Raw genomic sequence first — 125,762 nt, 5'->3', positions numbered from 1 at the left:
TGTATTTGCCAAATGTCCTTCAAAGAGAACATTTCCTCTTTTTAACTGGAAGTAGGCTTGTAATTTGGAGCTAGGTGCCCACTCAATTTCTGTGGCTATTCCCCAGAGGGAAACTGGGAGATTGCGTGTATATTCCTTGCTGATTACATTTCAAAGAGATAGCCTGCAGATCCTGATGGAAACATTCCCCGGCTGTTTACTCAGCCTTTCCAGAATTTATGTGCCTTTCAAATACATTAAGAACTTAAAAGTTTTCTAATGTAAAAGCTCTAAAAAGGGGGAGGGGGGGCGGAGAATGTCTGCCCCCTCATTTTTAATGGAGAGAATTAGGCTTCTTATTTTTTAATTTGTATTTGCCCTTATAGTACTAAGATGTTGGAAATAATCATGTATTTTGCTTAAGCCCCCCTAGATTGGCATTGCTCTCCTTTCGCTTACAGACCCTCCTCACTTCAGAATGTTTTCTCCTCCTAGGCAAGGATTATTGTCTTTCTTCCAGTTGGTAGTAATGCCATCCTGGAAATGCTCCACGGAGTCCCACTGAAGCCTGGGGAGCAGCTACAAGGGCACAGTGATGTGTGGTGGCTCTGGTGTCACACAACTAGTCCCCTCCTTGTGCTGCTCCTGACTATTGCAAGGGTGACCTCTGCATTACCAAGGATGAGCAATAAAGCATTTTGCTTTATTTCATTTCAAGGAGCTCCACGAGGGCAAGCCTGTATCTGCTTTGCTCGACATTGAACCCACCTAGCATAGGTGCTTAACACACACTTGTTGAAAAAATGAAGAAACAAATGAGTGCCCAAGCTGGAACCAACCATCAAATATAAGCATAGTACCAAACATCCAAGTTCATTTCTCTCTTTTTTTAACCTCTTGATTTTTTCTATTGAGACATAACTTACATACAGTAAAATGCATCCTTTTTGGTATAGAGCTATTTTAATTATGAGAAATGCACGTAGTCTGTTGCCACCACCACAAGACACAGAAGAACAACAGAAAAATTCCCTCCTACCCCTTGAAGGTCAATCCCTCCCCCACCCCTTGCTCCTGGCCACTGCTGAAGTGTTTTCTGTCCCTACCATTTTGCCTTGTGCTGAATGTCATTAAAGGTAGGCTTTAAGTCTGGCTTCTCTCACTTCGTATAACACACTCAAGATTCATTCGTGTTGTTGTATAGATTTGTAGTCTATTCCTTTTTTTTTTTTTTTTTCAACGTTTTTTATTTATTTTTGGGACAGAGAGAGACAGAGCATGAACGGGGGAGGGGCAGAGAGAGAGGGAGACACAGAATCGGAAACAGGCTCCAGGCTCCGAGCCATCAGCCCAGAGCCCGACGCGGGGCTCGAACTCACGGACCGCGAGATCGTGACCTGGCTGAAGTCGGACGCTTAACTGACTGCGCCACCCAGGCGCCCCATGTAGTCTATTCCTTTTTATTGCTGGGCAGTATTGGATGGTTGTGACAATGGTTGTCTCGCCATTCACCCCTTGAGGATCATTTGGGTTATTTCCAGGGTTTGAGGGGCAATTCTGAGTAAAGCCTCTATAAACATTTGCAAACACGTTCTTAGAAATCTTATTTTTTATTTCACTTAGGTTACTGCCTATGAGTGGGATTGCTAGGCTGTATAATGCTGCTATGCTTATGTTTATAAGAAAGTACCATGCTGTTTTCCAAAAAGGCTGAATCATTTGGCATTCCCATCAGCAATACATGAGACCTCTCAAAGCCCTGCATCCCTTGTCAGCACTTGGTATTATCAGTTTTTCTGGGTTTTTTCAAAGGTAGAAATTCTAATAGTTGTTAGCAAGAAAACCACAGACCCAAAATGCCATTACCTGAGTAATTACCAAGTCACCAAACAGAGACTTAATACCTAACTGCAGGTTCAACCTCCTCCAGAAATGTACATCTTAACTGGTAAATAAGGAATTTTCTGATCAACATCAGTGAAGTAATCTCTCACTCGGGCCCTCTTTATCCCCGAAGAAATGAGATAATCCACCAAATGAGACTCCCTGTCTTCCCCCTAAGGGATAGTGATCTTGCCTGAAACACTTCCTTCTTCTCTTTTGCTAATAACGTGCCTGCCCCACCCTCCTTCTATAAAAACCTTCCATTTTGCACAGCTCCTCAGAGCGTCTCTCTCTACTCGCTGGATGGGATTCTGTCCAATTCATGAATCGCTTATAAAGCCAATTAAATCTGCAGACTCACTTGTTTGAGTCTCTCTTTTTTTTTTTTTTAAAGTTTATGTATTTTGAGAGAGAGAGAGAGCAGGGGAGGGGCAGAGAGAGGGAGAGGGAGACAAAGAATCCGAAGCAGTGTTAGCGGGGAGCACTGTTAGCACAGAGGCCAACACGGGGCTCAAACTCACAAACCATGAGATCATGACCTGAGCCAAAAATCAAGACTGTTAACCGACTGAGCCTCCCAGGTGCCCCAATTGACTTCCGTTTTTTAACATAAGTGTGTAAAAGTACCGCATTGTGGTTTGATTTACAGTTCCCTAGTGACTATGGTATTGAGCATTTTTTCATGTATGTATTTGCCATCTGTGTATTTTCTTTGGTGAAATGTCTGTTCAAGTATTTTGGCCATTTTGTTATTGGGTGTTTGTTTTCTTAGTGAATTTTGAGAGTTCTGTGTATGTTCTGGATAAATTCTTTTTATCAGATACATGTTTTGTTAATATTTTCTATTGGTCCATGGGGTGACTTAGTTTGTTTTAAACTTTTCTTGCTTTAAAACAAAGTTCCCCCTTTAATTTTTTTTTTTTCCAAGACTACAAAGCGGTTTAATAAATTTAGGAATCTGAAGTGAAAAATTCCCATGGCCTGACCGTAATTGCAGACAGGGCTTCCCCAGAGCTCAGTGCTCTCATTGACCAATGGCTTCTGGTGAAGGCCAGTAGCCCAATTCCTTCAGAAGAATCTATCCTCGATTCTGACTGGCCTAAGAATTAAATTGACATGAGACAAATTAACAGGAGAAAAACAAAATTGAACAACATGTATATCTCCCATATACAAGGGAGAGACCCAGAGAAACTAAGTAACTTCCCCAAATGACTGGAGCCATAACCTTAAATACCATTTTCACATAAAGACAAAAGAAAATGTTGGGGTAGAGAGTCCAAGCAGGAGGAAAATGCACAGTAAACTAGGGTAATGCTGCTATGCAGATTTAATTGCCTTCTGCCTTAGTGACAGTTTCTGGAGATTTAGCGTTCCCCCTCCACCTGACACCCTTACACCTGGCGATTTCCCTTGTAAATGTAAATGTCTGTTGCAGTTGGGTAATTTCCACTTGATTTTCAGAGCTTGTTTTATGTCTGAAGTTTTTTTTTTAAGTTTATTTATTTGGAGGGGGGGAGCAAGACACAGAGAGAAGACAGAGAGAGAGAGAGAGAGAGAGAGAGAGAGAGAGAGAAACCCAAGCAGACTCCAAGCTGTCAGCACAGAGCCCGATGTGGGACTTGAACTTACAAACTGCAAGACCATGACCTGAGCTGAAATCAAGAGTCAGGTGCTTCACCGACTGAGCCACCCAGGTGTCCCTGTGTCTGAAGTTTCTTAAAAATAACTGATGTGATTTTGGAGTTGCAGGGGGTGTGGGTCCAGAGCAACAGCCAAGAAAGGATTCTTAAGACGTCCTTGGTGCAAAAAGGTGATTTTGTTAAAACGCGGGGAAAAGACCCACGGGCAGGAAGATCTGCCCCAGGATTGTGAGGAGGGACTGATTATATACTTTGGAGCTGGGGAAGGTAAAGGCAAGGGGAAGTTTCCAAAGGATTTTCGTATGCTGAAGAAGACTCAAGGGATACTGGAGGCCTCGCTTTTGTCAGTCAAGCTAAGGTTGTTTTTCCCTCTAGCAAAGCCTTAACATTAAGGCAGTAGGAGTTCCTGGAGAAATATGATCCTCTGCCTGCCTCAAGTGTTTGTCGATGGGCTGCAGGTTCTAAGGAAACTTAAATTTATCTCCATATCCTTTTGCCTTTGTTTCCCATGTCATAACCAGCTTAAAATAACTAATATGCCAGGGGTGCCTGGGTGGCTCAGTGGTGTAAGCATCGGACTTGGTTTCAGCTCAGGCCATGATCTCTCGGTTTGTAAGTCCGAGTCCCCCACCATGCTCTGGGCCAAGAGCCTCAATGGGATTCTCTCTCTGCCTCTCCCCTGCTCATGCTCTCTCCCATTCTCTCACAATAAATAAATAAACTTTGGGGGGAAAAAAATAATCAACACACTGAAGAGGCGTACCTTAGGGTGGCATAATTTGCTCACCTTCTCCATCTCTGACATTTTAGGAAGTTGTTCATGTGTGCACCTCAGACTCTCCTCCTCCTGGGGTCCTCCTCCCTGCTGCAGGGAGGAACACTTCTCATTTCAGCTCTCAGCTCTCTGCACTGGTGGCCGAGCTCCACAGCAGCCTGTAAGTCAGGGAGCTGCCCTCGCTAGAGCTGCAGGTTGGCTGAGGGGAAGTCACCAGGAGACCTGAGAAAATGGGGAACTCTCTGCTGAGGAAAAACAGGTGAGTCCAGACTCCCCAAGGGAAAGCAGGAGAGATGGGGCAGAGGAACGCAGCCAGAAAGAGAAAAAGAGGTTTTTGGGTGAGGGGAGGGAACTGGGTAAAGAACTGAGAAACATGAAGCACTTCTAGGTGTCAGACACTAAGTTCAATTCCTTATGGGTTTGGCCTTCTCCCCAGAATCAGTGCGAGCAGCTGGTGGAGAACAGCTGAAAGGCAGAAGGACTTTATCAAGGGAAGTCAGGGCAGTCAACCATGACTTCAGAAATGGAACAACTTTCTGAGGGCTGGGAGGGGATGTTCTCCTGAGCTCTCAACACCTGCAGGGAGCTCAAAGACACCACTATTTTTTTTTTTTTTTTTTTTAATTTACATCCAAGATAGTTAGCATATAGTGCAACAATGATTTCAGGAGTAGATTCCTTAGTCCCCCTTACCCATTTAGCCCATCCCCCCTCCCACAGCCCCTCCAGTAACCCTCAGTTTGTTCTCCATATTTATGAGTCTCTTCTGTTTTGTCCCCCTCCCTGTTTTTATATTATTTTTCTTTCCCTTCCCTTATGTTCATCTGTTTTGTCTCTTAAAGTCCTCATACGAGTGAAGTCATATGATTTATGTCTTTCTCTGACTGACTAATTTCGCTTAGCATAATACCCTCCAGTTCCATCCACATAGTTGCAAATGGCAAGATTTATTCTTTTTGATTGCTGATTAATACTCCATTGTATATATATACCACATCTTCTTCATCTATTCATCCATCGATGGACATTTGGGCTCTTTCCATACTTTGGCTATTGTTGATAGTGCTGCTATAAACATGGGGGTGCATGTGTCCCTTCGAAACAGCACACCTGTATCCCGTGGATAAATGCCTAGTAGTGCAATTGCTGGGTTGTAGGGTAGTTCTATTTTTAGGTTTTTGAGGAACCTCCATACTTTTTTCCAGAATGGCGGCACCAATTTGCATTCCCACCAGCAGTGCAAAAATGTTCCTCTTTCTCTGAATCCTTGCCAACATCTGTCCTTGCCTGAGTTGTTAATGTTAGCCATTCTGACAGGTGTGAGGTGGTATCTCATTGTGTTTTTAATTTGTTTTCCCCTGATGATGAGTGATGTTGAGCATTTTTTTCATGTGTCGGTTGGCCATTTGGATGTCTTCTTTGGAGAAATGTCTATTTATGTCTTTTGCCCATTTCTTCACTGGATTATTTGTTTTTTTGAGTGTTGAGTTTGAGAAGTTCTTTATAGATTTTGGATACTAACCCTTTATCTGATATGTCATTTGCAAATATCTTCTCCCATTCCATTGGCTGCCTTTTAGTTTTGCTGATTGTTTCCTTCTCTGTGCAGAAGTTTTTTATTTTGATGAGATCCCAGTAGTTCATTTTTGCTTTTGTTTCCCTTGCCTCTGGAGATGTGTTGAATAAGAAGTTGCTGCAGCCAAGATCAAAAAGATTTTTGCCGCTTTCTCCTCGAGGATTTTGATGGCTTCCTGTCCTGCATTTAGGTCTTTCATCCATTTTGAGTTTATTTTTGTGTATGGTGTAAGAAAATGGCCCAGGTTCATTTATCTACATGTCACTGTCCAGTTTTCCCAACACCACTTGTTGAAGAGAGTGTCTTTATTCCATTGGATATTCTTTCCTGCTTTGTCAAAGATTAGTTGGCCATACGTTTATGGGTCCATTTCTGGATTCTTTATTCTGTTCCATTGATCTGAGCATCTATTTTTGTGCCAGGACCATACTGTCTTGATGATTACAGCTTTGTAATAGAGCTTGAAGTCTGGGATTATGATGCCTCCCTCTTTGGTTTTCTTTTTCAATATTGCTTTGGCTATTCGGGGTCTTTTCTGGTTCCATACACATTTTAGGATTATTTATTCTAGTTCTGTGAAGAATGCTGGTGTTATTTTGATAGGTATGGTCTGCTTTGTTTTATTGCTAATACAAGCTATTTGTACTTTGAAGAAATTAGCCCTTTTCTCTTATTACAAAAAATATTTTTTTCTGTATATCTCATGCCATGCAGATATTTTATGTTTGCTTACTATTTTTTTAAATGTTTATTTATTTTGAGAGAGAAAGCGTAGGGGGGAGGGGGCAAAGAGAGAGGGAGACAGAGGATCTGAAGCAGGCTCTGTGCTGACATCACAGAGCCCAATGTGGGGCTCAAACTCACGAACCATGAGATCAGGACCTTAGCCAAAGTCAGATGTTTAACTGACTGAGCCACCAGGCACCCCTGTTTGCTTACTATTTCTTAAACATAACTGAATTAAATCTAGAAATCTCCTTGTTTTCTACCAATTTATGCTTAAAATTCTTTCCCCTTCTTAAGAAAAATCCACAGTATAATTTTTTGTTTGTTTTATTGCTTTACATGCAGCCCCATACATTCACTATATGGTGTCAAATACACACACACACACACACACACACACACACGCGCGCACACACACACACACACATTTTTTTTCCCAAGTAGTTAATCAGTTGCCTCAGCATCTTCATTTCCATGCTAATTTAAAATATCTCCCTTAGAGGTGTCCGGGTGGCTCAGTCAGTTAAGCATCCAGGAGTCTTGATTTAGGCTCAGGTCATGATCTCATGGTTCACAGGGTAGAGCCCTATGTCGGGATTTTGTCTCTCACTTTCTGCGCATCCACTCACCCCGTCTTAAAATCAAAAATCTTAAAAAAATAAAAATAAATAAAATGTCTCCCTTAATATAATTTTTTAAAGTCTTATATTTATATTTACTGGGATGTGATTTTCAACTTCACCATCCAATCAGCACACCCTCATCATTGTTCTCCAGACCGGATTTGTTACAAAAGCCGTGGAAATCCCACCCCTACCCTCACTGAGCAGAGTGAGAGAACCTAGTTCTCTATGAGAGGAGCTCAGAGTCTTACTTACTGACTGGTGGTCCTCGGACAAGTTGCTTAACATTTTCAACCTTAGTTTTCTCATTGGTTAAAAAAAAATAGAATCATTATAACTACTTCATGGATTTAGTCTGAGATTAAATGAAATATATACAATGCCTGTGTTACATACATGTAGTAAGTGTGTGTGTGTGTGTGTGTGTGTGTGTGTGGAGAGAGAGAGAGAGAGAGGTTGAGAGAAAGTAATAAACAAACATAAATAGTATTTTTTAGTTTCTTTTTCTCTATACTCTCAATTCTCCACAAATGGAAAAAAATGTTTATACAGAAGAAACCTAACCCAAACAATGAATAGATTTCTCTTTATTTAATCCTTTTTTCTCCTCTTGTCCCCTGTTCTCTGCCTTGGTGCTGTAAAAGATGAGGATTTACATGAGACAAAGCCAGTACCCTTCCCCATCCCTGTATACAGTCCTGAATGTTGTGCCCAGCAGATAGACTTCTCTATATACTGATACTCTCATGGTCACCATAAGGAATCCCGGCCATGTGGGAACAAATGATTTAGGACTGGTTGTGTATGGAGGTTGTTGGAGAATGTTAGTGGGCTGTTGCCATGGCAATGGAGAAAACATCAAATAAAAGGCTGCCATGTACATTGAGGAGGGGCTGTGAACAGATCTGAGGGCAACAAGCAGCAGCTGAGGCGATTCTGGAGCTACACACAAATGGTGGTTGGAAAACTTGTGAATTGAAGTGGGAAGCCTGGAAAGGAAGTACTTAGCTCATTCCTGATAGATTGCGTTTTAGGGGGCAACAGAATACTCATAAGATACCCTGGTCTGGAAAATCATACCTTCAAACAGAGAGCATCCAGGTGAGAACAAATCCAAGAAACCTCCCGGCCTTTGCCCATGAGGAGTGAAGTCTGTCAGGTCCTGAACTTCACATACTCCACATGGAGCACCTTATTTAGACCCAGCATCAGTCGTAATAACAGTAAATGTGAAGACAAGACAAAAACACTTTGAACCTTTGGAGAGGAGATGTACTAGGAACCTAGTGTGATCCCCAGCAACTAGAAATAAGATCGCTATTTCCTGCTGTCTCTGTTCATTTAACTCAAGTCCCTTTGTGCTCAAGCTCCATCCTGGACATTCCATTTGAAGCTCAAAGTTTCTATTTCTGAGGTGACCACATCTCCCACAGCATCACGATTGTTGAAAGGTTTGTGGAGAGAGACACTTGCAATTATCCTGATGCTGTTAAACCAAGACTCTTCTGACTACTCCCTTTGAGTGTCAGGGAATCACTCAAATATGAAAGTAGTGTCTCGGGGTCCAAGAATCCCAAAGGGTGGCAAAACCAGTTGTTTTGTGGCCTATAGAGTTATCTGCACTTTTCCTATGGTTTCAGGAGAAGCTTTTGAAAGAATATCAGTTAAAAAGCTACCACTGAGCCAAAGCTTCTGTTAGGAGTTAGACGCCCAAAGATTCCCCCCACCCCCAGCAGCATACATTTCTTCAGTGCAAGCTCAGGATCGCATATTTGGGGGATATCATTGGACATATGTTAAAGCACACAGTCCAAAGAATGAAACAGACCAGAAGGGCCATGGCCATTATAACAAGGGAGAGACTGGGTGGACCAGGGGGCCAGAGAAGTTTTGTGTAAGAGACAGGAGCCTGGAATTGCTGGCACATAGCCTGGTGTCATGGAGACGCATCTGGCCTCCTTCAGGGAGGTTCTCTGAACCCATCCCAGACCAAAGCATCCAAGCCGAAGGGCAAGAATATGTTACAGAAAAGTTGAGTGGGGGAAATAACCAGTTTAAAAAAAAGTTTGCCTGCATTTAACTTTATTTAACCCTTACAATTCCATGAGGTAAGCAGGGGAAGTATCTTCATTTTACCGATGAAGAAACTGGCTCAAGGTTTCCAGAGACACTGACTGAGTAACTCAAACTTCAGTGTCTTTTCTCATCTTCCAAATCTGCTCCGTGAACCAGATTTCTTAGCAATTGGTGAGATTCCTTTGTTTCCTTCTAGCGTTTCTTTAGCCACAGAAACAGGAGATATAAACAAATGGCCAAAAGTAGCCCAAAGGGGAGGAATAACTACAGCCAACGCCTTTCAGCCCCCAAATTCTGATGGTACATAGACCCGAGGGGTTGTCAGAACACTCAGCCATGCTGACGCCCACAGCTTCTCCTCTCCTGCCCTTTCCAAGGGAACTCCTTGGGAAGATCACTAGGGATGATATCTCTGAGTGACATTTTACACTTTATTTACATAGTGTTACTGGTACATGCGGTACTTTATAAAGGACCCTCACATTTAACTCTGTAGGTAGTTATGACTCAAATTCAGAAAGATGCCCAGAATGATACTTAGACTTCAGGCTGGATATCTGACCACCAAAAGATCCTGGGCCTTTCTGCCATAAAATAGATCACAAGTCCTGTTGATTTACCTATGCCTTGAATCAAGGAGGTAGATTTGAGGATCTGAGCCAGTTAGAGATGCTCTGTTCTTGGCTACTCATTCCTTTATGAAATACTTACGGAAAATAGATTTACTGTGTGCTCCATACTGTGGCATGTGCTGGCAAATAAATATGGTTCCCAGCTCTATGACGCTAATGTTCTAGTGTAGGATGTCAACAAATGAACTGTTAAATAACAAAATTTAACCAAGTAAATTTGCAAACCTAGTCGTCTTTATTAAACGATTCATTAGTCAGGCAACACTTCATCTAGCAAGTCGAGAGGCTCTCCAAGGAGTTACACAAAATGGAAGGTTTTTATAGAAGAAGGTTGGGAATTAGGACCACCTGGGCAGCTCAGTCAGTTAAGTGACTGACTCTTGATTTCGACTCGGGTCATGATCTCACAGTTTGTGGGATCAAGCCCTGAGTCAGGCTCTGTGCTGACCATGTGGAGCCGGCTTAGGATTTTCTCTTTCCCTCTCTCTTTCTCTCAAATAAATTAGTAAATATTAAAAAAGAATAATAAAGTGAAGAAAACTAAATTTTAAAAAAGTTATTAGCGGGGTACCTCAGTGGCTCAGTTGGTTAAGCTTTTGGCTTCATCTCAGGTCATGATCTCCTGGTTTGTGAGTTTAAGCCCTGAGTCGGGCTCTCTGCTGTCATCATGGAACCTGCTTCAGATCCTCTGTCCCCCTCTCTCTCTACCCCTTCCCCTCTCACGCTCTATCGCTCTCAAAATAAATAATAAAACATTTAAAAAAAGTTATTAGCAAAAGAAAAGAACTATTTCTCGGGGTGCCTGAGTGGCTCAGCTGGTTAAGCATCCAACTTTCGATTTTGGATCAGCTCATGATGAGCCTCATGTGGGGCTCCGCCCTGGGCATTGAGCCTGCCTAAGATTCTGTCTCCCTCTCCCTTCATCCCTCCCTCTCCCCTGCCTTAAGCACGTTCTTTGTCTCTACCAAAAAAAAAAAAAAAAAAAAAAAAAGAATTATTCCAGGCGAGGCCACTTTCTAAGGGGAAAAACAACGTGTCTTTATCAGGCAGATTATCTCACTTTTTTACGGGACGGAGAGGGCCCAAGTGACAGACTCATTGGCATAGATTAAAGAAATCCTGGCTGACGGGTTAAGACTACATTTATGGAGGAGGTTGAAACTGCAATTAAATTATATATTAAAGGGCACCTGTGTGGCTCAGTCATTAAGCATCTGACTTTGGCTCAGGTCATGATCTCACAGTCTGTGAGTTCAAGTCCCACATCGGGTGAGCCCAAGACCCACTTTGAGTAAAACACGATCTCCACTTCGAGTGAGCCCAATTTCTCTCCCTCTCTCCCCACTCTCCTCTCTCTCTCTCCTTCTTCCCCTCCTGGGATTCTTTCTCTCTCAGCCCCTCAATCAATTGTGCACCCCCCCCAAGAAAAATTATGTATTAAGCACCAGTTTGAGAACTCAGTCTAAGTGACACCACTTTGGGCCTGTGTTGCTTTGAGGTGTTTTTCTTTTTCAAAAGAACAATTATAATATGGTATAAATTGGAGAAATTCAGAGTGCTGTAGAACTCTATATAAATATTACATAACCTATACCTGAAAGAAATCTCTAAAACGTCCATGTACTTACACCTTGATTTCCTAGAGATAACTCACGTGTCCTTCATCACAAGAGTCCAAGCAAATCATTAAAATCAGTCATGAGCAAGCCCTTTCCCTTTGCTGGGAATACAGCCAAAAGTCCCTTCCCTGATTAGGAGTTGATAAGCATCATCTTCATATTTCAAAAGGTCAGTTAATGTCCTGGAAGGAAGGAGTCATTCTAGCATGCTAAATGTGTCCAAGTCATCTACAATAAATACTGTCTTGGGGTAAGAGAAAAGGTTTTTCACAGAAATGGCAAAGGGAAGAGAGTGACCTAACAAAGCTGCAGAAACCAACATTGTGATTTGTGTCATCTCACGGTTATTTTAGATGCTGGGACTGCTACATTGCTGAAGGTTGTCTCTGCCTTCCGTGGTGAGTGGAGAATTATTTCATGAGTTATTTCCCTAAGTGTGGTTTCAATGTGGTATTTGCTTTAAATCACCTGTAACTGCCCACTGTCTGTGGCCACAGTGGAAGCCTGTCACTACCCGGACACAGTCATCTGAGAGTCAGTCAGGGAAGTGACAATTTGAGTTTGGTGAGAAACAGGAACAATAGTCTTGATAAGCGCTCCTCAAACAGGAAAGCCTCAGAAGCAAGAATTAAACTGGCTACCAATGCAGAGAAAGACCCTTGAATCCCACTGCTAGTCCCAGAATCCCCATGTACAGAAGCATACATTTCTGTCCCTTGCACAGAGAACTTACAGCCAGGGTGGTCATATAATTCATCCTCTGCACTGAGAAAGCTTTGAGAGTGAAAGAGACTCTAAAAATAGTTTAGGGTCCCTAAATGACTGATAAGGACGTTAACTAGACCATCTAAGCAAAGCAGAACACACAGTCATGCTCCTTGGAGTAAATGTCATCATCTCTTGAGATGATAAGGAGCATCCATTACATTTATACTGTGTTTTTCTGGAGTGGGGGCATCATCTCTACAGAGCAGTTACCTCTGTGTTCATATGGGAGCTGTTTGTTTGCTTGTTTGCTTGGAGATCACAGACTGAGCTTGGGGTTGGAACTGGAAATAATCTTGGCTCCTTATCTCACATGATATAAAAGAAATTGAGATTTTGTTAGAAGAAAACATCCCCCAAATAGTTACCTATAACATCATCATGGTTCTCCATTTATAAACCAATTCCACCTCAGCCTTAGAAAAAGGAGAAGGGAGGAGAAAGACACACACACACAAAGGTGTAAATTTCTCCTTGGTCTTATCCTTCCTTTTTCTTTTTATCTATCTTCCTTTGCCCCTATGCTGAAGGGGGTATACCTTTAACAAATGAAAGACTCAAAGATAAGGTTTTAGAGTTGAGTGTAATTTCCTTGGAGAGTTGCTGAACACTGAATCAACCAATTTTCTTTCCTTTACTTTTTTCAGGAAAAAAACACACGGTTTTGAAGCAAAGCCAGATTCCGATAAGGAGAGTAAGTCATTGCTTTCTCTTTCCTACTTTTGATAGACTTACATTTCCAACTGCCCTTTCTCTGCGCTTCCAAAGCTCCCTGGGCATTATTTCCAGTGTAATACCTTCCACATCGGTCTGAGTCATTTGTCCAGTTGCTGGTCCCCGTCTCCACTAGACTGTGAGCTCATTGAATCAGGAGCTGGTGACTCCATATCTCCCTGAGGTCTGGAAGCTGAAGGGGTTAACTGGGAACAATAACTGGAGAGTTAGAGGTGCCAGGTGCTTCCAAGAGACTGCAAGGAGGCCAGTGCGGGCACAGAGAGCACTCAGGAGGGGCATGGCCTTGTGGTCAAGCTTAGGACGGGGGCTTTTGTCTTGAGAACCGCAGGACTATTTTAAGGAAGGGTGGGTGTGATGGTGTTAGCCTTAAAAGACATGGCCTGGGGGCGCCTGGGTGGCGCAGTCGGTTAAGCGTCCGACTTCAGCCAGGTCACGATCTCGCGGTCCGTGAGTTCGAGCCCCGCGTCGGGCTCTGGGCTGATGGCTCGGAGCCTGGAGCCTGTTTCCGATTCTGTGTCTCCCTCTCTCTCTGCCCCTCCCCCGTTCATGCTCTGTCTCTCTCTGTCCCAAAAATAAATAAAAAACGTTGGGAAAAAATTTAAAAAAAAAAAAAAAAAAAAAAAAAAAAGACATGGCCTGGGTGGCTGTGCAGAGAACTAATTGTGTTAGGGAGTGGCAAGAACAGATGCTGGAAGATCACTTAGGAGGTGAGGCAACGGTCTCTGGAGACAGAACAGGACTGAAGCCAAGAAGAAGGAATTTGAGAAGGAGAGGGTAGCGAATAGCATCACATGTGAGAAAGAGAGAAAGCATAGGCATGAGGACAGGCCACTGGATTTCTGAAGAAGAAAAATGAAGGAGTTTTGACTTTGCCTTCCTGGGTTGAAAGAGCGGAGCCTAATTCATTCACTCTGAGTCTTATCAACTAGTTTTGTAAAGTATGAAAACGGAATAATATGGCCCTCCCATCCCTAGCGTCACCAGGGGAATCATGGGTTCCTGGAAACCCCAATCTCCATCAGAGCCAAACCCGGTAGAAATAAGACCTCTAATGCCAAAACTCGCAGGCTTTTCTTTCTTTCTTTTTTTTTTTTTTTAATTTTTTTAATGTTTACTTTTTTATTTTTGAGAGAGAGAGAGAGCATGAGTGGGGGAGGAGCAGACAGAGAGAGAGAGAGAGAGAGAGAGAGAGGGAGAATCCGAAGCAGGCTCCAGGCTCTGAGTTGTTAGCACAGAGCCTGACGTGGGGCTCGAACCCATGAACCCTGAGATCATGACCTGAGCTGAAGTCAGACGCTCAACCGACTGAGCCACACAGGCGCCCCTTGGAGACTTTTTTTGTAGTGATAATCAGGGACGTCCTAGATGGCCATGGGAATTTATGGAGATAGGAGCATCCGGGATGTCAGTCCTGAGGAAATGCAAATCCATAATAATAAATCAAGTGGCCTGCAAGGGCTTACCCACCTTCTGTGTAGGATGGCACCATACAGCTTCCGTGGGAAAGCTCACGTTTGCTGATCGAGCTGATGTGTTTGTGAAGGGGGAGCAAGTCCATTTGCCTCTTTACTGAGGGGCCAGAGCCAGTTGGTTTTAAATAAACCGGTTTTTGATAAAGTGCCCTGCTTTTGTTTGTATCTGCTAGCAAATTCAGGAATGGGAAGGTTCAATTTAAGAGTTTGCTTCTGAAGGGACACCTGGGTGGCTCTCTTCGTTGAGCATCCAACTCTTGATTTCAGCTCAGGTCATCATGCCTTGGTCGTGGGATCAGGCCCAAGTCAAGCCCCAAGTCAAGCCTTGAGTAGGGTCCCTATGTAGGCATAGAGCTTGCTTAAGATTCTCTCTCTCCCTCTGCCCTCTCCCCCACTCATGCTCTTTCTCTGCCTCTTCAAATAAAAAAAAGAAAGAAAGAAAAAGAAAAGAAAGAAAGAGAGAGTTTCCTTCTGTCAAGCTTTTCTTGAGCACCAGCCCCTGCATGACGGTCATCCCCTCACCTGCGTAGACACCACAGCCCTCCTTTGCATTGTGGATCCTCTTAGGCCCTGGTCTGTCCCCTACGCTAGCCTGTGAGCCCCTTGAGGACAGGAAATGTTTCTGATTTTTCTTGGTCTCCACAGTACCTGGTACAGGGCGGGTCTGCGATGAATTTTGTATGAGGGATGGAGGGAATTGTGATTTCCTTTCCAATGCCCCACCGAATGTGTTTCCCTCCATGCAGCCTCTCAGCCCCAGCACGGCTCTGCTGTATCTTGTTTAGATAGTGCCGTCACTCCCCAGGGGTGTGCTGCAGGTCAGGATAGCCTGATGGGCTATCATGTGGCTCTCTGGATGCTTATATCCGAGTGTTTGCCCCGCCACTCCCCATCCTCTGTCCTCAAACCCCCCGTGACCTGAAATTCATTGAGTGTATTTTCTTTCTCCAGATACAGAAATGTCATCTGCTCCCATCCAGGTAATGCAAACATCTCTGAACCTTTTTCTGAGATGATGACGGAAATGCGGACACCCCAGATGGCAGAAATTGGGCTCCAAGACCCCTTCAAAGCTCGATATGAAAGAAAAACTTTAGGTGCCAATGCTTGCTAGCCCAGGACCCTGTACGGGGCCCGAGGGCAGCAGCAGCTGCCACCACTATTGTTATACATCTTATTGAAAGGAACTAATATACACGGAGTCCTTTGTTGACACCAGTGTGCTGAGGGCTTTGCCTGTAGTGTCCACGTAACTGTTACAGCAACCCTCTAAGATTGGCACTATGATCTCCTCTGTTTTACAAATGAGAAAACTGAGAGATTGAGTGATATTCTCCCGAAGCCAGACAACTGACAAGAGGGGCAAAGACATGATTCAAAACCAAGCCTCCATCCCAGATCCAGGCTCTCCCTCTTAGATTTGCTGCTTTGCTTTTTATCTCCTGAGATGCCACTGACTAGGAACCTCTCTCGAGTGGTTTCCCTTTTTAATAATGCCAAAGTCTCTAGAATGAGTGGTTAAATATCATAACCCAGCCAAGTGAAGGTATCCTCAGATTGTTCTGTTATGTATGAATAGGCTGCCTTCAGGGCCTGAGATCTGGGAATTACACGGAGTGGTCAGGGGTCACTCTGGAACATGGAGCAGAGAAGACATGCCTGAGTAGGCCGAATACTCCAGAAAGCATGAGCTCTCTGGTGGCCTGGGCTAGGGGTTGGAGTGGGGACAGCCATTTAGGAAAAACATCTAAGAGATGGGGGGAGAGATGGTCATGGAAGACAGACTTTGCCCAGGGTCAGGTCTGGGTTGAGCCTAGAGTATAAAGGGAATGGCAAGAAATCCACTGTTGATGAGGCTCTTCTTTCACCAGCAGGATAATGCTGACCAGAGGTCCTTAGAAGATCTCTCCTACACCCTCATCAATCACAGCGTCCTTGGAAGAAGGTCATCAGGGATCTCTGGGGCATACTATGAGAACATTTCCCCCAACACCAAGAGACCCAGGGAGTTCTTGAGAAGAACGGAGACGTCGTATGCACTTCTCCATGTGCCTTCCTCCCCAAGGCATTTGCCCTCCCCAGAAGATGAATATGAACTTCTCACTCCTGGTAAAATCTCCTTCCACTCCCTTCGTCAGCCACATCCGCCTATGTTACCTTCTGAGATTCGGGTTTCTTGTTTAAAATGAAATAGACCAGAACTTGTCTAATTACCAGTAAATAAAAGCTGGGGGTATAGAGATCTGGTTGAAGCAGGCATGGGGCACAGAGCCCTTAAGGGGCATACGCACGGGCACACACACACACACACACACACATGCCACCCCTTTCTACAGAGATCTCTGCAGAATGTGGTTTACAAACCACAGGGATCCTTAGATCCTACTCAATATTCATCCTACAAAGACCAACCACTTATCCTAAACACCACTCTTTGAGAAGGGAGTGGCCATCTTTGATTCCAAATGGCTTTGGGAACTGGCTGCTTTGCTCAGTGGTGGGAGGGGCTTCTTGGTCTTCTACAGCTGGGAGCATCACAAAGAGTCTGCTCCTGTGTCCAGGTTCTTCTCATAAAATGTCTACATAATTACCTTCTGAAGTCACAAGGAAGCATTACCCATCATACTAAGCATGCCAGGGGGGTCTACTCATTCCACACATGGGCCCAACTCTTCACCTGGAGCCTTCAGGGGGCGGGGGGAGTAGGGGGAGGCTGGGTGCGTTCCTCTCACTCCATACCACTCAGCGATGGTCTTTGCATAGTGTCCTTTGACTTGTTGGCCCTCGTGGCTTTGTCGGTTACATGGGTTGAATCAGTAAGTTCTAAGCCAGGTTTTTATATAATTTTTAGTATAATTTTAATCCATATTTTAAACCTTGTATTTCTCCCTAGAAATATCTTAATAAGAAAAGCATAGCATTAGAGCATGGTAGAGTAGAAAGACCTATGGAGACACTCTAATGCCACCATCCCTTTTTTGCTCAGAGAGGATAAGTAGGCCAATGTAACTTTGCAAGTTACTGACAGAACTTTATCCAGAGCCCGATTTCCTGGCTCCCGATTCCACACTCTTCCAACATACTACATAGAAGAGCCTCTATTTAACTGTGTGGTGTATATGTGGATTAATTCATATGTCATGTATAAAATATTAATCAAATGTCTACATGGGAAAAATAACACCCCCACACACATACCCCTTCTCCAATGAGCCTTTCTCTGTATGTTCTGATTATTTTTCCTAGTTTTTTTCTCATTGTTCCTAGAATTCTGTCTACTCCCTAAAACAGGGGTCAGTACACTGTGGCCCACAGGCCAAACCTGACCTAGTGCCTTTTTTTTTTAATAAGTAAATTGTTATTGGAACACGGCCATGCTTATACATGTTCATACTTTCTATGGCTGCTCAAACACAGAAGACTTGAGTCGTTGTTGACACACACTGAGGTCCTGCAAAGCCAAAAATATTTATTTTTTTGCCCTGTTCAGGACAAAAAAAAAAAAAAAAAAGTTTGCAGACCCCAGGCCTAAATGGTCATATTTGGAGAGAAACTCAACACAAATGTGTTTGGGTTTTGTAACTCATAAGAGCTGATACCAGTAACCTGGCATGAAAATATTAAACCACAATTTATATGAGACCAAGAATAATTAGCAAATTAGCCTATTTCTATATTCACACCTGTGTTCTCAACTTCCTGTTTTAAGCCACGGCCATTGTCCTAATTTTAGGGATGTTAAAACAGCAAGAAGTTTGTTGACAAGGTAGTGGATATGTTATGTGTTTAATCACTGTTTTGACCCCAAAACTAACCAAGGTTAAATAACTGCTATTTAAAATGTGCTAAATGCCAATGAGGATAATAAATCTGGTCCCATGAGGCTGGATGTGCCAACACAGGTTTGCTGAGACTTCAGCCAGTTGGTGGGCTTCAGCTAAGAGCCAATCACATCTGGGCATCTTGTCCTCTGCTAACTTCCTGTTTTCACCAAAGTTCTCTCACATGGAACTCTAACTTTGACCCTTGGCCAGGGTTCACTTAGGGGAAAGAGTGTGGACATTAGAGTCAGATAATCGATGATTCAAATCCTGGTTCTACCTCCTTCTCCCTCTATGACCTTGAGCATGTAACTTGAAGGCTCAGCTTTAACACCCATCAACAGGAGGGCTGCATCTAATGTGTGTAGTTGATTTACCACAGACCCTGAATAAATTATCTCAAAGAGCAAAGAGAAACAAAAAAACTTCACGATGTCTGAGGAAAATCACGTGTTGATGTGCTTGATGATCAGGGTCACCCAGCTGTCTGTCCTCCAGGGAGAGAGAAACACAATCGCTGGGTTTTATACTGGAATTTTTCATTTGGACTTTGGACCTTTACTGAAGTTGACCGGTTTATAACTTTTTAGTACAATGGAAGTTATACAAATTTGAGTCTTATCCGTGAAAGTATTATTTGTCCCAAATAGTATATACCTTTTATCAGCAATACATTAAGCATAAATGCTTAACCAAAGAAATTTGTTCTTATAGTGACATTTAGAGGGATTACAAAAGGGAATTATTTTTGAGCAGGAGAGCCCTTTGGGAGGGCTTTGGAATCCCTACTATGTCTGTATATAATGCTTATCCTGTTTTCCATGGATTTCAGTATTTCTGATGAAAGCTGTGAAGCCCTTTTTCCTGAAAATGCACATTCACACACACACACACACACACACACACACACACACACAATATGTTACAAAATTTAGGTTGTAGAGGTCATCCATCAGGGAAAGAATTCCTGTGTTCTGGATAAGACACTGAGGTTGAAGATCTAAACTGCTCCTTGAAGGAGCACAGATATAATCAGAAAACTCCCTTCCCCCTCGCCGGTCTCACACCTGTACATGGCCAGTACACAAAGGCACATTTTATACAGCCACTGCAGGTTTGGTGGTTTCCGTTTTATGTTCAGAGTAGCATCTATAAATAATCCCTTAACCCGTGAATAAATTCTTATTCAGAACAGAAGAGAGGTACAAGAAAAGGGCAGGGTCAGGAAAATCTACCGTTGACAATAAATGCAAACGCTGACATTTTTAGGACAACCGCAGGTGACGGGTGCTTCGAATACTCGCAGGAATGGAAGGGCATAGGTAGAACAGGACAGATGAGTCCCCAGGTTACCGCAGGAGCCTTCAGAGAGAAGAGATTCTGCTCACATTTCTCTGACTCTGTTCTTTTTCAAGCCAGCCTCTTGTGTTCAGAAAGCAACTTGAAAGTCATTTGATCTGAGCATACCTCAGTTCTGCCATCTGTTAAATGGGTCAGTATAAGTTCTTCCCCCTTTTAGACAGAGGGTGCTTTTTGCAAGGCACTTGGGGAAGCACTGAGTGGTCTTTACCATCCCAGAGAGTCTTCTACAGTCTGATGGTGACACCTGTCAACCCATCCCTTCCCCCCTCACCGCCTGTGCTCTTTGTGGCTTCCCAGACATCAGCCAAGCCTGAACTGAGCAGGACCTTGGGGTGTCTGCCAAAGTCGGAGGCCACTGATGGTGTGCAGTTGCCCCGTGGGCTGGACTTTGCCCCCCAAAATGGTGGAACTCTAAGCTCACTCTTCACTCTCTCCAGACCTCGGTTTCCTAAATAGACGATGAGGGACTACCTTCTGAGGCTAAGAATACATGGTCTCTAACGATAACCGAAAGGCGAAAGGATGTCTGAGGACACCACTGCCAGCAGTGCGGTGACAGCATGAATTAGTTTATTTTAAAGCAATGAAACAGTAACGGGAGCAGAGAAGGGAAGGTTCAGAGAGACTTCTCTCATTTTTCTCAAAACTGACCAGACTCTGGATGGAGCAGGAGTCCACGCAGAGCCCACATCTAAAAGAGAAAAGACAACACGTGAACCTCATCCTCAGAAGACACAAACACGTGTAAAGGAAAGCAAATCTATTTATTCAAACCCCACTGATGTATGCTGACCACTCGTTTCTCTGACTGCCCACAACCCTACAGTTTGTCTTTATTTTTCACACCGGGCTGTTTTTTTCCTGCTGTTTCCCACTTGGTCTGTGCAGAGTCTCAATGCCTAACAAGACCAGCAGCTTCTTTTCTTGTAATCGGTCTCTCTTGTAATTGTTTGCAAAGCACATTAAAAAAAAAATCTACAGAACTAAGTTAAATTGAGAGGCAAAAAAGAATTGGACACATGGGTAGAATTTTTCTTGGGAATAGGAGAAGGGGCACATCCCACTGATCTGGCTGTCTCCTTCCTGTCCCTAAATGACTTCCAGAAAAGATCGGTGCCTCTTCTTTTTTTTTTAAATTTTTTTTTTAGCGTTTATTTATTTGAGAGACAGAGCATGAACGGGGGAGGGTCAGAGAGAGGGAGACACGGAATCTGAAAGAGGCTCCAGGCTCTGAGCTGTCAGCACAGAGCCCGACGCGGGGCTCGAACTCACGGACTGCGAGATCATGACCTGAGCCCAAGTCGGCCGCTTAACCGACTGAGCTACCCAGGCACCCCGGTTTCTCTTCTTAAATCTTTCAATTGCTTCACAGATAGTTGTTGAAACCTTATCATGCACCAGGCATTGTGCTCACCGTTAAGATGTGTGGCGACCCATAAACTCATCTCCGATTGCAGAACAGTGTATACGTGAGTGCCATTTTTTTTCCAGACACCTCAAAATGCTTTAGTCACAAAGTTCAACTCTTTCCACAGCACATGAACCAAAGAGCCACACCTATGGAAAGTCTTCTGTGTGATTCACAAGGGGTCAAAACCCAAGAAAAGGTACTTGCCTCTCAGGAGAAGGGAAAACCACACCATCCTGTCTCCACACAGGAACAGGTCCTTCCTTCTGGCCCCAGGCCCTTGAGACACCTGGTCCTACTGGGAGAGCCCTGGGAGGAACTGGAAGGTAGAGAGAGGGTCCCTCCCCGCTCTCACTGGCAAGGAGGAGGACCCAGCCCACCCCAGCCCATCCAGCTCAGTCTTACTCAGAAGGGGAAGCTGCCCTCAGGGAAATGAAAAAAATCAGTTCCAACACCATTAACTGCAAGAAAATGCCAGCCCAAATCATGGCCCTGGAGAGTCAACAGCTACGAAGCAATAGTAATGTGACAATGACCACGCAAAAATAATTTATTGTAAATATTTTTAAATCCTTCTCCATTAAAGTTACTCATTACATTCTACAAAGTACAAACACACTAAGATTTACATTTGACATGTAAAAAAATAAAGAGGAAGAAGGGAAATTCACCTATTTTGCTAGTTTAAGGAACTATCCTCAAAATGGCACACCAAGTTTACAATAAATGCACCCTCTAGTTAAATAAGAAAGCAAATTCACATTTTCCAGAGTCCTGGATCTCAAAAAGACCAAGGCAAATCTGGCCTGACACGCACATTTGGACACAACCCCATATACAATAGCCCCTCATACTGATGTCCACCCACAGCCAATTTAACTGAGACACCGGGGCTAAGACTCTTATTATATGATCACAACACTCTCTCTTGGAAAGTTTCCAGCAAATCAATTTTCCCCACAAAACAAATACTGTGCTTCCTCGTGCTAGGCAATTCTGTACCCACAGATGATCAACACAGTCACTAATGCTCCCCTCAGCCGGCAAACAAGTTGGCATTAAGCCTCCAACAGTTTCTTTCCAACAGAGTTGGAAACTGCTTCAAACCATCTTCAATAAGATAAAGCATCATTGCCTGAAGACACGGAGTTTTATAGGAAGGCCAGTAACATTGGACAATAAAAATCCCGGGTGTAGTATCTACAGCACATGGCTAGGCAGCCTTAATGTTTCTCTGATGGAAGTGTGACAAACTGTAAATTGGCAAAACTATCCCAAATGATAGCTGTGTGTTCAAACCCCCAAGCTTACAGGGACCCACTTTCCAAAAGTGGGGTTCAGGAGTCACGGGAGCAATAAGATGGGAAATAAACACGCGTGGTATTTCCGAAGCTATACATAACACAGGGATAGCGGATAATGTGGCCAAGGCCGGTTTGCGAAGATCTGCAGGTCACGGAAATAGACACAGAACTCTGCCGCTCTGGTCTTCTCCAGTGCCTTCCTCACAGTCTTGCTTGGAGGTAGATCAAATATCACATCGGGAGTGGGGGAATGGGAGGGGATTTCAGAGAGCGAGGGGCTCAGTTGTCCCTCACCCCTGCCTACCTACTGTGTTCTCTTTCCACCAGCACGGGCTGAGGAGATCCCGCCTCAAAGGTCACCTTTGCACTAAAGTGAAAGTGTCCACATGTGGGTGGGGGCAACTAGTGCTCCAAGAATAGCAGTAGCCCCACGTGGCAAGCTCCGCCCACCTACCCCGTTACCCCCCCTACCCCACCCCCAACCCCACTGTGGGCTTCCTGCCTTTGTCAAGGCTGAACCCAGCTGCAGTAGCTCGCAGGTGCTGTTTTGCTGGAGACGGAGCCAGACCTCATAAACGCAGAATGGGGGGGAGAGGCCATTGCCAGCCCTTCCACGTTAATTCACAGGATCCCTTCTGGAAAATGACATGAATTCTCTCATCCCCAAACTCAGTGGAGCACTGCTTTCAGATACAGACTGGTATCCACTGCTTCATTCTGAAAAGAAAATACAAACGGAAGTCATTAATTCTTTTAAATCATGATTATTGTACAGATTTATGCTTTCATTTTATTTCATTGGGTTCGAAAATAAACTCTTATGTAAACTTGAAATGCCTATAAATCCCTAACAGAGGAAGTTTTCTCTTCGGTCAATACACACACGTATCTCTGAATGCTTTTCTTTTTTTTTTTTTCTTAAATTTTTATTTTTATTTGATTCTGAGAGAGAGAGAGATAGCCCCCAAACTGGGGAAGGGCAGAGAGAGAGAGAGAGAGAGAGAATCCCAAGCAGGCTCCACACCATCAGCATGAGCCCAATGCAGGGCTTGAACTCACCAACCAGGAGATCATGACCTGAGCCAAAATCAAGAGTGGGACCTCAACTGACTGAGCCACCCACGTGCCCCTGAATGCTTTTCAAAACGCAGATAACCCGTTGCTCATTCATTTGGGTATGATTCACGATAACATTTTGTTGAAGCCTTTTGGGTGCTGAGGACATTTAAATGATGTCCGTTTTCATAATCTATTAGCCTCTAGCTAATAGATATCTACTAGCCTCTAAATTTTCAGTGTGTTAAATGGTATACAATAGACTGTGAGCAAGTCTGATGAGGCAAATGGCGTGGACTTGGCCTGACCAAGGTGGAGATGCCCATGCAAGGACCTGAGGACCATCACATGGAGGGTCCGTGCACTGCCACAGGGTCCTCACAGTTGACATTTGGGGCTGGACAAATCTTTGTAGTAGTGTAGCAGGATTCTCGCACAGAGAGTCGTGACACTGAGGCTTTTCTTTCCAGGAAGCAACTTCGCCCATGCAGGCACCGCTTAGCTGGGTTCGTACCCGAAGCACTGAGCCCCGAACGGCAGGTAGCGTAGTTTTTTATATACATTTTCTATTTCTTTGTCTCCCTATATGGTCACACACAAACATGCAGCCTGATTGAGTGGTCTCATGCTATAGGGTCATGAGGGATGTTGTCACGCATGCGTCCAGCCAGGTTGCCTTGAGGTTTTGGTTTTTTTGTTTTTTTCCCCAGAGGGGAAAAACCTCTACCACAGTAGAGAGGGGCCCTGTGCCTTGTAAGATAGTCAGATGCTGGTATCTAGATGCTAGATGCTAGTATCTCATACACGCACCCAATCGTGACAACTAAAAACATCGGCAGACATTACCAGCTACCCCGAGGGGGCGGTGGAGGGGCAAAACTGACCCCACTTGAGAATTAGTGCCTCTTGGCTAAACTTTCCAAGATTCCTGGAAAATCAATACACAACCTAAGTGATTTTCCTAGATACCAAGCAGTCCTGTCAAAACCGGAACTCACACGTTGGCTCCTCTGCCTGCAGCCAGCTCATCAGTTTACCCCCAAAATGTGCAAACAGGATTCACTCTTCTCACTGCTTGCAGCGTTTTCCTCTTTTCTCTCACACAAATCTGGCTTTTGCCTTCATTTAGTCTAGCTGAGTCCTTCACATATGCGAAAACAGTACAAAATAACTACCCCAGGTCAAGATGTCTAAAATAACTCGTGCTGCCATTTTACATTTGTAAAACAGACTGACCCCCACCCCATCCCCAGGCCCCCAAACACCCATAAAGTGAAGGAGCTCAAAAATAGCAGAAGGGGGAGGTGAGATCTAGTAAAGCAGTTCTGTTACCCTTGAGGGCGGCATGCTATGTGACCAAAGTCAGACGGAGAAAGGCAAAATGTTGCACGATCTCACTTACACGTGGAATCTAGGAAAAACAAACTCATAGAAAAAGAGACCAGATGGGTTGCAGAGGGAGAGGGCTGGGTGAAGGTGGTGAAAAGGCACAAACTTCCAATTGTAAGATAAATAAGTTCTGGGGGTGGAATGTGCAGCATGAGGGCTAGAGTTAACACTGCTGTGTGGTACCTTTGAAAGTTGCTAAGGGAATCAATCCTAAAAGCTCTTATTACGTGGGAAAATATTTTTTTAAGTTTATATATTTAGAGAGAGAGAGAAAGAGAGACTGGGGAAGGGGCAGAGAGAGAGGGAAAGAGAGAGAATTCCAAGTAGGCTCTCCACTGACAGTGCAGGGCTTGAACTCATGAACTGTGAGATCACGACCTGAGCCAAAATCAAGAAGTCAGACACTTAACCAACTGAGCCATCCAGGCGCTTCTGGAAAAAGAATTTTAATAATCATTGTTCTTTGGAGTGGCTGGGTGGCCCAGTCAGTTAAGTCCTGGCTTCAGCTCAGGTCATGATCTCACAATCCGTGAGTTCGAGCCCCCCATCAGGCTCCACACTGTGCAGAGCCTACTTGGGATTCTTTCTCTCTCTCACTCTCTCTCTCAAAATAAATAAACTTAAAAAAAAAAAGAAGAAGAAGAAGAATCATTGCTCTTTGCAGAACTGGAGCAGCATCTCTGTGGGAAACTGGTTGCCCAGAGGATCACGGGGGGTGGGTGGGGTAACCCTCAGACCCACAGTGCGGTGAACATGGAAAACTGGCCTAAGAACACATGGGGTCTCACTGGGTCCCTCCCAGGGGCCTCTGCTCAGCCCACCTATCCCTGACTGAGCTCGTCCCCTCCCTTAGCCTGCCTGCCTTTTCGGGGTCTCTCTTCTTCCTTCCTCACTCTTCCCAAATGGTCACTGTGTTGTCTCCCGTTGGACTGATACTCACAATCCTGAGGGTATCAAATGGCTCAAACACTGCACATGCATGCTCTAGAAAGTGGACGCGGGGTCATAGAAACCCCCCACCCCCAGCAGAAAGGTCTGAGAGGAACAATGATACAATCTCCTGCTTACTCCTGGCTGCATCCTTCGGGCACCTGCCGCCGTCTGGCCCCAGGGATATGTCTCCAAGGCCATCTGTCTGAGCTTAAATTCTTCCCAAGCTCTCCCCAGGCTCACAAGCCACTGCCCTCTGAGTGGCCCTCCCACTCTTATAACCCTCTCAACTTTTTCTCACCCTCCTCTTCTACTTTCCCTGCCTACCTTTGGAAAGAGCTGGTAACCACCAAAGTACAGAGGGGGCTCGGAAAATCGAGATCACTCATGACACAGCAACGGCCACCAGATGCATCTCAGGCAGCTGCACCTCCCTTCTCTCACCTCTGCATACAGCAGGGGGTTGAAGGGTTTCCTCCCTTCCTTCCTTCCTTGCCTCCCTTCTTTCCTTCCTCCCTTCTCTCTCTCTCTCTTTCTAAAATTCCTGTTGAGGGGTGCATAACCTCTTCACCCTACACTTGGATGCTCTCTGTCTGGCCCACAGACACACTTTACTTATTCAGGTAAGTAAAACTGCTCTGTGAGGAAGCAATTCATTCTCAGTGAGCTTAAATTTGGCCTTCTGAATATCATTCATTCTACTTATTTGGGAAAAAGCAAGCTTTAAGACCTGCTTTATATAACTACACCGTCTTAAACAAGGATTAGCCTACTTTCACTTCCTGTCATCAAGAAATGCCAGTAGAATGAACACCCCTTCTCATACTATGTAGGAACAGGAGTACTTGGCAATCTGTCCTGCTCTTCTGATTCTAGGCTGGCTGGCACCGTGCCTGGTGCTAACTACATCTCCTAATTTGCCTTTTTCACTCATTTAACTGGCATTTACTACTACCGGTGTGCAGAAAGTATTTCCTGCGGATCGCAGATGATGAAATATACAAGATGGTCGGCATTATGGGCTAACAAGGGCCCCTGCGCCTCCAAGCGAGGGATCAGGGTGGGAAGTGAGACCAGAGGTCAGGCCGAAGCTCCCAGTGCAGATGCAATGGAGGCGCGTCTCCAAGGCTTGTGGTTACTTCACCTCCCCACCTTCCTTTTCACCGGGTTTTGTGCAAAGTCTTAAAAATTCTCAGGTTCTGACAAGCAGGGTGTTTTCCATGCTGATGAAAAGTAACATACCAATGTTCTCATTCCACTCTTGGTTTCAAAAGTAGATGAGTAAGTTGATTAACTTTCCAAAGAGACTGATTTGCCCTTTCATGCCCCTCTGTTAATGTAATAGAGTCAGTGGCCTTCAACAGAAAAAGGAGATCGGTTTCTCATACTGAGATAATCTTTCAATGATTTAGAGGTATCATTCGTTCCAAATCCAATACTTCTCTTGTGAAACCGTGGCATTTTCATGAAGCTCACCAATGATGTTGCAAAGTGGGATATGGGACTCCAAATGTGGGTGAGCTACAACAGGGAAACATTTAGCCTCATCTTTACAATTTAATTATTTTTTCCCACCTACTCTGTCTGCTCATGGAGGCAGGACCGTGTAACCTCCTCCATGGAGCGTGAACATCACTTGCGCAGAAATCAAACCAAACCAGCTGCCCTCCATCTGGTTCACTTACTGAAGGTCACAACTCTGCCTTCCTGACTTCTTCGACTTACCGTAGAGCAAGAGGGATGCTGGATCAAGCCCCAAAGTCTCACAACCGGACACTCTCTGATCATGGAGATCCTGTAGTAAAATGCCCAGCACCAACTCTTTACTCATCATATACTTCATAAAACTGTCATCTTCTGAAGGAACCCCAAATTGCAGGTGGTAGGCTACGGTGGCATTTTCACTGCTGAAAGGCACGCCAAACAGACACAGCAACACAGATCAACAGCATCACACTGCAACCCAGGAAGCTGACTTTAGCATGACCCTCTTTCTAGTTCCTCATGTTCCTCCAGTACAAAAAGGCAAAGGGCATACTGTCCTAGAAGAACCCTCTTCTGTAATCTCGCCACAGAAAGTTGAGATGACCCTAACCTCTTCCTTCCACCTAAAACCCATCCTCTAGGAGACCCCTGGGAGAGGCCCTTGAAGGGAGAGTCGCCATGCAGCTACTGTCAAGGACGATCCAAGGGCTGGCCCATCCTCTGCCCCAATACCAGACTTTTATCCCCTGAGGCAGGGAAGCCCTGTTCTCCTCTTGTATTCCCTTCTCCACATCCTCACCCTCCACCCTCTCCCTGCCCCGACAAGTGACTGTCACAGCTGTTTGGTTTAACCAGTTCATTCCTTAACCTACAAAATGTCTGAGGTAGGATGAAAAGCTCCCTGCCACCAGCTGGCTCCAGAATTCCCGAATTCCCACCGGCTGCCCTGTGTAGTGGCAGCATATCACAGCTCCAAAGTGAGACCCGTTTTCTGTCCAATTTCCACCTCCCGAGGCTCTCAGCTTTGCAACTCTCAGGAAAGGGACCTAAGGAAAAGGGGTCTTCATCTTCCTAGAACATTTTTCCAGTCCCAAAATGGAAATAATCATAGGGCTATCTTCGGTTAATTAGTAGCTTACCCCGGCTGGTTAAATGCTACAAATGCTACCTCGACATACAGGTTTTTCAAAGTTATCCGCATACATTGGTTCAAGAAGGCCCCGATTAAGAGCCTGCAATAAAATAATTAAGAGGTGGCCACATCTGAGACTCTCACCCTAGGGCAGTTTTTGACTGACCTGCCGCTCCCGGGATCAGAACGCCGGTCCTGCTAAGGACGGGGAATGAGCTCCCTCTTGTGGCCAGAGGTCACATAGGCCACTATTCTCATATTCATGTGGCTGCAGGTTTATAACCCGTGACAGCCAAGCAGTGTGCCAAACTCCGCAGTTCGGATGAACAAAATACCATCGAGACTGTGGAGAACCTCTCGGTTTACGTGTGCTGCTATGGACGGGCTGCAAAATGCACGTTCAGGCTCTCAGCCAGAGACACAAGTGTGCAGGTGTCATTACTTGTTCCCCGTGCTCCACCTGCCAGTTATTGCTATCGATGGTCAACATCAAGGTTGACCATTGATAGCACATCAAGCTGCACATCAAGGCGTACATTCACCCTGCACTCCCACAGGTGGGCAAGGTCTCAGGCTGGCTTATGGAAAGGATCACAGGCTGACTTTCAGAAGACTAGACCAGAAGTTTTTGAAAGAGAGGGTTGCCCTGCCTAACCCAGCCTGGCTAGCCCAACCTAGTCCCACCACATCAGGTCACCCACTGGGGGAGTTTACATTAAGGCTAGATCTTGAGGGGAAAGGAGGGACTTTCAGGAAAAACAGCCATGTGGGCTTCGCCTCAGCTGCCCACTATTAGAGTGCGCCTGGCAACTGACGAACCAAAGGCCATTTTCGAAGGTTCCTGTTGGGCTGGGGCAGGACTGAGGTCACTATCCCGTGTAGACACAAACCTGGCTGCCAGGGGTCTCTGGCTGTCTCCTGCCCGCTAGCGGCAGCACCTTCTGGGGGACAATGGCTTTTGTTTCTTACTCATCCCAACACTGTTAAAACGCTGCCTGGACCTCTTAAAATGCAACAAAAGTGCTTCCCGTGCAGAGCTCCTCTACCCAAAATCCTAAAGTCTTAGATTTTTCTTTCAAATAACTCGTAAAAACAAATTCTCTAACATTTAATCTTCAGATTTCTAGCCACATTTGGTTCAACCTTCTAATGTTTTTGTTTTGTTCCCCCCAATGTCTACCCCAGCCCATTATGCAGCCCCACCTCCTCTAAACCCATAATATGGGGGCTGGATTCTCAGAAAGACCCTCCAGGCTGAGTGTCTTTCCTTTCTCAGCTCTGTCTTTAAATTGCAAGTCGGGGCTAGTATATACAGGAAAATGTGTTGGGCTTTTTTATCAGCATTTTAATACCAGTAATTTGTGATTAAAACGAGCAATGTAACCATAAGGTGATATGCACAGTGGGGGGTCCATAAAGAAAGAGGGATGGAGCTGTCAAGGCAACCCGCCACTGTATGCAGTTTCAGACTTCAGGTCCCTTTTGGCCCTATCCCGTGGTTCTATCACCTGGGTAGCTTTCCCCCTGTACTAATGCTTCCCCCCCTGTACTAAGATTATGGTTTGGGAAATTTATAGTTTGAGAAGCAGGAATCCCAATATAATACTATCTCTTTTTTAAGATAATACTATCTGTGATGGTCACATTCCAGAGATATCTTAAGAATAGTGGATAAGAAAGCTTTGTCATCTAAATCTTCTCCTACCAATACAAAAAAATAATCAAGTGACACCCCTACACACATACACTTTTTATCTAGGTTCTATAGATAGAGACAAAAATATTTAGGACTAAGAGATATATAAAAAAAACTATATATATGCATGTATTTACTATACATGTATAATATATAAAGTATATATTGTAAGTACATGAATAGAAGAAATCACACCAAACTGTTGATGGCAGCCCATTGAGTAGAAGGGAGCAGAACATACCATATGTATGGAATTGACTAGAACATGCAATATCCAGGGGTAGTAGGTGGGGTGGAAGGAAATGGTAGACTTTCCCTGTATGAGATGTCTTTATATTTTTAATATTGTATAAGGAGCATGGACTCCTGTATTCCTTGTGTTCCTCAAAAGCAAAAGCTAGTATCTGGATTATACCATTTACATCAGGTCACTATCTGAGATCTATTTCTATTCCTACCCCTAGCTTATTGGAGCATCTGCAGGAATGGTTTACCTGGGAGTGGCTTCTCCTCTCTTCCATGTGACCCTGTTGAGTCATATAATTAATCAGGGCTTCACTTCACTCCTTTGTAAAATCAGGGAGTTGAGCTAGTAGGTTTCCAAAGACCCTTCCAAAGCCAAAGCCATCACATCCCATCATCAGTTCCTTTTGTGCTTTGACACTCAGGAAGTCCTTCTAGACAAATGGTGATGGGGGTTGCTTTCCAGAGAAAGAGCAACGTGGCATGCTTCACATTCTTACCTGAAGTCCATAACTTCCACCGAAGTAAAGTAACGACTCAGAGACGGGGATGAACTGTACACATCTGTGAGCTAAAAAAAAATAGGAACAAGGAAAACAACCACACGCGTTACAGATGGATCATATTGCGTCTGTATCACCTGACAAAGCAAAACCCTCATAGACAGAGATTCCACACTAGGTAGGATTTCACTTATCCAGAGGCCCCAGACCGAGAAACAGGAAGGTGTGGGCCTACCCCAACTGAAACTCAAGCTAACACTCATTTAAAAGGAGCAAGTGACCAGGCTGGGACTTTCAACATCTCTTACGTGTTGTGCTGACCCCTGTAGCCTTCACGCTGGGAGTGGTCTGCAGCCAGAGCCCAACAAACCCCAAGACCCCGGGCAGGAGACAACACGGCAGGGGCTGGGAAGGTGGCAGAACAGGCCACCCGGGGCCTGGCACACCACTGGACGAGGGCTTCTTCTCTCCTTTCCGCAGAGATTTACTGTGAGGAGAAACAGCCACGGAAGCCACAGGAATAGCACCTTCCCCTGAGTAATGGGACCAAATGGAGCTGGCCTCTAATTGCAAAGATACAGAGTCCTCGTTTTATGCATGAAATACTGCAATCACACACAAAAAATGGCAGCTGTGCTCCCAGTACCCAGGTTTCGTGACTTCACATTTTACTGTACTTAGTTCAGCCCTTTATTTCAAAAACAAAACAAAGCTAAACCGCCTCCTACACACTATTTTTCCTCCCTCCCTTCCCCAGTACGAATCATTGTCTGCAAGTCGGCGCATATCCTTTTCATGCCATGTTTTTCCAAATGTAATAATTCCTTGCGTAACATAACAATTCATAATTACTTTGTGTTTTTATGCAAATAAAAGGTGCCATAGTCTACACGTTCTTCTTTTTTTCACTCCAAATTACATTTGATAACTCCCCATGATGGTACGTAGAGACGGAGGTCATTCACACTAACTCCTTACTCCTGCGGAGTCACCACTGACTGAATGGTCACTGAATGGTCACACCAACCCTTCCATTCCCTTATGATGGCCACGTGCACTGTTGGCACGAATCTCCTCTTATCACAAACCATGCCCAAGCAATCACCCTTGAACATTTCTGCGCCTCTCTTCTTGTACATGTAAAAGTTTCCCTTGAGTCTGTGCAGAGCAATGGAATCACTGGGTCCAAGAGGGGATGCGTCTCCAGCCCACCTAAATGTTGCTACACTGCTCTCCATCCCAGCAAGTGTGTTACATTTCCGGCGGCCTTGCTGGCACTTAGCGTTACCAGGTTTTGGGGGGGGTTTTAATTATTGCCAATCTAAGGGGTACAAAATGGTTTTCCATATGCATTTTTACTAGTGGGATTTGAGAATCTTTTCGTGTGTGTTTACGAACTCTGGGATTTCTCACCTTTGAATTATTATCAGTTTCCTGTCTTTCTCTTGGGTTTCCTGTTCCTTGGCGGTATCCGCAACTTCTGTATCTGGAATGTTTGGTGTTATAGTCTAGACGCTAGCTGGTGTTACATTACAAATACCTTCTCCAAGCCTTTGATTAGCCTTTTCCACACATTTCAGAGATAGGAATCCTAGCCTAAAAGCAGTGCCCTGAGGGGAGCTCCGCTCGTTTTGTCTCCCACCTACTTCCCAACAGAATCTCCAGGCGCTTACATTTCCACAAACGTGCCCACTGAATTCACCTTGTGCCCATTCAATCTCCTGAAGGTGGAGCGGGGGGATCAGAGCACCTACAGTTTGTATGCCTCCAATCTTGACACTTTTGCTGTGATCTTTACAAGAACCTGACATAAGAGGCATTACTACCTCGTCCCCTTTCGTTAATAAAGGACACAGCTTTCGGAAAGGTCATGAAACCTGCCCAAGGCCACTCTGCTCACAAAGAATCCAGTCCTAGGTGTTACAGACACTAAATCCCTCCTCCTCACATGTTACCACACTACCCAGTGAGGATGAAGCAAGAAGGAAAGTGTCCTAAATACCAAGGAGGAAAGAAGCATAAAGTGATAAGAACTTCAGAAAAAAATGACTAGGTCATCTTACAGTTGTTGAGCCTCAGAGAAAAGAAAGCTGCCAACAGGCCCATGCAAGAAGTAAGAAGGTGGCTCTCACAGGGTTGTGCAGAACAACAGGAAGGAGGAAGAGGAGGAGGAGAAGGAGGAGAAAGAGGAGGAGGAAAAGGGTGGGGGGGGGAATGCTAACGATGGTGTTCTTTCCACGCACTTCCTTACATACACACAAACACACACACACGTATTATGGAAGAGATTATGTCCTTCCAGCCTTCTCTGTTTCTTCTCTCCTCTTCCTTTTTAATCCTTAGGGCCTAGTAGTATTTTGCATATAGTAGACTCTCAGAAAAAATGTCATTTATTTATTTATTCATTTATTTTTTAAAATGTTTATCCATTTTTGACAGAGAGAGCATGCACATGAGTGGGGGAGGGGCAGAGAGAGAGGGAGACACAGAATTCAAAGCAAGCTCCAGGCTCTGAGCTGTCAGCACAGAGCCCAACGTGGGGCTCGAACTCACCAACTGTGAGATCATGACCTGAGCTGCAGATGGATGCTCAACAAACTGAGCCACCCAAGCACCCTTTATTTATTTACTTTTAAATGTTTATTTTTGAGAAAGAGAGGGGAGGGGCAGAGAGGTAGGGAAAGAGAGAATCCCAAGTAGGGCTCCTTGCCGTCAGTGCATAGCCCCATGCAGGGCTTGAACTCACAACCGTGAGACCATGACCTGAGCCAAAACCAAGAATCAGACACTTAACCGACTGAGCCACTCAGGGGCCCCTCTCAGAAAAAAAGTTTAAGCTAAAATTTTATGTTAAGAGCTGAAATGGTATATCAGATCCCTTTTAGTGTCCACTCTATGATTCTGATTCTTTTTGGTGACACGGTCCCCTGCTGTCATTAGGACATGTTCACATATCTGGGAGCCGTTAACCACATTACTTTGGCCTAAAGAAGTGAAATGAGGGACCTCTCACCCCTTGCTCTGGTGTCCCACGCTGTGCCTACGAGGCTGGGTGCACCTTGAGCGAGGCACCCAGTGAGCTACCAGAGTTGGGCAGAGTCGCTAATTCGGGACCAGGGAGACAGCTTCCCTGTGTTACTGGAGAAGCCACTGTTAACTCCTGCATCAAGCACACAGGCCAGGGTTAACACGACATGCACCTAACAGGTTGGCGTAAGCAGAATCAGGGCCCCACCTGCAAGACAAGAAAACTCTGGCAGTAGGATAAGCGAGAGGCTAGGAAAATTGTTTAGAGAAGCAAGACAATAAAGCAAAAGCAAGGACATGGTGTTCCACTGTTCATTCTCATTTACCTTCCGTATCTGGAAACTTCCAGAAGTTGGCCTGAGTGAATGAAAGAAAGGAGTTCTTGACCTAACAGTAAGACTAATATCTCATGGGGCAGCTGGGTGGCTCAGTCAGGTAAGTGTCCAACTCTTGATTGCAGCTCAGGTCATCATCTCATGGTTTTGAGATCGAGCCCCACGTCAAACCCCACAATGAAACTCACATCAGGCTCCCCGGTGCTGGGTGCATGGAGCCTGCTTAAGATTCTTTCTCTTCCTCCCCGGCTGGTGTACCCTCTCTCTTTCTCAAAAAAAAAAAAAAAAAAAAGACTAATATCTATAAGTTGCTCACTTTTATTCCTGAACATATTTGGTTGGGACACCAGAAGGCAGTAGCTTTTTCACTTCACTATGCCTTAACTTGTATCATCTTGCAAACCAGATAGCTCTTTTTTAAAAAAATGTTTTACAGAGATGGTGCCTGGGTGGCTCAGTAGGTAAAGCGTCTGACTTCGGCTCAGGTCATGATCTTCTGGTTCTTGAGTTTGAGCCCTGCTGTTGTGCTGACAGGTCAGAGCCTGGGGCCTGCTTCACATTCTGTTTCCCTCTCTCTGTCCTTCCCCTGCTCACGCTCTCTCTCTCTCTCAAAATTAAACATTAAAAAAAGCTTGTTTTAATGTTTTACGGAGTTGTTTATACGCATCTCATATGCACCTGTGGGTATACAGGGAATGTGTAATGATTTCCACTGATCCCAGAAGGAACCAGCTCAAACTAGCCTGTAAACTTGCCCCAGGGATCACACCAGTCCCTGTTCTTCTGGCACTACACAGTGATGAGCTAAAAATACCTGCAGAATCTGCTCATGTCCGGCTCTGTGCCAGAGATATGGCTCTAAGGTGAATGATTAACATCCATTTCCCTTTGACATCAAGAATTCAGTCTGTAACACGTGATATGTGCAGATGCTGAATCATTTCATTTCTGCTCTGCAAATGCAAAACCTCTTGATGAAAAAAACAATCAAGAGGAAAAAGGCAGGAGGCTATTCACACGGCCACTTGCTCTGGAATCAGGTGGAAGAAAAGGAGGGAAGGGGGCTTGCAGGTAAGATTTAAACAAGGGAAAGAAGGAAGAAGAGAAGCCCAGATAATCATCCCAGAGCACAAACTCCTGTGACCGAAGGCGCAATCAAATATCATGCACCTCAGTACCCAGAAACGAACTCGGGGGTGAACAAGAAAGAATCTCCTCCTGTGGGAGCCTTCCTAGGAATCAAAGGGAAACCAAAGGAGGGTGACTCACACCATTCAACCTATCAACTGCAGATAAGCACATAATGCGTGGCAGGCTGGTCTTGCTTAGATTCTCTTAGCCTATACTTTCCTGGGTCTGGCTGTGAACCCAACCAACCCTCCAGTGTTTCTCCATCACCACATACAAGGGCTCAAATGAAAGGCTGACCATGTCAGCGAACGTTAAAAATTTTCAGCGCCTGGGACTGCAAGCTGGTGCAGCCACTCTGGAAAACAGTATGGAGGCTCCTCAAAAAATTAAAAATAGAACTACCTTATGACCCAGCAATTGCACTACTAGGCATTTATCCACGGGATACAGGTGTGCTGTTTTGAAGGGACACATGTACCCCTGTGTTTATAGCAGCTCTATCAACAATAGCCAAAGTATGGGAAGAGTCCACATGTCCATCGATGGATGAATGGATAAAGAAGATGTGGTGTGTGTATATATATATGGCATGTATATATATATATATATATATATATATATATATGGCGTGTGTATATATATATATACACATACATACATACAATGGAGTATTACTCAGCAATCAAAAAGAATGAAATCTTGACATTTGCAACAACGTGGTTGGAACTAGAGGGTAATATGCTAAGTGAAATTAGAGAAAGACAAAAATCATATGACTTCACTCATATGAGGACTTTCAGAGACAAAACAGATGAACATAAGGGAAGGGAAACAAAAAGAATATAAAAACAGGGAGGGGGACAAAACAGAAGAGACTCATAAATATGGAGAACCAACTGAGGGTTACTGGAGGGGTTGTGGGAGGGGGGATGGGATAAATGGGTAAGGGGCACTAAGGAATTTACTCCTGAAATCATTGTAGCACTAGACGCTACCTAACTTGGATGTAAATTTAAAAAAATCAAAAATCAAACAAGTTAAAAAAAATCCTACTTCTCTTATGGTTTCAAAAGACACTGAAAATCAATACGTACATAGTAATTCAATTTGTAAGATCTGTGAATAGATACAAAACAAAATAAATTTTGGATACTTTGAGGGAAGAAAAAACTTTTTCCCCGGTGCCTTGCCAAAGAATAGGAAAACCACACCTCACCTCTGCAAATCCCCACCACACGCTGCTGTGCAGTGTTCTCCGCTCTTTTATCTAGAACACTCCTGCCTCATATTTCAAGACTCATCCCGAGTATCACCTCCTCCAAGAGGCCCTCCAAGCCTTCATCCTCACCTCAGGTAGTTTAGAGGCCCCTCCTTTGTGCCTTTAAAATATTCTATATGCATCTCCACGATAGAACATATCGCCCTGTTTTAGAACTATTGAATTGCTTCCTCTTCTTGGACTGTGAGCCCCCACTGAGGGCACAGACCTTATGGCTCTGACACTTGGCAAGCTGTCTAGCACATCACAGACCCTCAGTGACACTACAGGTTGAATCAAATGTAAGACCAGAGTGAGGAAACGGAACACTGTCCTCCAGGATGCATTTCCTGGAGACCAGAGCTCTTCTGTCGGGCTTTACACTACAGAAAACCCATTTCTAAGCATCAGTTTCTGCCAAAACCCAGACAAAGAATCCAAGCCTGAAGCTACTTACTTGAGAGCCCAATGCCAGCTTTTCTCCAAGAACCCACATTCTAATGCTAAGGACTCTGTAAATAATGCTTAAGATATAATTACCCTTTTCCTGAGCTGGTGAGGCAACTCCTCCTCAGTAACACAGTCCTCTGGAATCTTTAGCTCGACCAAGAATGTTTTATTTGATGATAATTCAAGTATTTCGTTTTCATCTTCATCGATGTAAGTTGCTAAAGAGGGCGGGGATTAAAAAGTAAAAGTTAACACAAGCTTAACATAATAAATTGTTCCACCGGCCACTGCAGAAAGCCAGGAGCATTCATCAAGGATAAAGCCCAGACACCGTAAGCAGGCACAAGCAGAAGTGCTGTGTCTTCTTGGTAATATCAAAATCTCAAATGGAGGGGACTTGCCTCCATTATGACAAAAATTTTGTTTGTGTGTTTTACAGCAGAAGAGGTCTCAGATTCCATCGAATACAAACGGGGCAAAGCCGGTGGGGGTGAGTGGGAAGAAAATGAATTCCTTTGTTAAACTGAACCTGCAGCCTTAGGTATGTACGTGGGTGTCCAGGCAGGTGCTGGAAGGGGGTCTGCGGGGTAAACGGTGGGTGATGGGGGGCAGGGATTGGCACCAAGGAACTTTAGTGAGTCCCCTCCATTCTGGGCTGTCAAGGACCATGCTGAGAAAGGGACATCACATCACGGACCAGAACAGCGCGGGGACTAGACACGAGCCGGGTCTTGACATCATCCAGGACGACAAAAGGTGGGCACGAAGTCATCACTCTGCAGTCTGTCCCACCCAAGAGAAAGGTCGACGCATTCTGTTTGTAGAAGGGAAGCCAAAGTGTACTCAGAGCCCCAGGGCCTTGCATCCTGGCCAAACGTGTGGCTGCCTGCGCTCTAATGACGGTGAGCTAATTGATTTTGAAGCAGTTAAAGCCAAAGGAAAAACACACAAAGCCAGGCGCCAGGAGCTAGAAGCTGTCACTCATGGTGCTGCCTCTGCTCCCCGGGCTTCGCGTGGGCCTCACCACCAGGCCCACGAAGGAACCACCCCTCTGGCCCTGAGAAAGGCGTGGGTGGTAGAAATGTGTGTCCGTGCTGCCTCAGACCGTCCTCTCAGATCCCAAAGTGCAGACATAACAGAAGTGGCCTCTTTTACTGGACTCCGAAAAGGCCATCAGTGTATGATGGAAGGGCCGGTGAGAAGAAGTAAGAATCCTGATATTTACTCCCTGACGGAGTTGAGGAAACGGGAGGCACAAGGAACGAGGGAATGTGCAGAAAAGAGATCACATGGCCCGAGATGACCAGCTGAGAAAGGCCTGCTCACGCTGGCCCCTCACTGGCCTCTGGGAACCTGGATTTGGGGAGGGTTCCCACCTTTCCCTCTGAAGAGGGGCTCACCGTGCCTCAAACGGTTGGTACAAACAGCGTGGCTTATGCTGGACACCTCCTTTCCTTCTGGGCATCTAGAATTTTGGTAGGTACCAGGCAAAGGCTGCCTATGGGAACAACCCCAATAAAAACGCTGGGCACTGGAGCCTCTAATGAGCTTCCCGGGTAGACAACATTTCACGTGCGTTGTTACAGCTCATTGCTAGAGCATGTAAGTGTGTCTGTCCTGAGGTTTGTGCCTAGTTTCCTCTGGATTTTGCTTTATACCATTTTGCCATGATAAGTCATAATCATCTCTATGACTGTATGCTGAGTCCCATGGGTTCTCCCGGCAAATCATTGGATCTAGGCGTCATCTTGAGGGTCCCCAACACAAGGAATTATCTCTGCACCCTTGTTTGTTGTAAGTCATTACATTCATTTGTCTGACAATAAAGTTATGCCTTCATCGCTGCAAACTTGCCAAGTACAGGAAATTGTAGCAAAACAAGAAAAAAATTACAAATAACTCCTTAATCAACAACTCTTCCCCCCCATATTTTATTTAAAAAACATTTTTTTAATGTTTATTTATTTTTGAGCTAGAAAGAGAGACAGCGTGAGAAGAGGAGGGGCAGAGAGAGAGGAAGACACAGAATCCGAAGCAGGTTCCAGGCTCTGAGCTGTCAGCACAGAGCCCGACATGGGGTACGAACCCAAGAGCTTTGAGATCATGACCTGAGCCAAAGTCAGAAGCTCAACCAACTGAGAGCCACCCAGGCACCTTCCCCCCCGTATTTTATATTACATATTTTAAGTCTCCATGAGAAGACTATTGCTTATTTGTCTTGATTCTGTTGTTAGTTGTTGTTGTTGTTAATGTAACAAAAGCTGTTTTCCCTGGTGTCTGGAATTCCTGACAAAGACTATTCTAATGGCTGCATAATGTTCATAATTGGCTCACCATTTCCTTACATCAGATTTTTAGCATTTTCACTTTCTGCTGTAATAATGCTGTGATGGGTACCTTTGATCTCCACAACCACCAGGTTACGTTTCCATAGCAGATATCACTGCCCTGGAAAGGACCAGGGAAAGCCAGAAAATGAATTCAGGATTCACACAACTGCTGAATTCAAAGACTCTTAAGAAGAGACACCAAAAGAGGTCTCTAATCGCAGCTCCAATGACATACACTTATATGATCCAAATAATGAATCTGTATCAACACCTGGCTAAAATAGTTGTGTCTGTCAAAATAACAATACTAACAATGGACTTATCCAGTCAGGAGAGTTTTTATGCCACTAATGAGACTTCATCTGGACAGAGGAAAAGTGTTTTAAAAAAAAAAAAAAAATCACAAAATAAGGACACCTGGGTGGCTCCGTCCGTTAAGCGTCCAACTCTCAGTTTCAGCTCAGGTCGGTTTGGTGAGTTCGAGAACCACATCAGGCTGTGCACTTGACGGTGCGGAGCCTGCTTGGGATTTTCTCTTTCTCCCTCTCTCTCTGCCCCTCCCCTACTCACACTGTCTCTGTCTCTCTCAAAATAAATAAATAAACTTCAAAAAAGGTCTCAAAACATACAAAGAATGCTGGAGATACACAAAACAGCTCTTTGTCTGGAATATAAGAAATGAGGCTTCAGAGGGAGGCCCTAAACGCCAGATGTCTTCAGGAGATGATGGAGGTTGTTAAACGTCTCCCGGGAAGAAGTGGAGGAAAATCTGATGATGGATGGGAAGAAAGGGAACTGGGAGGGCTGAGGCAGACAGGCCACTAGACACAAGATTGGGAGAGACTGATTTTGACTGCAAGCAGTGGAACTCGGAAGGAAGGAGGGAGGGAAGGAGAAAGCCTGAGATGGAGGAGACGGAGCCGGGTTTAATGGTAACCAGACTTAGTTTGAACCTTGGTGTTGGCCAATATTTATTAGTCATGAGACCCGAGTCAGTCACGTAAATCTCTGAAGCTGTTTTCTCAGCAGAAATATCAACCGCTCCACTGTGGGAAATGGGAAAGATGGGAATCAACACATACAAAGGACCCACCGCAGCAGCCTGCAGGAAGTGGACAGTCACTGATAAAGGCACTTGCCAGTGCATTATCAAGGCACTGCCAAGGAATGACTGGATGAGACTGGATAAGATTTGACTACTCCCTTTGGGGCGCCTGGGTGGCTCAGTCAGTTAAGCGGCCGACTTCGGCTCAGGTCATGATCTCGCGGTCCGTGAGTTCGAGCCCCGCGTCGGGCTCTGTGCTGACAGCTCGGAGCCTGAAGCCTGCTTCGGATTCTGTGTCTCCCTCTCTCTGACCCTCCCCTGTTCGTGCTCTGTCTCTCCCTGTCTCAAAAATAAATAAAACATTAAAAAAAAAAATTAAAAAAAAAAAAGATTTGACTACTCCCTGGACACAGCAGAGACGAAGAGATCAAAAAACAGTTCCAAGACGTCAAGCCTGGACAACAGGAAAAATAGCTACTGTACTACCCATTACCTACAGACACTCAGCTGCACACTTGCAGCTTTAATTCTCATGTAATTCTCAAATCGACCCTATGAGTGAAATATTAATGTTTTCATTTTATTTTTTTTTTAAAGTTTTTATTTCTTTTGAGAGAGAGAGAGAGAGAGAGAGACAAAGCATGCACGCGAATGGGGAAGGCGCAGAGAGAATCCCAAGCAGACTTCGCCCTGTCAACCCCAGAGCCTGATGTGAGGTTCAATCCCACGAACTGTGAGATCATTGACCTGAGTTGAAAATCAAGAGTTGGACACTTAACTGACTGAGCCACCCAGGCGCCCCTAATGTTTTCATTTTAAAATGAAGACACTGGGGGCGCCTGGGTGGCTCAGTCGGTTGAGCATCTGCCTTCAGCTCAGGTCTTGATCTCACAGCCCGTGAGTTCAAGCCCCGCGTCGGGCTCTGTGCTGACAGCTCAGGGCCTGGGGCCTGCCTCGGATTCTGTGTCTCCCTCTCTCTCTGCCCCTCCCCCGCTCATGCTCTGTCTCTCAAAAATGAGTAAGTATTAAAAAAATTTTTTAAAGGAAGACATTGAAGCTTAGAGAAAATCCATAATTTGTTCAGGTCAGGTTGAGCTAGTAAGCAATAGTATCAGGATCCACTTATAGACTCAGATTCAGAAATCATTTAGATCTTACAAATGTGGAAACTGAGACTAAGGAGGTTGAAGAATTTGCCTGAAGTTGCACAAATGGATGGTAGCAGAGCTGGAATAAACAGGGTCTCATGAAACCATAGAGGGCGCTAACGGGGGAAGGGAACACAAACGAATAGTAGTTTCGTATAATGATGGAGACAATCAGGCGGAGATCTTTCCAGCCAAGAGTATGACTCAAATTCAGGAAAAGAGTGTGGATGCAGATCTAGGAGTCAGCTCCAAGAGGGGTGGCTGCCGCCTTGGGAGTAAATGAGTTCCTCAAGGGAAAAGATGCAAAGTGTGAAAAGTAACAAGGTTGAAGACAAGCCTCAAGTATCACATGTGGAGGCCAAAGGCAGAAACAGCAGGAGACATGAGGCCCAGGAGTTCTGTAGACCCACAAGAGCACAACGCACTCAAATAGGCTACAAATAGGGCAGAGATGAGGGAAAGGCCACTGGGTTTCATGATCAAGCAATTACGGGTAACCTTGGGAAGAACGACCTGGAACCAATGGGTTAGGAGCAATCAGGAGGCAAGATCCAAATGCAGACCCCTATTTCTAGAAGTCTGCCAGTGAAAAAAGAGAAAGAGAAAAAAAAGCCTAAAACGAAGACGCAAGATTCTGAGGGAAGAAAATTTTGAAAGACAGACGATGCCAACACATTTGAAGAGGCTCAGGTTGAGAAAACCAGACATGGAGCTATCTAGAGATCCATGGGTTAGGAGAAGCTGGAGAGGATAGCCAGACATGGAGCTATCTAGAGATCCATGGGTTAGGAGAAGCTGGAGAGGATCCCATGGAGAGCATAAGTGAAGCGGTTGGTGTTGGGAAGGTGGAGAAACATATGAGATTTGAGGGAAAGAGAAAGAGGTGAAAACACAAAGAAACTTCAAGGCACTGGGCCTACAGATTTGCTACTAAGTTCCTGCCCCCAAAGGCCTTGCTGGTTTATAACTTGCCAATGCTGTCTGTCTAGGATTTTCCCATGAGTCAGCCTGCACCGGGGAGCACTGCCCTGTGCAACCTGTCTGCTGACACATTGCGACAGCGTAAAATGTGGCTCTTATACCCAACTCAAAGGCAAAACAATTCATTCAACAAAACATTCAACACACGCCACTTCTGCTGAAGTCTCTGCTTACATCTTTGACAATTACCTAGATATAGGAGAGAAGAAGAGATCAAAAACAGTTTCAAGACATCAAGCCTGGACAACAGGAAGAATGGCTACTATATACTAAGCATCATGTACAGACACTCGGCTATGCCTCGGTGGATGTAATTCTCATGTAATTCTCAAACCAACCTTATGAGTTAAATACTAATGTTTTCATTAAAAAAATTTTTTTAATGTTTATTTATTTTTGAGAGAGAGAGAGAGAGAGAGAGCCAACAGGAGAGGGGACAGAGAGGGAGGAGACACAGAATCCGAAGCAGGCTCCAGGCTCTGAGCCGTCTCACAGAGCCTGACGCAGGGCTTGAACTCAAGAATTGTGAGGTCATGAGCCAAAGTCAGACACTTAACCGACTGAGCCACCCAGGCACCCCAAATGTTTTCATTTTAAGATGAAGACATCGAAGCTTGGAGAAAATGCATAATTTGTTCAGGTCAGGTTGAGCTAGTATCTTGGAACCACAGCATTCCTACTCACGGAAAAGCCTGTATGTAAAGAGAACAAAGAAGTCAGGCAGAAATCCGTGATGCTGGAGGATATCACATAAGGGTCCCCACAGTGTTAAATCTGATCACCTTTAAAGTATATTTCCAAGTGTCCACCTACCTGTCACAGTTTGGCTTTTGTAACATTTAAAATACTTTGCCCAACCCAGAGTGTCATTCGTAGGGTGTTCCTCAGGTCTCTCCCCTCCCTGGCTGGGGCAAATCAAAGAGAACCCTGGAGGGTGCTTAAATTATCCTCCAAATTATCCAGAAAGAAGATGACTTTGAGCCGGGGCCGGGGGGGGGGGGGGGGGGGGGGGAGCCTCCCCCCCCCACCCTTTACCATTTATATCAAGGAACTTACAATTCTTTAGAGAGAAGAAAAGAATCCATCATTATCTCTTCCCTCAAGAGCTAAGACAAAACCAAGCCTCCAGACACAACACAATTCCCTGGGCTCTGCTCCCAAACGCGGCCACTTAAAAAGATTTCACTGTTTACCATAAGCCTGGCAGAGTGCTAGCCTCTCCTGCACAGTGTGTGGGCAGCCCCGGCTCAGTGCTATAAGCAGAGCCATGACCCTGAATTTGCCACCACTTCAATGGCAGGGCAAAGGCAAAGTGGCTGGGCAGCCCACCCGAGGGGCAGGCAGTAAAGGGTGCACAACCTGCAGAAAATTAACAATAACAAAACAGACCATAGTTGATGGTCATTCTTAACAACGTTAGCGACAAGGTACACCTCCACAGTGGACACCTCTCCGTGGGTACCCCACTGTGCCCTCCTCAGGTAGTTACCCCTTCCATCGCGGGACCTGCTTCGTGTCCACTTCTGTGTCCCCTCCGGCTCCACAGTCATTAACACCTCTGCCTCTGAGCCTCAGTCTGTGTACTACGGAGCCCTGAGACAGGACACTGAGGAGCAGGAGAAAGGGAAGAAGGAGGCAAAAAAAGGGCAAAAGCAGCTCAGGAGGAACCTCGCTTTTTTTTTTTTTTTTTTTTTCCAAAAAAGCTTTTAATGTGTATTTATTTACTTTGAGAGAGACAGAGAGAGAGCAGGGGAAGGGGCAGAGAGAGAGGGAGAGAGAATCCCCAAGCAGGCTCAGTGCTGTCAGCAACAGAGCCCCACACGGGGCTCGATCTCGAGAACCATGAGATCATGAACCACGAGATTGTGACCGGAGCTGAAACCAAGAGTCTGATGCTCATTCAACTGAGCCACCCAGGGGCCCCTGAGGAACCTCACTTCTTAATGAAGCCAGACAGCCATATGTGCAGCCCTTGACTCTGCTAACACTGTGCTTTTCCAGGTGGCAGTATTTTCCACACAGAGCCCAGAAGTTCTATGAATTTGATTCTCTTGCTGGGGCTTGGCAATTAGGCAATGACCAATTCTTAATACTGTCATCCCAGAAGTACCTACAGAGCTCGCTCTGGGTGAGGCCGGGGCCATCATGGAGGGAGCCCTGTCCCTGCCCCTTTTCCCTATTGCAAACTCCCACCGCCACCTATCATGACTCTCCCCAAAGGCCCAAACCCCTGAGGGCTGAGGTGCCAAGTAAAGTAAAAGTAGGGCTCTGATTTAAAAAATGTGAAAGTTTGCAAATCTCTCTACAGCATTAACATTTTTAAAGACGATTTTACAACCACACTGAAAATGAAGCTTGCACTACACAGAGTATAGAGCTCCTCCCTGAATATTATCCTATGAACTCACGTGTCCCCTGAGAAACTGTGGAGGGAAATGCAACCCCTGCCTCTGCAGATCGCTGTTTGTGAGTTGAAGAGGTTGGATGATTTTTGAGAATGGAAGACAGCTCTTGGGTCTTGTGCTTTAGAATCCTGAATATTAAACCAAGTGGACCTGAAGCATCATCCTTTGTTAGAGGCCCCAGATGCCAAGAGACAAATCAGCCAACATTCAGGATAGCACCACTTAATTGTGATGGGACAAGGCTGCATGGCTCAACCTCAGTTTCAACATCCACATGTGGGAGTTGATGGGAAGAGGGCATATGAAGGCCCACCCCAAAACTGCTGTCCTCAGCATGATGGAAGGGGTGTAGCACCTACCCCAAAACCAGCCCATGGCCTCCAAGGATCACCCATCCCACCTCAACTGTGCCGTAAGTAACTAAGCAAACATGGTGCCTGCCTGAGAAACATGCTGGAGGTTGGCATATATCTTTCAGCTTTCCTATTCCTTCAGGGACTTTAAACCCTTGAGACAGGAGAGGAGGAGGTCGGGAGGAGGAACATGAGGTGAAGGGCAAGTGGAGTTCCTGAAGAAAATCCCAGGATGCCTTCTGGAGAGACTCAGGGGATCCTCAGTCTTGCTCTCACCCAAGACTGGGTTTACTAAGAAGAACCCAACTCAACCCAAATCCTTGTGGAGACCAGATCACCCTCAAGAGTATCCCAACTCCAAAAATCTCCCCAAAAACAAGAGTCCAGGACCAGATGGCTTTCCAGGGGAATTCTACCAAACATTTAAGGAAGAGTTAACACCTATTCTCTTCAAACTGTTCCAAAAAATAGAAATGGAAGGAAAACTTCCACATTCTTTCTTTGAGGCCAGTATTACCTTGATTCCAAAACCAGACAGAGACCCCACTAAAAAGGAGAACTATAGACCAATTTCCCCAACTTACATGGATGCAAAAATCCTCAACAAGATATTAGCCAACCGGATCCAACAATACATTAAAAAAATTATTCACCACGACCAAGTGGGATTTATACCTGGGATGCAGGGCTGGTTCAATATCCACAAAACAATTAACATGACTCATCACATCCATAAAAGAAAGGACAAGAACCATATGATCCTCTCAACAGATGCAGAGAAAGCATTTGACAAAATACAGCATCCTTTCTTGATAAAAGCCCTCAAGAAAGTAGGGATAGAAGGAGCATACCTCGACATCATAAAAGCCGTATATGAATGACCCAACACTAATATCATCCTCAATGGGGAAAAACTGAGAGCTTTCCCCCTAAGGTCAGGAACAAGACAGGGATGTCCACTCTCGCCACTGTTATTCAACATAGTATTGGAAGTCTTAGCCTCAGCAATCAGGCAACACAAAGAAATAAAAGGCATCCAAATCGGCCAGGAGGAGGTCAAACTTTCACCCTTCGCAGATGACATGATACTCTATGTGGAAAACCTAAAAGATTCCACCAAAAAACTGCTAGAACTGATTCATGAATTCAGCAAAGTTGCAGGATACAAGAGTATCCCAACTCCAGAAGAAGTATCCCAACTCCCTGCCCCTGCAATCATCCCCACTTACAAATAAAAACAATTTTCTTCTTTCCTATTTTAAAACTGAAATGATTGTCCACTGGAGGGTCCTATATTTATGCATCATGAAAACCTTAATATCAATAATCATAAAAAATTAGCAACTATTTAAAAACACTTTAAAATGGTGTGGAAGACTACATCACACACAGTCATTTTAAAAAAGTGTTCATAAATAACTTATTTTCTTTTTAATGTTTACTGATTTTTGAGACAGAGATAGTGCACGAGTGGGGGAGGAGTAGACAGAGAGAGGGGCAGAAGATCCAAAGTGAGCCCTGTGCTGACAGCAGAGAGTCTGATGCGGGGCTGAAACTCACCAACCATGAGATCATGAGCCAAGCTGAAGTCAGATGCTCAACTGACTGAGCCACCCAGGCACCCCTCACAAATAATTTCTAATGAATTGGCAAAATGGTCTCGACATGGCATTAAAAATCCTAAAGGTAGGCCACGAGATGATTAAAAAAAATCTTTATCTCAAATTATTTTAAAAATGCGAGAAAAGGATAGAAGAAAGTATAATGAAATATTAATAATATAGATGGGCTTCATGGGTAACTGAATATGGATTATTTTCATAATAAATAATAACTAAAATAATATATGTAAAGGATATAGTTAGCACCATGTAAGTTTTGTTTTGTAAACACATATAATACAAATATAATAAACAGTTATTTCCAAAATAAATTAATGACATTTTATACATTCATGGTTCTGTTGAAGTTTTAAAGATGCTTTCAAATGGGCTATTCATTATTTATCATTATAATAATGTCCCAGGTATATCAGATGAAGTACAATAATTATTTTACCAAACAAATGATAAGGAAAAATATTCAAACAGCAGATGCAGAGATACAATCAAATATAAGTTAGTGTTTAAATTAACACTTGAGAAATTTTCAAGATCCGGTGGGCAGAGTTTAAAGTAAAATGTTGGTCTCCACCCTTCTTTCAGAGCTTATAAAACAAACCACAAAAAAAAAAAAAAAAATGAAATAAAGCAAACAAAGAACCATGTATAGCTGCCACTCATACCAAATCCCAAACCAGTTTTAAATTCATATCATAAAGAAACAGCAATCAGCACATCTTTCATATCAGAAACAAGTGTAAGTCATAAACATTACATTAGTTCTTAAAATGCATCAACTTAGTCCTACTTAAGTCCTCTTACCTCCAATAAGACATAAGCTTATGATGATCACTACAATGAGACCTAGGAAAACAGAGGCAATGACCATCCACAGTTTGCACTTTCCAATCAATTTCTTATTACAGGAGCTCCAAGGGTTCTCCTTGTTAGCCTGGAAAGCAGAGGGACACTGTGAGGCAGTCACTGGTCTCAACAAGCATTTCTGAATGCTTACCAAGGGCCAGTGATACAGAAATGAAGGCAGCGGGATCCTGCCCTCCAGGGGGCTCCCCTCCACGAAGTCAGGTTTACAAAGAAGCAGAATGGAACCTCACACAGAAGTGAGGGAGAAAACACCCAGGGGGCCCTGAGGTGGGGAGGTTAGGCAGGATTCGGAAGGACAGAGAAAGGCATTCCAAAGCCAGGAGAGAGCAAGCATCCTTCGTGTGGGTTCGTGACGGATCTGGCCAAGAGCCTCAGCTAACAGGAATGTGGCAAGTAATAACAGCTAAGATTAGAGACAGCGAAAGGCTGGAGGCAATCTGAGAGGGCTCTGAATGCGGTCAGAGCAGTTTGGACTTAATTTGGTGTGAGCGGGGGACCTGTGGAAGGTTTTGGAGCATAAGAGTAGACTTAAGATTCAGAGCAAAATGGTGTGTGCAAAAGCTAAGAGGCTACTGCTGTGACCTGTAACGTGTAATTAGGGCCTGCGAAGGGAAATGAAAGGAAGGACATGAGACACACCAGGAAATAAGGGGCAGTGAGGCAGCCACTGCCATGGCTTATTGATCACCAACACCAATTCATTGCATGCTAACAGCCCCGCAGGGGGGCCACTGGCCCATCTCCCAGAGGCAGGTACAGAGAGCAGCCAGGGCTGATGTCCGCTGTGTGTCCCTACAAAGCTGGCACCTTTTGTCCACGGCCCCCCCCGTGCCATCGTGCAGAGCTCCAGGTTACGCGTGGGCCTGGCTGCCACGGTGCTTCCACTCAGGGCCACCACCTGCCCCTACAAGGTCCCAGGACTCTTCTGCTTCCCACTGAGCCATTGGGGTAATTCCCACACAGAGACCAAGGACTGCGATGGGGAAAAGGTGTGTTTCTGCATCGGGATTCCCCTCCCACACTTAAAAGCAGAGCGACGCCCTCATTCAGCAAGCTACTGAAGCTCACCAGCCCCGACACCCTCAACTGTAAAAATAATAACAAGTGTAGCGCACAGGGCTGTGGTAGAAACCAGACATCACATGCACGAGAGATCGCGCGCACGAAGCCCCTGCTAAACAAAGATTAGCAATTCAACACATGACAGCAATCATTGCTCAGTGTTTTCGTCTCACAAAGCAGCAGCAGGCATTTCTGGAGTCTCGCTCCTGAACAGGCACCGTGTTTACTGTCTCTCCCATCATGACGGTGCTGGTGGCCAGCAGAAAATGAAATCGTTCACTTTAGGACTACAGTTCAGACTTTCTCAGTGACAGGTTCCCAAGCCTGGCCGGCTGCACATCAGGAATTTAAACTACACACCCCGAGGCCGTACCTGGACACGGGGACCAGATTGCCACGAGGTGGGGGCAGGCCCCCGTCTGTAATTTTGAGCCTCCCGGACTGAATCAGTTGCTCTATCAGGGTTGAGACTTCTGTCCTGAAGCCTCGTCACTCTTCAGGAGCCAAGTCAGATCTCTCCTTTTGTGGAGGCCTCCCTGCCACATCGCCCAAGGAGAGAGCCCCCCAGAACGTGAGCTGTCCACACAGCTCATCTGCCCCTGCTTTGTCTGGTTTCATGTTCAAGATACCAGCTTATCTTCCAAGGTAAACTGAAACCAGACAGAAGGAGGGGTGGTTCTTGAACTTCCTTGTTCTTACATCTCACACTTATGCCTCAGTCGGGCAGTAGGCACGTAACACATGTGTGTGGCTTCGTTGTAGAGGGTTCTACAATTTGTAAGAAGGTACTTGGAGAAACTCTGGAGTAGAGCTCACGTTGTGGAGCCCCTGAGTGCACTTTACATTGGCTCCTCTGGTCGGGTATGAAGGACCAATAAAGGGAACGTCTGGACAGAAGAAAACGCTCTTGAGGTAAGTATGCTTCTGGAGTTCAAGGACAGTGCCAGCCAAAAATTGAAAACTGCTCCAAAGCCACCAAAGCCAAGGGCTCAATAAGGCATGGGGGAAAAGAAGTCTCAGTATAAGGAACCTTTAACTTCTCAGGGAACAGGACTATATCTTCCTACTTACAAAGCCCCTGAGAACAAAATGACCCCATGCCATTTTCAGTCCTTTTTTTTCTTCTAAGTTTATTTATTTATTTTGAGAGAAAGACAGAGAGACAGTGGGGGAGGGGCAGAGAGAGGGGAAGAGAGAATATCAAGCAGGCCCTGCACTGCAAGCACGAAGCCTGCCATGGGGATCGAACCCATGAAATGAGAGATCGTGACCTGAGCCGAAACCAAGAGTCGGATGCTTAGCCAACTGAGCCACCCACATGCCCTGCCATTTTCAGTCCTTCTACAAGAAGCAGCCAGAACCCTAAGATTAGTACAAAATGAAATGGGCTGAAGTCTCAAATGAACCACAGAATGAGGGTCAATGCATCTCTCTGGCCTCTTGTTGCCTTCACTGATGTTTTCCCTTACAGGTAATAAACTAGGACCCTGGTGGTATGAAGGGCCCACTGCTCTGACTTCAGAGGGGAAGTCAGCTCAGAATTACACAGCCCTCACCGGTACAAAATGCCTCTTCGTGTCCAGCCCAAAGCTGTCAACACACAGCCAGTTCACTGTCCTGCCGTCAGCCCTCGGGGAGAGAGACCATCCTTTGCAAAATTAACCTTCACAGGCTCTAAGCCATTATAAAGTAGTCGGTCAGCTACTCCCAACCCAAAAATAAATGACAGTGCTTCTCAGCTCTCTGCACATTAGCATCAACCAAGACTTGTGTATCACCCCCGCTCCCTCCCCCAAGATTCCACGGTGGCCTGAGGGTGAAGAGACTCTGATACAGCAGGTGAGTGCTCCCTGCACTGAGACTCCCCTAAAAACCAGGTCACAAAGACATACTGCCTCCTTCACTGGCATCTTCATTCTCTCATGCCCAAATTCTAGGCCAGGAGGAGAACCCACAGGCAGGTTTTTCTGCAGGGTGCTTTCCAGAGACTTTTGCAAACTGCATCTTACATTCTATGATCTGCATTTTGTGGCTCAAGAATTTTTGTAGCTTCCCTCTAAACATTCCCCCAGATAGTCATATCCAAACACACGACATAAGGCCCTGCCACAATGGCAAGACTATCTCTTGGATACAAACAGCTTTTCTTCTCTTTGGTGCAATTAGGAGCAGATAATGTACATATCTGGAAATTTTTTCTTAGCGCGTAGGAAAATCTGTGCTTTGTAATCTCATTGTGGGATTTAATTCACTTGTCCACACATAAAAAATCTAGCTGATTCTTGTCCTAAATTCTGAACAATGCATAGCAATGGGGCTAATTTTTAGCTAGCCGGTCCACAGAAGTCTTGCCTACTTCAAAACTATCAACTTATTGTATTATTAATGATGCTGTCCCTTAAAATGTCTCCGGGACTTCTATTTGGGAACCGAGGTCAGAGCCCATGTGATGAGCCATAAAAGAAAACCAATCTCCATCTATTAACCATAACTTCATTTTCATTTCTGACCCAACTATATTACCATGTTTACAGTGAAAACAGGCAAAGTAAACTCAGCGGCTTACATTCCTTTCCCTCAAGCTCCAAGAAGGGGAAAGAAGTTCTTTCCACTGCCTCTGTATCCCCTCCCAGATCAGACCTTCCAATAGGAAGATACCCTAGACACGGGGTGTCTTCTTCCCAACTGTCCCAAAACTGTCCCCTCCTCTTCACCCATCCACCTGCAACTCCCTCCTCATTCCAGATATGCTACGCAAATACTCATATTTCACTTAAGTGCCCAAACTTACCAAAATTAGGAACATATAATTTAGGCAATTATACATAAGTGAGTATAAATTACATATATATTCTCTCTCCCTAATTATCAAAAAAATAAACCCATAAAAACAGCGTTAGGTTTGAGACCTAAAAAGCCTAGGTTCAAATCTCAGAGCCACCACTGAGTGAACCTGAGTATTGTGATAACTTCTCTGAGCCTCAGTCTTCCAGTTTCTTCATCTGTCAAATCAGAACACTGACACCTTCCTCATAAGTTTGTTGGGGGTAATTAGAAGCATTTATGTATGGGAAGTATGTGGCACACGATACGTACAAAGCATATGGTTACTAAAAATACGTGGGCTTAAAAAATAATAAAATAAAATAACAAATAAAAATACATGGGCTTAAGCTGCATTTCAAAATTGGAAATCTTAGCATAGAGTTGAAGGAGACCCTACACACAAAATTCTCAGGTGCCTGGCACGCCCAAGCACTTAACAGGATTGTACAGTCGTTGACTTTTCAATTTAAAATACACTTCAGGGGGCGCCTGGGTGGCTCAGCAGGTTAAGCGTCCGACTCTCGATTTCAGCTCAGGTCACGCTCTCATGGTTCGTGAGTTCGAGCCCCGCGTCGGCTCTGTGCTGACTGCATGGAGCCTGCTTGGGATTCTCTTTCTCCCTCTCTCTCTCTCTCTCCCTCTCTCTCTCTCTGCCCCTCCCCCGTGCTCTCTCTCTCACTCTCTCTCTCAAAATAAATAAACTTTTAATAAAATAAAATACACTAACTTATTCTACAGAACCAAAGAGAATGATTAACACATTACAGGAGGATTTTCTCATTTTTTGATGTTTCCTGTTCAAATATTTGAATGCCCTCCGAGTGGTGGGCATTCAAAGGTAACCCTTCACCTCCACACCATTCTGTCAACCACCATAGCTCTTACTATTTGGTGACCTACAAAGCTAATTCACAAGGAAGTCTAGGCTCTCCGTGTATACCCGGCTGATGAGGAAGTAATTAGAACATGAAAGAGCAATCTCTCCTGGGTAAGTACTAAATAAACAATTATAGAATATGGATGCCCTACGTGAGTGTGGCTTCTACTCATCTGTTTTCAGCAAGGCATTCCCAGGCCTCCCAGAGAAGCCCAGCTACCCACATTACATTACCATTTGACCCTTGGGAACACAGACCTTTGCACCTTGCCTCAGGGCACACCTTTTAGTGGTGAAGTTGTCATCAAAACTCCTATCTCTGGATTCAGTCCCTGGAGTCACTGGGGAGTCCTGGATCTATCTAACATGTGGCAAGTATTCCCAAATCCATTCCTAGACCCTGCCATGGAGGTCTGAGGCAGAAGCCCATGGTGGCAGCCACTTGCACAGATATCAGACCATCTTTCTTTCACCCTCATTCTTCTGTGGTGTTCATCTCTCATTCATAAAATCCCCCAAATCACTCTCCGGGGCATCGATAGGTCCTTCTAAAAGCAGAGTGGACAGTGTTTCCAGGAACCCATGCAAAAGCAATGCTTTCACCGTTTGATTTCCTTGCTTATCCCTGAAATCAACAGCTTAGTAGTCAAAGGTGAGGCGTGGGAGTGGAGAAGTGAGATCTAAAAAAGATCAAGTTGGAGCCATATACATGGGGAGTTCCAAGCACTCTGTAAACCTCAAGCCAGTCTTAGGGTTCATCAGACGGCAGATGGCTGTGAATTCAAAGCCTCTGCTATTTTATGAGTATTTGATGAGAATGAATCATGTTCCTGTCACTGCTAGGGCTAGAGCAGAAAAGAGGTCCTTTAGAGATTGAAAGGAGGCCCAAGCAAATGAGCCATTAGTCTAGTTCTTCGGGACAAGAACTTTGAAATCACCTCCCATCAACTGAGCAGGGAAAAGAAAACTTTCTGGGAAAAGAAAAAGTGTGTGTCTGAGAGATGTGAGCCGGCTGGGGGATGATGCGCAGAGGGGGAGGGTGGAGGGTAGGCGGAAGTGGCAAGGCAGTAAAGGTAAGGCCAGGAGATGCTAATGAAAGAAAGGGAGAAGACTCCATCTATCACTCGAGTTCTCCTTACTTGGAAAACACAACACACACACACACACACACACACACACACACACACACACACACTGAATTTAAAGTTACAGAACCTTTTTAAACCACCTCTATCCTTGGGGATTCTCTCTCTGAAGAGAGGAGCCACACACCTCCGGGGTAGGATTCCTCAAGTTCCACGGCGGTCGGTCGGACGGGCCAGAGGGGTCGCAGGGACTCAGGCCGGCTCCGGCTAGAGCGCGCTCCGGCTAGAGCGCACTCCGGCATCCTCTCCATTCAGAAGATCCCAGCGCGCACCACCAACGCTCCGCGTCCGCGATGCGGGGAGAGGTGGCTGGAAACGCGCAACTGGGAGGGTGCCAGCCGGGGTCCGGGCCCACAGCCGGGCTCAGAGCGCGCTCCGACACCGCCCCGGGAGCCCAGCAGGCCTTACCTGGGCTGCACGGGACTCCTCGGCCGAGAGAGGGATGACCTGGACGGTTCCGTTGAGAGGCTTCTGCTCGTCGGGCTGCCCCCCGAGCACCGAGAGCTCCAGCTCTTCCCCCGTCGATGGGGATCCGGCCCCTTCCATGGGCAGGCAGAGGACTGCTGACACGCGGGAAGTAGGGCGCACACACGTAGGGGTGCAGAGTCCAGAGCGGCCTCCCGGCGAGCTCACACTCCGCCCCCCGCGGGCGCGGCGGGGCAGACCTCGGGCGGCGGGCCGGGCGGGGCGGGGCACTGGCGAAGGGGAGGCGCCCCTGGCCCCCGCCGGGGTAGAGCCGCCGCGCCTACGTGGGCTCGGGAGCAAAGCAGAAGAGGGCTGTTTTTCTGGTTTGTTCAGGGCGCTGCCGGCTCTGCCTTTCCCTGTTCTCGCAGATCCAAAGCAGAAGCTGAGCCCAGGGCCCGTTGGGTGGCAGCTGCGGCCCGGATGGGTCCGGACCGCCGTGCCACGGAGGAAAGGTAGCATTCCACCTCCAGGAGCTGTCTACTGCCGGGGCTTGCCCCAGCGTTCTCTGCCTAGCGCAAGTTCATTCATCGATCAACAAGCAACTGGGAACGCTGTACGCACTCGCGCAGAACGTCTAGTTCGGGGAGCCTGGGATTTTGTTTGCTAAGCAAGGTGTGTGTTGATCATCTCGAGCTTCTGTTCAGAGCGGGCTTGCCCTCAGCACACGTATTAAGACCAGTTTGAGGTGTGGACAGGATGCATGTAAATAAGCTTCACTTCAGAAGAGGTCGACCTGTGTCCAAAAGCCTGCCTACTGTTCAGACACTTCCTCAATATTGGGTCTCTAGTTGTCAGTTGCCTGGTACCAGATCGTCTGGACTCCATCTGCCTGCTGGAGGGGGTCATGCTGACTGCAGCTGCTCAGCTGCCGGTCTGCACTGACTTCTGCTTTCTTCGCTCTAACTGGCACATTCTGCAGGAATCAGGCTGCATTCACACAGCTGGGATTTTTCGAAAAAGCTTTTCAACAAAGGATCAAGGGTTAAGAGAACCAAGAAGGGGTGCTAGGGCACCCAAGGACAAGCGATAGTAGAAAGCCATCATTACCCACGGGCCTAAAAGGGACTGGAGCCTTGAAGGAGGGCCCTCCCGATGGGCTCTATGGTCACAAAAAAGTTGCAGCCACTTCCAGGACTGTAGCCCAGCAAGGAGGAGACAGACAGGAATAAATACTGTCAGCCTCCTAAAGCTCAGAGAAGAAAATGAATCTGGGGTGCCAAAAGAAAGGGAGCCTACACCCTATCTTTCCCTACAGTAACTGACATCTTGTCTTCCTTCTCAGACATTCAATAGTCTGGTCTGGTCACATTCCTCTTCCGGGCTGGCCCTCACATATCCCATTCTATTGCCACCCCCATGTCTTTGTATATGATGTTCCCTTTGCTTGCAGTGTTTTTCCTACCCACTTTCTGCATGGACAATTCCCATCCATCTCTAAATTCTAGCTAATACATACTTTTAGCACTAAACCTTCCCTGACTTGCGTCCTCCCCCAGAAGTTTTCCACGCTCTTCTCTGTTACCAGTACGTGCTATACCGTGCTGAATGGGGCACAGATTCAGTCCACTTTAATTCAACAAACAGCACTGAGTGCTTGCTATATGTCAGATATTCTTCCGGATGCTTGAGGTATGTCTGAAGAAGTAACTAAATAAAACAAGATCACTGCCATGGCGATCACTTCTATTTAATGAGGGAAACAAACTTAAACAACATTTCTAGAATATTAGAAATGATGTGTGCTATGGAGAAAAATAAGGCAGATTAAGGGAGCTGGAGTGTCAAGTGGTGAAGGGGAAAGAGGAGGTGCAATTGTAAATAGGCCATCAACTCAGGCCCCAGCCAGAAGGTGGGATACGTAGGACCTGGGGGTACAGTGTCCAGCATGGTGACTGCAGTGTAGCATGTGTCTTGCGTACATGAAAGTTGCTAAGAGGGGCGCCAGGGTGGCTCAGTCAGTTAAGCGTCCGACTTTGGCTCAGGTTATGATCTCACGGTTGGTGAGTTCCAGCCCCGTATCGGGCTCTGTGCTGACAGCTCAGAGCCCAGAGCCTGCTTCGGATTCTGTGTCTCCCTCTCTCTGCTGCCCCTCCCCTGCTCATGCTCTCTCTCTCTGTCTCAAAAATAAATAAATGTTTAAAAAAAAAATTTTTTTAATAAATAAGAGAAATAAAAATTAAAAAAAAAAGAAAGTTGCTAAGAGAGTAGATCTTAAAAGTTCTCATCAGGAGACAAAGAACAATAACTTTGTGTGAGGATGGACATTATAGACTTATTGTGATTGTTTACACAAATATCAAATCATTATGTTGTACACCTGTAACTAAATTAGTCCTTAATTTTTTAGAAAGTGAAACTTGAACAAAGAGTTAAAGGTAGTAAGGACAGTAGCTGTGCTGTGCTGAAAGAAGAGGGACATTCAAGATAGGAACCTGAAACTGAAGCCTGTCGGACTTTTCCTGTCTGAGAATCAGTAAAGCGGCCAGAATGGCTAACATGAAGCATGAGTCATTTTTTTCTCTTATGTACCTCCCCTGTCGTTTAAGCTCCTTGAGGTATCAATGCATCCCCAGTACTTAGCTCTGGATTTAGCACAGTGCCCTCTATAAATGTTGATTAGTTTGATATTCTCAGCAGTGCTGGTTTCCTAGGCCCAGGCTCTGAGACCCCCAATAGGATCAGCGAGACGTCTCAAATCCCAGCTCTCATCCTTACCTGGGGGCCCAGACAACCTTCCCCATGGCCCCGCAGTTTACAGAAGATCAGTTTCACTGGAAGACCCTCTCCCTGGGTCAGATGAGTTGTAGCTGTCTCCCAAGCCCAGTTTCTCCATGAATAGATATTTATAAGCTCCTTTATGCACCAGAGGATCAAAAAGCTACTGTTTACCGTCACAAACACACTCTAAAGTCAGATCTCCTAGTGCCTTTTGAGTTCTGCAAAGCAGGGTTTCTGTATTCTCTAATCTAGACTAGGATGCATTTCTAGAATTCCACTAACCTAACTCTTGCATATAGTTGGCATCCCTATGGAAATATAAGCTTTGAAGACAAAAAGATTTTGCACTCTCGCTACTGTGCGTACTTTGGCAAGTTGTTTAATATGAGCTGCTTTCCTCATTATAAAACGGTTTCTACCAAGTAAAGACGATTAAATGAAGTAATTAGAATAAAGCCTTTATTCCTGGGCCTGACAAATAGCAGGGTCTCAGTAAATATCCCTTACTTTCTGTAATTATCTTTATAATTAATATGCACCCACCTCCAACCCTTAGCAGCCAGCAATAATTCTTGATTCAATATATTTTCTTTTGATATTGATTTGTGTTCCTGTCCTGTCACATTTTCTTTCTTCCTTCCTTTCTTTCTTTCTTCCTTCCTTTCTTCCTTTTTCCTTTCTTCCTTTCTTATTTTAGAGAGAAAGAGAACATGAGCAGAGGACAGGGGCAGAGGAAAGAGAGAGAATCTTTTTTTAAAAATATTTATTTATTTATTTGGGGGGGGGAGTGGCAGAGAGAGAGAGAGAGAAAGAGAGTCCCAAGCTGGTTCCGCGCTGTCAGTGCAGAGCCTGATGTGGGACAAACCATGAGATCATGACCTGAGTTGAAATTAAGAGCCCAACCTACTGAGTCACCCAGGCCCCCAGAAAGAGAGAGAATCTTAAGCAGGCTCTACGCTCAGCACAGAGCCCAACATGGGGCTTGATCCCACATTCTTGGGATCATGACCTGAGCTGAAATGAAGGGTCAGACACTTAACCGACTGAGCCACCCAGGTACCCCCATCCTGTCACATTTTCTCGACCACCGACACTTTTTGGCACCTCCCAATATTACCTGAACTACTTAAATTCTTACTTGAAACTTACTCCTGATTTCTGGTAACTGCAAATTTCTTACTCTCCAGAGAGCTGACCTAGAATGAAGAGAAGGGTCCCAATCTCTTCTTGAGGACTTTTTCGTCCTTTCAGTCAGTCTGACTCGAAACTAAGGATTCAGAATGAGTTAGAAAGAAATGTTTCTCCCTTGAGGTACAACCAAATTTAGATTAAACGATTCTTTTTTTTTTTTTTAACATTTATTCATTTTTGAGAGACAGAGAGAGACAGTGTGAGTGAGGGAGGGGCAGAGACAGAGGGAGACACAGAATCCGAAGCAGGCTCCATGCTCCGAGCTGTCAACACAAAGCCTGACGTGGGGCTGGAACTCACGGACTGTGAGATCACGACCTGAGCTGAAGTCGGGCGTTCAACTGACTGAGCCACCCAGGTGCCCCTAGATCAAACAATTCTTGACAGAAGTTAGGTATTTGTGAATGAGAACCCAAATTCTACATGGATTTGTTTTTCCCATTTCTTCAAAATCCCCTTCTATACAGGTAGATTTTTAAAGGGTATTGTTCTTTCGTAAAGTTATGCCAATGTGTTTTTTTCAAGTATACTCTTCTTGAGCAAATAGTTCTTTGTAATATAATTTCAAATGATTAGTGACTCAATTGCTTCAGTTTGTTCAAGGAGTAAAATGTAAATAAATTAAAAACTTAAAACATACTTGTTGCCAAGACTCGTTGACCTGTATAACATTTTCAGTTTTGCTTTTCTTATCATACACGTTCTTCTTCCTTCATGTCTCCTTTGAGAGCAAATATTTTCCCAAATGATAGTATAAACTGAAAAATAAAGTCACATCATCCAAGTGAGATCACCAAAGCGCCAAAGCATCTCGTTACCTTCAAACAGGTCGGCGCCACTTGAAGACACAACAGTACGTATCCGTGTGTCGTCTGGTGACAAGCACTACGACTGTGAACAGCAGCAAAGGGCTCAGCCACTCAGACTAACCAAGCAGAAAACAACTGAGAAATATTTGGTTTGTGATGCTGCCTTTTGCAGATTTCAAGACACCGTGAAGGAGGCCAAGAGTCCCCGATAGTCTGATACACAGAAATGCTCCTGTCTTGATTTCCAGAGGCCGGTCCACTCTGCCAACCAAACCAGAATTTGGATTTGCCTCTATTTACCCTTTGGCAAGAGTGAAGTGACATCATCCAGGCATTTGGGCATGAAAGAGCCAAACCTTCTCCCTGCCCACCCCTGCACTGCTGAGGAACACGGGGCACTCACATTTGTGCAAGCAAGTGCTTAGAGGGGTAGCGTGGACATGTGGTTTGAAAAACTCCCTGTGATGAATCTGATAGATCATGCTAGCCCTCCTCCATCTCCTAACTGAGACCACAAACTGACTCAAGGTGGGTGTCTACTGTTGAATAGCAAATCTCCTTAGAACTGACCATAAATACAAAGTACAGGAGCACCTGGGTGGCTCAGTCAGTCAAGCATCCAACTTTTGATTTCGGCTCAGATCATGACCTCATGGTTTGTGGGTTTAAGCCTCGCATCCGACTCTGCGCTGACAGCATAGAGCCTGCTTGGGATTCTCTCTCACCTGCTCTCTCTGCCCCTCCCCTGCTCACGTGCTCCTTCTCTCTCTCAAAATAAATAAATAAACTTAAAAAAATGTTAAAACAAAAAAAAAGTACAATTCACCTTCCGCCTAGGTCATAGCAATCCCAGACAAAATAAACCTAGGTTTTAAGAAGCAGCAGCCTGATTCGTTCTTCTACACAGTGGATTTAGGAACTAAGTCCCACTTTGTGAATTAAGGGGTGCACTCTGAATTGTACTCTGCCCTAGCTTGTTTACTGAATCCTTAGGGACCTCTTCAGAAAGGTATCATGGGGCACCTGGGTGGCTCAGTCGGTTAAGCATCTGACTTCGGCTCAGGTCATGATCTCATGGTTCGTGAGTTCGAGCCCTGCTGACAGCTCAGAGCCTAGAGCCTGCTTCGGATTCTGTGTCTCCCTCTCTCTCTGCCCCTCCCCTGCTTGTGCTTTCTCTATCTCTCAAAACAAAATAAACATGAAAGAAAGAAAGAAAGAAAGAAAGAAAGAAAGAAAGAAAGAAAGAAAAAGAAAGAAAGAAAGAAAGAAAGAAAGAAAGAAAGAAAGAAAGAAAGAAAGAAAGAAAGAAGGAAGGTATTATTAAAATGCTGTGTCAGGGCACCTGAGTGGCTTAGTTGGTTGAGTGTCTGACTCTTGATTTCAGCTCAGGTCATGACCTCACAGTCATGGGATCGAGCCTTGCGTCAGGCTCTGCACTGTGAAGCCTGCTTAAGATTCTTTCTCTGCCTCTGCCCCTCCCCAACTTGTACTCTTTCTGTCTCTCTCCAAATAAATAAATAAATAAACAATAAATAAATAAATAAATAAATAAATAAATAAAACGTTGTGTCTTTTATCTGAGGAAAATGGTCTTTTAGCAAATCAAAATATGTTCTGTGAACTGGAATATATTCACTATTTCAGGGAAATTAAATCCACATTTCAGGTTTTCTATCTGATCTGGGGGGATGACCCCTTTTGCTCTCTCTCTCTGTCTCTCTCTGTCTCTCTCTCTCTGTCTCTCTCCAGTAAGATCTCCTGAGGCCCCATGAAAACTATTTTCATTATTCTGGACCCTACTTAACAGTAGTATTTTTATGACTCCTTTGACTGTCCCTGGGGACAACAACTGATACAATTCTCCTTCCTGCTGTTTTCACCTATTCAGTGGTATTGTTCAGTCTGGCCTCTGTTAATGGAAAGCCTATTCCCAGATCAAGTATGAGACCCTCTAAACCAAGACCAACTAAATCAATAACTATGACGTACTGAACGTGTCCTACAGGTTTACAACTACACTAGGTACTGTGAGGCCCTGAAAGTGAAAGTAAGTCCTGGTCATTGGAATTTTACAAAAAAAAAAAAAAAAAAAATCAGAAGCCAGATGATGATATTTCCGAAAACTTTAACTTTCAAAACAATCATCTAAAAATTCCCTTATCGTTCAACTGTTGACCAGCATTATCACAAATCCTTGAATCCCATGGATTTATTTTCATTCAAACTACCATGATGCTTCATTCCATGATTTTAGCGAAGATTACTGTCAGCTTTGTTGGTTGGTTGGTTTCTCTGTATACAATATTACCACGTGTCAGGGCTGAAGAAACTCCATTATGATGTGTTTAGATAAAATTAGATTGGAAAGCAACAATAAAGGTATTTCTTTTGTCAATAACTGAGCTTATGTCTATGTGCATTCATAAAGAAGACATTTTTGTGCATTTAATTTTATTAGAACACTGAAATCAGGCATTTTTAATGGAATTTTTTATTTTAATAAATCAGATTTGCCTAAATCCTTATAAATATCTATACCTTGAATAGAAACATAAATTAAAGAACGAATTCCTGAGCATCTCACCCATTTCTTATCTTATTTTTTAAAATTTGTTTATTTATTTTGAGAGAGAAAGAGAGAGAGCACGCCTGCAAGCCAGCAGGGGAGGGGCAGAGAGAGAGAGAGAGAGAGAGAGAGAATCCCAAGCAGACTCTGACAGCATGGAGCCTGATGCAGGGCTTGATCCCACGACCATGAAATCATGATCTATAGAAATCTAGAGTCAGAGGCCTCAACTGACTGAGCCACCCATGTGCCCCTCTTATCAATTTACCTTTCTTCCATTCCTGAATCAATGGCCCTTTGATGCTTAAGAATGAATACAGCTCAGGGGCGCCTGGGTGACTCAGTCAGTTAAGTATCTGACTTTGGCTCAGGTCATGATCTCATGGCTCCTGAGTTTGAGCCCCACATTGGGCTCTGTGCTGACAGTAGGGAGCCTGCTTGGGATCCTCTCTCTCTCTCTCTCTCTCTCTCCCCCCCCTTCTCCCTGCCCCTCCTCATGCTTTCTCTCTGTCTCAAAATAAATTAAAATATTTAAAAATAATGCATACAGCTATGGGGCGTGTCAGTGGCTCGGCCGGTTAAGCTCATGTCTCGATCCCAGGTTCTTGAGATCAAGCCCCACGTGCAGCCCTGCATGGAGCCCCATGTCAGGCTTGGAGCCTGCTTAAGATCCCCCCCTCTCTACCCCTCCCCTACTAGCTGTCTCTCTCTCTCTGTCAAATAAAAAAATAAATAAATACAGCTCTATCCTTGAGGCAATTTTTCATGTAATAAAATACACATTAATTTCTTTGTCTTCAATAAATACCAAGTGTATGTAATCTGAAATTTACAGAAGAAAAAAATTAGGTCTCATTTTATTGATAATTAGTGCATTCTTTTTAAAAGAAACTGTCACAGAAATTATAGTCAAAACCCCAACTTGTACTTTTATGAAAGAGAAGGGACATATTTATGGATCCAGGAAACAAAGTTTGACACTCTTGTGTAAACACCAGGGAAGTCTGGTCTTCCACATCCATGTCCCCAGCTAACGATGCCAGTCAAAATCCATTTTCCATCACTTTTTCTTCGACAAGATAGAGGTCCACCCGAATCTCCCTACATGAGAAGATAATATAAGTACAAAGCGCATATGTCCCATGATCATCAATTTTGTCATTGATATGTCTAATGGACTGTATTCAAAACTCTCATTTCAGAAAGTTTTCACTTGGCTAATTATTACATAGTTTGGGGAAGAGTCAGGAAGTAATGTGAAGCTGCTTATGTCATTCTGGAATTATTCTCCCTAAAATCAAAACACTGCATTTACTGTAAGAAACTTAAATCTTTAGGCCAAGAATATCTTTAGAATTTTCTTAAGAGCAGGGGTGGGCACCTCGGTGTCATGAAATGGAGCCCCGTGTTAAGCTCTGTGCTGGGCGGGGAGTCTGCTTAAGATTCTCTCCCTCTCCCTCTGCCCCTTCCCTGTTCTCTCTCTCTCTCTCTCTCAAGAAAAACCAAATTAATTAAAAAAAAAAAAATTTTTTTGTAGGGGAAACAACTCTCACATTCTCCAAAGAACAAACCTCAATAGTCGTGGAAATAGCTTTAGTAGCAGCAGCAGCAGCAGTCACTGTAGTAACGTAATAATGGCTAACGTTTATATTTAGAGTAATGTGCCAAGCACTATGTTGGGTCATTTAGCCCTGACAGCAACCTCGTGAGCCATGGCTATCTTGGGAAGTAGACCTCTGCCTCTGGGCCATGAAAATCCATGGTTAGCTGGTGATTCTGACAATGAAAGACGAAGAGGTCCTGTCTGGTTAGCCGGGCCCCATGACCCGAGGCAAAACCCTAAGGATCACCAGACCACAGCCCTCGCAGACAAATCGCCCCCATTTGAGAGTCCCTTCTGATATCTCAACTCCACAAAGCAAAGACCAAAATAATTCAAAGTTTAAACACCATTCCTACAGTATCCATCCTTTAAATTATGACGTCTGGGCTTAATTTGTGTAGTCTGGAGGACAGGCAAAGTTGCAACTCAGCCAGAAGCAAAGACAAAAAAGCATTCCAACTTCACCCCTGAATCCCACCCCCTTATTCTAGCCGTGATTAGGTGAATTCTTTTTTTTTTTTTTTTTTTTTTTTTAATTTTTTTTTTTTTCAACGTTTTTTATTTATTTTTGGGACAGAGAGAGACAGAGCATGAACGGGGGAGGGGCAGAGAGAGAGGGAGACACAGAATCGGAAACAGGCTCCAGGCTCCGAGCCATCAGCCCAGAGCCTGACGTGGGGCTCGAACTCACGGACCGCGAGATCGTGACCTGGCTGAAGTCGGACGCTTAACCGACTGCGCCACCCAGGCGCCCCTAGGTGAATTCTGACTAGTAGAGAAAGTGGGCTGTTTTTATTTTAATTGTCACCATATCAACTCTACTCAGTCTAATTTAACCTGTAAGCTCTGGTGGCCTGTGGAACAGGTCATATCAGGAAGCAGCCAAAACACAGCAGCTTTAGCATTAGAGAGAGAAGGGTTCACATTCCAGCTCAGGCATTTGCTTACCAGCTGTGTGACCTTGGGTAATTTTCTCACCCTCTCTGTGCTCCAGCTTCCTCTACTGTACAATGGGCATGAAAGAATGATTTGAATGGATTTATGTAAAGGATCTAGCACAGTGCTTGCCACAAAAAAAAGGAGCTCAGGAGGCAAATTCATTATTATAATAAGATGAGTTTTTGTGGCCTGATGGCTAAGTTCGTGGAGAGACGTAGGAACGGCTGCCACCACCCTCTTCATCCTCTGACCCAGCTGTACGCTTTCTGGCAATCGTATAGCTCCATATCTGTGTAGATTGGAATCTGAGACTCAGAGAAACGTCTCTGTGAAGATGAACTCCTACTTTACCACCTAACCAGAGGCAGACAAATGAATGGCCTCTGTCACCTCTCCTGCCCCTCTTTCCCATCCCCCAGCCTATGCATCAATGGAGCAAGTGAATAAAACCCTGGTATGTCAGAAGGTAAGTGGCCCTTAAGGACCCTAAAACACTGCGAGCCATCAAGGGAGCGTGAGGGAGAGAGAGGGAGAATTGCTTTGTTGTTTAGTTTTCGGTTATAAGAAAATAAATCACGGCAGAATGATAAATCCTAACCTCATTTTCCAAATGTTGCAGGAAAATACACAGGAACTAGAAAACTGAGTTTTCTAGACCTAATCATTTAACCACCTTTCCCTGATCTTAGCCAACGAGATTATAATTAATATCTGAATTAAGGGACATACCTACCCTAGTTCTTTCCCCGTGTCACGTAACTGAAACGTGAAAGCATTTGTGGAAAGTGCAACCTCTTAGGCACAAGAAAGGTAACATGGCTTACCCTGCAGGCATCTCTCTTGCCTGACATGACGCCCGCACAGAGCATCCGCGAAGTGATGATCCCATAGGTGGAAACACAGAGCGTTTGGTCAATGAGCTCCACCTCCGCTTGCTGCAAAACAGGGGAGCCTTTATTGTCTGGAAAACACATTGGAAGTGGAAATCATGGTGATGATTACAGTTATTCAGGGTTTTATCAGACCATTTATTCACATTATCTCCTTTTATCCTCACGGCGATTCTTAACATAAATTCTTTTATACTCCCCATTTTTGCTGAGGAAGAAAGAGAGGGACTGGGCCAATGGCACACAACTAGGAGGTAACAGGGCAGGATTCTGACCCAAGGTCTGACTCCATCATCTGCGCCCCTGAACCACGTACTTCCTGCTTTCGGTAGAACTGTGAGTCACAGCAGTTACCAATACTCCCGGGGCGAGAGGCCCACCCCTTAAGTGAAGCAACATAAACTGTTCTATGGGAGACTCCCGGGAAATAAATCACATCAGTTTGGCTATAGCCCTTTCACTTCCTTTTTAACCTGTCTAAGATGATTCAGAAAAATAAACATGGGCACACTCACTCTTATAAAGAAAATGTCTCATGATAAGCTGGTTGAATAGACTCTTTCCTCCTCTGATACAGAATAATATGGTTGAGGCCCTGAGCACAGTCCTGATAGGTTGTAGGTGTTCGAGCCAGAGTTAGCTGCCCTCCCTCATTAGGACCCTGAGATCCCAGCAGGCTACTGTGACCACATTAACTAAATGAAGGCAGTTGAGCCCTTGAGAAGCTGCCCACAGTGCATCTTTGGAGAGTGTCAAGACAAGGCCAAGGGTAAGATCCAAGATTTGGAAATGGCTGCCTAGGAATCAGATGCATGGGAGATAAGGGAAAGGGTTAGCACTAACCTCTGGGGAGGTGCTCACAAAGCTGTGGCTTCTTCCCCTCACTACATATTCAGAATCAACCATGAAGACTAGACCATGAAAAGCCTTGGCCAGAGCAGATGCAGGGACTTTCCTACCAGTCTGACCTTTGTGCATAATGATAAAGATGCCTGCTCCAGTGAAGGAATTGTAAAAGAGGCAGACCCTCTGGGTGGACCGATTCTAGGCTGATGTAACCCTCAGGACCGAATGTGCCGTCTGGGGAGCTGAGGGAAGGCTGGTTTTCAGCCCTGACTCTCATCTACCTGGAAGGCTTACCTTTGTGAAGGACATATTTGCATAGTCCTCAAGATAGTCCTCCGTGAATTGACACAATAGGGTAGAGGGAGGGTGGAGGTGTGGGTGTGGGTGTGGGTGTCCTTCTCTTCTTTAAGAAAAGGAATCACTTCTTTGGATGAAAGGGAACCTCAAAGTAAAGAGGAATTGCTCTTCTGTAGTGGAAAACCTAATAAACCCCTCAAAGTTTGAAAAGGGCCCATGTTATCCATCCAATCTTGCCTTGTTCATAGACCGCCCCCCTCATGAGGTGGGTCTTGCTTCTTTTGGGGATAAGGGAAGAACATCACCAAACAGGAATAGTAACACCTTCCTCCATTCTACTTCTCAGAATCATCAGGAGGCTCAAGTGAGACCATATACAAAAACCCTCTCCATGGAGCACCTGGGTGGCTCAGTCGGTTAAGCATCTGACTCTTGATCTCGGCTCAGGTCGTGATCTCATGGTTCATGGGTTTGAGCCTCGCATCGAGCTCTGCACTCATGGTGAGGAGCCTGCTTGGGGTTCTGTCTCTCCTCTCTCTCCCTCACCTGCTTGTGTTCTCTCTCTCTCTCTCTCTCTCAAAATAAATAAATAAACTTCATTTAAAAAAAAAAAAAAAAAAACCTCTCTGTGAACCCCATAGCACTACATCAGCAAAAGTTAGTATTATCTGGAAGGGGAGGGTATGACCATTCATTCATACACACACCTGCTTCGTGCCTTCGGCCCCAGCCAGTTACCCAGCACTTCTCCCCACCGCGCACTTTCTGGCCAGCAGGAGGAATGCATATTGGCTGAATGAGCTGTTTCAGGGTCTCAGGCCAGGCCGTACTGAGCTGTAGCAGGGCAATATCATAGTCGAAGGTCTGACTATTATAGTACTCATGGACCACGATTCTCTTCACCGGGGAGACAAACTTGGCATTCCCCTGCACATACATCCCAAGGTGAGCAGTCCATGGCGTGGGGTCTGACAGCCTGGTGGGAAAGGAATGGAGCACGAAGTCAGTGGCTTGAAGAGCCATACATGGTTTGGATAGAAGCCATCTGCAGACAGATGAGGGCTGAGGAAAGGAAGCCTGCCTTTGAGTTCCTACTGTAGTCCCTGGCCCTGTCCACCGACATGGTGAAAAGCACAACTTTTCTCAGCCTCCCTGGTCTCCTAGTAAAACAAGAGATGAAGTAAGATGTCACAGGGGTGGTGCATGGTCTCTATATTCCAGACAATCCCCTCACTCATCCTAAGAAATTGCTAGAAATTCTGTTGTTGCCCCTGATATCTCATGAATCACACACAGGTCAAGAATGTGAGTGACTGGAATTAATTTGTGACATTCTTCCTCTTCATGCTGACAAAGGCATTTGATGGGGACAGACAGGGCCAGTAAGACAGCCGTCTGGGGATCTTTTTGCCAAATTCAAATGATATGAATTCCAAAATAGTTTAGAAATCAAAGTGCTATAAGCAGGAACTTAATGAAATTCCTTCTTGTCATCTGCCAGAAGTCTTAAAGGTCACTGCTACAACTACTCAAGCATGACCATTCCCAAGGGGCCCCACTCTTTGTCAGCCCTTCCAGAATTCTAATTCTGAACAAATTCACCTGCACTTACCTTTAAAAACCTTCATGGTTGGTATGAGGGAGACAAGAGACAGGAGGGTTATTGTGTAGGACGACTTTCACTATCACTAATGGAATCACTGCTGTCTCTTGGCTCAACGGAATCTTTTTCTGCATGGGGGCCATTGTATATGCTGACTACAGTACATATTAATATACTCTTGTCATCTACTGTATTTAATGTAACTGGCAATAAGGCAGCAGAGGAAAGGGTCTGCATCTGCAGGCAGCCTGGCCTAGAATGAAGCAAAGCATTCTCAAGCTTCCTCTTGTATGGAAAAGCAAAGGACTGTCCACAGGTGGTTTGAAGTGACAAAAAAAATACACCGGTGCCAGTTGTGGGCACCATCCAACGTTCTGAAAAATCACTGATTTCTACCAAACACCTCGGCCTGAGACGGAGCATCTGAGCCTGGGAGATGATTACCCACAATCCCACAGAGAAAGAGGGAGGCAGAGAGAAAAAAAAAACCATTGGCTCAGTTGTGATCATGTGATGTTTGGCATCCCGTACTACTCACTACTCATATTGTGAGACATTGCTCATTTATCAAGTTACAATTTATTAGAGGGCCACCTGGGTGGCTCAGTTGGTTAAGTGCCCGACTTCATCTCAGGTCATGATCTCGAGGTTCATGAGTTTCAGCCCTGCATTGGGCTGTCAGGGCAGAGCCCGCTTGGGATTCTCTGTCCCCTTCTCTCTCTGTCCCACCCCTGCTCATGCGCAAGTTCTCAAGCTCATGTTCTCTCTCTCTCTCTCTCTCTCAAAAATCAATAAACATTAGGGGAACCCGGGTGACTCAGTCGGTTAAGCATCCAACTTCAGCTCGGGTCATGAGCTCATGGTTTGTCAGTTCGACCCCGCATCGGGCTCTGTGCTCAGAGCCTGGAGCCTGCTTCAGATTCTGTGTCTTCCTCTCTCTGCTTCTCCCCTACTCATGCTCTGTCTCTCTTTTGCAAATATAAATAAACATTAAAATTTTTTTCCAAAAACAAATAAACATTAAAAAAATTTTAATGGTAAATCAAAAAAAAATTATTAGAAATGTTTTCTTGTCTTGCAGAACACTTGCAGAACAAGTTACCCGCCATCCAAGGTTTTACTGTATTTGGTCTTCATCTCATTTTGGCACAGAACTAAAAACCCTTGGAGTTTCCTAAGTGACTAGAGTCACAAAGCTGTCTTTTGTTACACTGTTAGGTTAATGAGTGACTTTTGGACCCCACCCTAAGGCTGGGGGCTGGTTGCCAGGAGAACCAACACTGTGATTGAGGGTTGGAGCTTTCAGTCCCACTTGCTGACCTCTGAGGAGGGGAGAGGAGCTGGAGGTTGAATCCATCGCCAATGGCCAACGATTTAGTCAATCGTGCCTTTGTAATGAAGCCTCTATAAACACCCAAAAGGACAGGGTTCAGAGAGCTTCCGGGTTGGTGAACACGTGGAGATTCAGGGAGAGCGGTGCACCTGGAGTGGGCGTGAAAGCTCCTTGCCCTTTCCCTAAACCTTGCCCTGTGCCTCTCTTCCAATCTGCTTGTTCCCGAATTATACCCTTTTACAATAAACCAGTGATCTAGAAAGTAAAATGTTCCTCTGAGTTCTATGAACTGCTCTAGCAAATCAATCAAACTGAGGAACGGATGGTTGGAGTCACCAATCTATAGCCAGTGGGCCAGAAGGATTGGTGACAACCTGGACTTACCACTGGCTGAAGTAGGGAAGGAAGGACAGTCTTCCAGGTCCTACCAGGTTTAATCTGACCCTATCTAACATGTAGATAGGGTCAAAATTGAGTCAAATTGTAAGACAGTCAACTGGTGTCAGAGAATTGCTTGGTGGTGTGGGAACCGTCCTGCCAACCACCACATTGGAAATTGGGTGCAGAATCATTACTGTTCCACTCTAAATACAAGTCCGGTGCCCATTCCCCACTCTTACACACACACACACACACACACACACACACACACACACATCATTTGAACTGATGGAACGTCTCCAAGGGCAGCTTCCTTCCACAACTTGAGGGCAGATGCGTGGTCTGTGATGAGAGAGGGTGCCATCATAGAGTAAGAATTGAGATACCCTACCTGTTTCCATGGAAACAATGGGCTGCAGAAAGAAGCCACTCCCTGGAGATGACCGAGGCTCCGCAGTAGGCAGATCCCACAAAGTGGAGGCTGACCTGCCAAGGCCAACCCCCTTCCTGGGTGTCGGTTCCCCCAATGATGCGGTGGTGGGTGGAGAGACTCCTGCTGCAGCCTTTAGGAAAGAAGGCTCACATGATTTTAAAGCAGACTTGGAAGAAACACTGGAAATGAAGCCAGGTTTCGAGCTACATTGGGAACTGACATACCAGGCAAGCAACTTGAAACCTCTTGTTTATCTAGAGAAAAGGCACCAATAAACCACTCGCTCCGCAAACAGACCAGGACCGAGAGTCTCCACATAATAAAGCGCATGACAGGAGGAGGGGACTTGTTAGCAACAGATGCCCTGATATGAACAGTAGCCTTTTATTAGAGAGGAAAAGATTCGTTTGAAAAGCAATAGAATTTGAGAGCGTCTTTGGAGTGGTGCTGATTTGAGAGGAAGCATTTGAGAGAGAATTTCTAAGTCCAAGACAAATGAAAACCTACTAAGAAAAACTAGTTATCAGAGCAATTATTTTCCAGTGTAAATAGTATTGATAACAATGTATAGTTAACAAGTTGCCACCTGGACAATTAGAGACCACATAATAACATGTGGCAGATTACAGTTCTCGGGTGATAGTTAAAGAAAGAAGCAGCCCTTGGCATTGATCATAACATAAGGCCTAAATAACAGTCATCTGCTGTGTTCCCATATCTATATCTTTTCTAATGGATTTTTTTTATTTACGAACTTCTCCCTTAATTAGAATTATTAGAATGTGAAAGTTCTCATTATAAACATCAGGTGCTTTAATGCTTGTTATCAAGAAAACAGAATCCATTCTAGAACTTTTTTTAGCTTTTTTATTTATTTATTTAAAAAATTTTTTTTAACGTTTTATTTATTTTTGAGACAGAGAGAGACAGAGCATGAATGGGGGAGGGTCAGAGAGAGAGGGAGACACAGAATCTGAAACAGGCTCCAGGCTCTGAGCCATCAGCACAGAGCCTGACGCGGGGCTCGAACTCACGAACCGCGAGATCATGACCTGAGCCGAAGTCGGACACTTAACTGACTGAGCCACCCAGGCGCCCCATATTTATTTAGAGAGTATGTGAGAGAGCATTTGCGAGTGGAGCAGAGACAGTGGGGGGGAGAGAGAGAGAGAGAGAGAGAGAGAGAGAATCCCAAGCAGGCTATGTGCTGTCTGCGCAGAGCCTGATGTGGGGCTCGATCCCACAAACCGTGAGATCATGACCTGAGCCAAAATCAAGAGTCTGAGGCTTCACCGACTAAGCCACCTAAGCACCCCCAGAATTTTTAATTTTGAGAAACCATTTCAGATGCAGTTCACCAATATTTACTATTCTTCCCTGAACCCATGGCAACTTTTGCCAGGGCGATTTACACTAAGAAGGGAATGCAAATGAAAAACTGGTGAACTGAGGAAGGAATACAGGGAGTCAGAAGGAACATATTTCTACTCACTGCAGCCTTGTTCATCGCTTCCATCTGGGCAGTCCACAGTCCCATCACATTGTGCGTTTTGTTTCCTAAAGCAAATATCATTGCCACACTTAAAAGTTCTGTTGTTACATGGAATGCCTAAAAAATGAACAGAAGAGGGAAGAAGTTTTTCCTGCCCAGAAACAGACTTGAGTGAATGACACTCAGCTCCATCCTGCAAGAGTGGTGTAGACATAGCATCGGTATTTGCTGCTCCGGGAAACCTGGCTGAGGGCGATGCAGCAACCCTAACAGTGACCAGTCCCCTCACCTCAGTAGAAGAAGGCAGGTGCACCTGTTGAGAAGCAATCAGATGGTCTCTCCTTTCTTCCACTAGAGGTGAGATGAAAAGAAGTTCGCTATATCGGTAGCTTTAGGCCACGGCCTCTTTGCTATTAATTATTTTGTCTTGGGGCGCTTGGGTGGCTCAATCGGTTGAGCATCTGACATTGGCTCAGGTCATGATCTCATGTTTCATGGGTTCAAGTCCTGCGTCGGGCTCTGTGCTGACAGCTCAGAGCCCGGAGCCTGCTTCAGATTCTGTGTCTCCCTCTCACACTCTGCCCCTCCCCTGCTTGCACTCTGTCTCTCTCTCTCAAACATAAATATTAAGAAAAAAAAGTTACTTTGTCTTGTTCTCCAAGAAAATTTTGAACAAAAATCAATACCATATTCAATCCTTTTATACCAGTAGGGGGGAAAATGGGTGGGCTCTGTGAATCACAGCACATTTATTCACATCCCCCGTGGTATGTGTTTCTGTAGGGGCTAGAATAGGACATGTCCTATCATGGTATCTGGCAAGTCCCACCATATCACATCCTCAGTATCTGTTAGTCTTGAACAGCATTAAAAGCAAGTAAGCAATGAAAATCTTCCAGTATTCACATGGACACATACACACACAATACACATACTCCACCCAAGTTAGAGTGACCAACTGCCCCCTTTTTCCTGGGGCCAAAAGGATTCCTCGGGAACAGGGGAAGTCCTGGGAAAACCAGGGCAAGTCAATTGCCCAACCCCGCAGAGGCATTTCGGTTCTGACTTAGAAGAGCGTACAGGAAACACATCAGAGTGCAGAGGACGCTCCCTCACTTTGAGTGCAGTTCTGCTCATCCCGGCCATCCTCACAGTCCCTGAAGCCGTCACAGACCAGAGGGCCATGCTGCCTGAGGGAGCTGGTGTTGCAAGCAGGTTTAAGAGTCACTGGAATGAGAACAGACAGAAAGCTCATGAGCCTGAAACATCAGCCGGCCTCTGGGACCCAGCAGCGTCCCTCCGACGCGGCAGATGGTTGAGATGACTTACATAAAATAAAAAGCGTGTTTTCGCCAAACTGACACCTGCATAAGAAAAGCAGAGGTTGAAACTTTGCTGTAATTCCCAATGCTTTGAGTTTGTCAAATCGGATTTTTGCTTTTGCATAAATGTATTAAACTCTGGCAATTTGTTTACCTCATTACAATTAAATGCATCGTGAGATTTTCTTTGAAGGAAAACAAAAAGTCATAAGCTGTTATCTAAATGGAACTTCTCTACCTTTCTAAACAAAATGGGAGTGTCCTTAGATTGAGGGTTTTTGTTGTGTTCATCTCTGCACCTCAAGTCCCTGAGTACAAAGTAGGTGCTCATTAAAGGTTTGCTACCTAGATTAACAAATGTGAGATCTTAAAAGACTGTGTAAGGAAAACTCTTGTTAAAATCATTTTGCCCTGGGGCACCTGGGTGGCTCAGTCAGTTGAGCATCTGACTTTTGATTTCCACTGTTGATTTTGGCTCAGGTCATGACTCTGGGGAGTCATGAGCGTCGAGCCTGCTTAAGATTCTCTCTCTCTCTCTCTCTCTCTCTCTCTCTCTCTCTCTAACCCTCCCCTGCTCATGCTTTCTCTCGCTGTCTCTAAAATTAAAAACAAAAAAACTGATTTTGCCCCAAGCAATCTATTTCCTGAATTAGGAAACAGCATTGTAAATTTACCACAATTGTTCTTTGGAATATTTTCATGAACTGCCTTTGGACAAGTGACAGGCACAGTTATATTAGCAAGCACTCTTTGAAGGTATGATTCCTTAGACATTTCTGATTTTGTGAAAAAGTGATCATTTTTGATATCTGCTCCTGTTTCTCCAGCGGCATCTCTTGTTGGGGGCCGAGGGTAGCAAAGGTTGGATATTGCTACCCTGAAATAGCTCACTGAGCTTCCGGAAGTACCTAGCTGACTCCTAGAGAATGGTTTCCAAAATGGCACAATGATAATCATTGCGATGATTATGATAATCACATGTGATAAATGATTACCAGAAACAGTCCTTCTTATAAAGTAACAATAATCACTTTTGTTTGGAGCATCATAGCAGGAAATGATAATAGTGTAAAAAATACCAGCAACCTCAGTCACTGTATAATGGCCAGTATTTATTTTCTTAAACAACAGAAAATGCTGTAGATTGAAAAGGTCAATGAGCCATAAGTTGAGAGATTTCTTTTCTGTTTTGCCAAAAACAAAATAAAGGTGTGGAACCATAGGTTATTTTTCACGACTAGAATTGTTTTCAGTTAGTTATGTTATATTAACTCTAACATTTCTCCAAGAATATGAAAGAAATTAAATAGCTTCACCATCACAATTGTATTTGAATTAAACTCTGGATCTTTAGGAGAAAGTGTTGCCAATGGTGTCATATGGTCCAGTGAACTATCCTCCCCATATTACTCCCTGAAACCGGAGGTAGACTCAAGAATGATGTGCAAATAGTAATGAAAAACCAGAAGGAGAATCTCTATCCAAAATAAGAATATCCAATACCCCACCCTTTAGTCATTGCAGATGCAATGTTGATGCAAACGACACTGGTAATTATAGCAATAATAATAATTCTTTCATTCACAATAACTATGTTCCATAAATGAACATGCTCAAGGAGTTTACTCTCTGCAGTTTCTGAGCTTCTCTCTAGATAAAAGATCTATTCTTTTTTTTTTTTAATTTTTTTTTTTTTAACATTTATTTATTTTTGAGACAGAGAGAGAGTGTGAACAGGGGAGGGGCAGAGAGAGAGGGAGACACAGAATCCGAAACAGGCTCCAGGCTCTGAGCTGTCAGCACAGAGCCTGATGCAGGGCTTGAACTCACAGACCGCGAGATCATGACCTGAGCCGAAGTCGGACGCTTAACCGACTGAGCCACCCAGGTGCCCCAAAAGATCTATTCTTTAAAATAGGATAGTTAGTTTAAGATTGTGGTTGGTTGCATTATTAGCCACAAATTCTCACTCCCTGTGGTAGTATTATACACTCCCAATCCTTGCCATGCCCCCAGAGTGTGCAGTATAAACTTCCCTGACCCTTGACTATGGCCTTAGCTATATGACTCACTTTGACTGATGGAATATAACGTAAGTGATGGTGTGCCAATTCCAAGCCCAGAACCTAAGAAGAACCATGTATTTTTGCATGCCCTTCCTTTATCTCTACCCTGCCATGGCTAGCCCAACAGTTCAATGAGGAAAAGAGCATAAGGAGTAGACCTGACCCCAACCTGGAAAGAACCATGTTTATGGGGATCTGCTGCTTAAAGCAGAGCCACCCAGCTGAGCCCAGGCTAGATGTGTCATATCTTAAACAACCCTTGGATGCATGGCCCAGAATAAATGATTGTTGTGAGCCACTGAGTTTTGGGGTCGCTTGTTATGCAGCAATAGGTAACAGCTACAAAGACCCATGATATATGCTAGTAGATACCATGGCCCAGAAAAGTTATTTCTTCATAAGAAAGCCATCGTAAATTTTGAATACCCACCACAGAAAAGCTCATCACTTTCATCAAAGCAGTCATTTACTCCATCACATCGCTGGGTCTGAGGGACACACAAACCAGAGGAGCATCTAAAAGATCCAACAGGACAGGCTAGAGATGATAAAACACAGAAAATCTTGTGTGAGTCCCTAAAAGTCATCAGACCACGCTAAAAAAGAACTACGACGTGTTAGGTGATCAAGGAATTGGCAATATGGTGACAGTAATTACACAATTGCTCCATTAGATCAAGCTATAGGTGGTAACTGAAAGACAATAAAGGTGAATTTAGGAGAGCAAAGAAAGTAAACTAACCCACCAGAAGCTCTGAGTCGGCATTGCATCCAGGTCACATGTCCAATCAAACTTCTACTACCTCTTTCATTGACTCAGCAAACCGGCTTTGTCATTGACTTGGAGAAAGTGAAAGCTGGAAGATACTTTAGACAGTCCAGCATGCTTGATGTGCAGTCTTTAGACTCCCCAGGGAATTATAAATGGCCTTCTGGTGCCTCCGAGTCCCGTACGATCAGATGCATTATTCTGAGGAGTCTGCTTTTAATTCCATTATCAAGCGACTTCTGTCCTCAAATATATTAGCAACCACTGATCTTAGACACATGGACCTACAGAGATTAGCGACTGTCCTTAAAACTCAGGACTCCTGCCTTCTACCTCCCACTCCACTTCAACCAGGCTACTCATCAAAGATCCATTCCCTGCCTGATAAATCCTGGGCTTATAGCTAAATATATTAGGAACAATAAATCCTTCTTCATTGCTATGGTCTGAATGTTTGTGGTCCCCACAAATTCATATGTTGATAACCCAGTGTCCATTGTGATGATATTAGGAAGTAGGGCCTTAGGGAGGCGATTAAGTGATGAAGGCAGAGGACTCATCTTTATAAAAGGACTGTCTTTATACAAGAGGCCCCACAGAGCTCCCACACTGCTTCCATACATGAGGATACAAGTCTGTGACCCAAAGACAGCCTTCACCTGACCATGCTGGCATCTTGATCTCAGATTTCCAGCCTCCAGAACTGTAAGAAATAAGTTTCTGTTTTTTACAAGCTACCCAGTCTGTGGTAGAATAGCCCAAATTGATGAAGACACTCCCCTTGGGCAAAAGAATGGGGAAAAATGCATGGGCAGGTCAACCACTATCTCACTGGCACAAGATGGAGAGTTTCTAGAAAATATTCATGGTTTGGGGCACCTGGGTGGCTCAGTAGGTTAAGCGTCTGACTTTAGTTCAGGTCATGATCTCGAGGTCCGTGAGTTCGAGCCCCGCGTCAGGCTCTGTGCTGACAGCTCAGAGCCTGGAGCCTGCTTCAGATTCTGTGTCTCCTCTCTCTCTGCCCCTCTCCCACTTACATTCTGTCTCTCAAAAATAAATAAATGTTTAAAAAAAATTACAAAACATATATATTCATAGTTTGAAGAAACAATTAAAAGTAAGATGGCTCATGGGGCACCTGGGTGGCTCAATGGGTTAACCGCCCAACTTCAGCTCAGGTCATGATCTCGCAGTTCACAAGTTCGAGCCTTGCATGTTGACAGCTCAGAGCCTAGAGCCTGCTTCAGATTCTGTGTCTCCCTCTTTCTCTGCCTCTCTCCTGCTCATGCTCTCTCTCTCTCTCTCTCAAAAATAAATAAACATTAAAAATTAAAATAGGGGCGCCTGGGTGGCGCAGTCGGTTAAGCGTCCGACTTCAGCCAGGTCACGATCTCGCGGTCTGTGAGTTCGAGCCCTGTGTCAGGCTCTGGGCTGATGGCTCAGAGCCTGGAGCCTGTTTCCGACTCTGTGTCTCCCTCTCTCTCTGCCCCTCCCCCGTTCATGCTCTGTCTCTCTCTGTCCCAAAAATAAATAAAAAACGTTGAAAAAAAAAAAATTAAAAAAAAAAAAAATTAAAATAGATAAAATGGCTCACTATTCACCTAAATTCTTGCTGAAAATTGTAATATTCTGATATTCATAAGTGTAATACTTCAGATCCAGAAGCAGGTATATTGGCAAAGAAGAAAGGTTCTAAATGAGCTTTCTGTCAGTCTTATCCTCATGGCCTTCTAAATGGTTAGCCCTTACTTGCCCCCTTTTAAAATGGGTGGAGAATTTCCTGAGTCAATATCTACTCTCTCCAGCTCTAAAGACTTCCCTCAAACACTGCTTTTCCTACTGACCACTTCCTGGCTACTGTTCCAGTGGTTCTCGGTGTGACGGGCAACATTTTGAGGGCTGATCAGCTGTCCGTATGGGTCATGGGCCAAAGTGAGTCACAACAGTTGCCCTGTGATCCACCAAATGTTTTATAAACATCATATTTACAAAGATTTATGAATAGCAAAAATAATAAATCAAGAAATGGATTTGTTCCCATTTGAAAAAAGGAGGGGGGGGTGCTCCTGGGTGGCTCATTCGGTTGAGTTTCTGGCTCTTGATTTTGGCTCAGGTCATGATCTTACAGTTCATGAATTCGAGCCCCACATGGGTCTCTTTGTTGACGACACAGAGCCTGCTTGTAATTCTCTCTCTCCTTTCTCTCTATCTGCCCCTCCCCTGCTTGTGTGCGCATGTGCTCTCTCGCTCTCTCTCTCTCTCTCTCTCTCTAAATAAATAAATAAATAAACATTAAAAAAAAAGAGATGAGCTTGTCTCATATTTCAGAAATTATGTAAGAAACTATTTTTCAATAGTAACAAATAATTCTATTATTTCTTCTATAATTTAAACTGTAGCAATAATAAATACAGAATTTTATGTATTATTTATTATACATTTTATATAAAACATATTATAATATACTTATTTATGTATTATTATAAAATATAATAGTAAATAGCAGAAATAAATCCATTTTTAAAGTTTGTTTATTGATTGATTGATTTTGAGAGAAAGAGAGAGTGAGTGGGAGAGGGGCAGAGAGAGAATCCCAAGCAGGCTCCACACTGTCAGTGCAGAACCTGACATGGGGCTCAGCCCCACGACCCATTAGATCATGACCTGAGCTGAAGTCGGACACTTACCCACCCAAGCGCCCCATAAATAAATCAGTTTTTATTCCATAATTTCTCAAGTTTTAGAGTTATAAAGTATTAGCCTCTGTTTAACCATGTACTAAGATTTTTCTAAAGAGCCAATCCCATGGGGCGCCTGGGTGGCTCAGTCGGTTGAGCGTCCGACTTCGGCTCAGGTCATGATCTCACAGTCTGTGGGTTCGAGCCCCGCGTCAGGCTCTGTGCTGACAGCTCAGAGCCTGGAGCCTGTTTCCAATCCTGTGTCTCCCTCTCTCTCTGCCCCTCCCCCAGTCTCACTTTGTCTCACTCTGTCTCTCAAAAATAAATAAATATTAAAAAAAAAAAATTTTAAAGAGCCAATCCCAGGCTTACGTTGACTAATGTTGTAACTGCCATATTCCACCAACAGTGGCTTGTCGGAAAGCCTTGAACTGCAGTGCAGCTGAATGTGAGCGAGCGAGCTGGGCACTCGGAAAATCGTCTGGTGATCCATGTAGGAGCCACAGTACCTGAGGAGACAAGAGTCAGGGAAGAGGGTCTGCCAGCTGCATTCTCACTGACCGCGAACTCACTAATACTTTGGTACTTGGGGCTTCGTAAGCAGAGATGCTTATGGCAGAGCTAACAGTAGTTGTCCATTCTATCTAGGTCTCTGTGATTGGGTAACTTCTGTCCCCTTGATTTTCTACTCTGCTAAATACAGCTGAGGTACTATTGACTGCTACCTGTTGTTTTGCTCACAAACACTTATAAACAGAAGAAGTATGGGTCTTCTCTTTTTTCTGCATAAATAACCACATAACAGTAAGAAGTGCCTGCTTTTGCCCACAAACTTACCTATAGAGCAGAGTGGAATCCATGAGCTGAGGCTGAAAATATGCAAAGAATCCCAGAAACACTTAAAGTAAAGCACATGCAATATTTTTTCAAACTAAAGTGAAAACTGAGGTGCACTCTGAGGCTTGTCGTTGGCAAAATTTCAAAGTAGTAATGTCTGTCTGCAATATTTCCTTACCTTGACTTTTCTTACCTTTTGTCCTAAGAGGAAATGTCTCTCCTGTTAGGAATTCTAATTATATGAACACTGTGGTTAGTAGAACATGAAATATTATTACCCTGGGGGCCTATGATAAGTTAGATCTTTGCTCTGTGTAGGCAAAGTTCTTTCCAGGGTGAAACCTGCAAGGTCGCAAAGGGAAACAGCAAACACACGGGTTGAGGAGTGGAATCTGTGAATGCCAATCAATCCTAGCTGCCAAAACACGTGGGAACCACAAAGGTTCCAGGGATCAGACGCTGGCATTCTGCGGGAGGACCACAGAGGTAACCCATGACTTTAAGGTTCAAAAGAGGAAAGTATTCATTTATATTTCAGGAAGAATCTTTTGCAGTTAGTTAAATTTCAGGCCCTGATGGGCTGGTAGACTAGCTCCTGGAACAGAGGAAGAGATAACAGCCATAGGTAGGTGGTCACTTTGCCAAACGGGAGCCAGGCTCTGAGAGGCACCTGGCATCCACATTAACCTTTTGGGGCCGGATTCTACTCCAGCTGGTCATCTTGGGATCAGATTCCTGTGTTCTGAAAACATGATTATTGTTATTTGTGTCTCATAGTGATTTTATTTGTGCTCTCCATTAGCATTTACTAGAGCTTTCTCGCGAAAATCAATCTTACCGGGATGTTAAGGAGGAGTCAAGGACTCTTTGAACACATGTTTTGGCTGGAGTTTAGAGAGGAACAGTACGGAATGGAGCACAGTGGTAGCTAAGGGAACAAAAGTTAACAACAACAACAAAAAAGTGAGAAATTGGAGAAACCCAACAAGAGTCAGTTTACAGGTACAGGCACATGACAGGTAAGAAAACCAAGAAGTAAATAAGTGAAGTAACATGTTAAAGTTCGAAATAGCAAGAAAGTAGAAGCAGGATTAGGACACAAGTCCCCCTGGTATTAAATCTAAAGATTAACCCTCCCAAGTTTGCTTCATAACTGTCTTGACATTTTTGGGTTGTACTGTTCTGTTCATTTTCTTTTGCTTTGTTTTTTTGCTTTTGTTTCTTGTTTGTTTTTACTTTTGCATTTAAGACCATTACATATGATTTTGTTTTGCTTGGAAAAATAAATAAATAAATAAACCCTGGTACTTTCTAGTGCACCAACAGCTTTCCCTTCGTGAACTTTGCTCTGCAAAACTTCATCGAAAGGACATCCATTCCTTTAGGGTCATATGTTGCATTGTAGCTGCCCTGAGCGGCTACACCCTATTCCCATGTTCTCTGAACTCACGATCACTGGGCATCCTGGTGGCGGCATTACTTTTTTCTGCTTCCCCTTTACAAACCCAATGCCTTTAGGCAACTTTTCAGCAAGGTGTCCGAAGTTAGTTCAATTACAGCCTTTCCTTTTTAGATGAAAATAACTGATAATGGGAAGGGCTGGCATTTTAAATCCTAAGGGTGCAACTAACATCAAAAGAATCTGATAGGATTTCAGCCAGCCAAACTTCAGTCAAATTGAAGAGCCAGCCCTTCAGGGAAAGTATTTAAGCAGAGAGAGTTCCTGATTCTGATTCCTTGTTAGAAAATCCTGCTCATACTTTGACAGCAACACTTCCTAGGTGGTAGCAGTTGTTACTTAGAAGGAAAAAAAATAGTATCTAGTTCTGAATTATAGCTCTATTTTACCCATACAACTTTATAAAAGAATTGTTAAGAGTTGTTTTTTCAACCTCTATCTAATTAAGTATCAAAATGCAGCATTCATAAAATTTGGTGGGGGGGGGGGGCACATTCTATAGTATTTATCCATCCAAAGTAATTTCCAAGGCAATTTTTTTTTGACATGCGATGTTGCAATAGTTTCAAGTGTATAACATAGTGATTCAACAACTCTATCCCAAACAATCTTACTCATCATAATAATGACTAATATTTTCTTTTGGTGTGTAGTATGCATTATCTCACTGAATCCTTACCAAAAAAATCCCACCTTAACAAGTAAGAATTATTACCTCATTTACAGATTGAAAATCAAAGAGGTTAAGTAATTTGTCCTAGTTAATATAGGTACTAAATTACAGAGCTCAAATTTGAACCCAGGTTTTCTGTCTCCTGCACAATAGACCCTGATTCAAAATCATTTCCAATAGGAATACGAGGCACATCTAATAATGGTCCAAGAATGCTTTTCAATCAGATAGGATATATTCCAGTGAAGGCAGAACCTATCACTGCATAGCACATAATCCAAGCGTCTAAAGGAAATGAAAGAAGGTGGTTCAGGAAAATCATTTAGAAAAGGAAAGTTTCATTCATGGATTAACAGTGAGCAAAGAATTAGCAGGCAAATCCCTTAGGCTAACCTCACAAAAATTCTTCCTTCAAAGTAAACTTAGAAGCTATTCTGCTGCAAAGACAGGACAGTCTCTATTTTTAAATACAAGACCTAGTACAACTTTAGAAGCAAATAAACAATAAAAATAACTAAGACGCAAATTAAGGGTGAGAGTGAGGAGATCCTGGGTCAGTTCGGGAAGCTCAGACACCTCGATTTCTCTAATCAGCCTCAACCCATGTGCCAGGATACAGCCAGACTGACCCAACCTCTCCTACTGCACACAGTTGGCTAATGGTTTTTAATTTTTGTATCACCAGGACTCCTATTTACTATTTCCTCCAGGGCTCCATGGTTTATCTGCCAAGCTATTTTTGTAAAGTATAGAGGGGGCACACCCATAGCCCAGCAGCAAAGAGCAGTGGCCCAGCCAGGACTTGGGAGCCATAAGACATGGATTTGAATCCTGGCTTAATCACATATAAGCTGAGTGACCTTGGGGCACCTGGGTGGCTCAGTCAGTTAAGCATCTGACTTCAGCTCAGGTCATGATCTCACAGTCCGTGAGTTCGAGCCCCGCATCGGGCTCTGTGCTGCCAGCTCAGAGCCCGGAGCCTGTTTCAGATTCTGTGTCTCCCTCTCTCTGACCCTCCCCCATTCATGCTCTGTCTCTCTCTGTCTCAAAAATAAATAAAGGTTAAAAAAAAAAAAAATTAAAAAAAAAAAAAAAAGCTGAGTGACCTTGAGCAAGTTATTTAACTCCTGTATCCTTCAATTTCCCTCTCTGTAAATCGTTAAGTGCAAACTCTTCGGGGACAAGGGATCCAAGGCTTTGAACCTTTAGGTGAGGCCTTTCATCAGATTCTTTACATATGGAACCCACTTACATTTGTTCATTAATTTCCCACCATCCATGGTCACAGCCTTTCACGCTCTTCTTGGTTATTGAATAATTATGGAATTTCAGTGCTACGCCAAGTGTTGATAAGGAAGTCTGTGAAAAACAAACATTAAGTCAGAAAAATGTTTCAACTGAAGGATATGTTTCAGGCTAAGTTTCCTCACTCAGAACTCATTCCCTCAGCTTGCCGCTTTTAGGGCATTTTATTCTTTGTGCCTTATTATGATACGAGAAGATAGGATTCCATAGGCAGAGAGGGAAAGATTAGGATCTGAGGTTCCTGGGTGGGGAAAAACACCTATTTTGGAACAATGCTGGGAGTGTCTGACCACAGCAAACCCCCAGGCCATAAGGTTCCTCTTAAGAATATAACAGAGACCACCTACTGGTCCTCAGGTTTCCCCTCTGGAATTTGACAAAAGACCTAAATATGGCCACAGACCACCCCTCGTACAATGGAAATGAGCCAATCAGGAATGGACAACCCAGCACCTAGAGTTATCCAGCCAATAAGTGTAGAACCTGAGAAGGAACAAGGGAGAGGGGAAGGGGCAGGGTGACCAGAACCTTATGAAACAAAAACCCTTGCCTATAGTGCTCGGACATTCACTTTCGAATGTCCCCTCTCTGTGAAGGGGAGACATACTATTCTTCCTTTCTAATCTTATATTCTAATAAACTTTTGCCTGCTGTTCCTTTTGTGCCCACCTCTTCATTTTCCAAGTGGAGAGACAATGAATCCCGGGTATTACGGGAAAAAACCCTACAACACTATGACCTTTGGTGGGATAGACCAGTACCTCCCCTACCCTGCAACAAACCAGAATGAGGAGAGCATAATAGAGAGGGAAATGGGTGGCCCAGTGCTAGGGAGCTGCTCTAAGGCCCCAGTTTTGAGTGAGCTGGGTAACATGGGACATATTAGATTATCTCTAGGTGTCAGTTTCCTCCTTGTAAATGAGCTTAACTTTGAAAACACCCACTTGTTAATGAATGCACACAGTTTCCTCCTTCAGTAACAATGACATAGTTCATTTAAAGCACTATTCAGATTATTTAGATAACAGAGAAGTGAATCAGCATCCTCTTCATATTAAACCTGGGTATTCCTGAAGGCAGTTACTAAATCACCCCCAAGTCTGCTGAGACCAGATCAAACAAGAAAGAGGCTGCCCATACAGCACACACCCACGTGAGTGTGCATGCGTGTGCGCACACACATCCGACCTTTTTATGACATTGTATGACGTACACATACATTGTGTTATGTCATGATTTTAGTTTTTAAGTTTTTTAAATCTATTTTTTTTAATGTTTATTTTTGAGACACAGAGAGAGAGACAGAAGGCAAACAGGGGAGGGGCAGAGAGAGAGGGAGGCACAGAATCCGAAGCAGGCTCCAGGCCTGCCGAGCTGTCAGCACAGAGCCCTACATGGGGCTCATGACCCCAGACGAGATCATGACCCCAGCCAAAGTGAAACGCTTAGCCAACTGAGCACCCAGGGACGCCTCCTTTTTTTTTTTTTTTAAAGAAATTAATTTTAACCGATTTTTATTGCTCTGACATTTAGTGTTGTAGTGATATCATTTGTATTTGTGATGTATTTGATGTTACAACGTCTTTGTTGTATGTACTTCTTTCTAACATGTATTTAAGTACTGTAGCCCTCATCCCTCAACCTATCTTGCAGAGAAAATGGTTCAGGCTATTTATTTACTTATGTATTTATTTAAATTAAGTAATCTCTACACCCAACGTGGGGCCCCAACTCGGGACCTTGAAACCAAGAATTGCACGCTCCATCAACTGAGCCAGCCAGGTACCCCTATGTCTCTCATTTAAACAACACGACAACACAGGAAGGAAGTATGAGTCCTATTTTATGGAAGAAGTCAAGACTAACCAAAAATAAGTGACATTCCCAATGTTACCCTGCATTTCTCTGAAGGCTGCTTTTTCTCAATGTATCATGCCACCTGGAACATTGACAGTGAGGGCTCAAGGGGAACAGGACAGTCTTATGTGCAGCGAACGCCAAGGGCTCCTGAGAACATACATCAATTTATCCCCCCAGTCTTGTCATCTTACTGTTTCTTCACATTAAAAATAAATAGATGTCAACTAAGAGATAATAAATATCTAGAGTAATCAGTGTAATTTTCTAGCATAAGAATATATTCCAATGTAGCCCTCCACAAGAAGGTTACATGGGCGTTTTCAATGTGTTCCATCGCTCCAAAGTAAAATAGATTTATATGCGCTCCCCAATCTCCAAAGCCTCTCCACGGAGAAAGGAAGTAAGTCCCCTTGCACACCAGGTTCCACTGACACAGAATTGCACACAAGTCTACACGTGAGCCCAGACTGACCAAGAGGCATTACTGATATTATCCAGCTTGACAAGTGGGGTAAAGCAGGGCAGTTCCAAAAAACACCGTGAGCTCTTTTGCTCAACAAATGGACAAAAATTAAAAACTGCTGGGGCGCCTGGGTGGCTCAGTCGGTTGGGCGTCCGACTTCGGCTCAGGTCATGATCTCGCGGTCCATGGGTTCGAGCCCCGCGTCGGGCTCTGTGCTGACAGCTCAGAGCCTGGAGCCTGTTTCAGATTCTGTGTCTCCCTCTCTCTCTGACCTTCCCCCATTCATGCTCTGTCCCTCTCTGTCTCAAAAATGAATAAACGTTAAAAAAAATTAAAAAAAAAAACCTGCTAAGTATGCTATTTCCTTCTGTGTCCTGTATTCTCTGTTCCCACTGCCCAACCCACGCCTTTGCTTTGGGAACTTCTACCAAATAAGGGGAGAAAGTCTCCTGATTTGGACCTGCTGTGTTGAAATATTTCTCTAGTCAGTGACAGCGACAGGATGCAGGACGTGCTTTATCCTTATCACTTCTCACTCGCCAGTGGTTCTATACATATAACTCAACCCATCTCCCACTGGCACTGGGAACTTCCGTGGTTAGATGCTTGCCACAGAAGCAGGGAAGAGGGATTCATCTCTGGGGAATCCCACCTATTCCCTAGGTGATAGGAGGAGGTGAATTTACATGGCCCACAGTATATTGCTTATGTGGATGCATCTAAACTGGTGGGTGCTAGGCTGATGGCATCGGTTATATAACAATTCAAAACCCCACTCCACATTTTTCTTCTAAGATTCCATAGCAAAATGCATTCGTTGAAAAACAAAAAGAAGGAAAACAGAAAGGTAAATACTCAAGTGATTGTTATGAAACAGGGAAGCTGAACATCTTTAGGAACCCAGGAAAGGAGGGGGTGCTGAATTTACTTAATGGAGGGGCACATGATTCCTTTTAATGCTGCCTGGGTCACTTTCTATTTGAATAACCTCTGGCAAATGGCTTGCCCCCAGTTCTATTGCCTTATCCATAAAATGTGACCAGAGTCTCTTTCCTGTATCAGCGGTATGTTTTAAGAGCAAATAAAAATGTGTGTGCCCTAAACAAATGCAGATGACAGGTTATAAGCCTCAATACTCCTTTTTGCTATTTCTTATTTCACCACACCTTCTTCCCCCACAGTCTGTAAGCTCTGAGACAACAAGGACTTTACCTTGTTACTAAGTGTTCCCTATGGTTACATGCCTGAAACTGACATTCAATGAATATTTGTTTATTCTTGGGAGAAGAATCAGAGAAACTTTAAGTTGGAGCGGGAGTTAATCCTGCTCAGGTAAATGAGACCTTAAAAACTCAGCCGAGGGGCGTCTCGGTGGCTCAGTTGGTGGAGCTTCGGACTTCGACTCAGATCATGATCTCACGGTTCGTGGGTTCAAGCCCCGTATCAGGCTCTGTGTTGACAGCTCAGAGCCTGGAGCCTGCTTCGGATTCTGTGTGTGTCTCTCTCTGCCCATCCCCCACTCAGGCTCAGAAAAGAAAAGAAAAGTCAGCTGAAAGTGAGTTTGCAAAAGTGATTGATTGCTCTTCAGTTACATCTGGAAGTCGGACCAGGCACTAAGAAGGATGGAGAATAATAGAAATTAACTCTTGTGTATTAAAGGGTTTATCGTTTTACCATGACTTGAGTCAATATTTTTGTCACTTACGTCATTCTTCCCAGTTGTTTGCAATAAATTCAAAGCTATTTGACAGGTGCCTTTTTTTTTTTTTTTTTAAATTTTTAATGTTTACTTATTTTTGAGAGAGAGAGAGACAGAGCATGAACAGGGGAGGGTCAGAGAGAGGGAGACAGAATCTGAAGCAGGCTCCAGGCTCTGAGCTGTCAGCACAGAACCTGCTGACGGGCTTGAACTCACAAACTGAGATCATGACCTGAGCCAAAGTGGGATGCTTAACCGACTGAGCCACCCGGGAGCCCCCAATTATTTTTTTTTACATGATTTCCATTTGCAGAAATATGCAATCACACAATTTTAGGTGGCTGTTCAAAGTGGTCCAAGAAAGGAACAGCTTTATTTAACCTCCATGCTGAAGAGGACCAGCCTTGACCTCTGGGAAATGGTGTCACCCACCAAGTCTATCCCTAATATTTCCTGTCTTCCCTCTCCCATTCTCCACTCCCCCAGGGGCATGCTTTTTGCCTTATAAAGAATTCTTTTTATTTAGCATTTCTAACTCTCAACCCCTAGGGAAACAATCTGATATTCTAATTTACATTCTGACTAGAACAATGTTTGAGGATCTTCACTGTAGGGCTTATGGCTTATTATGGAATCACATTTATTTCACCTGAAAAGAATTTCAAACATTTGACAGAGCTTTTGGGAATGGGGCCTTTCCTGTTCTGGATGTCATAAAAAAGATCCATCTGCTTTTTGGAGAGATGGAAGAGACAGATTTGCAGTCTCTCCTGTTCCTTACCCAAGTTGCGAGAGTCACTTGAGGTACTGAGATTCTGCTGCCCTGATGAGGCATTAAGAATCTGGTGGTGAGCGAGTCCAGAACCTTTGGGTTTTAGTTATTTTGGAAATGTTTGCAACAATGATAAAAAAATAAATAAGTTAAGGATGTATGCCATTAGGACACTGAGACTAAGTACACATTTGGGTGTAATAAAATTATTAAAAATATGTAACTCTGGGGCTCCTGGGTGGCTCAGTTGGTGGAGCTTCAGACTTCGGCTCAGGTCATGGTCTCTTGGTTCGGGAGTTCGAGCCCCGCATCGGGCTCTGTGCTGATGGCTCAGAGCCTGGAGCCTGCTTCGGATTCTCTGTCTCCCTCTCTCTCTGCCCCTCCCCCGCTCATGCTCTGTGTGTGTCTCTCTCTGTGTCAAAAATAAATAAACATTAAAAAAATTTTTTTAAAAATATTTAACTCTTTGGGGCACCTGGGTGGCTCAGTTGGGTAAGCATCCCATTCTTGGTTTCAGCTCAGGTCACGACCTCTCGGTTAATGAGATGGAGCCCCCTGCCTGCTTTGTTCTCCATAGCACTATGTAACATACTATACACATTGTTGTCACCTGTCTCCCCCTACTGTATGGTAAGCTTCATGTCGGATATCATGGATCCCAGTGTCCAGAATACTGCCTGACACATAGTAGGCAGTTAATAATAACATGTTGAATGAATGCAAACCATAAACTGCTTGCCACTTACATCCACTTGCTGTGCCTCACAAAAATGATTTTATACATATATGCTGAAAGAGCCTTCCATGAAAGGCTTCATGACCTTCCATGAGACACTAAAGTTGGAGAAAGGAAAATAGTTATGGACTAAAATTTTAAAGACAAAAAAAAAAAAAAAAACAAGATTGAACTCTTTTTTAAGGACCAGAGATGTATATATTTCATATACATTTACATTTTGGTTTGCTTATACAACTGAAATATACATTGCCTAATTAAATTTATTATTTCTTTATTATTCTTACTATAATGCTGATAGTGAAAGAAGTAAAAAGTGGTGAGTTCTACCAAGGTAAAAAGAAACAAAAAAAAAGAAAGAAATATTGTTTGATCTCGTAACAATGTCTTTGCATTTAAAAATTTTTTAATGTTTATTTTTGAGGGAGATAAAGACAGAGTGTGAGTGGGGGAGGGGCAGAAAGAGAGGGAGACATAGAATCCAAAGCAGGCTCCAGGCTCTGAGCTGTCACCACAGAGCCCAACGAGGGGCTCAAACCCATAGATTGTGAAATCATGACCTGAGCTGAAGTCCAATTCTTAACCAACAGAGCCACGGAGGAGCCCCTGTCTTTGCGGGGTTTTTTTTTGATACAAACAAACAAAACAACAACTGGAAAAATAAGCCCGTCCCAAAGAACAGTTAATTTATAGGCAGAGGGTTGAAATTACAAGGAACTTTCATGTTCTAGGTAACATATTTGCTTAGGGTTTAAGTGTTATAAAATTAACTAATATTCTTTTTGTAGTAAAAAGTTAATGGGGTGCCTGGGTGGCTCAGTCGGTTGGGCGTCCAACTTCGGCTCAGGTCATGATCTCACTGCTGGTGAGTTTGAGCCTTGCGTCAGGCTCTGTGCTGACAGCTCAGAGCCTGGAGGCTGCTTTAGATTCTGTCTCCCTTTCTGCCCATCCCTGGCTTGCACTCTGTCTCTCTCTCTGTCTCTCAAAAATAAATAAACATTAAAATTTTTTTTAATTAATTAAATTTAAAAATAAACTGTTACTAAACATAAGATAATAATATTTTTCTAAAATAGTGGTAAAACTAGGTTACCTGAAATTTCCAGGTACACTTGCATTTCGGAGGATAGTAGCTTGGGTAATATGGACTTGAAATTTTCCCTTCAAAGCCAGTGATTTCTTTGATGAATACTGTGTTTTCACATTCTGAAAAAAAAATATCCATTAACAGACAACGATTTGCAGTCATGGGATTATGGGAAATGCACTGAATTCATTTCTTTAACTACAAATGCACACTCTTCGATCAACAAGCTTAGATACTTTTTTAAATTTAAGCTAATTTTTCAAAAAAGAAATAGTACCATACAGAGGTATAGCTAAACTTCTTGTTCAAATTCTGTATTTGTTTTCACATCATGTATTTTGACTACAGATCTATTACTCTCTTTAAAAACATACTTTAAATATATTTTTTAAGGCTTCTGAGCGTTATTTGTTTAAATTAGTGTATATTTGTTGTTTAGGAAATATGCCCAGTTTACATAACATGTTGTCCTGTTTATATAAAACAATCTGAATGTTTATTCATACTGCATGGTCATCCTTCTCCTAAAATGTAATGTCCTTGAGAGTATTGGTTTTTGTCTATTTTGTTTGCTACTCTTTCCCTTACACCTGGAATCATCCCTGGCATGTAGTACATGCTCAGTCAATGTTTGTTCACAAATTCCACTGCAATATTTCTGAGATAATCATATTTTTAATCTTTGGAGCTGGAGACAATTTTCAACCCAACAACATCTCAAATTGCCAGTTCAATTTTCTTTAACAAATCAGTTTTACATTTAGTTTTGTAATAATTCGATGGAGAAAACCTATCAAAACAAGCCACTGCCTTAAAATGTAGATGGACCTATTAAGCCATGACCAGGTAACTTAAGCCAAATCCACTGCCCTCCTCACCCACATCTGTCATTCTGATCCTTTTGTCCTCGTTGGTGTTCATAGAGAAGTTGCCAGGACACCATCTGTAAGACCTGACCAGCTACAAGGCAACAAACATTACAAAAAGACTAGAGTTTCAGTGAAGGCTCTTTTTATTTAGTCTTGTTTTGTTTTACTTCGTCAACCCACATCAAAAAGAGAAGAATGAAAGGGAGCTGGGTCACTTTTTGCTCACTACCTGACCTAGGAAAATCCATTGAATCTCCGGGTGTTACTTCACACGCATCTTCTTCTGGGATGGCATTCCCATGCATTGCTATTAAGGAGGATTCACCATAGACAGTCCCCCAACCCACGCCCACTAGGTACTGAGCTGTTATCACTCAGCTCCGAACCCACCCCTCTCTACTCTGTTCCGTGACGCTGTAGCGGGGACTCTGCAAAAGGCTTCTCTCCTTTGCCACCTGGCTTCCAACTAGGCTCTGTCAATAGGGGGCGCTACAGGCAGCTAGAAGCCTGGAGGAGGAAGAATAGGCTTTCCCATGTGTTTCGTTTCCTCTTCCTGGGAGTGTCATCCCCCCCGCAACCATGGCTCTCCCCACCCCCTCATGCAGCTCTGTTTTGTCCCCGTAGCTGAGTCGAACCCTGTTAGCAGTTTTCCCAACTTCCACTTCATTGCACCTCCCTCAAGGATACCGGCCTCGGCTGTCGACTGTCCGGTACCCGCTCCTCGACGGTCTGGACCCCCTCCTCGACCCCGCGAATACCTGCCTCTGAACTCAAGAGACACCAACACCAGCCTGGCACTCCATTCCTCAGAAGTCTGAATTTCAGGCCACAGACCCCTCCTCCACACTGTAAATTGTCATCATTCTGGCGGCTTTCCCTTGTCCCCCTAGACCTACGGGTGGTGGTTGCTTCCTGGGTGTACTGCCTACATAATACCTTACAGTTTTCTTTTCACCTTTTGAGTTAGCTAGCTAACACCTTTATCCTGAGTTAGCAGTTCTTCACATTAAATTCTGTTTAAATACTATATCTCTCTCTCCTCTGACAGGACCCTGAGTCAGGGTCCCTGACTCATATAACTAGTATTACAACACAGCCTCAGGAGAGATAAGACTGGAGTATCATACCAGATATTTTTCAAGGTGACTTTTTTCAATTAGCAAAGACTTACTTTGTTCTGGAATGACCTCAAAAAACGCCCGGATTCCTGATAGCCTCCGTATCTGAGGAGACTTAAATGCCACCAGCATGAGATTATTTGTGGAAACAAAGGACATTATCGTTCTTGTGGGTTCACAAATTCTGAAACCAGATAACAGAACAAAAGTACATGAATAGTAGGTTATTGAGGAGTGAGCCTCCCTCCACCACTAATTCCACACGTTTCCTGGGCCATCTACACAGTTCTTGTTAGGCAGACCCGGCCAGTCAGAGCTTCGTCAATTAGTGGCCACAGGGCATGATGGAGGGGAGCGGATAAAGGTACGGAAACTTTTGTCTAGTAACTACCAAAGAATTTTCCTGATGGCTGTCACAGGACCCTCCTTGAGAACAAACAAGGCATAAACAGCCATTTAAATGGCTGCAGTCATGAGCTCTGTTCTAAGCAAAACCGGACTGAGAACTCAACTCTGTCACTTAACTGGCTGAAAGATTCTCCAGCAACTAATCTTCATAAATGCCAGGTCCCCTATGGTGAAACGGTGGTAATGACTATAGGACATCCCTCATAGCCTTTCGGTAAGGATTAAATGAAATAATAGCAAAGTATGTCTGGAAGGGTGAAAAGAAGCAGTAACAATGACTGAGGAATGGGAGCCAGTGACAAACTTACTTGTCACTGTGTACCATTTACGCTGTTGAAATTTTTAACATGCAAAATATAAATTCCAAAATATAAACTCATACATACATACATATATACATAAAACACTGCTCTATACCTACATAAGCACTATTTTACCACAGTAAAAACAGCACATTGTGAATAAAGTATAAGTATCATTATTAAGATATTAAGCACTCAAAAAGATGTCTGCTAGTAAATAAAAAAATATTAGCATATGTATATGTACATATGTGTGCAATTACATATCTATATATGAACGAAAATATTTGCAAAAACATAACAGGCATTTGTTCTGGGTAATGAGATTGTGAAATATTGACATTGTTTTCTCTGATTGACCTCACTTTCACAGTGAACATTGTGTTCTCTTTCTAATAAGGGAGAAAATTTTTGTTTTACTCATGGTATGCAATCCTCATAGAGTATTTAATTCTCACACTCTAATGAGAGCGATTGCATAAAAGTAAAATTAAACAAAAAAATTATATTTCATAAATATTTCAAGAAGTGGCTGAAGTTCCTGCTACACTGATTTTCACTCTGGTAGGCTAACAAGTAAAAAGCAAGCATTGTGTCTGACAGGCTCTGGCTAATACACGGGATGCTAAGTAAGGCGTGGGTCCGTCTTTGATCTCATGTGCGCACGCAAAAGTTTTTTCCCTTTGTTTCTAAGGGAAACACGATACTGCCAGTTTTTTCCCTTGCGACCTGAATACCTATACAAGACGGTGCTCCGGAGTGGCATGAGAGAGTCGTAAATGGTCAGGGAGTCGGTGACACAATTGTCAGCTTCAATCTGGACGGACTCTATCGAGAGACGAATCAGGTAGCCCACCACGGCCACCAGCTTGAAGTGGCACGTCAGCCTCCCTGAGGTTGCAGAAATCTCCAGAGGGTAGCGGAGAGACAGATGATCTGCATAGAAGTACTGAGAGCAGCCTTTGTCTGTGGAAACAGCACTTTGTTTTGTTCCCTTTTAGAAATGACTTTTCTAGACATCTTTAAAGAGTGAGGAGCAAAGAGTTCCTCTGGAGGACATCTGCTGTTTTTGCCAGCCCAGAGTCCGCTCCCCCTTCTTCTGGTAATGGCTCCAGGATTTTACTTTGAGAAACTGTCTATACCCTGATTGTGTGGTTTGGTTGGGGTTAAACTCACTTCTATGTCCAGAGATGGGCGCATGACCCAGACTGGCCAATCAGAGTAAAGGAAGCTGGTGCATGAATGGGCTTGCCAGCCAATCTGAGACGGTAAATTCGGCACCAGGACTTCTGCAAAAACTGTCGGGAAAGTTATTGGGGGCGGGGGGGTGGGGGGGTGGAGAGGGGTTGTTCTACCATTGCTGCTACTAATATATTATAAGCTTGGATCTATTGATGCCATTTATGACACTGCATTAGAAGAATACATTTGATGAAGCTTCAGCAAGGAAAAGCAGAGATGTGGAGTCCTGATGAGATTTTATTTTAGAACCTGGCCCCAAACAGGCCTGAAGCCAGCACATTCTCCACCCCTGTCCCAGGTAGAAGAGCCAATCAAGTTTCTTCAGTGCTTAAGCCAGTTTGAGTGTATTTCTATCACTGGTAACTGAAAGAGGACTAACAAATACCACCATATGAAAAAGAAAACTATAGCCAAAAAGGATACTAATTTGGAGGCAGTGTAGGAGAAGCTATGCGTCATAATTTACCAGCTCCTATGGTTGAAGAGTAATCTGACCGAAGCCCAGCTGCATTGAAAAAACACACGGAAAAGAAACTGTCAGTTCCAGTATATCATTTTGTTAGAATTATCCTCAGTAAAAACGCTTTTCAGTCCTGGGGCACCTAGGTGGCTCAGTCGGTTGAGCGACCAACTTCGGCTCAGGTCATGATCTCACAGGTTGTGAGTTGGAGCCCCGCATGGGGCTCTGTGCTGACAGCTCAGAGCCTGGAGTCTGCTTCGGATTCTGTCTCCCACTCTCTCTGCCCCTCCCCCACTCATGCTCTCTGTCTGTCTCTCTCTGTCTCAGAAATAAATAAACACAATATATATATATGATTTTTATTATATATATATATATATATATATAAATGATTTTCAGTCCTTAAAAGCAATTCATCATATCTGGGATTTGCTTTAAAATAATCCAGTGAGGGTAGGGGAAGTTGTTTATGTATTTTGAGAGCAAGGGGGATGGCCATGAGTTGATAGTTGTTGAAGCCGAGTAAAGGGTATATTTATATTTTTATATTATATATATATATATAGAGAGAGAGAGAGAGAGAGAGAGAGAGAGAATTTAAATCAAGAGAGAAAGTTGCATAATTTGGGAGTCACACAATTAAAGTATTTTACTGGGCCAATCAAATGATGACATTCACGTTCTGGCAGGGCTATTCAACAGGTCATTGTGGAACATTGGGCAGCATTACATAAATAACATAGGTGCAGTTCTGTCTGGACAAGGGAAAAGACAAGATAAACCTCAGCAAAATTCTTTTTTCTCCAAGACTTGGAGCCTTAGTTTGAAGATTCATGGAATTGAATTAAATATAGGGAAGGGTACACTTTAATAAATTCAGTTTCATATATATTTTGAAATTTTGAGTATTCTATTGCCCAATCATTGTATTTAGTAACTTCCTGTATCAGTGTCCTCAGCTAACCCTGTTTTACTGGGATTGTGGAAGAGAATACTTCATTATAATATTGACTCTGTTAATGGACATATCAGGAGTGCTATAGGAAGGAATGCATAAAGGGGAATTACCCAACAATCACCATTTAGTACCACAGAGTCCATATCTACAGCCAGGCCCTGCAAGCTCCCCACAGAGGTTCGGTTTATGATACTTGTCTGGATGGAGTCCTTCAAAATGGCAGCCACACAGTCCTCACAGAAGATATGGCCCTTGGCATGTGGCATGACAAACACAATCCAAAAGTGGACAAGGAGGCCACCTTTGTTGTTGCTGCTACAGTAAAAAAAAAAAAAAAAAAAAGGGATATTTAGGTATCTCTCTTAGGACTTTCATAGAAAGACAATCACCCAACTAATAGAGTCAAGGGGAGGCCAGTAAGGATATCCTTCAACTTCTAAAATTCGTTCTTGAAGAAGTCATTGATTCCTATTGAGGGGATTGGTAAGAGAAAGCATAATACTGTGTGTCTTCCTGTGTTGGGTTCACATAAAACCATTCGTGTATAGTTGCATCTCCATGGAGAATATACTATTTTTATGAATATCAACCAGTATTCACTATTATTACAAATAAAAACAATTATAGTTTTAATACTTCACCATGTACAAACACATTGCTAAATTCTGCTTTATCCCACTGAATCTTATGAGCAAGGTCCTATTACTCCAGTTTTACAGATAAGGGAATCAAGATCAACTATAACTCAAAATCATATAGCTAGTAAGTAGTAAATCCAGGAATAGAGCCCAACTTGGTATTTAGCCAAACTCTGGAGCAAAAGCTTCTGAGTACACAACTATTGTCATGTTTTATGAAAAACAAACCTTAAGTGTTCTACAGTAAATAACATGGGAAATAGAAAGTAAACAAATAGATTTACTCTAAGCTTCTTAGTGCTTTTGGTATGTCAAAGTGGATTGTGCCTCTCTGCAGGTGGGGGCAGGTGGGATACAGTACATAAAACATAATTTAAAAAAGAAGTTTTAGTAACATAATTAAAAATTAATACAATAAATTTTAATAAAAATTATTTGAGTTTGAGATCCCTTTTTTCTTAGAAAATCCCTAATGACCAGTTTTTTACTTAACATATTTTGAGAAAGACTAGACTGTGTTTTATTTTTACTCCACCGATGGTAGCCATGTTTGTGGCCGTCTTGCCCAGTGGTATTAAGACGGGGAGAGGCGGGGTGCCCAGGATCCCAGCTATGGGGAGAGGGCAGGCTTTGGTAGATGAAGAGAAAAACTCAGCATGACAGCAGGGCAGAGTGGAGTCAGCAGTTGTGCTAAAAGAGTATTAACGCAAAGCCGCCCCCAAGAACTTACTTGAGAATGGTAAGATCTTAGCTTTCACCTTTTCACAGCAGTAAACAGAAATCCCAAAGCAAGGGACATACATTACCTGACATCTGCAACAACAGACTGCTTGTAAAATTTAGAGAAGGCAGATGTTGTATAAACCAGGTTTACCTGAAAATGAAAAACCGAGGTGTCTGAAGTCTGTCAAATTTGGCTTTCACTCACAGCACCTAGCACCCTGTAGGTCCAAGCCCTGACAGCCAGCAAGGAAAAGAGCTGGGTTCTAACGGAAGGCTAAAATCTTGGGTTGCTGCCATTCTGCTATCTGTGAAGAATAATCAGTTACCTATATCCATTCTTTGCTGTCTTTAGACACCCTGATCAAGCTTAACTTCTGTATTCTGCCTACTCCAAAGGTTAATTTTTTCCATAATTAATAAATCAAACTCCTTTAAGTACATTTAGAAAGGATTTGATCCAACCTCTTTTCTAACAATGCACGGCATGGAAAATTTATATTCTTAAGGGCACATTGCTCTAGTAGCCACTAGGGGGCAGGTGGCGCCCACGGCCAGGTTCACCAACCCCGCTCCAACTCTGCAGTCTCTAGGGAAACACCCAGCTCTTTTAAAAGGCGCCATCGTTGGATCCCAAGGAAAGCTATTTCAATTCACCTTCTTTGCCCTTTCTTAGCTTTCTAAAGCCAAGCTGAGTCTCTGCCAAATCTCCTCCTATATTCCCCCCCCCCTTCCTTCCTAAATGGCAAAATCACCCATCTAATTGCGAAGTTTAAAGTCACCATGCAACACAGAATACATTACCTAAACCTGCCGAGCACTCAGGTTTTTCTCTTTTTCTTTCTTTCTTTCTTTCTTTCTTTCTTTCTTTCTTTCTTTCTTCTTTCTTTCTTTCTTTCTTTCCCTCCTGCCTGCCTGCCTGCCTGCCTGCCTTCTTTCCCTCTATGACAGTAAAAAATAGGGTAAAATAGGCAGAGAGGGAAAGGATAGGACCTGAGGTCCTGGGTGGGGAAAAACACATATTTTAGAACAATGCTGGGAGTGTCTGACCACAGCAAACCCCCTCAGGCATAAGGTTCCTCTTAAGAATGTAACAGAGACCACCTACTCCCCCCAGATTTCTCTCAAGAATTTGACAAAAGACCTGACTAAAAATTAGTAGACCATAAAACCTACGACCCACAAGGAATGATGTGGCCTTAGACCATCCCTCCTACAATGGAAACAAACCAATCAGGAATGGACAACCCAGCACCTAGAGTTATCCAGCCAATAAAGGTAAAACTTGAGAAGGAACAAGGGGGAAGGGAAGGAGGGGAGGGAGGGACCAGAACCTGATAAAACAAGGACAGCTTGCCTATTGTCGGCAGGCAATTCACTTTTCAGTGTCCCCTCTCTGCAGAGAGAGCTTTCGTACTACTCTTCGTAATCTTATACTCTAATAAACTTTTGCCTGCTGCTCACTTTGTGTCCGTCTCTTCATTCTTTGAAGCAGTGAGACAACGAATCCCAGTTATTGAGGTAAAAAATCCTGCAACACTTCTTTCCTTCCTTCCTTCCTTCCTTCCTTCCTTCCTTCCTTCTCTCTTTCTCTCTCTTTCTTTCTCTGTAAAGTGATCAGAGTGCTTACCAAGAATCTTTGGGGTAATTTGAGGAATAATTGATACAATTTAAAGGTAAAGTATTTATCCACATACCCCGTATATAGAAGGCCTTCTTCAGTAGATAAGGGCCACTGTGCCCACTGTTGTCTTTGCTTGCTCTCCCACAACCCTTCCCCAGTCTACACCACAGCGTGCCTGTCAAGGCAGTGTGGGCCCACCGTGTAGGCGACCCTCTCCATTACTGTGCAGATACAAATTGGCAGAAGCTTTCTAGTTCGTAATATGTACCAAGAGCCATGAGTAGATCTTTTTATTTTAGGAGATCTGCTAAGGAAGTAATCATAGATCGACACAATCCATGTAGCAGTTCTGTATGGCATTATCCAGAGTAACAAAAATGGAAGACAAATATCCAATAAGAGGGGATTGGCTAACTTTGTAGCTATTAAAATTTGTGTTTTTTAAGAATATTTTCTTACATAGAAACATGCAACCTAATGTTAAGAGGAAAAATCTACTATAAAACTATCTGCAAATATTCCAATATCATGCTCCTTTATGTCTATGTGGCCCAGAATAAAAAGGGGTTCTATCTCGGGAGATGATGTTAAAGAAAATTTAACATTCCTTTTCATAATTTTCTGAATTTAAAAAATGTTAGTGGTTAAATACGTATTAGTTCTATAATGAGAAAGCTTTTTTGTTTTTTAAGTAAAGAGATTCCACTGCGGTGAGGTTGAGATAGATGTGTACAGCTCACAAAATTAATCAGCATGCGTAACTTTAGTTCTGGGAGGCATTTTAAAGATCACCTGATGTAATTTCTTTATTTTACAGATGGGAAACCCTAGAGCTCAGAGAGCCACTTGTTTTTACGCTCAGCGATAAATAATATAAATAAGTTACCAAATAAATTAGCAACTCTGTCAAATAAGCAATTATAGCCAAGATGAGCTAAATCCCAAGTTTGCCTCTGACTTCTTCTTCCATCCACCCTGCTCACCTGTGACACTTGTGAGCCCTCCACCCTGGCCCCTCATCTGCCCCACTCTCCCAGGCCTCCCACACCAATCTCCCCACCCCCCTCAGCTCACCACTTGCTGCACAGTCCGCGCCATGGACAGAAATTCCCTGGACTCCTTCTGTCGATATTCAGGAAGAAACTCAATGTTGGTAATGCGAAACATCCCAACAAAGTAAAAAGCATCTTTGCTTTCTGTCTTACCTGTAAGACAAGAGAGAAAGCAAATAGAGGGCTTTCCCCTCTGTGTGGCAATGAGGCATTGTCTGATCTGTGTCAGTATCAGGCCCCTAAAATGTTTTATTAGGTGCCTACTTACGTGACTGCTTCACAACCTGTGAAGCTCTAAATGTAGTTAATAACGTCACTTCCATCAGCAGTAAGTCACCATATCTCCTAGGATAGTCTGTTCTCTCCTGGCAAATACTTATGAGACAGATTCAAAGATTAAAGATCTGCCTCTTTGACTTTATACTTGCCCTAGAGTCGCTACCAGGCCAAGAAGAGTGTATGCAGTTTTCATGGATCCTTAGTCTGTAGAAGGTAAGGAGGTAAGAAATGGATACTGTCAAGCTCTGAGGTGAAGTGAGCATAGCGGGACAAGTGGGAAGGGCCCCCCAGCTGACCTTCACTGAGCTCCTGGGGGCTCATCCCTATCTGACTTGTGTAGCTGCTGCACAGGGTGCTGGGCTGGTCTTCAGCTCTGTGCAATGCATGAGAATTCATCCTTCCTGTGAACCACAAAGCAGGGTTCTCAGCCCAGCGTCGGGTCACTCCTGCTCAAATGCATTGCCCAGTGTGGACAGTGGGTTTGGGCATCCAGCCTGCCCAGAACGATTGACAATGTGGGAAGAACACTGTTGTATCTGAGTTGCTTTAGAGAGACCGAGAATAGCCTGGGGGATGGTGGGGGTTGGGGGGGAGTGAGGGGCTCTTCTTTCTGCCTTTTCTTTTTGTTACCAAGGTCTTCCTCCTAGTTGGCACCATCCCCCAGACTCCCATGGCCATGGTACATTTCTCTCCTGTGACACATGTCCCCACTGTGTCATAACTTCTGTCCTTTAGGAGTAACAGTAACTTCTTTTTGTCCCTCCGCCCCTTATGTAGCTTTGAAGCTCAATAAATGTTTGTGGGAAGGAAAAGAGAGAGGAAGGGTGGAAGAGGAAGAAAGGGAGAGGATACTGTCTCCTAGAACAATGCCCAGCACATGGAAATGTTACAGAAGCGATGACTGAATTAGGAAAAAGGTGTGCCTTTGTGAGTAATCTGAAGCCACCCTGGGAGCCATCCAGGGCCACATTAGCCCCATGCAGTGGAGTGAGGCTATGGGGATGTGGAGAAGGGGCCCAGGGGCAGAAGGCCTGAGCGGATGCCCTAGATTTGTTCTTTAAAGGTATGTGACCTTGGATGGATCACCTTGACTCGCTAGCCTCACATAGAAAGCAATAACTGTTTTCATGCCTGATTTGAACAAGGAAGTGCTTCGTAGATTTTTGTTGTTGTTGTTGCAGACTTATTAAAATTTGAGTGAAAGCCAGGCTTTCTATATATATAGAAGCTCTCACATTCTTCTTATAATGGTGTTATCCAGACTCAAGCATCAGGAGAACAACAATACAAGCAAGATCAATTTAGCCTCGAACTAGATTACATTTACCAAACTCTTTAGCACAGCCCAACATGGTCACAGCATTGCTGTTTGTTGAACAATTTTCATTTGTTCATACCAGTTTCTCATTCCTCAGACTGGTCTGTCTTCCTGAGATGTACTTCTCTGATTTTTAACACAGCCACCAAAGTGCTTCTACAGAGTGACATTCCAGAACTTTATACAAACATGCTAAGGCAATGTGAGTGTATAGATTGAGGGCCAGCAGAGAACTGATGGGAAATAAGTTGGTTCGTTGTGGGTTGGGATCGTGTGTGTTTTGTGTTTGTCTTGATTGCCCATTGACTCGACTTCCTTCACTAGTCTTTAAGCTCCTAGAAGACAGAGATTCTCTCTTCTCTACCACTGTGTTTCCATGCCTATCACGGGACCCAGCTCACAGCGGGCACGCTCAAGATACAAGAGAAATGAATTTTGAATAACCAGTTCATAAAGCCTTCTCTGGACTCTATGCCCAGGGAGGTTAGATGCCTCTTTTCTGTGACTGCAAAGTAATTGCTTAAGCATAAAACAAAACAAAACGAAAAACAACCAATTCAATTCACACCCCCTCTGCAGCACTGAACTGTGGGTTTTCTGAAAGTAGAAAATGCATCTGTGAGCTTTGTTTTGTTTTGTTTGCATCTGTGAGCTTTTTGAAGGTAGGAGATATATCTTGCATTGATGTCTTGATGCAATGATATTGATTGATGCAATTGATATGATTGATGCAATGATATGTCTTGCATTGATGTCTTGATGTCTTACATTGTGCCACGCAAATTATAAGTAATTGATTTGTATATATGTAAGTGATCTGAACTATTCAATACAATATTCATTAATTCTTTACCTGTAAAACTTGCTTCACAACTCAAGTTTTAATATCCTTGAGGGTACACATATCTTGTATCAAACATATTAACATGTATGGTGTTGGAAGCTTAGCGTAAGTCAACATGTGCTGTAGTTACTGCATGGATAAGTACTCTTTAAGTACCAGCTTAGTTACAACTCCTGTCCAAGAGGATCAATCAGCTGGACAAGAACATAACCTATATGATCGACAGAAACATAAAAACAGTGGAGTGAAATGCACATGAGGAAAAGGATGCTCTGGGAGCTGGGAATGTGAGGTTGCCTAGAAACAAGCAGTGGGTGGAATGAGGAAATGAAACAACTTAGAATTCCATTCATTTCTTAAAGCTAAACATGCATTCCATTTCTGAACTAGTCCAAAGCTCCCAAGCATCCTTCTCAGCTCTTGTCCTCCTACCCCCCATCTCTGCTCCTCTGCTCCTCTGCTCTCCTGTGGGAAGCAAGCAGTGGTAACAAAAGTAAAAGTGGGAGAGACAATGCTGCTTTCTTCCACCTTAACCTCAACAGTTTTGGGAGTGGCTATGGGCCTGGGAACTTGGGAAATTCTATCAGACATACCCAAGAGTAGATTGGGTCTACACCACGGACACTGGCCCCACAGGACAAACCCTAACCCCAAAGGAACACAGGATTTCACTCACTGATGTAGAGCCACAGAAGCGTCCAGGCTGTGACTGCTAGGATGAATAGAAATACTGTGAAGATAATGATTTTGTTCTGGACATTCCAGAAGGGAGCTTTCTTCTTGGGTTGCTTCTTCGGTTTGGCTTTGCTGATGGGTTTTTGAGGTCGAGGTGCTCGTCTACCTGGCAACTTCCCTTGGGTACTGACCACCTGAACTGAGATATTGGATATCTTTAAAAAAAAAAAAAAAGAGAGAGAGAGAGAGAGAGATTAGTTTAGAGCACATTTGGAACCACCCAGTCAGGAGAATATTTGTGCTAAAAGGCCACATATATCAGTCAAATCATTTATGTAAGTGTAATAAATGGACTCACATTAAATAGTGCAGTTAAGATCAGAAAAATCAGACATTACATGAACTCCATTGAAGCAGTTCCCAGATCCTCTCAACTCTCCAGTTGTGCTAAGTAGATGCTGTAGAGAATGGGCCTCAATGTCATGGTGGGTAGACCAGAGGGCCCAAAGGTCAGGAGGTTAGGATTCTGTGAGGGTCATTTCATGTGTACACAGCTCAGCTGTGAGAGTATGTGTGTTTCACATGTTTGTATTACATTGCTTTTGTCCCACCATCAATTTCCTCTGGCTGAGGCAGGAAAATGAGAACATAAGTCACTTCCTGATAGAAACAAATTGATTTCTTACTTAGGGGCTTCCTGACTGGGTGTTAGAAAGAAAAAGTTAAGGATGATGTTGCTGTGGTTCGTGCAGGGCTGTGGGATAGAAACCAGTTCCTTCCATGCATGCGCTTTTACCACAGTCAATGAACTGACCAGGGACTCAGTCTCTCAAAGGCAAATGAAAGAATTATTTGAAAATAAAGAATGAAATAGGGCTCCTGGGTGTCTTAGTTGGATAAGCATTTGACTCTTGATTTCGGTTCAGGGCACGATCTCAGAAAAGGTCATGATCTCCCAGTTCTTGAGATGGAAACCGAGTGGGGTGCTGACAGCATTGAGCTTGCTTAGGATTCTCTCTTTCTCTCCCTCTCTCTCTGCCCCTCCCCTGGATCGAGTGTGCTCGCTCTCTCTCTCAAAATAAATGAATAAACTTAAAAAAATAAAGAATGAAATAAAGGACTCGGAAAATTATTGGTATTAGGTGATGTGCAAAGTGTTATGTGCAAGAGGAAAAAATGCATTATTCAACTGTTCCCCTCCTCTTTTTTATTTCTCCGCTACCCTCTGCCATCTGATGCTGTGAATTCTTTAATAATGTATGCAAGAGTTTAGCTTCTTTGAAGGACAGATTTATACATGTCAGGTAACTAAACTCCAGTGATGAAATAATTTTTAACCACACATTCTTTTAAAGGCAATGACCTAGAACACCAATTCCAAAGAAATCATTTCTTTTTCGAGTTTTCTGAAGAGCTCTCATTCTCTCTTACTCTCCTTCACTCTTCCCTTCAAAGTTCATGCCTTCCAGTCTTTAACCCTACCAATTAATGGGATAATATGTAGCCAAGTACATTCTGAATTATTCATGGCCCCCTCATTCTTTTTACCAAACACCCTTGTCAACCCCTGGAGTGAAATGTAGCTTATATCCCTCCTGGTGAAATTGAACTAGACCAGGCTCATTGGATGTGATGTCCTGCAGGCATGAAGATGGTGTTTCTAAAGAGAAAAATGTTCTATTGCAGTATGAGTTGACTATGATGTCCCACTACTTTCAAATATTCCACCAAAGAAGTGCAAAAAAGACACAGAAATGCCGGGCACATGTAGAGCTGACAAGGCCAAGGTTGGGTCTTTAAGCGCAGGAGCACATTATAGGCAGTCTCAGTTAGCACTGATTAAATTTTAAAATGGAATTTGTGTAGAGATCAGTACAATTTCCCTGGAGTTTTAGAAAAACAGTTGCAAATCAATTGCCAAGTACAGCACTTTGAAAGGAGCTCACGTTGGTAAAATCCATTAAGTACTATAAGAAGATAAAGTATGTTTTGCTCTCTTTATTTTTACAAAGTAACATGGTCTCATTTTACTATCAAGGTCAGCAAAAATGGCATTCAAGTAAGAGAGAAGGCTTCCCACACCGTACTTACATTCACATCGGCAGGTTTGGATGAAACATCAGTGTTTTCTTTATCCATGGTTAGATTTTCTACGTGTGAGCATCCAGAGGTGTCTCAAAGCCAGTTTCCATCCCCTTACATTCTCACTTAAGAATTGGTAGCTGCGTTCAAGCTAGCTTTCAGAGGGAAGGAATCAATTTACCTCTACCGGGTTCAGTTCAGAAACTGAAGCTGCCTCATTGCTATATAGGGAGTGTTAAAGGGACCTGGCAGTCAGCTGGGCACCCCAACCCACAAATTTCTTAATGTAACTGTATAAGTCAGGCCCTCGGAACCGAGCCTCAAGGCAAGGTTGCCTCACAAGGACACAGTCCAACAATCTGAAGATATTTACAAGTCATTAAAATGTTGCCTCCTGGCTATAAAATAAATAACAGAGATGAAAAGTTAAATCAGGTTGAACAAAATTGGGGAGGGGGAATGCCTGGGTGGCTTAGTCGGTTGAGCATCTGACTTTGTTTCAGCTCATAATCCCAAGGTTGTGGGATTGAGCCCAGTGTCGATTCTCTTGCTCTCTCCCTCTGCCCCTCTCTCCCACTGGCACACACACACACTGTCTCTCTCTAAAATAAAAATTAAAAGAAAAGAAAAGAAAAATTTCTAATTTACATCTTCCAAAGAATACTAAGATTGTTAATTTGCATCTTCTAAAGAATACGAAGAAATCTAACATAACTCTCAGCTCGGCTTCTTTGAAATCTTACCATTCCTATTTCTCTTGCTCAGATCCAAGATGGTTCCCGAAGCCTGACTTTCCAATTCTGCTCTTGACTGTACAGCTACAGGCTCTGAAAATCCCCATTCAAGAGGAATTTTTCCTTTTTTCTCCCCCGGCTGGCAGTCCTCAGTAAACCTGGGCGTTTTTGGTTGAAAATCCTCTCACTGCTGTCCCCCATTCTTGTATGCCAACCTGAATTAGGTTCAAGGGCGGGAAGAGGAAGGGAGTCGTGAGGGACATTGTCCTCAGCAGACAGGGAAGGAAAAGGCTAGGCTGGCTCACATATTACACAGTCCATCCCTGTGACACGGGCAGGTTTTCCCATGAGCACTGGGCATTAATGGAAAGCTGACCAGTGGCCACTTAGAGGAGAAGCACTGTTCCAGACACAAACTCTGCTGTCACTCAAGGGCTGTTCATAACAAAACATATGAGAAACTGCCTGTTGAAAGTGGTCTAAGATTAGTCAGAGATAAAGACAGAATGACAGACAATGCCATGTTGTACAAATTCACTCCCTGGGTCTGCAATGTATTAATAACACTTTTCACATGACTAATAATGCTTTGTAATGGTAAGACTGGGAAATCTAAAATTAGGGCTTGCTTTAATTGCCTCTCTTTTCTGTTTTATTTCCCTTATTTCTAGAATGATTCATTTCACCAGTATAAGTAAGCTCCATGTCCTGGGCAGTGGCCACTGACAAAGATTCTTTCCCTGAGAGTCAGCCCTAAGACAGGCTCCTCTGAGCCCTCTTTTTGATTAGGCCCCACCCTTGGGCCCTGACCTTGGCCTGCCTAGCCCGATGGTAGCAAGAATCCTGATGTCAATTGAGTGAGGATTGCCCCCACCTTGATATCTGGTCACCCTTGATACCTGATCAAGCTCCTCATCCCCCACCCTTGACGTATAAGTCCTTGGCCTGCCTCTAGGCAAGGATCTCCCTACCCTTGATGTCTTCTCTTAGTGATTTTCCACCCACTGGCCCCCTTACTCTGTTCATTGGCCATAAATTGCCAGCTCTCTGTGTTGTATTTGGAATTGAGCTAAGTTCCATTCTGAAGTCTCTTTCCCCTATTGCCACAGTACTGCATAAAATCTGTCTTTACAACCTTTCACTAACATCCAGATGTTTCTCTTTGTCATCACCATGAGTGGAAAGGGGTGGCATATCACAGGAGTCTGCACTGTATGTACAGAATTTTAAGACAAACAGAAAGCCAGCTACGGTCTGATTTTTAATTTTTTTTAAGTTTATTTATTTCTTTTGATAGAGACAGAGAGCATGAATAGTGGAGGATTAGAGAGAGGGAGAGACAGAATCCCAAACAGGTTTTGCACTGTCAGTGCAGAGCCTGACACAGGGCTTAAACCCACAGAACATGAGATCATGACCCACGCTGAGATCAAAAGTTGGATGCTCAACCAACTGAGTAACCCAGGCAACCCTAAAGTCTGCTTTTATATTATTACCAAATACCAGCAAATTCTAAACAATGTCTAAATAATAAAATACTCCTCCCTGAAAAAAAGCTTTGATTGGTATAAGTTTGAAACAATTGCCACCATTTACAAATGAGATTATATGTGTGTGTGTGTATATATATATATATATATATATATATATATGTAAGCTTCAAATGAGCACGCTTTTATTCTCATCTTTCAATAAATAATGAAAGTCATGTAGAAGTTAATTGAGAGAACTCCCATTCGTACAGTTGGTCTCAAACCCAGGAGGACTCTGTGACACATGCTTATTTCAGGAGTAAGGAGTAAGTTTCTAATAGTCTGGAATCATTTATTTATTTATTTATTTACTTATTTTAATTTTTTTTTTTTAACGTTTATTTATTTTTTGAGACAGAGAGAGACAGAGCATGAACGGGGGAGGGTCAGAGAGAGGGAGACACAGAATCTGAAACAGGCTCCAGGCTCTGAGCTGTCAGCACAGAGCCCCACACAGGGCTCGACCTCACGGACCCGAGATCATGACCTGAGCCGAAGTCGGACGCTTAACCGACCGAGCCACCCAGGCGCCCCAGTCTGGAATCATTTAAACTTACTTGCAGAATCTTGGGTCTCCAACAAACCGTGGCGCTACATATTCCTGCATTTATTTATTTATTTATTTTTAATTTTTTTTTTTTAATGTTTATTCATTTTTGAGAGACAGAGCATGAGCGGGGAAGAGAGAGGGAGACACAGAATCTGAAGCAGGCTCCAGGCTCCGAGCCGTCAGCACAGAGCCTGACGCGTGGCTCAAACTCAGGAACCGTGAGATCATGACCTGAGCCGAAGTCAGACGTTCAACCGACTGAGCCACCCAGGCGCCCCCATATTCCTGCATTTAAACGGCAGGTTTAATGTGGGCAATAATAGCACCATGATAGAGATAAAAGAACAGAACTTCAATGATTTAATTTTTGATAATCCATGCGACCATTTGGAGTTAATTTACACTGTCAATTTAAAACAGGTATACAGGATGTCAATAATAAAGTGTAATATTTTCCATATAGTATCTTTATGCAATATTTATCTTATTTATTTTTTACTAGCATAATTGTGTAAAAATTTTCACTCTTTTTTCTAGCTATTATTATTATTCATTTTATTTTGTGATCATTACTGAAGCAATTTTCATTGCATAAAAGAAGAGGTTGTGAAAAAATAATCCATTCTAGATAGACAGATATATGATAAAGCAAATATAACAAATGTTAATGGTAGAATCTAGGTGTGGGTATACGTATTTACACTATAGAATTTTTTCAACTGTATGTTTGAAATTTTTCCTGATAAAATGTTATGGGGCTATGGAATTATCATTTCTGGGAGTCAAATACTCTGGATAAACCATTGGTTTTGGAAGACAAGGGCAAAGAAAGCTGGGATGCAAAATAAAGTCTTGGTGGCCAAACATTCAGCCATCTCCTTATTGTTTTTATTGGCATGGAAGTTCTGGAACAGAGCCCCTCCCTTCAATTCCAGAACACATGATCAAAGACGATCACAATGGCCAGATATAGATTGGTGCTTCTTATCATACGCAGTTTGAAAGACAGTGAAGATGTTTCTCTTCCTTTCTCAGGGACAAAAGTCCCTGTCCTGTCCGCCAGCTGGCTAAGTAGACAAGTATGCAATGACCTGTATTGAAGGAGAAATACCTCTCCATTGGATTCAGCAGAGGTCACTGGGAGCACATGACTGACACACACATCAATTCAACACACAAAAATGTCTTTGTTTATTTTTTAATATTTACTTATTTTTGAGAGAGAGAGAGAGAGAGAGAGAGAGAGAGTGGGGGATGGGCAGAGAGAGACACACACACAGAATCTGAAGCAGGCTCCGTGCTCTGAGCTGTCAACACAGACCCTGACGCGGGGCTCGAGCTCACGAACCGTGAGGTCATGATCTGAGCCAAAGTCGGACATTTAGCCAACTGAGCCACCCAGATGCCCCACAAAACATCTTTATTTAATTTAAGAGAGAGAGCACGCAGGAGGGGAGGGCAGAGAGAGAGGTGGGGAGAGCATCCCAAATGGGCTCGGTGCTATCAGCACAGGAGTCCACCTCACGAATCGTAAGATCATGACCTGAGCCAAAACCAAGAGTCTGATGCTTAACTGACTGAGCCACCCAGGTGCCCACACAAAAACATCTTAAGGTTTCAACCTCCCATTGAATGGCAAGCCTGGCGCATCTGAAGGTCTAGAGGTAGGGGCAAGTCACCCACCTAACCTGAGCAAGGTTCTGAGCCCCCGGCATAGAAGGCACTTAGCAGGTGCCATTTCCATCCTTGCCCACCGAGAGGAGGGGCCAGCTTCCCAGCAACTGATAAAGTTCACGTCTACTACTTAGGACCCACTTCTGTCTATCATGATGAATGGATGGCCACGTGCAAAGTTGCCGTCTGATCACCGCTCACCACCAAGCTCTCTGCAGACGGGGAGTGAAGCCTGAGGAATCACAAGGTGGTACAGGAGGCTGGAAGCCAGCCAGCCACTTAACCTTATCACCCTTAGTGTGCTGTAATAAAATGACAAGGCAGTGATCCTGGCTTCCCTTTCCCTGCTGATTCACATAGATCACAGTCCTAATCCTCTTTGTCACATCACATGAATCTTTAAAAAAAAAATGAAGCAATAGTGGCTCATTTTAGAGAACCTCTATATCTAGACTATCAAAATATCTGCCAAACTGGTTTCTTTCCTCTGGGCTCATCCCTCATGTGCACATCACTACTAACTAAATTTTCCTAAAATAACTCTTTAATATCACCTCCATCCTGACAATGACAGTCCGGTCTCCTTTTCAGTGCCCCAGGCTGACATTCAAGGTCTTCCTCAATGTGGTACCAGGTACCTCCTCGGTCCTCCTGTCACACCCACTAAATCTACTCTGTCAAAGCATGCATTTTCAGTCTTTAATTCATCCATTTATTCGGCTGTCATCATTTACCGGGCATTTATTATATGCCTACCATGTGACAGAGGCCAAATATTTTTAAATGAATAAAATATATCGCTGCCCAAGGGGCGCCTATGTGGCTCAGTTGGTTAAATGTCCGACTCTCGATTTCAGTTCAGGTCATGATCTTGTGGTTCGTGAGACTGAGCCCCGCGTGGAGCTCTATGCTGACAGCGGGGAGCCTGCTTGGGATTCTCTCTCTCTCTCTCTCTCTCTCTCTCTCTCTCTCCCCCCTCTCTTTCTGTCCCTCTCTCTCTCTCTTTCAAAATAAATACATAAACTTAAAAATATATATCCCTGCCCTTAAAAAGCTCTCAGTAGAGGGAGAAGACATGCAAAGTGCAGATTACAATATTATGTAACGAGTGCTATCAAAAGGGCATCAACAAGATGCTATAGAATCTTAGAGGAGGTTGGGGAGCCTGGGTGGCTCAGTCGGTTAAGCGTCCGACTTCAGCTCAGGTCATGATCTCACGGTCCGTGAGTTTGAGCCCCGTGTCGGGCTCTGTGCTGACCACTCAGAGCCTGGAGCCTGCTTTGGATTCTGTGTCTCCCTCTCTCTGACCCTCCCCCATTCATGCTCTGTCTCTCTCTGTCTCAAAAATAAATAAACGTTAAAAAAAAAAAAAGAATCTTAGAGGAGGTTGATAGCAACAGTCCTCTCCTCTGACTCTTGTGCCTCTGGTTCATATTACCATTGAAATGCTAACCACTTTCAAGATTCCACTTGTAGCTCACCTGCAAGCATTTCCACCCCAGCCTGCTGCACTCTCTTCTTCTCCCTAAATGAAAGTTTTTATTGGATATACCAGCACTTACGACTTAAATTATGTGCTCATAATTCATCACACACTACTCTGTGACGTCGCTCATGTTGTCTGTTGGTTACTTCTCCTGTCATATGTATATCCTGTCTCTAAGCTCCTGGAAGACAGAAGCCCCTGCAACACAAGAGCTTTGGGAGTCAGGGGGTGGTGGTGATAGCCCCTTCAGAAATCAGCTATGTCTGGGATTGGCTTCACCTTATCTACTAGCTAACAAGTCAGTTCGTCACTAGTACATGGATGGTGGCAGCAGATACACAGTTCATGGCTCTGCAAACAGCATGAGTACCAGCATATTGGCATCGGTTCCTCTTTCCCAGAGTCCCCTAGGGGTGACACAACATGGTTCAGATGAGTGCAGTGGACTTACTTCACTGAGCTGGGGGAACCCACCATTTTTATAGCAAATGATAAGCAAGACTGTCCATTGTCCAAGATGGAGATATTACCTCACCCTTTAAGGTTGCTCCCTGAAAACACACCCAGAGAAACGGCCAAGACAGCAGTCAGGGCACTGTGTTCTTGGCATACAGAGTGTATTAGTTTTCGGGGGCCGCCATGACAAAGTGCCACAAACTGGGGGACTGAAAACAACAGAAATTGATTGTCCCACTGTTCTGGAGGCTAGAAGTCCAAAATCAAGGTGTCAGCAGAACCATGCTCACTCTGAAATATGTAAGGTCAAATCCTTCGTTGCCTCTTCCTAGCTTCTGATGGTGGCCAGTGCTCATGGGCACCTTGGCTTTCAGCTGCAGCAACTTAGTCTCTGCCACTATTGTCACATTGGATTTCCCCTTTATGTATCTTTGTGTCTCTTCTTACACCAGCCATATCGGATTAAGGGCCCACCCCACTCTGGTATGACCTCACGTTAACTAATTACATTTTCAATGAGCCTATTTCCAAATGAGGTCACATTCTGAGGTAGAGGGAATTAGTGCTTCAACTTCTCTTTTGGGGTGACACAGTTAAGCCCATAATGCCTCCCCAAGATCTGGAGAGGTGGGAGAGACTATAGGAGGATTGTCACTCTCAACAGAATCAACTTACTTTTAATGGACAGCATTGCCAAACTTCTAGAGCCTGGCCATAGTCTGGGGCAGCTGCAGGTAGTATTCTAACCAGATTATTGAGATGTTTTCCTGAAACTCCACCATACTCTTCTGACTCCCTTTTCCTCTATGGTGAGAAGGAGGAAGGATGGTACAGTATGGCTGAGTCATGGTCCAAGAGGAGCCATTAATACCCCACCCATTGTCAGCCATATCAATACCAAGGGGCAACTGTTCAGACGAGATGGTCCCGCATTAGATCAGTAATGGGAGAATAAAGGGGTGGATGGTTAATGCCTCTTCTCTTTCTGGTTCAATAACCACATTGAAAAGACCTCTTTTCTCTTTTTAAGTGCCTGGTATAAACAGTGCTCAGTTCAGGGGGCACCTGGGTGGCTCAGTGTCCGACTTTGGCTCAGGTGATGATCTCACGGTTTGTGAGTTCAAACTCCATGTCTGGCTCTCTGCTGTCAGCACGGAGCCTGCTTTGGATCCTCGGTTCCCCTGTCTTTCTGCCCCTCCCCCGCTGGTTCTCTCTTTCTCTCTCTGTCAAAATAAATAAACTTAAAAAAAAAAAAAAGAGTGCTCAATTCAGTAAAAACATGTAGTTGGGTTGAGTAACACTTGAATAAACTAGTCCGGAAATTATTCTATAATACACCCCTAACCAGATACACCCTACAGGGCTCAGATTGGCCCACGTTGGTAAAAAGCATTTGCACAGAAAACTATCACTGTATTGATCTGGCCACACATCTGGCTTGCTGTAGGTGCTGAATCAGCTCAGTGTTTAATGAAGGAATTAATCTGCTATACTAAAAAGTATTACTTTGGAAATTATGCACAGGTCACCAGATTACAAAGGAATGCTTTGTTTCAAACCAACTTTAAAAATCAGATTCATCACATTGAAAGGGTAGGATCGGGGGAATGACAGAATGATGAAAAAGGAGAACAATATATGATAGAAAGGATGAAATAAAACATAAATCAAAATGAATGTGGCACAGGGAGGCATGGGAAAAAAGGAAGAGTAAAAACAAGAGGGAGAGAAAACAGATAAGAGCAACGAAGTCATTTTAAAGGTGTATCCCCTGGCTTAACTGGGGATCCCTCTTCTTAGCGCGGTTCTGTTCTTACACTGTTCTGCAGTGTTAGCTTCTGCACCGATGTCATTTGTTCTGCCCTTTGGTACTCTGAGCAACTGTGGAGTTCAGCACCTTGTCATACCATCTTTCCCAGAGGCTATGTGCATATTCTGGAATCTGAAATAAATCCCATTCAGTGATTTGCTCATTACCCTAAATCATTCCCAATGAGAGGCTCCGTGGCCTTGATGTCATTCACAAATGGCAAACAAGAGGGGTTCCCCGGGTGGCTCAGTCAGTTGAGCATCTGACTTCTGGTCAAGTCATGATCTCAGATCATGATCTTGCAGTTCAGGAGTTCGAGCCCTGCATCGAGCTCTGTGCTGACAGCTCAGAGCCTGGAGCCTGCTTCAGATTCTGTGTCCCCCTCACTCTCTGCCCCTCCCCAGTTGGACTCTTTCTCTCTCTCTCTCTCTCTCTCTCTCTCTCTCAAAAAGTAAATAAACATTGAAAAATGTTTGAAAAAATGGCAAACAAAGAATACCTCCGTATATATTCTGGTCATTTCTGTCAAAGATCGTATGCTTGGGAGCACAGCTAACATCCAAATAAAAACGTCAGTAATGTGGTAATGCAAAAATCCTGCCTTCTGCCACACTGCCACCCCCAAGAAAGCCTTCTAATTTTCATACCTTTTCTGAGATTTCCAAATTGAATTAAATCTTTCCTCCTAAAAAAGTAGTTTGGCTCTCCAACATTTCCTACCCTCATTGAGGGAAGTGATACAGTGCGGAGGCAGGTTTTTCTCCCCTTCTGTTTGCAGTCACAAACGAGCTGTAGATTCAGGTTTTGTTCCAGCCAACATACACCATGTCTTCGTATGTGCTTTCTGTTGCATTCGCTGCTAAATTATTTTTTACTCATTTCCACTGGTGTCTCTGTTTGATGAAGGCCGACCTAAACCCTCAGGGTATCTGAGACAGGTGTTGATTTGTCAGCATGTCCCCAGGCTGTCACACTGGGACAGATCTCACTTGAGAGCTGGAAGACGGGGTTGGGAATATTCATGGGTCCAGCAGGAGGATGCGGAAGCCCCCGTGGAGCTTTATTGCCTTTTCTCCAACAGGCGAAGTGCTTCTGACTTCTTGAGGGAGATTATCGCCATCCTCTCCCTTTCCCATTAAGCGCAGAGGGCGTATGAGTGGATGTCTCTGCTAAGTGGTCATGCAGTGCATCAGTCTGCTCCACTGGACTGGAAAGAGTTTGATCTTAAATGGTATTTTTGCACTTGCCTCACAAGGTGAATGTCACCAGAGGTCCTTGAGGACGCCAGCCAAGGGTTATCCACAGCTTCCACATCCCCTTTCTCAATACAGGTTCCTCAGCCTCATGGATGAAATTCGCGAGACCGAACCAGCAAAGGCTGGAGTCTGTCCACTGGGCTGGTATCAGGCTGTAAGTAGGAGTCATTGCTCTGCATGGTAACCCAGATCCGTGGAGCAGGGCTGCACCGGTAGAGGGTTCAGCTTCCTGACTCTCCTAGTGACAAACTCATGTCAGCTGAGGGAGTCTCTGTTCCTTACGAAAACCCCGAGGGTAGCAGGAGCCTTGACATATAGCAAATGCTCAGTGAATCTTGGCTAATGTGTTCATGAAATATTAATTAAGAACATCTACTAATTACCATGGGTTAAGGAATACAACATTCCCAGTTTATCTATACTTATTTCTTCTGCCGCACAGGGGTGGTTGGATTACAGATGAGTTTGCCTCTCAAAATTAAATTTTCTGCCCAAGTGGAGAGCCTCACTCACAATTAGCCTAATCCTGGCCCTCGTTAAACGATGCCAAAGAAAAGGAAAAATTAACGTAACATTTGTACAGCTTTGCAGGAATCATTCTGATCAAGAATCAGATGTTAAACTTTCACATGGAAAACAAGCTATCTTAAGTATTGGTTACTGTATATACACCAGAGTACTCTGAATTCAGGAAGGAATTAAACACATCTTTTGACCTGGGTCTAGAAAATTGCACATATTTGTGCTTTCCTGAATTATGGACAAGTGAGCCCTTCACTGTGAGTTCCTACTGGGGAAAGATTAAGTGCTAGTTGAGCGCAGGGGGAACCACGTCGTCGCCTGTGTGTCTCCCAGAGCCCAGCAGTGCGTCTAGGAGGCAGTGTTGTATGATGGAATTCATAAAACTCTGGAATCATTGTTCAGGGTTCAAATTCTAGTTTCCTCGTGACTAACTATGAGACCTTGGGCCGTCCTTCAGCTTCTCTGATCTCCTCACTTTCTTATCTGGAAAATGATGTAAATACTCACTTTGCAGGATTGTTGCATGCATTAAAAGAGACGGATTATAGAGAGTTCCTGACGCAAAGTAGGTGTTCACTAAATACCTTTCAAGTGACATTCCTTTAGCTCATTATTTTTTCCCTTCAGTTGTTTTGAAACAGGATTTCTTCTCAGGAAGACTTTTTCATTTTGCAATCTCTGCAAGCCAGGCTCATTCCATCATAAGACCGATGCAGTGTTCTCCCAAGGAATTATTGATCCAAGAATGTGGAACCAGCATGGATGTTTAATTTTACCCAACAGAAGGCCCTTCAGTATCTGTTTCATTAAAATAAAGGTCAATAGGGCAATAATCACTCTAAACCCAATTGAACCACAGTGAGATTTATCCTTGCCCTTCAGAATAGCTTTACATTCTCTGCTCAGGGCCATAAAAGTTGACATATTTATTTTGTGAATATATAATAGGCTTATAGCTACATCAGATCTTTCGTTTTGCTGAATGACAAATTAACCATATTTTGCTTTAGTTTTTTGCCTAAGACGTTCAAGGTGAATTCTGTAAGGAATCATTTCTGTTCTGGTCTTATATTTTGCAAATTTTTTTTCCAGTTGACTTTTGTATTCCAAACCCTGTGTACATCAGAGTTAGTAACAAGCATGAACAGCTTGTGGATTTAATGTACTCTTTGGCAGGGATGGAAAATGTTGGGATATGGGGTAAAGACCCAGCAGTCATAAAACTCCTTTGCAGCTGCTCAAGAAGACCACCAAGTTCCACTAACATCCTAATACACAGAGGGTGTCTTCCAGAATATTCACAAACATATTTTTTTTAATTTTTAAAAATGTTTTTATTTATTTTTGAGACAGAGAGAGACAGAGCATGAGCAGGGGAGGGGCAGAGAGAGGGACACACAGAATTCAAAGCAGGCTCCAGGCTCCAAGCTGTCAGCACAGAGCCTGACACGGAATTCGAACTCACGGACTGTGAGATCATGACCTGAGCTGAAGTCAGACGCTTAACCGACTGAGCCACCCAGGCACCCCATTCACAAACATATTTTTTAAGTGATAATGCTCATGAGAGTATAGAGAAATGGCCACACTTCTCAGTACTCAGGGGAGAGAGTGACCTTAAGCTTACTCATCATCTGCATAACATGAGGGCATTACCAGCTCATGTGAAGGATGGCCTTGAATCTACATCATTCAAGAAGCTGATTGTGTCCTGTTTAATGGGGACATTTATCTTTCAAAATGTCCAAGGGAACTAGACAACTTGCAAGAACTATCTGCTCATTTCTGCCAATGATGCTACCAAAAGTTGCTTTGTACTTCATGGTATCATAGCAATGAAAGATTCAGAGTCCACAGAATTATTTTAACTTTAATGACTGATGAATTTAGCAGTTTTGAGGCCATGGTAATTAAATTTATTTTCAACAATAGTGCTGCAATCTATTATGTCATTAAAGCTTTCTGTAAATCATAACTAAAATGGCAGGATACCTGGAAATAAAAAATGAGACCTTATGAAAGTTGAGCTTTGCATTTCCATTGACATAAGACCCAGCTTCAATCACTGTTGTTGGTGGGCGGGGTGACAGGTAAAGTAGAAAACTCTGGCCTAGTCTGTCTGCCTAGATTTCTTAAATCATCTTTCTGTCTTGGACATGTATCCAGAAATGGACCATATATTCACATCCAGAAATGGGCCATATATTCACACTGTAACCTGGCACAACCCTACAGATGGCATGCCTGTAGATGTCACTAGACATTAGCACATCCTTTTGTGTCCATGGTCCTCAGGAGCCTTGAGCTTGGCTCCTGGATTGAAACAGATATGAAGCTGAGAACTGGATGTCTTGATCCCATGGTGGATCTGCAACCCTCAGCAGGGAAAGTTCTGTACATGCCACATCAAGTTGATCTCTAAGAAAGCTGACTAAACTTTTAAAAAGTAACTTGAAAGCAAACAACCTTGGGGCGCCTGGGTGGCTCAGTCGGTTGATCATCCGACTTCGGCTCAGGTCACGATCTCGCAGTCCCGCAGTCCGTGAGTTCGAGCCCCGCGTCAGCATTTGGGCTGATGGCTCAGAGCCTGGAGCCTGCTTCTGATTCTGTGTCTCCCTCTCTCTCTGCCCCTCCCCCGCTCATGCTCTGTCTCTCTCTGTCTCAAAAATAAATAAATGTTAAAAAAAAAAATTAAAAAAAAAAAAAAAAGAAAGCAAACAACCTTGATGTCTTTTTTTTTTTTTTTTTTTTTTTTTTTTTTTTTTTTTTTTTAAGATCCTGACCTTTAACTGTCTTCTAGAGGTCTAAGATGAAATGAGGCTCCCAGATATGGGTGCCACAGGTATTTCGCACGTCCCCATGGCCCTTGCTCAAGTCTACTCAGCAAGGATTTGTCTTGAAATCCAAGCCTGTTTCTTGTTGTTTTAACTCTGTTGAGTCCAGGCCGGCTGGAATAAGTGGTAAAGCATCCAATACGTTCCCATGGCAGCCCTGAGCAGAAGTTCCTGAGACTTGTCTGCTCCGGCAAACGTTCCCTGGCCATCCCAGGCCAGAGAACTCTTCCTTCCGAGAGTCTGAGTGAACATTGCTCTCATGTGGCTTTCAAACTTAAATAAGCAATAGACACAAGGAAATGCAGAGCAGATTCTGTTTGTTCACGTAGACTACAAATTCATGCAACTAAAAGCCATGTTCATAACCTATTATCTCCCTAGTTTATAATACAATTCCATAAATATATTAGAGACTCAATAAATTCTTGTTGACGGATTTACGGCACAAATGGTTTGCTAGTCATTTTTGTACCTTCAGCCTACAGATGGCTTTTGCTGAACCAGGACAATTTTTGAATAAATCAAAAATTAAATAAATAAGAATGGAATGCCACATTAGGACATTGCTTAATAAAGCCTTAGGAAGAATTAGAATTAGCAGAAATGTTGAATAATAAAAATTAATGAATGCTATTCCAGAAGCCTAGGAAACTAGATTTAAATCCTCCTCCAACAATTAATTATCTAAATAATGTAGGAAAAGTCATTTCATTTTTGGTCTCAAGTATTATAAATAAAAATCAGGGCTTGGAGTAGGTAATCTCTCTGATTTTAGAAGAGGAAAAGGCAAGGAATAGAACATGGGTTCAAGTTTCTACTCAGGGCTAGCTAGGGTTAGGTTCCCAGAGAGCCCATCCAGTCAAAAAAACAAAACAAACAAAAAAAGAAGAGAAAAGAAAAGAAAAGAAAGGAAAGGAAAGGAAAAAGAGTTCTCTTAAAAAGAGACAAAGGGTTTATTCTAACAGATTTTTATTTATTTATTTTTATTTTTTATTTTTTTGAGAGACAGAGAGAGAGAGAGTGTGTGTGAGTGAGGGAGGGGGAGAGAGAGACAGAGAATCAGAGGCAGGTTCCAGGCTCTGGGCTGTCAGCACAGAGTCTGACACGGGGCTTGAACCCACAAACCATGAGGTCATGACCTGAGCTGAATTCGGACGCTTAACCTATTGAGCCACCCAGGCGCCCCCTAACAGATTTTTAAAATTCATTGCTGGAATTGGTTCAGTATTATTTTATTTAGAAGTTTTCACATCTATGTTCCCAAGCGAAATCAGTCTGTAATTTTCTTATTCGGTTTTGGAATTAATGTTAAATTAGCTTCGTGAAGTGAGTTGGACTCCATATGTTTCTTTTCCTAACAATTTCTTGAATTTATCAATATCTATATTTTTCTTCCAAAGAGGACATTTTCCTTTTCTTTTTCTTTTCCTAAATTGTCATAGATATAATTTTTCTCTCTATTGTTTCATCCTTGTTTATTTAAACAAGAATAAAATTTTCTAATTTACATATCCTCATTTTCCATATGAAGTAGCCTTTTCCTGGTAATAATATATTTTTCTTACTGGAATACTTAATCCAATTATGTTTTCAGAGGGCTTTTGTTAAATATTTCTGCTCTACTTTTGGGCTTAAAAAATTAATTGCTATGTAGAAAATCATGTGTAATGTTTTCTTTTTCTCTTTAGCATCTTGAAAATATCACTTTATGTTGAGAAGTTCAGTGTTAATCTGATTCTTCCCCCTTACATGTAATGGGCTTTTACTCTTTAAAGGCTTTGAGAGTTTTGTATTTATTTTTAATGGCACATTTTTCACTACAATGTTTTCCGCTAAGGACTTCTATCATTTATTTTTTGGAATCCTTCTAAGTCTTTTAAAACTGAGTCCTGGGGCACCTGGGTGGCTCAGTCGGTTAAGCGTCCGACTTCGGCTCAGGTCGATATCACGGTCCGTGAGTTCGAGCCCCGCGTCGGACTCTGGGCTGATGGCTCAGAGCCTGGAGCCTGCTTCCGATTCTGTGTCTCCCTCTCTCTCTGACCCTCCCCCGTTCATGCTCTGTCTCTCTCTGTCTCAAAAATAAATAAACTTAAAAAAAAAACCAAAAAACTGAGTCCTTAGGTTTTGGTTTTGCTTTTTTTTTTCTGAGAAATTCTCAAAATCATTTCTTCAAATTTTCCCTCCCCTGTATTGATTTATTTCCTTTCCTTGTGAAGTTTCAATGATATGATTTTTCACTCCTATCACTTAATGTTTTTTTATATTTACACTTTATGTCTTTTCTTTTTAATTTTTTTTTAAACATTTATTTATTTTTGAGACAGAGAGAGACAGAGCATGAACGGGGGAGGGACAGAGAGAGAGGGAGACACAGACTCGGAAGCAGGCTCCCGACTCGGAGCCATCAGCCCAGAGCCCGACGCGGGGCTCGAACTCACGGACTGTGAGATCATGACCTGAGCAGAAGTCGGACTCTTAACCGACTGAGCCACCCAGGCACCCCTACACTTTATGTCTTTTTTACAGAATTTGTTTTGATATTCCAATTTATTAGCTTGTTCATTTTATCCTTTCCACTCCCAATCTTTATTTCATTTATATTTTTTAATGTTCCATATCACCAGTTGATTTTTCTTCATAGTGGATTATTACTTCATGTTTCCAGTATTTTCCCTTATCATTTTTAGCATATTTATTAGACTCCTTTGAAATGATTCTTCTGTCTGGTCTGCGAATTCTGCTTCATCCAGTAAGGGTGATCTACTGTGTCTTTTGATGATGGTACTTTTGTTCCTCAAGAGTCTTTCAGATAGGGTCCAGGAGCTCATGTTACCCTGAGGTTATCTGCTACCTTGATCGCAAATACAAAGTGGGTAAAGGGGCGGAAATCTCAGACCTCAGTCTGGATCGCTTCTGGCCACTTTGGGGAGATGGAAATTCTAAATTCAGGCAGGTAGTCTTTGGAATTATAAACTAGGCTCTCTCATTCTGTGTTAATTCCTAGTCAATCCCTATGACTTGAGTACACCTTCCCCCTAGGGCCTCAATTTTGTTTTTAACAGCCTCATCCCCAGGCTGTCATCATCCAATGGGACTCAGGGGTGGGATCCTGAGGGGCTGGTTGGGGTCGTGCTAAGAGGAGGAAAGGCCCAGGTGCAGATGAGGCTATCAGTGTCACCACCTGCTCCTCACTCCCAGCTGCGCTCAAACACCGCCCTAGATTTGGTGGGTTACTTCCTTCCAGCCCTGAGCTGATTTTGCTGTTTCTCAGCCTCTTCGCGTCTCTGGCGTAGCAGTGGTGGTGCCAGGGCACTGTGGGGAACGGAACGGGTGGAGCCTGAAAGCTATGCCAAACCTATCCCCCCGCTGATGGAGGCTATCTCCCGCACCCCCACTCCCAATGCCAGACAGGGACCTGACCACCTTCTATTCTCTCCAGGAATTCCTCCCAGTCTTATTTTACCCTTTTCCATCAACCCGCCTCTCTTGCTTTTGTGACAACTCTGAGGTAAAGGTTCAGCTGCCATGTTCATGTGACATCTTTCCAGGAATGGACAACTCACCAGTGGCTGTTAGAAAGTCTCTGGGGCTCCTGAAGGATACATTATATTCCTTGTGTGACTCAGGCTATCCTTTTTTTTTTTTTTTTTTAATATTAAAAGTCTTAAAGTCTTATGCTGAATCCTAATATAGAAAATAAGATCAATGATGCTCTCTCGGAAGAACAAATGGGGACCCAGGATGCTGCCTCCTAAGCAGCACTGCCCACCCCAACGGGGATCCCATAGAAATCCTTCTGGAAACCTGGAACTGCAGAGAACACGGTCTGAAAAGCCAACACCCAAACATTTAGGAGGTGGCAATATCTATAGTTTCATTTATTTTACCTTTTCTTAATAATTCATTATATGGATAAAAGGCCTCATCTCTTTTCTTACTAAATGAATCACTTTTTCTTGTTTCTACTGGTAGGAAAGAATAAGATTAAACAGTGGTCTCGAAGTTTATTGGCCTTCTTAATTTTCATATGGATGAGAGAATCTTTGGAACCTCTCCCATCTTAGCTAGATGTCTGTCTTCGGCAATATGCAGCAGTTTTACGGATTTAGACCCTGTAAGTGAGTGTAAGGGAGCAATCTACATCGCCTCTAATGCTTGGCTTATGAAGAACCATATCAACATGGACATCAGACCCAGGGTCCCGCCTGCAGGGGAAAGACTGGTACAGAAGTAACAACCGCTCTTTCCTTCGACCGTCACCCACTGTTTGATAAAACCACCCATCCAGCAAATACTTCCTGGGCCTCTATATGAGAGCCCCTTAAGAACTGGGGCTTCGGCTTGCTCATTCCGGGGTTCCCTCCCCCAGAGTCCAGCATCATAGGCACAAGGTAGGTACTTTGCCCAAGTGACTCAAAGACCTTGTTCTGGAACTCCTGGCTTTAGGCTATCAGAGTGGGCAAAACTATGTCTAAACTTCCATTTCCGTGGCTGAGACACAGAACACAACCTGATCAGGGCTTCCTCAGAGAGAGCCTATAGTTGTACACCTTCAGCTTAAGCCTCATTCCGTCTTGCTGGCCCCCTGAATGGACGGAGGCCAGCCCTGCGTGCCAAAGACCCTATGGCGAAGAATGAAGTTTACGTTTGAAGACACAAGACTAATTTGTTTATTAGGTCTGTTCTAATAAGTTGAGGAGGGGAGTTTTTGGCAAATAAATAAATAAATAAATAATCAGACAAAGGGAGACTCTTGGGCAAAAGAGGGAGCTCAGGAAGAGGAGGCGGAGTCTTTGCATAGTTCTAAATGAACACAAGGTGGCAGCAGTAGGCAACGCGGATTCTCAGCAGAAATGCAGCACTTGCAAAAACCAGAAACTGGGAGGCTTTGAGAAAGAGAAGGTCAGAAGGTGACTAACTATTTCTTTATCACAGAGACCGTGGTGTGGAACATTCGTCCTCTCTACGGGGGGGCAGGAGGCAGCATCTTACATGATCTGCCTGGGCATCCCGTACCCGGTCATGCCTGCCTGGGAGGCTCCCTTGTTGCTGCCCATCTGCAGGCCGATGACGTTCTGTCCCTGGCGAAGCTGCTCCTCTGAAAATCCTCTCCGATTCTGCTGGGCTTTCCTGGGCAGGGGAAGTGAGATGGAATAATGTCATTCTGACAGTTTTCAAGCCCTTCCCAAGACACGTAGTTAGAAAGACTCTACTGGGGTCACCAAACAGAACCCAAGGCCACCAAATAGAATAGCAGACCCTATACTGAACTATAGTACTGATAGGAACTGTGATCCTACCCTGAGCTACAGTCCTACCTTGAGCAATGGCCACCATGGGCTATGACCCTACCGTGAGCCGAGGCCCTACGCTGAGCTATAAGCCTATCATGAGCTATGGTCCTACCTTGATCTATGAGTCCCTACCTGGTCTATGGCCCCAGCCTAAGCTATGGCCCTACTCTGATCATTATTCCTATCCTGGGCTATGTTCCTACCCTGGGCTATGGTCCTATCACGAGCTCTAGCCCTACTCCAAATAGGCCCTTCCATGACACAGGAGATCTCCACTCCTTAGAACCCAGATGATTTTTCAGAATTTCCACAAAAGAGTCAGTGGCTTCCTTTCTGAAGACTTCACTCTCAGACAACTTTCCTGTCACCCTCTCTCTCAAAGTTACCTCAAGCCCTTGTGAAAATTACAGTCAGGTCTTCTTACAAAGCATGTCATAAATCCCATTCGGCCTTTCCCTGTGTAGGGCCAAGGATTAATGTTCCTGTTTTAGAGCTGTAGGACCTAGGAGTTAAGGAGGGAAATTTTCTTACTCTTACCCAGAGGTCAGCAAATTTCAGTAAAGAGCCAGGTAGTAATTAATTTTGGTTTTGTGGGTCATATAAACCACGATATGTCACTAGCAAAGCTGGGACTAAAAGCAGAGTTTCAACTGGCCAAAATCTAGATTTTCAGACAAGGTTCATTTAAAATGACACAAGGGGGTAACTTTTTATAACTGTCTAGAAAAAGAAAGCCAGTTTAGGGAAATGAAGGGTCAATTATCTGCTACAAAGTACTCTTTTGTCTCCAAGGCCCCCTGAGCTATTGGGTGGAGTTTCACCTTCCTTGCTTCCCCCACCCTTGAAAACAAGGACAAGAAAATAAATCCTTTACTGATATGACCACATAATACATTATCCAGACCATGCCACTTTTGAAAGTGAAAGAGACAGTTATTAATAAATACGCTGGGGGGGTTGCCTGGGAGGCTCAGTTGGTTAAACATCTGACTCTTGATTTTGGCTCAGTCATGATCTCACAATCTGTGGGATCAAGCCCCACATCAGGCTCTGTGCAGATAGTGTGGAGCCTGCTTGGGAGTCTCTCTCTCTCCCTTGCTCTCTGCCCCTCCCTGCTCATATGCACGTGCTCTCTCTCTCTCTCTCTCAAAATGAACAAGTAAACATTTAAAAAAAATAAAGAAATACACTGGGACAACAGGCATTAACCAGGACATATGTTCCCTTCATTAAGTTCAAGAATAAATAAGTAAGTAAGTTTACTTGAGGGCTCCTTGGATCATAACAAAACCAAGTTCAGACCTCAAGCCACCTCTGAGAAAAGTCAGTCAGTCCTGCTCAGCCTCTGGAGAAACAGCACAGCCGGAGCCGAAGGGTCCCAGTATCCAGCAGGAAACCCCCAATCCTTTCTGCCCTGGGTGGGCTGTTGACCTGAATGACAGCATCAGTCTTCCCTTGTTCTTGGGGAATCAGCTGTGGGGGCCCTGAGTGCTTTGTGTTGAAATAGCCTCTAGCGCTCCAGATGCTCTTTCTCGTAGAAATCTCCCTCCTCGGTTGCCGAGTGGAGCGTGGGGAGTGGTGGCAGGAAGGGATATTTACCTGTGAAACCAGGATGGCTCTCCCCTGTAGCAGCCATCATCCTTGGTGACTGCAACGCTGCCAAGAGCCATCAGAGTCCTCTGCACAGCCGCCATGTCCTTCCCTACAAGCCAACAAAGACATTAAAGCCAAGCATGTGTCAGGGCTAAGGAATCTGGAAGGATGGGGCTGGTCCTCTGGGAAGGAAGTTCTGATGGGAGGCTGTAGGCCGATCCCATTCAAGAGGAGGGATACCAAATATTTCTCAAAGCCCCGAAGATAACCATGGCAAAACTTCCCAGAAAAGAACAAAAAACTACCTGGCTAGTCTCTACATGACTCGCCCAGTTTCTAACTCATTCATAGTTGCCGAATGAATAAAACATTCCAAACACTTATCAGCCCAGATACAAGTAGGTCCCTGCCCTGAGCAGAGGCCCTTGCCTCTGTGGGTTCTACAGACTGTGGCAAGGGGAAATCCTGTGGGTAGGCTTGCGAGCATGGTCCGCAGAAGACGATTTTCCTCAGGACTGGGGGTAGGGGGAAAAGGAAACTGGAAAGAAGTTGCTTGGCTGGATTCAATGTGCCAAACCCCAGGTGGCTCCTCTCTTTTACTTTCTCTGGGTTAAAAGGGTCTAAAATCACCCATGTGCGTCAAATTGTATTCACTTGACGTATTCAATTGATTCAAAGGGTATTCACTTTGCTCTTTGGGCTGGAGGCGGGCAAATGAAGGCAAGCAAATCAACACAGAAAGCACTCAATGTGACACAAATGATAGGCCCTTTATTTTGTGCAGCTTGGAAAGAGCTAAATGGAAATAATAAATAGCTGCCGTGTGTGTGTGTGTGTGTGTGTGTGTGTGTGTGAGAGAGAGAGAGAGAGAGAGAGAGAGAGATGTGTGGTGTGCCCCTTCATACAGTGGGGGGGGGGGGGGGCATGCCCTGAGGAGCCCAGTGACCCTGAATCCACAGAGGAGGCAAGTGACCCTGAAAGTCAGCCTGTTCCTCTCATCCTCTCTCCTTTCCTCCCTCCCAGCTGACTGCCAGGCCTGGGGCTGGGAAAGATGCTACCTCGTGGTCAGCCCTGGATTAGACAGAGATCCGTGCACGGCACGGGATGTGGGGTGCAAAGCTCAAGGCACAGGGTTAGCAAGGAAGGCAGCGTTCAGTGGGGCGGGTAGGGTGGGGGGGTGGGTGAAGCTGCAAAAGTTAAGGGCAAATACTAAAAGGCCCTCGTTGCACTGAGCGAACCATCTGTGCTCTCTCCCCCCACCGTGCTGCTGCGGCTTGGTCACTGGGGAATACAGAATTACAGGAGAAAGGCAGATGGTAAACAAGACTGGAGTAGAACTCTAATGAAATAAACAATTCAGGTCCACAGAGGAAGTCCAGTTCAGGATGTCCATCTATTCAAAGAGGAGAGAGAGAGAGAGAGAGAGAGAGAGAGAGAGACAGAGAGAGACAGAGAGAGAAAGAAAGAAAGAAAGAAAGAAAGAAAGAAAGAAAGAAAAAGAGTAGATTCATTTTCCCTCACTTTTCTTCCCTACCCCATTAACCACAGGGCGGTTTCGGGAATCCTGAGGCCTGGCTGGGTTAGCTGATAGTTAACAGTGCTGGGTGGGGGGGAAGGAGGTGGGGGGGGGGCGTGCAGAACAGAACGGAAGTGTCTGGGCAGCAGATGGGTGGGGGAGGGCACAAGGAATCATAAGACTTAAGAGCAAACCCAGAGGTGGGTACTAGAATGACTTCTCGTAGATAAAAAGCTTTTCTGTAATTGTCACTGTGTAATGCGATCCTTTTTTTTTTTTTTTTTAAATAGAGCTGTAGTGATGATATTCTGAGGGATCACTGTGGAAAGAGATGGAGAGAGGGTTTGCTCTTAAGCAGTGATCCATTAAAGAGAACTTACAGCAAGAATTAAGCACAGGGAGGGTTGGGAAGGTTAGAGTATACCATTTAACCCTACTCTGTACAAGGGCCACACAGGAAATCGGTTTCTGGTGGTTGGAAAGCACAGGTCTAGGAAGTCCAGCATCTGGGGGAACGTGCAGCCTGACAGCCAGCAACCCAGCTACAGATATGACCCTGGAGCCCCGGGTGCAGAGGCAGGTTGTGTTAGCACAGACCCAGCCCCCTTCACAGGGAGCTAGCTGGTGTCATACACACGGCATGAAACCAGGCAGGAAGGAGGGGGAAAAGTTGGCAAGGAAAGATATATCCTGGAAGGTGGGAAAGGAAGCAATTACACGATTGGGCAGAAGAAGCTAGGGAAGGAGGCGTTATTTGACAAAAACACATTGGAAAAGTTTTCCTTAAGAAAGGTCCCAAGGCAAGAGATTTGATATAAATTATAAGCCAGATATTTTTATACATGGTATCAAACCAGTGGAATTGATATTATTCCCTCCAGTGTATGAATGGGAAAATGAATTCAGGGAGGTTAATTAACGAGCCCAGAGT

General features: G+C 44.0%; 4 protein-coding genes across 15 annotated transcripts in view; 1 reads left to right on the top strand and 3 right to left on the bottom strand.

The window, feature by feature from the left end:
- Positions 1-4,395: 4,395 nt before the first annotated feature.
- Positions 4,396-16,745, top strand: GCSAM (germinal center associated signaling and motility). 2 transcript variants are annotated; one of them, XM_078452989.1, is made up of 5 exons: positions 4,396-4,540; positions 11,887-11,931; positions 12,946-12,992; positions 15,457-15,485; positions 16,380-16,745. In XM_078452989.1, exons 1-5 carry the CDS (start codon positions 4,512-4,514, stop codon positions 16,692-16,694), a joined length of 465 nt encoding a protein of 154 aa, XP_078309115.1. In that variant the 5' UTR covers positions 4,396-4,511; the 3' UTR covers positions 16,695-16,745. The 2 variants fall into 2 exon arrangements, with proteins under 2 accessions (XP_078309115.1, XP_078309114.1); XM_078452988.1 differs by having other exon boundaries at positions 16,377-16,745.
- Positions 16,746-21,516: 4,771 nt separating this feature from the next.
- CC2H3orf52 (chromosome C2 C3orf52 homolog) lies at positions 21,517-54,994 on the bottom strand. Of its 10 annotated transcripts, none has more exons than XM_060640034.3 (6): positions 54,102-54,993; positions 47,721-47,850; positions 37,126-37,253; positions 35,367-35,428; positions 30,832-30,902; positions 21,517-23,117 (listed from the first exon to the last, which is right to left on the bottom strand). In XM_060640034.3, exons 1-5 carry the CDS (start codon positions 54,615-54,617, stop codon positions 30,869-30,871), a joined length of 870 nt encoding a protein of 289 aa, XP_060496017.1. In that variant the 5' UTR covers positions 54,618-54,993; the 3' UTR covers positions 21,517-23,117; positions 30,832-30,868. The 10 variants fall into 10 exon arrangements, with proteins under 10 accessions (XP_060496017.1, XP_060496012.1, XP_060496015.1 ...); XM_060640029.3 differs by lacking the exon at positions 35,367-35,428 and adding an exon at positions 27,501-27,679 and having other exon boundaries at positions 21,524-23,117; positions 54,102-54,632; XM_060640028.3 differs by lacking the exon at positions 35,367-35,428 and adding an exon at positions 27,501-27,682 and having other exon boundaries at positions 21,526-23,117; positions 54,102-54,632.
- Positions 54,995-61,777: 6,783 nt separating this feature from the next.
- Positions 61,778-103,631, bottom strand: TMPRSS7 (transmembrane serine protease 7). 2 transcript variants are annotated; one of them, XM_060640040.3, is made up of 18 exons: positions 103,584-103,631; positions 101,494-101,707; positions 98,399-98,529; positions 95,787-95,854; positions 94,464-94,657; positions 93,391-93,429; positions 92,420-92,648; positions 91,026-91,156; positions 88,992-89,104; positions 82,316-82,422; positions 78,467-78,603; positions 75,078-75,185; positions 72,376-72,486; positions 71,260-71,376; positions 69,726-69,897; positions 66,725-66,993; positions 64,809-64,945; positions 61,778-62,543 (listed from the first exon to the last, which is right to left on the bottom strand). In XM_060640040.3, exons 1-18 carry the CDS (start codon positions 103,629-103,631, stop codon positions 62,373-62,375), a joined length of 2,496 nt encoding a protein of 831 aa, XP_060496023.1. In that variant the 3' UTR covers positions 61,778-62,372. The 2 variants fall into 2 exon arrangements, with proteins under 2 accessions (XP_060496023.1, XP_078308747.1); XM_078452621.2 differs by lacking the exons at positions 93,391-93,429; positions 101,494-101,707; positions 103,584-103,631 and having other exon boundaries at positions 94,464-94,654; positions 98,399-98,491.
- A 17,443-nt stretch (positions 103,632-121,074) lies between these two features.
- The window catches only part of TAGLN3 (transgelin 3), a 13,783-nt gene continuing 9,095 nt past the window's right edge, over positions 121,075-125,762 (bottom strand). Inside the window, exons 3-4 of the mRNA XM_060640041.1 lie at positions 123,322-123,424; positions 121,075-121,558 (exon numbers count right to left, since the gene is read on the bottom strand). Of these exons, the coding sequence (XP_060496024.1) occupies positions 121,417-121,558; positions 123,322-123,424 (245 nt within the window). The 3' untranslated portion in view covers positions 121,075-121,416. The remainder of the gene's footprint in view (positions 121,559-123,321; positions 123,425-125,762) is intronic.

The sequence above is a fragment of the Panthera onca genome, chromosome C2, assembly GCF_046562875.1.
Source record: "Panthera onca isolate mPanOnc1 chromosome C2, mPanOnc1 haplotype 2, whole genome shotgun sequence".
NCBI classification, from domain to species: Eukaryota; Metazoa; Chordata; class Mammalia; order Carnivora; family Felidae; genus Panthera; species Panthera onca.
Note: the sequence above shows the minus strand (reverse complement) of the source record. Positions and strands in the feature narration are given on the sequence as shown.

What these genes read in the sequence shown, in the direction of transcription:
- CC2H3orf52 (XM_060640028.3), bottom strand. Translation starts at nt 54,617, where the DNA reads ATGCTACCTTTCCTCCGTGGCACGGCGGTCCGGACCCATCCGGGCCGC. An exon ending in AGGAGTCCCGTGCAGCCCAG is followed by an intron (nt 47,851 to 54,101) that starts GTAAGGCCTGCT and finishes TCTGCTTTCCAG; the next exon opens with GCTAACAAGGAGAACCCTTG. An exon ending in CTCACCAGCTCAGGAAAAGG is followed by an intron (nt 30,903 to 37,125) that starts GTAATTATATCT and finishes ATTTTTTTTTAG; the next exon opens with CTCACAGATGTGTACAGTTC.
- GCSAM (XM_078452988.1), top strand. Translation starts at nt 4,512, where the DNA reads ATGGGGAACTCTCTGCTGAGGAAAAACAG. An exon ending in GCCAGATTCCGATAAGGAGA is followed by an intron (nt 12,993 to 15,456) that starts GTAAGTCATTGC and finishes TTCTTTCTCCAG; the next exon opens with ATACAGAAATGTCATCTGCT. An exon ending in TGTCATCTGCTCCCATCCAG is followed by an intron (nt 15,486 to 16,376) that starts GTAATGCAAACA and finishes TTCTTTCACCAG; the next exon opens with CAGGATAATGCTGACCAGAG.
- TMPRSS7 (XM_060640040.3), bottom strand. Translation starts at nt 103,631, where the DNA reads ATGGATAAAGAAAACACTGATGTTTCATCCAAACCTGCCGATGTGAAT. An exon ending in CGCGGACTGTGCAGCAAGTG is followed by an intron (nt 95,855 to 98,398) that starts GTGAGCTGAGGG and finishes TTTCATTTTCAG; the next exon opens with GTAAACCTGGTTTATACAAC. An exon ending in GGGCCGAAGGCACGAAGCAG is followed by an intron (nt 64,946 to 66,724) that starts GTGTGTGTATGA and finishes TGTGTTTTCCAG; the next exon opens with ACAATAAAGGCTCCCCTGTT.